General features: G+C 33.7%; 5 protein-coding genes and 1 pseudogene across 7 annotated transcripts; 1 reads left to right on the top strand and 5 right to left on the bottom strand.

The window, feature by feature from the left end:
* The first annotated feature begins 29188 nt into the window (after positions 1-29188).
* LOC131614461 (secreted RxLR effector protein 161-like) lies at positions 29189-29668 on the top strand. The gene has a single exon (XM_058886042.1). The coding sequence runs from the start codon at positions 29189-29191 to the stop codon at positions 29666-29668; it is 480 nt and encodes a 159-aa protein (XP_058742025.1).
* Positions 29669-32993: 3325 nt separating this feature from the next.
* Positions 32994-35326, bottom strand: LOC131612156 (F-box protein CPR1-like). The gene is made up of 2 exons (XM_058883968.1): positions 33859-35326; positions 32994-33707 (listed from the first exon to the last, which is right to left on the bottom strand). The coding sequence occupies exon 1, from the start codon at positions 35060-35062 to the stop codon at positions 33953-33955; it is 1110 nt and encodes a 369-aa protein (XP_058739951.1). The 5' UTR covers positions 35063-35326; the 3' UTR covers positions 32994-33707; positions 33859-33952.
* Positions 35327-36081: 755 nt separating this feature from the next.
* On the bottom strand, positions 36082-54507 carry LOC131614462 (uncharacterized; annotated as a pseudogene).
* Positions 54508-55693: 1186 nt separating this feature from the next.
* LOC131612157 (F-box/kelch-repeat protein At3g23880-like) lies at positions 55694-57248 on the bottom strand. Its single transcript, XM_058883969.1, has one exon. It carries the CDS (start codon positions 56981-56983, stop codon positions 55874-55876), a length of 1110 nt encoding a protein of 369 aa, XP_058739952.1. The 5' UTR covers positions 56984-57248; the 3' UTR covers positions 55694-55873.
* Positions 57249-78075: 20827 nt separating this feature from the next.
* Positions 78076-79585, bottom strand: LOC131609669 (F-box/kelch-repeat protein At3g23880-like). Its single transcript, XM_058881445.1, has one exon. It carries the CDS (start codon positions 79360-79362, stop codon positions 78253-78255), a length of 1110 nt encoding a protein of 369 aa, XP_058737428.1. The 5' UTR covers positions 79363-79585; the 3' UTR covers positions 78076-78252.
* An 18663-nt stretch (positions 79586-98248) lies between these two features.
* On the bottom strand, positions 98249-103910 carry LOC131609668 (uncharacterized). Of its 3 annotated transcripts, XM_058881444.1 has the most exons (8): positions 103752-103902; positions 102757-102804; positions 102349-102669; positions 101203-102102; positions 100588-100637; positions 100205-100473; positions 99900-100057; positions 98249-99636 (listed from the first exon to the last, which is right to left on the bottom strand). In XM_058881444.1, exons 3-8 carry the CDS (start codon positions 102535-102537, stop codon positions 98368-98370), a joined length of 2835 nt encoding a protein of 944 aa, XP_058737427.1. In that variant the 5' UTR covers positions 102538-102669; positions 102757-102804; positions 103752-103902; the 3' UTR covers positions 98249-98367. The 3 variants fall into 3 exon arrangements, with proteins under 3 accessions (XP_058737427.1, XP_058737425.1, XP_058737426.1); XM_058881442.1 differs by lacking the exon at positions 102757-102804 and having other exon boundaries at positions 103752-103910; XM_058881443.1 differs by lacking the exon at positions 102757-102804 and having other exon boundaries at positions 103729-103909.
* Positions 103911-106430: the final 2520 nt, after the last annotated feature.

A 106430-nucleotide genomic window follows, 5' to 3' on the forward strand; every position in this document is an offset into this window, starting at 1 on the left:
ATTTAAATTAATTTTTCTATTATAATAAAATATAATAATTAATATTTTGAATTTATTTACCTTCAAGGTTTTATAATAAAATTATTTTCAATTTATCTATTTACAATTTTAATCAAATTCAACCAATTGAATAATTTATTGTTTTTTTATCACAACTTTGATTTTTTGTTTTGTTTTTTTTTTAATAGGCAATATATTGAGAGGGAGTATAATAGATACTCCAACCAAGAACAACACGGAAAACTTCTACTGCTCAAAAAACGGAGCGGTAGAATATTCCAAATATGAAAGTTACAATGGATTACAAGTTTATAAGCGGAACAAAGCCACCTCCAAGAATTAAGGATAATCTCCGACATAAACTCGGTAAAACTAAACACCTCATTCTTGAAAATATCCGCATTACACTTTAGCCAAATACTTTAAGTTGTAGCTAGCCGTTAAAGTATATTTTAATACAATTGGTTTTGGTTTGCATATTAACCCAAAAATTATTTGTTTTTGTTTTCATAGACAATACCAATTGAATAACCCTTCTTAAGCTGGTCAGACAGGGCCACGAAATAGTTATAGTGGATGACTTGTTTGTATTTTATTTGAGTTGTCCTTTATTTTGGGAGCCATTTTCATATATAGCACATACCCTTGATGAAGGAATTTTTAAGACATTTTGAATATTCATGGATGATCGTCAATGCGGATCTTTGTAGATCGTGGGATTTGGGAACACATTGATGTCATGCTTTAATTGCTCATAAAGGTGTATTCGATTGTGATGATTTCCAGCCCCAAGGTCGAAGCGATTTAGTAATTTAAGGTAAGGCGAGATACTCTTGTGTTAAGCCCTATCCGGGGTGATGTTATATCGCTCAATCCCGAGATGTACATAGTCCCCCAAGTGTGATGGGTGATGTACTTAAGGGTGTTGTCCTTATATCGTCCAATCATGAGATGTCATATACGAGATGTACATAGTCTCTCAAGCATGAAACCCAAAGGGGAAACACGCTTAAGGGTGTCTTCTTTATACTTCATAATCCCGAGATGTCATATCTTGGAATCCTGTTGTCAAATGATTCTATGTTATAGACTTTTTGGCTTCCGTGTCTATGGAGTCAAATGTCGCTTCATGATTGCAATTTATGGGAACTAGTGTCATTTTCTAGCATCATAATCTCTAACCTAATAATATGTTCTATGTGTCTTCCCAAGGATACTTTTGATCTACTATCATTTTTGTATTTAAACATATGCCTTTAACATTAAAAAATCCATCTCTATCTCCTTCCAACACCCTTGAATTTTCTTTTTCGAATTTTCTTTTAAATGTTAGAGTATGAAACCTCGCCCACCGCTCCAGCTAACAACTGCATACTCAGGTACGGTGAACATTCTTTCCTTTTTTATTTTGACCATTTACTTTTCCATGGTCTTAATTTGTGCGTGTGACGATAATGGGGCGATAATTACACCTACAAATGCGGCTGAGAGAGATGAATTGTGGAAATAGTATGTAGAAACATCTAAACGTTTCTTTGGTAAGGTAGATTGGGATAGACTTTTAATACTGATTCAATGTCTTCTTCCTCAGGTTTTATAGTGTTTATACTGAAGCTTCCCGCTGGCTTTTTTAGCAATGAATTATTAGGATATGAGTTGGAATGCCTTAACAAATCTTCGATACACAATTTTTGGAAAAGACTTTTATCAAACATTGGTGACGGGAAAATGTTACTATGGATCCTTGTGTCCCAAACAAGAATTTTTGCATGCATCCCTCGCCTGATGCTTCTTTTGAGTATGTGATGCGGTGGAAGAACTGACTATTTAAAAAAATATTGCGGATAGCAAGAGTCGCCACCGACTTTTATTTTATCCAATTGGAAAGGCAAAAAGAATAGGAAAGACCTTTGAAATATTTTGAGTTCGGGGGGTAGGTTATACAAAGGGAAGGTGTAAGCACCCTTTGTATCCATGGTTATCCATGGGCTCTTAATTGCTTAGCTCACTTTGTTTTCAAAATGTTTGAAGTGTAGTGTGTGAATAGTAAAACTTTGTTAAGGACTTTAGCTTGTAAATAAGCGTAGCCTTGTTTTTGAAAGTATTTGAAAATGAGTGGGAAAAAGAGTTTTGAACTTGAAAAGAGTAAGCAATCAGGAGCACCTACCCTAAGTTAGAAAAATTGTTCTTTTAGCTTTTCGGTTTGAAAAGGCTATCCATACCATAAGAGGGTAGGAAGTCCTTTCATTGGATGTAAAGGGTCATCGAGGAAGTATCGTTCGCCATAAAACTGTCCCTACCATATAGAGGGCAGGTAGTCTTTAGGGAAGGATATAATAGTCATTAATCTTTTTTAGGCAGCAGGCGAGGATACCTTAGCAATGGGACAATCATCTTATTTCCGAGGCAACATCGAGGGACAAAAAATATTATGATGATTTCCATGTATTAAGGTAGCACTTGCTTTTGGTATCCTCGGAATCGAGGGACTTGACTATTTTAAAATCGTAATTAAAAGGCAACATGCAATAAGGCAACAAGCAACAAGGCAACAAGAGAGGTTACCCTAAAGGTGTGTGTGTCACAATCAGGTGATTCAATTCAGTTATATTTATCTTATAATTTAGACAAACTAAATTTATTAGTAGGCTTGTCACTCCCTAGATTACTAACAATAGCAGAAAAATAAACAGAAATTAAAAGGTCCTACGCTATTACAATAAACACCTGTGGGCAGAAAAATAAAGGCGGAAAAGAAAGGCAGAAAAATAAAACTAAACTATTACAAAAAAAAAACCTTGCGAGCCTATACACATTTTCTAGAATTTAAAATAAATAGTAAAAGCGAAACTTAAAAATAAATAATTAAAGTTAAAGGCAAAAAATTAAATAAGGGCGGAAATTTAAATAAAGGCAAAAATTAAATAAATAAACAAGCTTTACCCCAAGGCTGGGAATTAGCACAAACATACGACAATCATAAAATATGAGGTGAGAAGAGAATGCGCGTTTGAAGAAATTCAATGTTTAATTGTACCTGTAATAAATCTAATAGCTAAAAAATCTAAGGGTAAAACCTTAGCCTACGGCTAATGGGTAACACCTACCAGTAATTACTAAGCCTAACTGCACCAAAGTAAAATGGCAAGGGAAAATCAATTGACTAAATGAATCTAATTAATTTAAATTGTTTAACCTAAATTTAAATTATTAACTAAAACCTAAACCAAAATTTAAATTATTAAAGAAAACTAAATTTAAATAATGAATAAAAACCTAATTTTTTAGCCTAATTTAAATTAATTATCTAACTAAAAATATTAACCCAAATTAAATTTTATTAAAAAAAACACATTAATCCTAATTAACTAAGTAAAAAAAATTAAACCTAATTATTAACTTAAAGTAAACCTAATCAAAAACTAAGATTAAAATTTTTAGGGTTAATGGTGGTTAATATTAAAACACATAAAATAAACATAAATAAATAAATAAAAAAACCTGGAGGCGCAGGATCTAGTGGGGTTGAATCTTGAAGGTCTATGGTGGTCTTGCGTATTCAGGTGCACTGGATCTAGCTTTGGTGAGATCTTGTGGTTGATGCTCGAAGGTACACCGTAAGGAGGCGTGAGCGAGAGGCATGGGACCTGGAATAGACTTACAACACGCAGAGGGTTAAAATATAAAGCGTGGAGGTAGGGATCGAACCCAGTCCCTCACGCTTACCATCAAAGCATTTTGGCCAATTGTGCTGAACAAGTTATTTGATTAAACTACGCGTGAAATATAATTAATAACAAAACACGTGATTAATTGAGAATTCAATCGTAGTCACAACCTGGGCCCACTCATCACACGCAAGCCAATGGTATTGGGAGAGAGATTATGTGTGTGTTGACTGGCTAATACGCGTGCGCCACGCGTGGTCAAAGAGTCTTGGTCCCAGTCATCATATTCAACCTCCCTCCTTGCGGAATTACCTGCGGAATCTCTTATGCTTTTTCCTGCGGATTTTGCTTCGAGTTCATCCTCTTCAGACCTGCAAATTTGAAACGTTGCAAAAACGTGATCCAAACAACACAAAACGCGCCCAGATCCACTGATTGGGACGTCACGAATTCAATGACGTGCTTATTTTCGCCTAAAACTGTTTGGAGCCATGAGAATGAAACCTTGCCAGCTTAAATCCCTAAGAATGGTGTGTCACGATCCTCGCGTCTAAGCTCTGTTTTAATGGTTCGATCTACTCCTAAATTATGCCATGAACTTATTCATACCATTAGTCCACATTGAAACTTAATAAAACGCAAATTATGAAAAGTGAGAGTTATGTGTGAATATGGTGAATTCTGTATGGACGTTTCAAGGTTCATGGAACCTGTACCTGAATTCAAACTTACTCTATGCCACCCTGGGATGAGAATTGGACAATTGGAACTGGTTGAAAACGATTGTAGGAGAGCTTTCTTTTGTGCCCTAGCTTTTTTGAGTGTTTTTTGCAACTTAAGAAAACCTCTTTTCTTCACATCCTTTTTCGTCCTCCCTCTGGCTGCTATGTTTTAGAATATATATGAGAGTCTATTAGGGTTAAAAAGTTACCAATGAATCAAGTGATTGGTGAGAGAAAAATTGCAAAAGATTTGTTGAAAATTTGCATGAAATCTTGCTATTTTTGTCTCAACTTCTTGTCAATAATATCTCCACGAATTTCCTTTGATTTGCAATGATTTGGAGCCTTAATATTTGATTGGGACATAAGCAAATGCAATCTTTTATATTTTCTTGTTATTTAATTTATTAAATTTGACTTTTAATGAATAAAAATAAAAAATAAATAAAATAAATAAAGGAAAAATGCATGAATGGGTTTAAGAGTCGTGGGCCATGTTAGAAACAAGTTTCAAACATAAAAAGATAGGCCCATTTGGAAGGAATTCCATTTTGCGCAATATTCACTTTATGCACTTTCTCGAAATTGGTCAACTTCCACAAGTAATAACTCTCTCAATTTTCATGGTATGGACATGTTCTAGTACTTTTTGGAAAGCCCAAGATGTCCTCTACAAGCCACTTTGGAACTTTTTTCCATTTGGAGATTTTATCTTGAAGATATGGCTCCTGACAAAAAATAGCTTTTTGCGAACTTCTAGAAGGACCTGTAATGTTTTGACTTATATCTCTTATGTGAAAGCATTTCTTGACCTTGGACCCAACATCAAAGTTGTAGAGAATTGAATTTCCTTGAGAATGAGCTTTGGTTGGGGAAATTATGATGAAGTATGAGAGAGACATGATCAGTCAAAGTTGGGTTGACTTTCTCCTAGAAACCTTAAATTAGCAACTTGGACTTTTGATGATTTCTAAGCCCTCCTTGATGAATCATGATCAACTTTTGATCAAATGATGAATGTGACTTCAAAATGTTGATGTCGACCAAAAATAAGGAGTTTTGATTGTGGTTTGACCATAGTTGACTTTTAGGTCAAACTAGCCGATTGTTGACCATTTGAGCAGTTTTGTGTATCAAAGCTTGAAATATAGTGGGCAAATTTTGGGGTATGACAGAGTACTTTTATTTTTATCTCAAAGTTAACAAAAATGTTGGCATTGGGGTTCCGCTTACTATTTTCCAATTCGAATTAATGAAGGATTTAAATGTCGCCCCTCCCAACTTCACCCTAACAGTTAGGGGTATGCATGTGCTTTTGAGATATTATGCTAGGGTCTCGATATTACGCCTACAATCGGCATATATTTTTCATTTTATGAATCTCAAGGTATATAAAGGGGAACGAGTGTCAATTAACGCCATGCTTGGTCGGACTATCTTCTCGCCCTATACATCCAATTAAAGAGGTTGGAAAGACAATTTTCTTATGGTGAGGGGGTTACTCAATGTCCTGAGGTTATATATGAGGAAGATGGTACATTTTTCTATCGTACTTACAGGAATGGAAATCATTTTCCAATCATGGGGTGTATTCCGAATAAATTAAGCCTCGTAATAAAAGAGGCGATTTAATTCCTAGACACTTCTGTGCCATAAGGGTACCCAATATATTCAAGTATCAAGAAGACTAGGATAAGTTGGTCAAGTTTCTCACTATATTACCCCCCATAACTATATTTATTTTCCTATTTCAAGTGCTTTCTTTTGCTAACCCCTGTTGTTTATGCAGATAAAACGACTCAGCTCACTGTTGTTGAGAAGAAAGCCCTGATGGCTAAGGATAAAGCTCATCATGATTTGAACTGACATGTGCACCACACTAATCTCTCCAGGATGGAAGCATGGGTAGTTCAGTAGAAAAAAGGTGTAGAGAGGAATTTGGTGAATTCCTTCGTTGTTTCTAGCCGATGGATCATAAAGTTCCTAAACTATCTCCCGCGAAGAAAATAAAGAAGGAAGAGGGAGAGAAAATCTCAAGCTCTGTCCCTTCGACTTATATTATCTTGGAAACCGGAGACCCTATAGGAATAAAAGGGCTAATACGGGAGGGAATTCCTCTACAGATGGCAAGGAATTCAATTTTTGGGATAAGGATTTTGATGGTCTAAATCATTTATATGACCATATTCATGCCAATGAGGATGTCCACAAAGTCATGGCTCTTAGTGCTCCCAATCTTCTTCAGCATTTGGGTACTTTCTTGATGATGAGCTACATTATGGGTCGTGCCATATTTGAAGTTGTTGATTCATCCAACCAGCAGGCGAATGAGTTGAGACTCACCTTGAATAGGACCAAAGAGGCTCAAGACACCAATCATACCCATTTGGAATATGCCAACGAAAAAATCTCTAAACTCGAAAAATATGAAGAGTCAATCAAGAATGATGTGAGTTGTTATTGAGCGTAAAGGAGTCTACAGAGAATATATAAAAGGAAAAACTCTCTTAAGCCGAGAAGGAGTCGCAAGAACAAATTAATTGCCTACTAGTTGAGCTTAAAGATGACCGTATGAACGGCTAATTGCCAGGAGATCTGGATTTTGAAAATGCTAAAGCTTAGGTTTTATGCTTGTACCCCAATTTGGACTTGCCCGAGATGGACTTTTCATGGAGGTGGTAGATAGTCGTATGGTCGACAAGATGGATCCTAGATCGCTGAATTAACCTTTGACCTCTGATCTCAAACTATCAAAATAACCTTTGCTTTCTACTGCCAATGGCAATCAGGAAATTGATCCAGTCGTAGTTGAAGGTGTTGGAGGTGAGAAAGTCAGAATTCCAAAACCCACTTCTTGATATTAGGGTCTACTTTTTATTTTTAATCCATTTAGGCCGCCCTATGGAGGACTAGGGTCTAAAAATTTACTAAGACCTTAGAGGGTTCACGTGGCCTCCCCTCGTGGATGACTTAGGTTAAAATATTTATTGAGAGCCCAAAGAGTTCACATGGCCTTCCCATGTGGAGGATTTGGGTTAAAATTTTCATTGAGATGCCAGAGGGTTCACGTGGCTCCTGATTATGGAGGACTTGTGTTAAAAGTTTCATTGAGATGCTCAGAGGGTTCACGCGGCCTCCTGCTTGGAGGACTTGGGTTAAAATTTTCATGGAGAGCCCAGAAGGTCCACGTGGCCTCCCCATGTGGAGCACTTGGGTTAAAATTTCACTAAGAGCTCAGAGGGTTCACGTGGCGCCCCCTGTGGAGGACTTGGGTTAAAAAATTTAGAGAGCCGAGAGAGTTCCCGGAGCCACCCCATTTTGAAGATTTGGGCTAGTATTTTTATAGAGCTACCACCCTTTTGTTGATGTGCTTCTTTGAAATCAATGATCGGAGAAAAATGAAGTGCCTCATGTCATACCCTAATTTTTGACCCCCTGAGATGTCATAATCTTTTAGACTTTTCATCAAAGACAAAAATAGATACTCAGAGCAGTCACTTGTTCATCTGATACCCAGTCTAGGGTTTTGAGCCTCATCAAGGACTAAAATAAGGGATCACATTTGGGAAACCCTAGAAAACTCCAGGGGATCACTCAAAGGCATCAATCATCTTCAAATGGCTCATATAACAATATCCATTGGGCATTACACTCCAAGCCAAGATCCATAGTCATCAATTTCATTTGGTCGACAATTAGGGTTTTTGACCTAATTCACCAAGATAGTTGACTTTTAATCAGGATATGGATCCAAAACTCAAAGCATGACTCAAGAGCTTCTATTCCCTCAATATAATCCATTCTCATTACTCATTTGAAGAGAAGATTTTGATTCATCACAAAAGTCCAAGAATTCACTTCATCTGAGAAAGTCAACTGCACAGGATCACCTTTGACTTTTTGGAAATTTTGGCCAACCATGACTTTTGAAGTTTTAAATCATCAATATATGATATTTGAAGTCATTTGATCAAGGAAAATCAAGAAAATTAATCAAAAATCAAAAGTCAAAAGTTTGACTTTTCATACTTAGAAATTTTTCTAAGTGTTTTCAAGTGATTTTTGCCACACTTTGGAAGGGATGTTCTCAAAATTTCACCTACAAACTGAAAAAAACTCCCAACATGAAAGTTGTAGATTTTGATCCAATAAACAACTTTGACACATATGATGTTTTGGCTAAAAATCAATCATTGAAGAGTTATGGAACTTCAAAGTGGCTGCCTTCACAAAACATGCAAGAAAACCCTAGTTTTCTTCAAACTTTATGGGACTTTTTCACTAATTTCCCTAAAGAATTTGGGCAAAAACTAAACTAATGAATCAAAGTACATATTGAGGGCTTTCCAAATTGTGCTCAATCTCTCCCAAATTCATTTTGAGCTAAGAGATATGATTGACCAAAGTTAGGCACTTGAAGTGAAAATTATAGGTCATGTGCAATTTGAAACTTTGTAATTTTGTGCAAGTAACTTCTCTAAATGATGCTACCCGACCACTAATGCATCTGAAAACATGCCATACATCCAAATTCATCATTGCATAAGGATTAGAGAAGATTCCCAAAAAACAAAGGCATGTGATTATGTAATGATTGCATTTTTGAATTTATGGCAAATGGTGAATCATCAAGGAATCTTGCTCTAAGCCAATTAGAACTCTCCTCTGAATCAGAAATGTTCCCTAAGATCATACAAGATCAATGGTTGGGGAAGATAGCCCGAAAATGCATCATTGCATTTGGGATATTTTCAAATTTTCTTCATGGCTAAGAAACTAAACTCACTTCACTAAGCAAGCTTGCTATGTTCAATTGCTCTGAGCCATTTGTCTATAAATAGAGGGCTCTTTCTCATTCAGAAAACACACCAAAGCAACCATATTCCTTGCTTTCTCTTTCTCTTCTCATGCTTATGGTTTTCCAAAGTTCTTTGGCAAGAAGAATCGTTTTCTTCAAACCAGAGCTTATCTTTGGAAAGTAAGCATTCTAACATCTCAAGGGGGCTCATTTGAGGTGATCCAAGCACCTGGATCACTTTTGTAGGTGGAGGAACACCATTGTTGCTCTCACTTTGGAGCTGTTGCAGTTGGAGGTCCATAGAGCAATTCAGAAGGTTTCCAACAAAGCCAAGCATCCAGACACATTCCTTAGGTCATAGTGAAGCTGTTCAGATGGCTGCAGCTCATCTGTAACTCAAGATTCATCACCCTCCATGTCCACTTGAAGCTCAAATCGAAGGAGGTCCATAGAGCAATTCAGAAGGTTTGAAGTCACAATAAGCATTCAGTTAGCATCACTGAGTTCCAAGGAAGCTTTTGGGATCATTCATACAAGCCCGGGTGCTCTCTATCATCCTCACGACCTCCATTTTCAGAGGTAAGTTTCTCAACTCCATCTCTTTAATTCATGTACTTCTTTGGTTAAAGCTCGATACCATTTCATTCAGCATCATCAGAGGATTAAAAACCCTCTATCATCAGTCATTTATACTTCAGTATGATCATTTAATTTAAATTTCAAATTTTAGGGTTCTTCACGTAATTTAGTTAATTCAGTAGATGTAGTTAATATAAATTCATGTTAGTTACATGTCTGGATTCGTGAGGAAATTTAGAGCAAGATTGATGTTTACATCATGCCATTTAGTTGAGAAACCAGAGAGTTAGAATTTTGAAAATCCTTGAGCTCGAGGAAGAAGACGACCATGGTGGCGCGCGAAATTCAAATCTATATGCTAGGTTTATTTTATTTTGAATGGAATGCGTTTTATAAACGAATTCATCGTTTGCCCTAGTGGCCTCACATGCGCTCTTAGTCTCCTCATGCCTCAAGTCTGGGGTTCGAATCCCCCTCGCCCCAGACTTTTTGTTTCTTTTATTTTTTCAATGATTTACCACTTGTTTGAAAATATAATGATCTGGATGTGTGTCATAAACACCAAGCGCGCGTTGGCCCAGTGGTGTTATTTTGGGTTAGTGACTTGGAGGGCGTGAGTTCAATCCCTCTAGGTGACAAAACCTTATTTTTTAGCACTCTTTTTCATTTAATTTCTTCACAACTTTAAACAATTATTTAACCTATCAAATTAATTCATTTTGATCTCATTTTTTACACACTTGTCATTTAATATATCTATTTTGTGAATAATCAAAAAAATCATAAAAATATTATTTATTTCATATATTTTTATTAGGTTTAAAATAGTATGTTTTAAGTGTTTTCTTAAATACTTTGAAAATATATATCTTCATTTTGTTTTAACCTAATTATTTTGTGAATAATCTTATGATAAAACCCTAATTATTTAGGTCTTAATTAGGTATAAGATTTCATCTTTGCCTTAATTAAGTTGACTTTTGTCAATATTCAAAACAGTTTTCAGTCTCCGATTAAACAAATGATTAAGGTCTTCAAACAACAAAACCTTATATCATTTCAATCTCATTCAACATTGAATCATTTTCAATGGGCCTCTAATAGAGTATAAGTCCGAGCACCTTTTTCTTTTCATAGCTTGTTTTCCAAAAACTGTATTTTCAAAATCTTCTTTCTGTTTTCAAAACATTCTTCTGGTATTTGAAGGGCATTATTCCCGGTGAAACTCTTCAGATACCTATGTGACCTTTGTCCATCTTCACTTCTTCTGTTTTCAAAACCTTTAACTGTTTACAATAAATATTCAACTGTTATCAATAAAACAACAAAAATTGCTGGTAAGGCTTTGTACATACTTCTTCAAAGGCCTCCACTCCATCCAGGTTAGGCTTTACAAGCTTTCAATTTACAGTCTTTATTTAAATTACTGTCAAATATAGAACTGTTTATATATTGTTTAGAACTACGTTTGAGTGTAAACCCTAGGACAGTTAAACTATATATATATTATAGGAATATGGCCTAGGATTGAGAATGTCTTCCCGGTGAAGGCTCTTTCCTAATTAGAGATCTGTAGTTCAAACCCCCAAGATGAATTATTCCAGGTGAAACATCTTGGCAAAACCTTAGAACAAAAAAATAGGACACATCCACCCAAAGAGGAATTATTCCCGGTGAAACCTCTTACCCATTTGCTTAAACCCAAAATAAGTTCAAAACCACATAGCTTTCTCTTGTGCTATAACAAGGACCCTCGATGACCCTCGATTAGCCTCCTCTTGGGCTTTGTACAAGGACCCACATGCTTCTTAAAAGCATTTCCAGCTTCCTCTTGAGCTTGTATACAAGGATCCATCAGGTTTCTTATAAACATAGGAACAGGTCTTTAGTTACCTTTTAGCCTATCCTGGTGAGTTTCCTCCATTCTTTAAACCAGATTTTAAACAAGCTAAGTTTGTCTCAATTTCACATTGAGCACACCTTTTGGAATGAGAGACATGGACAGTCTCTGTCACCCTTATCTTCATCAATATTCCTTAGCAGAGTCTAGGATCCATATTTGCTTATCACCAGCAAGTGTCAGCCTTAATCTTGGGCTTTAAACAAGAAGTCTCCACTAGATATTCTTTCTGCCATTCATTTTAACAAAAATCTCTGGAAAGGGTTAGCCTCCAAATCATTCTTCCATTTTAACAAAAATCCCTGGAAAGGGTTAGCCTCCAAATCATTCTTCCATTTTAACAAAAACCCTGGAACGGGTTAGCCTCCATACATTCTTTCATTTTAACAAAAACCCCTGGAAAGGGTCAGCCTCCAAAATCACTCCTTCAAATCCAAAGATTTATTCCTTTAAGGGATAAATTCCCTAAAAGAGTCAAAACCCCTGGAAAGGGTCAGCCTCCAAAAACATGATAAAAGTTCAGTCTTTTGACAGACTATTTCTCCAGCTGAGTCAAAATCCCTGGAAAAGGGTTAGCTTCCAAAAAACATAAAAATAAATTAGTTTGTTAAAACCTCTAGCAGAATAAAACTCCCCCAGTGAGTCTTTCATTTTTAAGTTAGCCACAACCTTGGGCTTTGTACAAGGCAGATAAACCATATTCCCCTGTGTCAAAGATTCCTAATCTTAAGGATCTTTTCCCCATAGAGTCTTCCACACTCAGTTTCTTTAAAAGTCCGCCACAACCTTGGGCTTTGTACAAGGCAAAAAATAATATTCCCCCCAGCTAGAGTAGCCACAACCTTGGGCTTCATACAAGGCACAAATTAATAACTTCCTCAGTTAAGAGTCAGCCACAACCTTGGGCTTTGTACAAGGCACACAAAATAGAGTCATCCATAGTCTTAAAAAACTCAGTTTCCTCAGCAGTTAGCCACAACCTTGGGCTTTGTACAAGGCACACAAAAAATAGAGTCTCCCTAAATAGAGTCAGCCTCAATTTTGGGATTTGTACAGAACACCAAATAAAATCCATCAAATAAACACTCTCCAACTAGAGTCAGCCTCAATTCTGGGCTTTGTACAGAACACAAAAACTCTTTAGTTTAAATTCTCCCCAGTAGAGTTATCTTTCAATAAGTCAATAAATCAATCAAAAGCCTCAAGCTTGGGCCTCATTCAAGCCAGCTAAAAAATCAAATCTTTCAAACAATAGATAGACATAGCTCATCTTCATAGGTAGATATTTCTCTTATCTCACCACAAACAAACAATCATTTTAAACAATCATCTTTTCAAACAAATCATCATTTCTCCCATTTAGGACACTGAAAGGCATGCTCTGGCAACACACCCAGACTTGTACGACCCTTTCCCTAATTTGGTTGAGAATCTTTCATTTTAGAGGCACGATGGCTGTCATACTTGATCAACCAAGTAGACTCCCCTCTTAATGAAACATCATTTTTTTTAGCTTTTTTGTCACTTTTAAAATGTTTGGGTGGAATAGTAGAAATACCTCTCTGTAAAGATGATTTCATGTCTCTTTATTGTAAACAGAGATTTAATTCAAAGCTTCAACCTTGAGCTTCAAGCAAGGCACCAAAAATCTTTTAATTTCCCTAGTTAGTTCCCCGAACTACATTAAGCTCTGACTTCCACTAGGGATATGTAGGCATGAGGTTCACAAGGAATCTCAGCGAGCTAATAAAATACCAAAAATAGTCAGTTTGTCTGTCTGTCTGTCTTTTTAAATCAATTCAATTCTCTCTCCTAACACAAAGGAGAAACTTTCCCAATCATTAGCAATAAACACAATCACAGTGACACAGAGAAGGTTCCCGTAGAGTACTACGGATATGTAGGGTGCTTAAACTCTTCCCTATGTATAACCGACCCCCCGAACTCCAGAATTTCTAGTCTAGGTGAAATACCCACACTTAGCAAACTCCTAGGGTTTAGTTGAGATCTTTTTTCCCCTTTCCTACTCGTAGGACAATAAGAAAGTTCGTGTGATATCGTAGGAAGAACTGAAACAAAATTCATCCCGCCCCGGGCGCATTCTCCTTCCAAATTTCGCGTGAAGGGTCTAGCGTGCCGTCCTCCCAAGTGAAACGGGGAGGTAAAAAAAACGACACCACACCTTATAAAAAACACATGCCCTTGCAGGGGAAAAGAGTGCTACTTTAGGTCACCATATTATTAAAAGACCATAAATCTTGGTTTTACAACTTATTATGGGAGAACTAAATAAAAACAAACAAGATAAAATTAAAAGAAAATGATCGCCATGATGAAATAATGCCTCAGACTCCTAGCACTGCTAATGGGGGGACTGTTGTTCCGTCCAGATTCTCCAACTTATAGGCTTCATGGAACCGTTTTTGTGAATTATTGAAAGGTCATTCCCAGTTGCGTTGTAACTTACCCAATTTTGAGGGAAGATTGTAGCAATATGTGTGACTCTCTTTGGAAATCCAAGTGAACTTTTTGTTTTGAGCCCTTGATTAGCAATTTGTAACCAAATGCAGATGGAATTCTGTTGAAATGTATGTTACATGTGGTTTTGTTGTAATGAAAATTGGAATAAAAATTTGAATGAAATTTGAATTGTGTTAATGTAGTGAAGTGTAAGTTTGAGATTTGAACTGAAAATGAAATCATGTTTGTTTTGAATTAGAAATGTAAATTGAAATGCATTTTGAAATGTGAATTTGAAGTGAAATTTTAATTTGGAAATGAATTCATGTTGTAATATAGAAAACGTGAATTGTTGTGGTGAAAGTGTGAATATGGTCCAAACACAAATGCTTGGCTCAAATTGCTTGAAAACATGGCTCATATTGCTTGAAATTTGGCTTGAGAATAGAGTTGATCAATGCACTTGAAACATGACTAGAAAAAAAGCTTGAAGTGGCTTAGCAAATATGACTTTGAAACATGGCTTCAAGCTTGAAAATGTTGACATGAGAATTGACTTAAGCTCAAAAATCAAATGTTTTTCTTGATTTAAAACTTACTATTCAACTTAAAAAATGTCTTTAAATTAAATTAAAACAAAAAATAAAATCAAATTGAACATTGAATTTTAAATGAAAAAATGATTAAAAAAAGTTGACCATGGATTCCAAAGTTGACTTTGACCTTTGACCACAAGTTTTGACTTTTGAAATGACCTTGAAAAAATGGAAGGATGCATGATAAATTGACTGGAAAAAATGATGAGGACCAAAAGAAAATGGTTGACTTTTCTTTGACTTTCCAAAAAGAAGAAACCATGCATCAGATGCATATATGAAATGGGCAAAGGGAAAAAATGGGGTATGACAATCGTAAACATAAACTAACAAAGTTGTAAATTGAGGAGAAATATTCTTGAAAACCAATGAGTGATCAACTTGGATTTGAGTATATCCAAAAGAAATAAGAGTGAAAGTAAGCTTGTGATTCGATTGACTTCTTGTGTGCTTTAAACCATGCAAAGATTTATGTAATTTGCACACTTTAGTTGAACCAGTAGAATTAAACAATTAAAAGCCAAGAATTATAGACATATAGACTTCTTCGATTTGGCGTTATATTGTCTAATTGTCTGAGGAATCAACTTTTGGCGGCTGCTAAAGCTATCAAAACTCTCACATTCGTCAATTTGACAATTGGGCTGAAGGTTTCAAAATAATTAACACCCTTCATTTGAATGAATCCTTTAGCAACTAGTAGGACTTTGTATCGTTGAATAGTGCCATCAGCATGATATTTAATCCTATAAACCCATTGACATTTGTACATATTTGGAATGTTTAGGCCGGTCAGGAAAGCCGGCATAAGATGGAGGAAGCGGATTTAGAATAAGACGGATAGGAACTAAGGTGACACTTTAGAACCATCAGGTCGGCAGGACTGCCCTGTTAGTAGGTCGACTCATAGCCTTCCAACTCAGCAGAAACAAGCTTTCTAGCTCGGCAGATATCACTTCAAGTAGGGTCGGAACTATCCACCCTAGTCAGCCGTAACAGCCATCTACACACGAAAGGACTCCGTCGTTACAAGAGTTACAATCTCTTAATTGCTGACGACGGAGGCTACTGTCACTCACTCATTATGGAGGGAATCCGAGTTTTCTCGATTAATGATGGTGATTATTGCTCCAACAGCTATAATTAGGACTCCCAGCCGAGGGATAAGCAAGACACTTCTTATCTTGAGCTTTCATCACTTGCACTGCTCAAATCCCTAAGGCTAACATTTACAAACTCATGTGTGACCTCACCGGAATCTTCTTCTGGGAGGTAATCAAAAATTTTCTGCAGGAATATTTGGCGCCCAGCGTAGGGCCTAGGTAGAACTTTCCCAAGCCGCATACCCTTTCATTTAGTTTTGAACTCAAAATGTCTATACCATCACCCAACAACGAGGATCCTCCACCTGACATGACTCACTTACTGGCTATGGTAGAGGATCTAAGACAGCAGAACAAAACTCTTCAGACAGTGTCTAAAATATGCAAACCCAAACGACACAGGAGGATGAATTTCTAGAGGAACCTCTTAACCTCCAGCCCTTAGCAGAGACTGTTTGGGAAGATATGGTGCCAGAGAACTTCAAACCTCCTCACTTTCCCTCCTTCGATGGCAAAAGCAGTCCCCAGGAGCATATCATCATTGTGATTAATCAGACGGCCATAGTTGGAGATTCAGACTCTCTGAAGTGCAAATTGAGGGTCGGAACCTTCAAAGACATGGCGTTACATTGGTACATGAGCTTACCTAGGGCATTCATCCTAGGGTACTCCGACCTGACCAGAGAGATGGTTCAGCACTTCTCAGCTAGCAAACATAGGAAGGTGTCCACCACCAGTCTCTTCAACTTACGTCAGGGGCCATCTGAGTCCCTTAGGGAGTACATGGCTCGTTTCAATGAGGAAACCATCTATCCCATTCGAATCAAGAAATGTTTGTTGGAGCATTCTAGAACGGTCTCCGGGCCGGTAATTTCAATGAATCCTTAGCACAGAAGCCGACTTCCGACATGGAAGAAGTAATGAACCACGCTGACTGCCATGTCAAGGGAGAGGAGAGCAACATGGAAAAGCATCATCGAGATACCCGAGAAAAACCTCATAACAAGTCGGATAAGAGCACCCTCTAAATGAAACGGTAAAATCTACCGGGAAGTTTGGAAACAATTCAAATATTTCAATTTTTGGAAAAGGCCGAATTTCTATCAGATTGAAAGATGGAACTCTAAACTTTATTGGTGATGATTTATATGCTCCTAGTCTCCATCATAATCTCTTGAGTATGGGACAACTGTCAGAGAAATGTTTCAACATGCAAATTCACAATGGTTTTTGCACGTTGATTAACAGAAATGGAAGATTTATCACAAAGGTAAGAATGACACCGAACCGCCTATTTCCTTTGAAAATTCAACATGAAAATTTCCTTGCTTGACTTCTATTATTCGAAATGATGATTGGCTGTGGCACATGAGATTGGTCACTTTCATTTTTCTGGCTTGAATTACTTGTCAAGAAAATAATATGTTTTTGGATTGCCTGTTGTGAATATTCCAAATGGAGTATATGAGACTTGTCAAATTGGGAAAAAACATAGAGAGCCATTTCCAACTAGAATGTTTTAGCGAGCGAAGAAGCTGCTAGAGATAATTCATTCAGACTTGTGTTCATTGGAAATACCAACACCAGGTTGTTGTAAGTGTAACATCCCGATTTTATTAGTTATTTATTTAATTAGAATTATTTGGTGTTTTGGTATTTATTTGTTTTATTTAATTATTGTTGGGGTGATAATTAATTAATTATGTGCTATTATGTTAATTTATCTATTTGAGGAATCGGTAGAATAATAGTGAATTAGCTAAATGGGCCCAATTAAGTTAGAAAGAATAGATGAGTGGGTTAAGCCCAATATCAATTAGAGTTATTAGAGAGTTTGTGAAGTAATAACCTAATTAGAAGGAAAGAGAGAACGATAGAAAGAGGAGAAAAAAGGCTAAGAGAAGAACAAAGAGGAGAGGATTGTAGATTTCATCAAGAGGGTGGAATGAATCAAGAGGTCAGGTTTAGAATCCAAGTTAATATAGGTTACATGATTGGGTAATATGTTTGTCTGTGTAATCTCTTCATCTTTCAATTTCATGAAATCTATAAATGTAAGGGTTTATGCTACTTTCTATAGATTTGTGAGTTTAAACATGATTTTGATGATGAATGTTCTAGCTTGTATTTATGTTTCTATACATGATTCTATGAGTGGGTCTGATTATATCATATGAATAGAGATTATATGTGGCTTTTTCATGAAACCCTAGCTTATGAATAGAATCCATTAAAATGCATAACTTACATGCCATTGGTGATTATATTGAGTTATATGAGATATATACATGATATAAGAATGAAATTTATGTTTAATTTTGGACTGGAAACAATTTTGGGTTGAAAATTGGGAGAAATGAGTTGTTGTCATCGCAGAGAAAATTCTACAGAAAACGTAGAGGGCACATCGCGCGATGTAGCGCACATAGCGCGCTGATTGGATTTGCGCAGACCTTTTGGCAGAATGTAGCGCACGTCGCGAGCTACGAGGGTAGGTAGCACCGGAAATTCTGACTTAGCACACGTAGCGAGCTTCTGGGCGCGTAGCGAGGCCTGTAGCTTGGAAATGAACATTTTTATTTCTCGCTTTGGCTTTTCTGAAACTGCATGCTATTGATTTATGATTAATTAATATGAGTTTTAATTCATTATTTGGCATGATTATGAGTAGTGTATCGATGAATTTCCAAGAGAATCTTAATTCTTGAATATATGTGTATTATGATGTGAATTTAGGAAGGTTAGCGAAATACATGTTGTGCTATGCTTAAATATGTTTGATTGATTGTGTGTGCTATTGGATGCAATGTTTGAAATTAAAATCATGTTGCGTATGTAATGCAATGTTGTGAGAAGATGTGATTGTGTAGTTTAAGAGATAGAGAGATCGTCTTAAATGCATGAGTCTTGTTTTGTTGGACACGTACACAAGCATGAGTCTATGAAAGTGGCAATGCTGGATAATCTCGCGAAGGTTATTTACTTGTCCCAAATCTAACGTCGAATAGGATTTGAAAGCTTAAATCCGAATGAAGTTTTGAGGTGGTTATCTAGTCTGTAGAGAATGACAATCGGCTTGCCGGAAATGATAACAGAGGGATCCACATGCATACTGCATAGAGTCACACTACAGTCGCTCATGTCGGTGTGAATTGTGTTTCGTGTGATTATGTGGAATGATTTGTGTAGAATAACTAATTGTTGATTGATGTATATATATGGAAATTTGTGAATTGATAATTGTATACTTGATGATATTTCATTATTGGATTACAATTGTTGAGTGGGTAATTGAATATGATTACTTGTATGACAGAATTTGTTTGGTTGATTTTAAACATGTTAACCTTGATATATGGATATTAAAGCATGTTTAAAGAAGAGTGATGAATTGTGAAATGTATGCTTGTTTATGTTTTGCATTTCCCATTATTATGTTTTCTATAATAATTTGAATTCTCACCCTTCTGTTTGAATTTTACCCTTTGTTGGTAACGTGCAGGTTCAGACGAGTAGTAGCTTGTTTGAGGATTAGCCGAAGACTTCCGAGTTTGTTATTTGATTAGGTAGCGAGTCATATGCTCTGATCATGTAACACTTGGGGGGTTTCTTTAGACTTATACTTATATTTGGAGATTGCTATTTTCTATGTTTTGTTTGATATTTTGGATATGTTGTTTAAAGGCTATGTAGCCTAGAGTATGAATTTCAAATAGCATGTTTGGAGATTTTAATTGAACTTGGTAGATGAATATAGTATGGGATATATTCATTGAAACTTTTGATAGCAATCCTATTATTTTCCGCAAGCGTTTATGCATAATGTATAAAAACATGATATATTAAATATGTGTTACAATATGATTAATGCATATTATGAATGTTGTATGTTTGGTTTTGGATTTTCATTGCGGTGGAAATTAACATGTGACGCCCTTTTTCTTTTATGTATAATTACTCTGTGAATGTTATGTTACAATTTAGGGTTAGAAAAGGGGTATTACATTAGTGGTATCAGAGCATGGTCGACTAGTTGGTCAAAGTTGTTAATGTCTTTATTCCTGTTGTATTAGATTTGTGTATCTAACACGATCAATATTGTTTTTTCTGTTTTTGTTGTTTGTTGCATTAGGACGATGGTTGCTGGAAGGAATGATGATGCCATTGCTGATGCATTAAGGATGTTGGCTGGATCTCTTGGTCAGATTCCTCAAGCTAATGATGGAAATCAGAATGGTGATGATGATGATGAGTATCGTGCTTTGGGAAGCTCCAGTGGAACAATCCTCCTATTTTTGAGGGAGAGCATGAACCTGATAAGGCTCAAGCTTGTTTAAAGGCGATTGAGAAGATCTTTCGGGTTATGAATTGCATCGATACTCAGAGAGTGCAGTTTAGTACTCACATGCTTGAAAAGGAAGCTGAGGATTGGTGGGGTAATATTGCTTATAGGTTTGATGAGGAAGGTATTAAGGTTACTTGGGATCTTTTCCGTGATGCATTTTTGGAAAACTAATTTCCGGAAGATTGTCGTGGAAAGAAATAAGTGGAATTTCTTGAGTTGAAGCAAGGGAATGGAACTGTGGTGGAGTATGCTGCAAAATTCCAAGAGTTGATCAACTATTGTTCTCATTACATTACTATGAATGCGGAGAGGTCGAAGTGTTTGAAGTTTGTGAATGGTTTGAGGCATGACATCAAGAAGGTTATTGTTTACAATAGATTACTCGTTTTGCGGAGTTGGTTAACAAGAGTCGATTTATGATGAGGATAGTAGGGAGAGTGCTTCTCAATACAAGGCTTTGAATAAGAAGAAAGGTCAATACTGTGGGAAATCGTATGATGATAAGAAGAAGAAAGCTGGTTTTGGCAAAAAGCCAAGTGGGGGAGAATCTAGTGCTTCGGCTAAGTGTTACAATTGTGGTGTTGAAGGGCATCGTGTTGTTGATTGTTCCAAGGAGAAAGAGACATGTTTCAAGTGTTTCAAGATTGGTCAGAAGGAAAACAAGTGTGGAGTTGGTTCTGGTGTGACTTGTTACAACAGTGGTGAGCAAGGTCCCATTAGTACCAAATGTGATAAGCCGAAGAAAGAGCAAGCGAAGGGAAAAGTGTTTGCATTGTCTGGTGCTGAGGACACTACTGATGACACTCTAATCCAAGGTACGTGCTTTATTAATGGTACACCTTTGATTGTTATTATTGATACTGGTGCAACACATTCTTTCATTTCTTTGGATTGTGCTAAGAGATTGAATTTTGTGTTATATGATATGCGTAAAAGTATGGTTATTGATACACCTGCTATGGGTTCTGTTTCTACTTCTTTTGTGTATTTGAATTGTCCATTGAGTATCTTTGGTAGAGACTTCAGAATTGATTTAGTTCCTGGAACTGGTCCTGTTTCGATGGCTCCATATAGGATGTCAGCTTCTGAGTTGAAAGAGTTGAAGAGTCAACTTGGGGATTTTCTTGAGAAGAATTTTATTCATCCAAGTGTGTCACCGTGGGGTGCACCTGTTTTGTTGGTTTAAAAGAAGGAAGGTTTTATGAGGCTTTATGTTGATTATCGATAATTGAACAAGGTGACGATTAAGAACAAGTATCCACTTCCGAGGATTGATGATTTGATGGATCAGTTGGTTGGAGCTTGTGTATTTAGCAAGATTGATTTGAGATCTGGGTATCATCAGATTCGTGTGAAAGCGGAGGATATTCAGAAGACTGCATTTAGAACGAGGTATGGATATTATAAGTATTCGGTGATGTCGTTTGACTAATGCACCTGGTGTATTCATGGAGTATATGAATGAATTTTTCATGATTATCTAGATAAGTTTGTGGTTGTGTTCATCAATGATATTTTGATTTATTCTAATAGTGAAGATGATCATGCTGAGCATTTGAGGATTGTGTTATCAGTGTTGAAAGAGAAGAAGTTGTTTGCTAAGTTTTCTAAGTGTGAGTTTTGGTTGAGTGAAGTGAGTTTTCTTGGTCATGTCATTTTGAGTGGAGGTATTTTTGTGGATCCTTCGAAGACTGAGGCTGTATCTCAATGGGAAGCTCCTAAGTTTGTTTCTAAGATTAGAAGTTTTCTTGGTTTGGCTGGTTATTACAGGAAGTTCATTGAGGGATTTTATAAGCTATCTTTGTCGTTGACGCAGTTGACTAGGAAAGGTCAAGCTTTTATTTGGACTTCACAATGTGAAGCAAATTTTCAAGAGCTTAAGAGAAGGTTGACTACGGCTCCTATTTTGATTTTGTCGGATCCGTTAGAACCGTTTGTTGTGTATTGCGATGCTTCTTTGTTGGGTTTGGGAGGTGCTTTGATGCAAAAAGGGCAAGTGGTAGCTTATGCTTCAAGACAACTTAAAGTTCATGAGAGGAATTATCCGATGCATGATTTAGAGTTGGCCGCCGTTGTGTTTGTTTCGAAAATTTGGAGGCACTATTTATTTGGATCGAGATTCGATGTGTATAATGATCACAAGAGTTTGAAGTATTTGTTTGATCAGAAAGAGTTTAATATAAGGTAAAGAAGATGGTTGGAATTCTTTAAAGATTATGACTTTGGTTTGAACTACCATCCTGGAAAAGCGAATGTTGTAGCCGATGCATTGAGTAGGAAATCATTGCATATGTCAATGTTGATGATTCGGGAATTAGAATTGTTGGAGCAATTTTGAGATATGAGTTTAGTTTGTGAAGCGACGTCTTCATGTGTTAAGCTTGGTATGTTGAAGCTCACGTGTGGCATTCATGATGAGATTAGAGAAGGTCAGAAATCGGATTTAAAATTGGTTGACCTTGTGACATTGATTAATCAAGGTAAAGGTGGTGACTTTCAGATTGATGAGAACGGTGTCATGAGATGTCGTGATCGAGTTTGTATTCTGGATGTTGCGGATTTGAGAAAGAGAATTCTTGAGGAAGGACAAAGAAGTGGTTTGAGTATTCATCCTGGTGCTACTAAAATGTATCAAGATCTGAGGAAATTATTTTGGTGGCAAGGTATAAAGAAAGATATAGCAGAGTTTGTTTATTCATGTTTAACTAGCCAAAAGTTAAAGATTGAAGATCAAAAACTGTTTGGTTTGATGCAACCGTTATCTATTCCCGGGTGGAAGTGGGTGGTATTTCTATGGATTTCGTTTCGGGTTTTCCAAGGGCTTTGAGTAATTGTGAGACGATTTGGGTCATTATGGATAGATTGACGAAGTCTTCTCATTTTATTCCGGCGAGGATGAATTATTCAATGGAAATACTTGCTAAGTTATACATCGAAAGGATTATGTGTTTGCATGGTATTCCGTCGAGTATTGTTTCGGATAGGGATCCAAGGGTTACTTCAAGATTTTGGGAAGGTTTGCAAAGTGCTTTGGGTACGAAGTTGCGTTTGAGTTCGGCGTATCATCCACAAACTGATGGTCAAACGAAGAGGGCTATTCAGTCGCTTGAAGATCTTTTGAGGTCTTGTGTTTTGGAACAAGGCGGAGCTTGGGATAGTTTCTTTCCTTTGATTGAGTTTACGTATAACAACAGTTTTCATTCAAGTATTGGAATGGCACCTTTTGAGGCTCTTTATGGTAGAAGGTGTAAAACTCCTTTGTGTTGGTATGAATCTGGAGAGAGAGTTGTGGTTGGACCCGAGTTATTTCAGGAAACGACGGATAAGATTAAGATGATTCAAGAGAAGATGAAGGCTTCTCAGAGTCGTCAGAAGAGTTATCATGATAAGAGGAGGAAGGCTCTTAAGTTTGAGAAGGATGAACATGCGTTTCTTCGACTTACACCAATAACGGGTGTTGGTAGAGCTTTGAAGTCGCGTAAGTTGACGCCGCGTTTTATTGGTCCTTATCAAATTTCGGAGAAGATATGTGAAGTGGCATATTGGATTGCATTGCCATCGTTGCTTTCTAATCTTCATGATGTGTTCCATGTGTCTCAATTGAGGAGGTACATCGCGGATCCATTGCATGTTGTTCGATTAGATGATGTTAAAGTAAGAGATAATTTGACGGTTGATACATCACCAATGCGAATTGAGGATCGAGAGGTGAAGAAGCTCCGTGGTAAGGAAATTGCTTTGGTGAAAGTGATTTGGGATGGAGTGGCCGATGGAAATATCACTTGGGAACTCGAGGATAAGATGAGGGAATCGTATCCGGAGTTGTTTGTTTGAGGTAATTTTCGAGGCCGAAAGTCTTTTAAGTGGGAGAGAGTTGTAACATCCCAGTTTTATTAATTATTTATTTAATTAGCATTATTTGGTGTTTTGGTAATTATTTGTTTTATTTAATTATTGTAGGGGTGATAATTAATTAATTATGTGCTATCATGTTAATTTACCTATTTGAGGAACTGGTAGAATAATAGTGAATTAGTTAAATGGGCCTAATTAAGTTAGAAAGAATAGATGAGTGGGTTAAGTCCAATATCAAATAGAGTTAGTAGAGAGTTTGTGAAGTAATAACCTAATTAGAAGGAAAGAGAGAAAGATAGAAAGAGGAGAAAATAGTCTAAGAGAAGAACAAAGATGAGAGGATTGTAGATTTCATCAAGAGGGTGGATTGAATCAAGAGGTAAGGGTTAGAATCCAAGTTAATATAGGTTACGTGATAGGGTAATGTGTTTGTTTGTGTAATCTCTTCATCTTTCAATTTCATGAAATCTAGAAATGTTAGGGTTTATGCTACTTTCTATAGATTTGTGAGTTTAAACATGATTTTGATGATGAATGTTCTAGCTTGTTGAATGTTCTAGCGTGTATTTATGTTTTTATACATGATTCTATGAGTGGGTCTGATTATATCATATGAATTGAGATTATATGTGGATTTTTCATGAAACCCTAGTTTATGAATAGAATCCATGAAAATGCATAACTTACATACCATTAGTGATTATATTGAGTTATATGAGATATATACATGATATAAGTATGAAATTCGTGTTTAATTTTGGATTGGAAACAATTTTGGGTTGAAATTGGGAGAAATGAGTTGCTATCATCACAGAGAAAAATCTGCAAAAAACGTAGAGGGCGCATCGCGATGTAGCGCGCATAGCACGCTGATTGGATCTGTGCATACCTTTTGGCAGAACGTAGAGCGCGTCGCAAGCTATGAGGTCGCGTAGCACCGGACATTCTGACTTAGCACGCGTAGCAAGCTTCTGGGCGCGTAGCGAGGCCTGTAACTTGGAAATGAATATTTTTATTTCTTGATTTGGCTTTTCTAAAATTGCATGCTATTTATTTATGATTAATTAATATGAGTTATAATTAATTATTTGGCATTATTATGAGTAATGTATGGATGAATTTCCAAGAGAATCTTAATACTTGAATATATGTGTATTATGATGTGAATTGAGGAAGGTTAGCGAAATACATGTTGTGCTATGCTTAAATACATGTGATTGATTGTGTGTGCTATTGGATGCAATGTTTGAAATTGAAATCATGTTGCGTATGTAGTGCAATGTTGTGAGAAGATGTGATTGTGTAGCTTAAGAGATAGAGAGATCGTCATAAATGCATGAGTCTTTTTTAGTTGCACACGTACACAAGCACGAGTCTTTGAACGTGGCAATGTTGGGTAATCTCGCGAAGTTTATTTACTTGTCCTAAATCTAACGCCGAATGGGATTTGAAAGCTTAACGCCGAATGGAGTTTTGAGGTGATTATCTAGTCTGTAGAGAATGACAATCGGCTTGCCAGAAATGATAACGGAGGGATCCACATGCATACTGCATAGAGTCGAACGTGTCGGTGTGAATTGTGTTTTGTGTGATTATGTGTTATGATTTGTGTAGAATGATTATTTGTTGATTGATGTATATATCTATATATATATATATATATATATATATATATATATATATATATATATATATATATATATGTGTGTGTGTGTGTGTGTGTGTGTGTGTGTGTGTGTGGAAATTTGTGAATTGATAATTGTATACTTGATGATATTTCATTATTGGATTACAATTGTTGAGTGGGTAATTGAATATGATTACCTGTATGATAGAATTTGTTTGGTTGATTCTAAACATGTTAACCTTGATATATGGATATGAAAGCATGTTTAAAGAAGAGTGATAAATTGTGAAATGTATGCTTGTTTATGTTTTGCATTTCCCATTATTATGTTTTCTATAATAATTTGAGTTCTTACCCTTCTGTTTGAATGTTACCCATTGTTGGTAACGTGCAGGTTCAGACGAGTAGTAGCTTGTTCGAGGATTAGCCGAAGAGCTTCCGAGTTTGTTATTTGATTAGGCAGCGAGTCATATGCTCTGATCATGTAACACTTAGGGGGTTTCTTTAGACTTATACTTATATTTGGAGTTTGCTATTTTCTATGTTTTGTTTGATATTTTGGATATGTTGTTTAAAGGCTATGTAGCCTAGAGTATGAATTTCAAATAGCATGTTTGGAGATGTTAATTGAACTTGGTAGATGAATATAGTATGGGATATATTCATTGAAACTTTTGATAGCAATCCTTTTGTTTTCCGCAAGCGTTTATGCATAATGTATGAAAGCATGAGATATTAAATTTGTGTTACAATATGATTAATGCATATTATGAATGTTGTACGTTTGGTTTTGGATTTTCATTGCAGTGGAAATTAACATGTGACGCTCTTTTTCCTTTATGCATGATTACTCTGTGAATGTTATGTTACAATTTGGGATTAGAAAAGGGGTGCTACAGTAAGTACTTTATTACTTTTATTCATGATTTCAGTAGAAAGACTTGGGTGTATTTCTTGAAACAAAAATCAGAAGCTTGTGGTGCCTTTAATACATTCAAGGCATTTGTAAAAAAACAAAATGGTTGTAGAATCAAGGCATTGAGAACAGACAGAGGCCAAGAATACCTCGTTGGTACAAGTTTCTTTGAGTAACATGGAATTGAGCATCAATTAACAACAAGATACATACCTCAACAGAATGGAGTTGCTAAAAGAAAGAATAGAACAATCATGGATATGGTGAGATGCATGTTGAAGGCCAAACAGATGCCTAAGGAATTTTGGGTAGAAGGTATTGCTACTGCCGTTTATATTTTAAACAGATGTCCTACAAAGAGTGTTCAAGAAAAGACTCCGGAAGAAGCTTGGAGTGGAAGAAGACCTTCAATCTGACACCTTAGAGTTTTTGGATGTATTGCATATGCCTATGTACGAGATCAATTGAGAAAGAAGTTAGATGACAAAGGAGAAAGATGTATCTTTGTTGGTTATAGTTCAAACTCAAAGGCCTATAAGCTTTACAATCCAGAGACAAAGAAGGTGATTATTAGTCGAGATGTGACTTTTGATGAAGGAGGAATATGGGATTGGTCCTCAAAGTCACAAAAAGATCTAATAGTGACTCTAAATGATTACGAAGAGGTGAATGTGTCGTACCCCAAAATTTGCCCTCATGTATTTGAAAATGTCATTTTATTTCAATTGAGTGACATAGCATATTTGGTAAGACTGTAAGGGTTGCCCGTATAAGGTCACGGGTTCGAATCTCACTTCTAACATTTGTACTGTGTACAAAAAATACATAAAATATTTTATTTCGTTAGGTTAATTAAATTTCTTTTAATATAAAAAAATATCAAAAAATATTATTATTTAAGTATCTTTTTTTTTAGAATTTAACTATTATTTAGATTTTTTTGGCTAATTTTGATCTATATTTGTTCATATTTCTACCATTCTCTCATATATTATTTTATGCATTATTACTAATACTTTTGTTTGTTAATTACGATGTACCACACTTGAGACTCTGGATATTTACCTACTGCATATCTTTGTCTATTTATCTTCTCGCATATTTTTAAATATTATATATCTGCTAATGGTTTGTAATAGTTTTAATTAGGATTTTAATTTCCGCACCTCTAATTATATAACTGCCTCGAAGCCATGTAATAGCGTAGGAACCTTTACTTTTCCGCAATTTATTTTCAGTAAATATATTAACTGCTAGTAATTAGGATTGTATGGCAAGATAATTAATCAATCGCTAGCTAACTTTAATTCAAGATAATATATCTGAATCTAACACTCATTTTACTATTCACACACTCACCTTTTGGGTTTCCCCTCTTCTGTTGCCTTCGATTATAACGTTCAAGTCCCTCGAGCGTAGGGATGCCTTAGCATATGCTGCCTTCGATTCAAAATCATCATCGTCCCTTCGGCATAAAGATCATAGTCCCTTCGAGTCGCCTACGATAAAATGATTTCGTCCCTCGAGTTTCCTACGATTAATGATGATGGTCCCTTCGGATTACTAAGGTATCCTTACATGTTGCCTTCACATCCAATGCATAGGATTTCCTACCTCTTTATGGTATGGATAGCTCCTATGACTATGCGATGACTCTCGATGTCCCTTTACATCCAATGTATAGGACTACCTGCCCCTTATATGGTATGGATAGTACTATCACTCAAGGAAAGTCTTTAGAATAGGAAAGACGTTACGAACTTTAAGGTAGGTAACTCTTAAGTGCTTGCTCACAACAAATCAAATGCTTTTCACACCCTATTTTTTAACATTGTCTTTTCAGACATTTTCAAAAGTAAACTGTTTTTCTAAACACACGCGACACAAATCAAACATTTCAAACAAACAAAGTGAGCTAAGCAATTAAGAGCCCACGGATAACCATAGATACAAAGGGTGCTTACACCTTCCCTTTGTATAACCTACCCACGAATTCAATCTCTTTCAAAAAAGGTCTTTTCTGTTCTTTTAGCCTTTCCTAAATTGGATAAAATAAAAGTCGGTGGCGACTCTTGCTCACCGCAACATTTGTTTGCGAAATAAAATATAAAGTCGATTCTCCCGCCGTGTTACAGAATGAATATAATTTAACACCTGATGAACCAGAGACATCCAACAGACAACAAATAACACCTGATGAGCCAAAAACATCCAACAGACAACAAAGGCATAGTATATTACCATCTAGACTACAAGATTGTGTTTTGGGTAATGATAATGACCCATCTGATGAGGAGAATATCAACTTTGCTTTATTTGCAGATTGTGAGCCATTTACTTTTGAAGAAGCAGCTGATGATGAAAATTGGAGAAAAGTCATAAATGGAGAAATCAATGGAATAGAGAAGAATAAAACATGGGAGCTGATAGAGTTTCCAGCAGAAAAGAAAGCTATAGAAGTGAATTGGGTGTACAAGATTCAGGGAGGCTATGATTCAACATTTTGAAATGACAGATTTAGGCCTAATGTCCTATTTCCTTGGCATTGAGGTCGTCTAACAAGATGATGGAATTTTCATTTCTCAAAAGAAGTATGCAACTGATATTCTAAAGTTCAAGATGGGACATTCAAAGCCAGTTTACACACCTGTCGAAGAAAAGTTGAAGTTGTCAAGAGAAAATGATGGAAAAAGAGTAGACTTAACTCAATATAAAAGTTTGATCGAAAGCCTGAGATATTTGACTGCGACAAGACCAGATATAGTTTATGGAGTTGGATTGCTCAGCAGATTCATGGAAGAACCATGTGTTAGTCATTGGCAAGGAGCTAAGAAGATTCTTCGTTATATCAAAGGTACACTGACTGGTGGAATTTTTTATGCTAGTAATAATAAAGTGAAACTTGCTGGATACACAGATAGTGATTGGGATGGAGATATAGAAACAAGAAAAAGCACGTCAGGGTACGCATTTCATTTGGGCATAGGTGCAATTTCATGGTCTTCGAAGAAACAACCCGTTGTTGCACTTTCTACTGCTGAAGCTGAATATATTGCAGCAACCAATTGTCCTACTCAAACCGTATGGATGAGACACTGAAGCATAAAACATAAAACCATAGATATTTTACATATATTCGGGGTTTTCTGTCCATGGCAGATGACCTTTTTTTGTAGTGAGAAGAATTTTGGAAGTAATATATCATAAGCAGAATAGTCCTAGAAAGATATATTGCGACAACAAGTCGGCAATTGCACTGAGTAAGAATCCGGTTTTTCATGGATGTTCCAAGCATATTGATATTCGATTTCACAAGATAAGAGAGTTGATAGCAGAGAAAGAAGTGGTGATCGAGTACTGTTCCACTGAAGAATAAATTGCAGACATATTTACGAAACCTCTAAAGATTGAGTTATTTTACAAATTAAAGAAAATATTTGGAACGATACAAGCTTGATTTAAGGGAGGAAATATTGACTAATTAAATCAGTGGAAAAAATTGTAGAGGTTGGTTGGAAAGAGAAACTAAAAGACCTTAGATGGATATTAAGTTTTTTCTTAATCATTAAGTATTATGTAGAAGTATAAGTTGACAAAATTAAAGGGCTAGAAGAATTTAGAAGCTACAAGAAAACTAGTGGAGAACCTATCACCGTCTCAAATTAAATGCTTGCATGTTAAGTATCTTAATCATTAAGTTAGTAATTCAAAGACTATATAAATGCATGTAAGATATGCTTTGTACAATATCAGTTTTCAAAAATAAAAACAAGAGTTGAATATCACTTCCTCTCATTCTCCATATTATTATTAGTGTCTATTATATGTCCCATTAGATAACATTTCCTTCTTTTAATCCAATTAAAATAAATTTTATTACTCTATGATCGAACTTAGTTCTATGAGCATAGATGCATAGCATAGCAACCTAAAGATTTAAGATGAATTAAAACGGGTGGCTCTTTACGAAGAATTTGATAATGTGATTTGTTAGAAAGAACGGGAGTAGGTATTCGGTTTATTAAATGCATGACATGTTGGACAGCAAAATTCCAAAGAGATTTTGGTAGATTTGCTTGAAAGAATAAATCTCTAGCAACATTCAATATATATTGATGCTTTCTTTCGAATGTCCTGTTTTGTTGAGGAGTTTCCGCACAAGTTCTTTGGTGGATAATTCCTTTACTTGAAAGAAAATGATGCATAATCAACTCAATGCCATTGTCACCTCTTAAACATTTTAGCTTAGTGTTAAATTGTGTTTCAATGAAGGAGATGAAGTTTATTAAATGTTTTCTAGTTTCAGCTTTTGATTTCATCAAAATCACTCAAGTGAATCTATTAAAGTCATCGACTAATGTAAGAAAATATTTATGACTTAGAACATGTATATGAGAATACAAACCTCAAATATCAGCATGAAGAATATCAAAAACATTAGAGGTTTAAGTAATGCTTACTAAAATGAGACAACATTCTTTGTTAAGAAAAATGACAAATATCACAAGCAACTTTATCTTTATAAAAGTGAAAAAAGGGAAATTGAAAAGATATACATTGGTGTCTAAGAGAATAAATACGCCCAAATCTCATATGCCATAAGGCAGAATCAGAAACTAACATTGGAATTACAATTTGAAATAGAATGAAAAGGTTTAAAGAAAACCAAATTAGGAACCGGCATGGTTGCTTGCATATCAATTGTGTATAAACCATCAATTAATCTAGTTCTACCAATCACTTTTTTTCTTGGTATTGTCCTGCAAAAATGTACAGGAGTCGGCAGTAAAAATAGTAGAACAATTATTTTCTTTAACTAATTGAGGAATAGATAGGAGATTAGTATGAAAGTTTGTAACAAATAGAACGTCAGTAAGCTACATATCAAGAGAAAAATAGACAGTTCCAATTAAATTGGAAGTGGCAATAGTATTGTTTTGTAAGTGAATTATTATAGGTTTGATAGGATGGCTATCAATAAGTAAAGAAATATTGTTGGTGATGTGATATGTGGCTCTTGTATCGATAATCCAGGAGAGAGAGTTCTTACCAAAATCAATATTGGTGTTGGTGTTTAGGACAAGTGAATAATTAGAGTTGGAATTGAGTTGAATGAAAGTTATATTGGCAGAGTGCGTTTTAGATGAAGATTGTTGCATTGATCTTTTGTGAAGGAAAAACCATTATTGGATTTCTCAAAGGTAGAATAGGATTGAGCTGGTTCTGCATTGTTAACAGCTGAAACCAAATTTTGAGAACTATTTGAGTGTCCTCCATGGTTGGTTCTAGCATGTCTTCATTGTATGATTGGTTTTGTTACAATAAATGCAAAGCAGATTCTGATATGAGCCTCGACCTCCACCATTAAACCTTCCACAACCACGACGATGATAACCTCCTCGGCCTTGGGAAGAAGCAGCGTTGACAGAAGTTTTAACTTAGATTTTGATTCACAATCGGTTTCAGCAATAACAGAAATATGAAATTGATGTTCTTGTTGTGTGAATAGCACAAAAGCTTTGGCAACAGAGGGAAAAGGATCCATTAACATAATTTGAGATCGAACATGAGAATACTCATCATTTACCCCTTTCAGAAACCTAATGGTATAATCCTGATCTCTAAATATTTTTAAAGATTGATCTGCTCCACAAGAACATTGAATTGCACATTTACATGTTGGTAATTGACGAAAATTCTCTAACTCATCCCATAGCGATTTCAATTCAGTGTAATAACGAGAGACATCAAGAGTTCCCAGAGACATTCTACAAATAGATTCATGTATAATAGCAATTCTAAACATATCACCTTGATCAAATCGAGCGTGCAAATCTTGCCAAACATCATAGGCTTTGTCGTAGATAACAATTGATTTGCAAAGATTCTTTGAAACTGAACGCTGAATCCATGCAAGAACAAGACTGTCACACTGATTACATTGATTGAAGAGAGCATCATATTTCGATGGAATTGTAATTGTTTCATCAACAAAAACGATTTTGTTCTTCGACATTAAAGCAACGCATCGATTTTATCCAAGATTGAAAGTTAGGGGTTCCTTGTATAGGAGGTGAAACAAGATCGATCGATGGATTTTCACTAGGATGGAGAAAGAAAGGATTGGATACGTTCGTTGCAAAATTAGCATATGAATCAAAGCTCGGATTCGTCATTTTTTGATGAAAATTAAAGGGAAAAAACTATTGAATCAAAGATGAAATAGAAATGACTCGAAACAATGCATCAAGAAAGGATGATCATAAAGAAAAATTACGGATCCAGAGCTCAATGATTGAACACTGATACCATCCAAGAAAAGAGATAAAGAAGAAGCAATTTTCATAATTATTCAATCAAATTGAAGTGATAGTGTAGGCTACACACATTATAAAAAGTGATCAAACTAATAATATTATTAGCACAAAATCACACGTTTAAAAATTGGTAATCAACATTCATAATATTTTCTACAGCTCACTACATTTTTTGAATTAGGATTATTCTAAAAGAAAAATATATTCTTCAAATCTCCATGCTGGCACTGCTGTCGTTAGTCTCTTCGCTATCAATAACAAACACTGTCATTTTGTTTTCTAGCATCAATAATTTTTCCCTCTGAAATCATATTTGAATTCAAAATTCCAATTGAGTAACTTTTTTTTTAATATATGTGGTATCCAACCATTCAGATCGACTAATCCACATAGAGGGCCCTTGAGGGTTTGGAGTTTCTTTTTGGTTCCGGGCACCATCGAACTCGAGACCCCAAGGGGAGCAAACCCTTGGGACCCGAGCTCCCTTCCAGTTGAATAACTTGATTTTCAGCCCCAGAAGCAGTCAATCATTTGAGCATTCAACTAATGAAATATTTCATGAGTCCACAGTGCAAACCTTTTCACTATCTCATAATGGAGTCATCATGCTTCTAAAACAATATATTATTGCTATAGAAACTTTGTTTATAAAAAAGGTCAATATGATCTTATTTGTTTATTCATAGTTTCATACATAAACTAATTACAAATATAGTGTAGACTAAACTAAACATCATATGCATTAACATGGCATGTAGTTCGCATAACTAGTGTCCATTGACGAGTGATTTTTCCAGCTAAAGGAAAGACGTGATATCATCCTACAATGCAATAAGTTCTGCGTCAATATGTCAAGCTCACAAAAAAACAGTAAAATAATGGAAGGAAACAAATTGCTAATGTAGTAATGTTTACATAAAGAAAACATATAAAATACTGCAAAAGAGAAAACATTATCATCCTTCATGATACCTGGAATTCAGAGTGCAAGATAAATATAAAGAAAAGCATAAATGCTAACATTTCCCAATCAGGTTCTTCTTGTTTGTTATCACTACTCATATTCTTAAGCCTCCTCAGCGCCACAAGGGAGTGATAGCAGAGAGTCTGTATACACAACCATTTGGGATCTTATGAATCTCTCTGTGTCGATTCCCTTACCACAGGAGTGATGCTCTAGCAGCTGTCCTTTGTCATTAAACTTCATCAATCTACCTCTACCGTCTGTTCCAATCATATCACCAGATTTTGTAATGAACCTTATGGACAAAGAATGGAGCATAACAGGATCGACAGAAAATTCAAGAATCTTAGTCCAAGATGAATGCACAGCATAATTTTGCATCACATATATCCTAACCGTACGCTTCTCCACAATCGATGCACAGATGAGCCCACCAAGTACTGACAAACCGTATATGTCAGGACCATCGTCATTTGTAGCACCATCATCATATGGCAGAGCTATCTCTGACATTTTCCTTTCCTTAATATCAAAGGCAATAATAACCTCTCTTATCTCAAAATTAAAAACCACCCAATGAATAGCATCATTCAAGAACAACCCAACATCGTCATATGTGGTCGTAATAAGATAAGTAAAATGAGAATCAACCTCAATCTGTTTCCACTTATTAGCTCTCAATGAGAAAATCTCCAAGTTAGTATAAGGAGCAGCTTTGCAAGACAGCAAAACTATCAAATAATCATCAGTTGAATGATCATAAGCAAAACCGTATAGATGATTGTAAAGACGGAGTTTGGAGGCCGGTATTTTTTTGTGGACACCAGTGGATGGATTCCATAGATAAAAGTCTGAGTAAGTGCGCAAAAATATAAAGCCTCTACAGGAACCTCTAATTTCAGTTCCAGGACAAATACCCGGAGGCCGAAAATGATGGGTTAGTGGAGCATATGATGAATCATCGGTAAGCGATGCATCAAAATCAACAATTAGGGCTTTAGGATCATTGGGAGAATATGTTTTTAAAAAGACAAGGCCATGTGTTGTGGGTGAGGCAGCAAGTTGAAAATGTGAAGTTGCAAATTTGGGATCGGAAATAAGAGAGAGCCATGACTTACAGACGCATTTACATTGTAATAGAGTCTTCACCGGCAACCTCAGCAGGATTTCAATTATGAGTTCCTGGGGCAGACCATCGCTCTTCTTCGCCATTTGTTGTTGCCGAACAGAGTGGTTAAAATTTTCTAAAGCTCGAATCAGATTCGGCGGATTTTGTTTGCTTGGATGGGTGTTCAACTTCCTACTGGGTTCAAAGTTTTGAATTCTCTGAAAGTTTTCGACTCCTTGTTGGCTGGAAAGATTAAGAAAAAGCTAAGGAGCAATTTTCTGGTAACATGAAATTATTTTCATAGGTGCTTCTTTAGATATTTCCTTGGGGATTTGGATTAATTTTTTTAGTGGGATTGGTTGGGTTTATGTAATAACTGTAGTTATGAGGTTAGGTGGAAAGATTGGAATTTGGAAGGTTATGCTATTGATTGTCTGTTCGACTTAAAAGGACCCACTAAATTTGGTGGTATAAAAGGGAGCACTAAATATAATATATTTCTTCACACATTTCAAATATTTAAGCGGCTGTATTATACTTTTCAAATATCCTTACCATTTATCTAAAACACTAAGGCTCTGTTTGGTAAAACTAGTTGATAGCTGATAGCTGGTAGCTGATAGCTGGTAGCTGATAGCTTTTAGCTGGTAGCTGGTAGCTGATAGCTGGTAGCTGATAGTTGATAAGATAATGTGAGTGTTTGGTAAATTAGCTGTTTCATTAGCTGATAGATACAAAATGACATTAATGACATTTTAATTAATGAGGGTAATAATATATTTTAGTTAAAATAATAAGGATATTAATGGAAGAAAAACTCACAAGCTAAAAGCTACAAGCTCAAAAGCTACTTCAAATAGCTTTTGAAAAAAAAGCTAAAAGCTAGTAAAAAAGCTACAAGCTAAAAGCTAAAATAGAGTTACCAAACAGAGCTTTTTTATTAATACGAGCTGAAAAGCTAAAAGCTAAAAGCTAAAAGCTCTTTTTTATGTCTTACCAAACAGACTCTAAAATGGGTCTTATTAACCTTACAATATACTCCATGTCACTTTATTTGATTAAAAGAGAAAAAAACTTTCAAAACATACCAAAGCAACGTAGTTTTTTTTTGACAAGAAAGAAACTATATCATTTCATTAATAATAATATTCTGGATACATGTTGGAATATCAGTAAAATTGTGAAAACTAGCTAGGGATGGAGCCACCCGTGCAAGAGCATGAGCAACCTCATTGGCTTGTCTTCTAACGAACTTAACATGAGAGTTCCTTAAAGAGAGAGTAATTAACCTTCTACAATCATTGACGATAGCTCCGAAGTCCGAGTCGTTTGGCTTCACAGAAATCACACTATCGACAACTTGCTTTGCATCTAATTCAAAATCCATATTATCAAAGCCCAGATTAATAACCCACTTTATAGCTGACAACAGGCCTATGGCTTCTCCTATAGCCACTTCAGTACATGGGGAGAACCATTCTGTTCGAGCTGCAATAAACTGGCCAACATCGTTTCTAATACAAATACCAATGCCTACCTTATTCTGGGAGAAGGATGCATCAATATTACACTTGAGACGACCAGCATAAGGTTTGCACCACCTAGTAACAATTGATCGAGAATTGTTAATCTCACTGATTTGGCGATGTTGTTGAGCATTTTTCCATCCCACCAAAAGTTGAGTCGCTCGTTGACATATTACCTCTGTCGGTTCCTCCACGGAATTCCAAATATGATTATTTCTCCCTTTCCAAATGCTCCAGAGAATGATGGAAAACAGAGATAGATGGTCATGATTTGAAACCTGCAAAAAGGAAAAAATAACAGAAGCGAACGTCCCTCCATTGCTGATACATTGTTGCAACATAGGCCATAACCCCACTTTTGTCCAACACTCGACACTTTTGGGACACTGGAGGAATAGATGGTAGGAGTTTTCCTCATTATTACTACAACCAACACAAGTGGCAGGGCAAGAGATTCCTTTATCCAAAAGTCTCCGTCTAGTAAACACGCAATCTCGACATAGCCGCCACAAGAAATTCTTCACTCTCGGGGGAGTTTTAATCTTCCATAACAGATTCCAATTTTCATTAATTCTAAGATGAGAAGTATCAATAGCTTCATTGATGCAATAACGATAAGCACTACGAACTGAGAATTTTCCATCTTTTTCACACCTCCAAATCAATTTGTCATCACGGACCGAGAGAAAGAGCGGTGTGTTTTGCACCTTTTGCGCAATCTCTTCACCTGCTAAAGACAAAATCAATTCACGATTCCATTGTTTACCATTTGGCATCATAAAATCTGATACTTTGAGATTACTCACGAGCAAGTTATGTGGCCACGGATTTTCTATAGAAGTACCATCATAAATCCAGTTTTGATTCCATACCGAAATATTTTCTCCGGATCCTATACTCCATTTGAGACCTCCCTTCATCACAAATTTGGAGCTCCAAATACTCCGCCATACATAACTGGGATTATGACCAATATTAGAGTTCAGGTAATCAGAATTAGGAAAATATCTGGCTTTGTAAAGACGAGAGACAATAGTATCAGGATTAGCCATAATTCTCCATGCTTGCTTGCTTAGCATCACATAATTGAAAGCACTGCAATTCTTAAATCCCATACCCCCAACATCTTTCGGCATGGATAAGCGATCTCACGATAACCAGTGAATGCCTCTAGCTCTATCTCTTTTATTGCCCCACCAAAAAGAATTCATCATCTTTTCAATCTCATCTATCAAAGTAGAAGGGAGAAGAAAAAGACTCATCATATAAGTCGGAATAGACTGTAGCACCGATTTAATCATGGTTTCCCTCCCTGCTTGAGATAAGCTTCTACTACTCTAGGAATTAATTTTCTTCCAGATTCTATCTTTAATAAATTTGAAGGTTGCTCTTCTACTTCTACCAATCATAGAGGGGACACCAAGGTACTTACCAGTGCCCAGCACTTGTTGAACTCCTAGAGAGGTGGCCAACAAATTCCTAGTATCTGAGTCAACATTCCTACTGCAATAGAACTCCGATTTCTGAAAATTGAAAGCTTGACCAGAAGCATCCTCATACGTAGTAAGAATATCCTTCATAATGTTAGTTTCTTCATTAGTAGCTCTGAAGAAGAGAAAGCAGTCATCGGCGAACAGAAGGTGAGATATAATAGGAGCATTCCTACAGATTTTAATACCATGGATATCACCTCTATTTTCGGCTTTTCTGATGAGAGCCGAGAGGCCTTCTGCACAAAGAATAAATAAATACGGGGAGAGAGGGTCCCCCTGCCTGCCTCAGCCCACGGCCGGGAGTAATCGGACCAACCGTATTACCATTAACTATCACAGAATACTCGACAGTTTCAACACAAAGCATAATCCACTTGATCCATTTCTGACAAAATCCCATAGTGATAAGAATATCCTTCAAATACTCCCAATCAATCCTGTCATAAGCTTTACTGATATCAAGCTTAAGCGCTATCTCGCCAACTTTGCCTCTGGTTTTAGTTTTCATATGATGAACCACTTCAATAGCAGCCATAGCATTATCTAATATAGATCTTCCAGGAACAAAAGCTGACTGATTATCAGAGACACACTTCCCTAATACTTTCTTGAGTTTGTTTGCAAGGACCTTCACTATCACTTTGTAAAGGACGTTGCAGAGAGCAATCGGTCGCCAGTCCTTCATCGAGGTTTGGTTTTCGCCTTTAGGAATGAGAGTAATATTAGTTTTATTAAGACTTTCTGGAAAAGTACCGGTTTCAAGCCAATCACAACCTGCGTTGAAGATATCCGTACCACATGTATCCCAGAATTGATGATAAAAGCCCGAATTATAACCGTCAGGTCCTGGACTTTTATCCGCTTGCATGGAGAAAATAGCATCTTTGAATTCTTCAATAGTGAACATCTCAGTCAACAACTCGTTATCATTATCAGTAATAGAACTATCAATAGCTTGTAGAACCCGATCTCGAGAGCTAGGCTTCTCTTGGAAGAGATCAACAAAATAGTCATGAGCCACTTGACACAATCCCGAAGTGGAATTAGTAACGTCTCCATTTTCCTTTGTTAGAGATTTAATCGTATTAGCTTTCTTCCGAACAGTAGCAGTGATGTGGAAAAAGCGGGTATTCAAATCACCGTCCTTGTACCAATGAGCTTTAGCTCTCTGCTTCCAGAACAAATCATCTTTCACAAGTAACGAATTCAAGCGATTCCTAAGGGCTGCAAAATAATTGAATTCTCTGTTACAAGTATTATGCCTGGCAGCATCCAATTTTTTACAAGTGTTATCAATATCCTTGCGAATTTTACACCAATTATGTCGGCTTCACTTTAACATTTCTTCTCCACACACATTCTGTTTCATAATAATGTCTTCATGATCACAAGTGAGCCATTGCTCACATACAAACTCTTTGAATCCCGGTTCTGTGAGCCACAAATTTTCGAATCTAAACCCTTTGCGCACAACATGCTGAACCGAGAGAGAGTCACACCTAAGGAGGAGCGGATAATGGTCGGAAGAAGCTGCTGCCAAAGCGACGTAGTTGAAAAAGGCAACTGTGGTATATTAAAACTAGTGCCAATACATTTAAATAATAATTTTTCTGACAAGTATGACTTTACAAATATAAGACACCACCGATATTGGTGTTACGAGTCAGATTGGGATAGTTCTTTTTAATTTTTTCTGTTGCTAATCCATATTTTAAAAAAGAGCAAATGTGTTAAGTATCATCCTATTAGATTACATGTTATTTTTTTTCTTTTTCTATTAAAGGAAAGGTATTCATAATTAATAATATTATTTAATTAATAATTTTTATAAAAGATTATCATCAAAATGTTTACTATAATTGAATGGCCATTGAAAATAATCTGTTACGTCTAACAACAATTTTTTTCCAAAAGGCATTGGAAAATATCAAAAAGTCCAATTTATAATTTTCAATGTATATTGGATTGAAAAATCACATGGAAGGTCGGAGGTTTTATGAGTGAGAAGTTGTCTCTCTCCTGAATTTTTTATATGAACTCCTGAATTTTTTATATGAACTCCTTCATCTTCACTCCACCATTATTCCTTCACTACCCTAACAATCCTGTCTGCCACTTTAAAAAATATTTTTGTTCATTAGTTTCGTTTCTGTTAATTTCATCTCATATTTGTTTCATTTTTGTTTTTTTTTTTTTTGCAGTTGTATTTGGCTGAGAGATGAAACGGCGCCGGTGACGATTTCAAACTCTTTTCTAAGTCATTTTGTGTCTCTATTTTCTTCTACTTTCTGATCTATCTTTGTCTCTTTGCTTTTGATTTTTGTTGTATTATAATTATTGATGAGTTGTTGGTATATGAATGATGTTGTTAGTATAGTTGATGGTGAAGAGTTGTTATTGTAATTGATGATGTTAGTTGGTTAGGATGAAGTTATTGTTATTATCATGTTAAAGTGATTATTTGAATTTGTCTATGGTTGGTTTGTGGTTGATTAGTGAATATTAATCTGAAAAAAGAGACATAGAAAAGGAGAATATTTTTATTTAAAATGTTTATAATTTTTAGTTGTTGGAATTTAATTTATTTACAATAAATCTCTTTTGTATATTATATTAAATGCCAATAAAAATATTGGAATTCATTTAAGATTTTATACAAATTTATTATAAAAGTTTTATTATCATGATAATATTTATAGAGAAATGGAATTAAATATTTTATAAATGAGTTATCATTCAGGCCTAATATCAATTATTGCTCAATTGTATCATGATGCATTGAAAATGGTATCCATTATTACTCCATTAGATAATTATAATAATACTATTGGAAGCGGATAAGGAAAATAAATCATACATATATACGTGAAGTAATTACTGATTTTCTTTTTTTTTTGCAAGATATAAAATATTTATATATTTTACAATGATAATAACTATATGGTAATATTACAGGTTCCTAATTTTTTAATCATACTCATATACATTTATATCATTGACCTATTTTTTTTTTTTGTTTTTATAAATTATATAGGATTTATTTTATTATTAGAAATTAATATGAAAGACTATATATCAATATGATAATCTACACTACATTTTTTTATATCTAAATGTAAAAAAAATTAAAATAAATTATTTAATATTTACGATATATTTTATTTTAATTTTAGACATATGAAAATCAAATAAAATAGAGTATATTTTTAAAATTGTGTTGTTTTACTATAAAATAAATATATTATTTGTAAAAAACTAAAAAGTGCAAATAAATTTAAGTTCAAATTAATATTTTATATTGTATTTTAATATGAAGAAGAAAAAAACTATACCATTAATTTTATAAATTGTGAAATTAAATTTGAAGATGACAATATCATTTTGTTTGTTTTTTATATTTTATTTTTTTCAAAAAATGTAACACACAATCTCTCTTCATTCCAATATATATATATATATATATATATATATATATATATATATATATATATATATATATATATATATATATATATATATATATATATATATATATATATATATATATATATATATATATATATATATATATATATATATATATATATATATATATATATATAGAAACACACAATTAATGTAATAATACTAATAATCCTATATAACTAGTACCTAGACCCGTGCGAGGCAAGTGTTAAATATTTTTAAAAACACTTATAATTTAGAAATTTTACTTATAGTTTAGAAATATATTGATATAAATAATTTTGATATAAGTAGCATTTGTAATTTAAAATATAAGTTAATTATTTTGATTTTTTATAATATTATTTAACTGTTTAAAATAAATTTAGATAAAAATAATAAATACAAAAATACCATTTATTTATAACATCAAATTAATAATTAAAGTAGGAAATAAGTATAAATGTGAAATTAAAATAGAAAAAACACAAATTTTATGAATGGTAGGAGATAATTAAATTTAATTATAAAGCTATATAAATCAGAGAGTTGGGGAGACAAAAATTTTAATTCATCTTTTAAACTCCTATCTTATATTGTTGAAGTTCTTCAACAATTTTTTAACCAAAAAAAAGTAATTAATATTTAAATATTTAAAAATGAAAATACTTCTCTTAACCCATGCTCTTCTACAACTCAAGTTATTCAATATTAATTTCTGATGCTTTAATGCATACACCTAAAAAAATATAATTAAGAATTAGAAAACAAAAAAAATTAGAAAAAAAAAATATAGCCAAAAGTTTTAAAAAAAATATTAAAGATATAAAGAAAAAGAAAAACTATAAGTTTAAAGAGGAAGATGATTCAAACATACCATTAAATCTTAATTTGTGATTATTCAAAATATTCACCTATGGAAGAAAATATAACTAAAATGCTATAGTAATTCAAAAGTCCTTAAACATATGATCTCTAATATATGTTCAATTTAAGTAAATATTTTATCGGTCCATCAGAAAAATAGGTTCGGTCCATCGGGCATATGCCTATAATTTTTAAATTTTTCTATATTGTAAATTTTTGGATTCTATTGATATTATATGATTTTATCATCTAATAGAAAATAAATTTAAACATCGTTAAGTTTTATAAGGAATCTCTGACAAATCTTGGACAAATAACAATTGTTGAAAAACTTAAAAGAAAGAGTTTTTGAAAAATGGAATGTGATAAGTAAATTGCAAAAAATATCATATGAATATAAATTATCATATAAATATAAAATTCATATATTATGAATTTATATATGCAAAAATATAGGATGAATTTGTTCATCTTTCTTATAAATATTTAATACATAATAAAATTAAATTAAATAAAAATGATGACAAATTTGAGTTTTTCATAAGAAAATTGAGTTTTTCATAAGAAAATTGTGTTTTTCATACATCATTATTGTCTCATGTTTTTTTATTGAAACACATATTATATCAATTTTTAGTATAAATGTTATCATTTTATCACTAAATATTTAGTAAATTTTTATGATTGTGTTTATTTTGCAAAAAAATGTATGCATTTATTTTGTAATGGTTGTGTTTTAGAATATACATCTAACCTATTAATTATTAATTATTAGAGAATTTATTTACCCACCTCTTCGGAAATGCATTTCCGAAGTTTTTTTTTTTTTTAAAATTTTCCTAGACTTCGGAAATGCATCTCCGAAAACACCAAATGGGGGTGTTTTCGGAGATGCACTTCCGAAAACACCTTTTTTCAGATTTTAGTGTAATTCGGAAGTGCATTTCCGAATTATGCAGAAGTCTATTTTTTTATGTTTTTTCTAATAGTCCCGTACGAAAGATATACAAAACGTATAATATATACAAAACGGAAAAGGCTGAACAAAACAAACGACATATCAACGTAAAATACTAATATAATAAATAAAATTCAAATAATATATACAGACCGAGTCATAGTGTGCGAAATATATAATACGAATACAAAAAAAATAAACCCGGACCCCTATTGGGTATGCCTAACCCTCTCTCCCTGGGACCTTCTCTGTCGCCGCACGGCCCGCATCAGTGACGATCCTCTCCATCACGGCGACTGCCTCTGGACCGCCTTGATCAACGATACCTCGATCCAACGTGTCCCGCCCAAGCATCTCTATCCGCAGGCAGATCGGCAGGAGATCAATGGCGTGGTCATCCTCGGCTTGCTGGTTCTCCAGGATCTCCTCGTGTGACATGCCCCTCCACACTGTGCTAGTCCTGGGTGACCCAAAAGCGACGATACTCCTCCATGACCACATGACGCTCCCAATCCTCAAATATGTCAGTGAGCTGCACTCGGGTCACTGTGTCGGGAGCAGCCTCAAAAGGTGACCTGGGTATCATCTGCACAGATCCAAACTGCCGCATGCACCGCTCAGGGAGATACCGCCCCATGGTGTTGGTCCCGCATGCCAACGAGCCAGAATATAACGATATGCTGTCAAAGGGGACAACATGAGTGTAGTCGGAATGGCCTCCAACTGACGTTATCGTGCATTGTGCGGTCGAGGTACCCACGGTATGGTCCCACTACATTGTTCCCCCTCTGGAGAACGTATCTGGCGGCCCTGGGCATGGCGTCCTCGTAAGCGAAATCAACGCGGAAGCCGTGGATGCAGTTTTCTGTAACTTCCATGGCAGACCCCTGCTCCCCGTGTGGAGGGTCAACATCCGGTACCTCCTCCGCCTCGTGGTATGTCACTTGTAACATCCTATTTTTATTAGATTTTATTTAATGATGATTATTTGATATTTGATAATTGTTTGTGTGTTTATTTAATTATTGTTTGGGTAATAATTATTTGATTGTGTGGTAATATATTACTTAGCTAATTAATAAATGGTAGAATGTTATTAGAATTAGCTATTGGGCTTAATGGGAATTAGAAATAAGAATAGTGGATGGGTTAAGCCCAATGAGATAATGAGAGTTAGAATAGAATTTTATGAGTTAACCTAAATTAGATAGAAAGATAGAAAGAAGAGTAGAGAGAAGAAAATGGGCATAGAGAAGAGAAGGGGATTATAGATTTCTTGAAGTTAGAAGGAGAAATTCAAGAGGTAAGGGTTTGAATCCAAGTTCTTATAGACTATATGATTGGGTAATGTGTCTTGTTGTGATTATCTCTTCATCTTTGCAATTTCATGAACACATAGAAAAGTTAGGGTTTATGCTATTTTCTATGGATTTACATGATTAAATATGATTTTGATGATATATGTTGTTCAAAAATGATGAATACTGGTTGTATTTGATGTTTATTGATGTATGGATTGTGTTTGGGTTAATGGGTGTTGTATGAGGGGAGTGGGGAAGAAAAATGGTGATTTTCTGAGTTTTACGCAGCATAGGTCGACCTACACAGAGGTATGAGTCGACCTGAGCATCTTAAAACAGCAGAAAATCCATTTTCCTTCAGCATGCGTCGACCTATAGGTTCTGTGAGTCGACCTATAGCATCCTTGTGTCGACACATGAGTCGGCGAGCGCATACCCGAGAGAGATGGAAAACAGCAATGTGTCGACCTATGCTTTCTTTGCGTCGACCTGCAGATTCTATTTTTTTGGCAGATTTTTGTAAAGGCCATAACTTTTGATCCGTAACTCCGTTTTATGCGCCGTTCGAAGCGTTAGAAAGCTAATGAGATTTTCTACATGATAGAGTAGGTTTGATTGGAATTTGTTTAATTTAATTATGATGTTAATTGAAAATAACATGTAATTATATATGTATGTTATGGATGAATCTTGTATGATCAATGTTCATGGATGCCTTATGAGATGTTAATACCATGAATTATGTGATTGATTGCTAAATGTTAATTGATGTGTGATATTGGATTGAATTTCATGTTGTGTAATGTTGTGCAAAGTTGTAAAGATATGATTGTGTAGTTTAAGAGATAGAGAGATCGTCTTAAATGCATGAGTCTTGTTTTGTTGCACACGTACACAAGCATGAGTCTTTGAAAGTGGCAATGTGGGGTAATCTCGCGAAGGTTATTTACTTGTCCCAAACCTAACGAGTATGGGGTTTGAAAGCTTAACGAGTATGGGGCTTTGAGGTGGTTATCTAGTCTAGAGAGAATGACAATCGGCATGACCGGAAACGATAACGGAGGGATCCACATGCATATCGCATAGAGTCACACTTGAGTCGCACGTGTCGGTGTGAAATGTTGTTATGTGTGATTATGTGGTATGAATGTGTGGATGTGAATTTGATTGATAGGCATATATGTGGAATGATGAATCATTTTATATGAATTAGAGAACGAGATGAGAACGAGATATATGTGATTGATACATATTTGATGTGAAATGTGGAATATATGTATATGTATGAGTGATATATGTGTATATATGTAAATCGTTAATATATGAGGTTGTGAATTTGATTGCGATGCTTGATGGTATGGAACATGTTAACTTTATATCGGAGATAAATATATGTTTTGTGAAGAGTGATGAATTCTTGAAATGTATGCTTAATTATGTTGCATTTCCCATTATTATGTTTTCTATAAGAAGTTGAATTCTCACCCTTCTGTTTGAATGTTATCCTTCGTTGATAACGTGCAGGTTCCGACGAGTAGTAGCTTGTCCGAGGATTTAGCCGAGGAGCTTCTGAGTTTGTTATTGGATTAGGTAGCGAGTCATATGCTCTGATCATGTAACACTTGGGGGGATTTTATTTAGACTTATGCTTATGTTTGGATATTGCTATTCCCTATGTTTTGTTGGATATTCGAATGTATTTGTTTGAGATCTCAGATATGTTGTTTAAGGCTATGTGGCCAAGATTGTGGATTTAAATGTTAATTCGAATTTGGTAGATGAATATAGTATGGGATATATTCATTGAAATTTTAATAGCAATTCAATTGTTTTCCACAAGCGTTTATGCATAATGTATGAAAGCATGAGATATACATTTGTGTTACAAATATGATCTTTGCGTATTAAGAGTGTTGGATGTTTTGTTTTTGGTTTTCGTTGTGATGAAAATAACATGTGGCTCCCTTTTTCCTTATGCATGATTACTCTGTGTGATTGAATGATATATTTGGGATAAGAAAAGGGGTGTTACATCACTGCCTCCTCCTCCTCCTCTCGTACCTGCTGGCGGGAAGAAGATACCCGAGCCAGACGACTCCTAGATCCAGATGCAGAAGTACCCTCGTCCATCTGCACGGGAACTCGCACACGTCCCTGTCCCTGCCCTCGTCCCCGCGTCGATGCCAACTGCGCCGCCCGCTCGCATCTAGCCGACGCATTCTGGGTCTCTCTACCCTGTCTGATGTGTGCTGGGTTGCTTGTCATGTTCTTGAAAACAATTGAAATCAATAAGAATGCGATACAATAGAAAAAACAAAAAAAATCAATTCTGGACCACTTCAGAAGTTCATTTCCGAAACTGGGATGGAGGTGTTTTCGGAAATGAACTTCCGAAACTCCCCTGCGAAGCAGTTTTCTGCAACTTCCATGGCAGACCCCAAAATCCAACTTCAAAACTAATTTTAATCAATCTAAACAACCTAAATAGCAGTATCAACCTACCCTAATATAATTTTCGCAAGTTCTAAACACCCTAATAGAGATATGAATAATGGATCTAAAAATTGAAAAAAATGATAAACTTACCACTAATAGAGATTGAGATGATTTAGGTTGAGAGTGGGTCGCCTTTGGCAATCTCTGACTAGTTCACACACTTGCTTTTGCAGAAATTTTGAAGAGAGGAAGTTTGAAGTAGATTTAGGGTAAAATGAATGGAGTAGGGGGGCTGTTTTGCTTACTCTGCAAAACGCGTAGTATTTCCGAAATGCATTTTCGAAATTCTGTTTTCGGAAATACATTTCCGAAATAAGACAAATTTTGAAGAAAAAAAATGCGCTTTCGCAGATGCATCTCCGAAAACACCATTTTCTTGCATTTCGAAAATGCATTTCCGAAACAGGGGATATTTTGGTAAATTCACCAGAGGTGACCAAAAAAGTAGGGAGGTGGGTAAAGAAATTTCCTATTATTATTACATATAAGTAAATAAATATGACTATTTTATATTTTAAAAATTAAATGAAATCCAATTAATAAAGGTATATTATTTATGAAATGACAATTAAAAATAATTTACTAAATATTTATTGATACTGGAAAATAGTTTTAAATAATTGTGAAACTATCTATCTATATTTTTAAAATAATTTTATAATTTGGGAGAATCCAATTAATTATTAGTTGTCAACGTAAATAATAAGATCAAATTTTTAATAACTTTTCATAATAATAATAATAATAATCAAACAACAATAGAAATGAGATTGCATAAAAAAATTATAATACACAACAACAAAATTCATAGCCTGTAGAATGATATTGAGTCTACACTTTAAATTGTAAATTAAATTATTTATCAAAACATGACCATACCAAAAGAGATAAAATTAGGGTTTTCTGATTGATAAGAAAAAAAAAACACAAACCCTTTAAGTTATAATCATCATTTTTAATGATTAATTTTTAATTTATTATAAAATGGTTTTTTAATTCTAAATTATAAAATCAAAATTGCATTTTTTAAGATCAAAAGTTATTTCAATTTATTACAAATCTAAAATTATCTAAAATTATAGAAAAATAAAATACATTAGTACGTTCATTATAATTAATTAAATTTGAAGATTAAAAAAGAAACTCGAAAAGATAGAAAATTGATTAAGGAAAATCCAGGTATAATTTCCAAATATTATTAATTCAATAAAATTGATTCATTTAATAATAATTGATTCATTTAATGATAATTGATAATTTTAATTGATTTAATATTTTATAGATTTAATGGCATGATTAATTTTAATGATCAAATTTTTAATAAATTTTAAAAATTAGCCAAAAAAATGTTAAATTAGAATGCGACATGAGGATAAGTTAGGATGAAGTGTTTAAATAGACTGAGAGAGAATTTTGAACATTAAAAATATACCATGTCAAACCATGTTCCAATGTCAAGAATTAAAAATTTAATTATTGGCACGCAAAGATTTAAAAAATTAAATTAATTCAAATTAGTATAATTAAATAAGATAAATGCGATAAATGATATATATGGATATAAATAATAGTCAGGTTAATGTAACTTGTTATAGCTTGTTATAGCTTGATCATAAAGCTTTCTTTTTTTTCAATTTTCAAGGGTAAAATAAATGCTATTAATCAATAAATTTATAATTATTATTAAGGAATAAATCTATAAGAATCTCATAATTATGTAGAAGAAAAAACAGATGTAGAAGAAAAAAAAGGAGAAATTCAGTTGAGGCATTTTCTCGAACACATTGCAAGCGGAGTCAAAATTATGTTTTTTCGAAAAGGATTCAACAACAATAATAACAACTAAAATCAGTAGTACAAGAAGTAATAAAAATATAATAATCAAGAAACCACAATTTAGTCTTACTCTTTTTTTACTTCCACTATTTTTCGTTAATTTTTATATAATTGTGACCGGAAATCCCAAACCGCAATGCTGAAACCAAAAGCCTGCTCGAAATCTGACTAAATTTATACAACAACATGAACCACAAACAACTATATATGTCAATGAGCAAGAACAACAAAGTCATTAAATCAACTTTATCATAAATTTTACACTACTTTTACCCATTCAAATTATGTCCCAAATGAAAGTTGTGACGATTAACATCAGGAAGATTGAAAGAAAAAACCTAAAGTCGTAAACTTATTCAAATCCAAATCTGAAATCTCAAACCATAAAAAGTTTGCATAAGAAAATCAAAAGATAAAGAAAACATCAAATCTGACAACCGGAGAAGATGAACTATTCAAAAAATTATGATATGAATGTGTAAAACTCATCTTTGATACAAACTATGAACCTGAATGATTACTAAATGGGAAAAATACAATAACCTCCCCTGAACTCTAGCAAAATGTAACTAACATCCCCTCTATTTTTCACATGACACAAACCACCCTTGCAGTTAACCTAATGTTAAGTGCCGTCAAATATAAAATAAAATAAAACACGCTCTTATTTTCTCTGTCTCTTCTCCTTCTAAATTCTAGGTCTCTTTAATTTTTCCTCCAAGAAATATTAATTTTTCAGTCACTTTTTCTCACCATGGAAGCATCATCTAACAACACCACCTAAAGTATTGGGTATTTTTCTTCATCAATATCGTTCTCATTGCTTTCATTCTCAACAACACATTCTTTGTCACTTTCGTTCTCGCCACGTTTTCGTCTACACTATATTTGCTGCTTTCGTTTTCTCAACGCTTTCGACAAGCCGTCTTTGTTGCTTTCATTCTCTCCACGCTCTCGGTTATTGTCGTAACAATTATAAAAAATTATAACTGCAATTTTGACCAAATTTAGTTTGTGGTTATAGATATATATGGTAGCAAGTCTATTGAAATTTATAATTATGCTTGTTGCTGTAGATGTTGCTTTTGTTTTTTTATAATTCATGTGTGGAATGGGGTCTGGTACTAAATTTCCATAACAATAATGCATATAACTTAAATAATAATGCTTATGCTGCAAAACTAATGTTGCTGCATATAATTTTGTTGTTGTTTCAACATCCATTGAAAAATAATAGTTGTTGCATCGAAAAACCATTGCTAATGCTGCATATAATTTGGGTAACAATGTTTTGTCTGCAAAATTAATGTTGTTTCAACATCCATCAAAAAACAATAGTTTTTAATTTTAAAAAATAATTAATAATATATTTAACAGACTAATTAGCGGTGTTAAATTGATCAGGGAGGTTTTTGTTTATTTTAAAAGACTTCAGGGGAGGTTAGTGTATAATGTCAAATTAGATGGGGTGTCTGTGTCATTTAAAGAGACTTAAGGGGATGTTAGTGTATTTTCCCCTTACTAAATCGGTGACACAAACCACAAACTTGTTTTTCCAGAATACGTGAAGAACGGAAGAGGAAAAGTTGGATGAAGGTTTCCCCTTGATGGAAATCTAAAAATATGGAATAGGAAGGAAGGAGCATATCGTAAATTTTGAAAAATAATTGAATAAAAAAGAAAGAGTGGTAGATGCAGTGGATTCATAATGGTATTATTGTCATGTTTTATAGATTAGTGGAAGGAGTGTAGAGGAATTGAAAGGTTGTGGTTGTTTCAGAACAAAATTCCAAATTGGTAGGGTTTAGTGATAACTATTTTCAAGACAAGGTCATAAAAACACAATGTGTAATTGGTTTTTCCAATATGTGGTAAAGTGGAAAGAAATAAATAGTATGCAATAAAATATGATTTCATGAGTCCCATAACAAACAAATTTTATACATTTATATTTATTTCATTTTAAAAAAAAATATTATCATTAAAACTTTCCTCTCATAATTAAATAAGATCTTAATTAAAAATTGAAGTCATGTAGCTCTTTTTTCTTTTTTATATATTTAACTTTTTTTGTTTATTTGGTTTTATTTTAATTTGATTTTTATTTAGTTGTGTATATTCATTAATTAAATAACAATCAGTCAAAATATTTCTATTTTACCCTGGACGGTTCTTTGTTTTTTTTTTTTGCTTAAATTTGTTTTTCATTATTTTCAGATTATTTTTTGTTTCTATTAAATAGAATTTTAAATAAAATTAGTTAAAAGAATTTTAAAAAACATTTGAAGGAATGGGCACTCCTTCCCCTTTTTTTAGGATAATTTTTATTTTATTTAATTGTTATGCATTTAACTTACTTTTGTTAATAGATTTTAATTATTAATTAATAAATAAACCATAATAGCTTTGGATTTGGTCTTTTGCTTTTATTTTAAAATAAAATAATAATTAAAATTTTTTAAAATTACATGAGATTTTATTCCAGTTATAGCAATCAAATATTATAAGAGAATACAATACTTAATTTAAAACGTGTAAATTATGTCTTACTAATTTATTATCGTCTTTTTATGTTTCAAAACTTGAATTTCTGTTTAAATATAATACATTAATATTTATAATATAATATAATTATTATTATGATTTTCTATATATTTGTTTACTATAAATTTTATATTAGTTCAAAAAATTTGTAATAAATAATAAATTTAAATTATAAGTGTTTTTTAAATATTTTGTTTACTACTAGTTGTATTTTAATTCATCTAATTATTTTATAAACTACTATTATTAAAAGTATTCTAATAAATAAAATTTTATTTTATTATTAAAGTCAAATCAACTAATTATTTCTTCAAAATTTTAAATTTTATTTTATTATGAAAATCAAATCAACTAATTTTTTCTTTAAAGTGTATAAATTTTATTTTTTTGAGAAAAAAATGAATTTATTTATTCCAAAACAGTGTAAATACAAAGTCGATCCCTAGGATCCAGGCTATCAAATCGACTAAGGTCAAGGCCCAGCAAAAAGCCTACAAACCAGCTCTAATTTTGATAGTATCTATGATGTCCTTGTTGCATATTCTATCAGCATCTCCCTCTTGGAATATAATTCCATTCCTTTGCTGCCATATACTATAAACACTTTCAGTTACTGCAATTTTCAACAGACGAGATCGGTTGCTTCTGCTTTGAATTTGGGTACAGATCTAATGTAGCTCAGCTTGCCATTCCACTAGATCATGAATAATCTTCATTCAAGCTAAAACTTGCAGCCACACAGTTCTGGTTTTTGTACACTGAAAAAACAAATGATTACAGTTTTCACTAAGGCCACAATACACACACTTACCATCCGTGACTATGCCAATTTTATTAAGCCTCACCTTAGTTGGTAGTCGAAATGTATAAAGTTTTAAAAAGTAATAGTATTTATGAAAGATATGTTAGGATTTGAAAATTTACATATCCTTTGTAAATGTAAATTAATTAACTAAACCCTGTCCAGAACAATAACACTCAAGGTACTAACATCACAAGCCGCATCATATAAGAATGAAAAAGCACCCTGTTCTTCAACCTCCACAGCTAAAATTCTTGACTTCAACAAATCAGCTTGCCCACCGTAACCTCAGCCACAACAAAACATTCAAAAGCCAACAATACAGCACCAAACCATCTCACATGTTGCACAAAACTAACCTGAACCGGAATTGATATCCTAATAAAACACACCAAATCACAAGCCACTCTTTCACTACCAATCAACCCTGGAACTTGATGAAAATACATTGAAATAAAATTGTGCAAAACAGAATGAATTTTCAACTAGCTAAAAAATTTCTGTCGCAATTCTGATTTCAGTGAACACTCAAAGAAAATATGGTGCAGAGTCTCTTCATTATCACATTCGAATAGACACTCATATTGAGAAGCCACCATGACACACTACATCAAAACAGATTATAACCTTTCCATTATGTGACTTGTTCGTTGTTGCAGCAGGTGATTCAAACTACATAATTATCGACAGAAATTACATTTGAACCACATTCAACTAATGACATATTTCACGAGTCCACATGCTTTTAAAACAAAATATTGATATAGATTCTTGGTATATTATGCTCTCTCCTTCATTTTCAATTTATTAATGAAAGTGTATTAAATATGCATGTCAATTTTTCCTCCTCAATCTGTATATACTTAACATACTGTAACTTTCATATTTTGTTTCCCCTCAATAAAACATTAATTATAGAAATTGATTTACAAAAACAAATTAGGGACCGACATGATTGCTTGCATATCAATTGTGTATAAACCATCAATTAATCTAGTTCTACCGATCACCTTTTTTCTTGGTATTGTCCTGCAAAAATGTACAGGAGTCAGGCAGTAAAAATAGTAGAACAATTATTTTCTTTAACTAATTGAGGAATAGATAGGAGATTAGTATGAAAGTTTGTAATAGAACGTTAGTAAGCTGCAGATCAAGAGAAAAATAGACAGTTCCAATTAAATTGGAAGTGGCAATAGTATTGTTTTGTAAGTGAATTACTATAGGTTTGATAGGATGGCTATCAGTAAGTAAAGAAATGTTGTTGGTGATGTGATATGTGGCTCCTGTATCGATAATCCAGGAGAGAGAGTTCTTACCAAAATCAATATTGGTGTTGGTGTTTAGGACAAGTGAATAATTAGAGTTGGAATTGAGTTGAATGAAAGTTATATCGGCAGAGTGCGTTTTAGATGAAGATTGTTGCATTGATCTTTTGTGAAGGAAAAACCATTATTGGATTTCTCAAAGGTAGAATAGGATTGAGCTGGTTCTGCATTGTTAACAGCTGAAACCAAATTTTGAGAACTATTTGAGTGTCCTCCATGGTTGGTTCTAGCATGTCTTCACTGTATGATTGGTTTTGTTACAATAAATGCAAAGCAGATTCTGATATGAGCCTCGACCTCCACCATTAAACCTTCCACAACCACGACGATGATAACCTCCTCGGCCTTGGGAAGAAGCAGCGTTGACAGAAGTTTTAACTTAGATTTTGATTCACAATCGGTTTCAGCAATAACAGAAATATAAAATTGATGTTCTTGTTGTGTGACTAGCGCAAAAGCTTTGGCAACAGAGGGAAAATGATCCATTAACATAATTTGAGATCGAACATGAGAATACTCATCATTTACCCCTTTCAGAAACCTAATGGTATAATCCTGATCTCTAAATATTTTTAAAGATTGATCTGCTCCACAAGAACATTGAATTGCACATTTACATGTTGGTAATTGACGAAAATTCTCTAACTCATCCCATAGCGATTTCAATTCAGTGTAATAACGAGAGACATCAAGAGTTCCCAGAGACATTCTACAAATAGATTCATGTATAATAGCAATTCTAAACATATCACCTTGATCAAATCGAGCGTGCAAATCTTGCCAAACATCATAGGCTTTGTCGTAGATAACAATTGATTTGCAAAGATTCTTTGAAACAGAACGCTGAATCCATGCAAGAACAAGACTGTCACACTGATTACATTGATTGAAGAGAGCATCAGATTTCGATGGAATTGTAATTGTTTCATCAACAAAAACGATTTTGTTCTTCGACATTAAAGCAACGCATCGATTTTATCCAAGATTGAAAGTTAGGGGTTCCTTGTATAGGAGGTGAAACAAGATCGATCGATGGATTTTCACTAGGATGGAGAAAGAAAGGATTGGATACGTTCGTTGCAAAATTAGCATATGATTCAAAGCTCGGATTCGTCATTTTTTGATGAAAATTAAAGGGAAAAAACTATTGAATCAAAGATGAAATAGAAATGACTCGAAACAATGCATCAAGAAAGGATGATCATAAAGAAAAATTACGGATCCAGAGCTCAATGATTGAACACTGATACCATCCAAGAAAAGAGATAAAGAAGAAGCAATTTTCATAATTATTCAATCAAATTGAAGTGATAGTGTAGGCTACACACATTATAAAAAGTGATCAAACTAATAATATTATTAGCACAAAATCACACGTTTAAAAATTGGTAATCAACATTCATAATATTTTCTACAGCTCACTACATTTTTTGAATTAGGATTATTCTAAAAGAAAAATATATTCTTCAAATCTCCATGCTGGCACTGCTGTCGTTAGTCTCTTCGCTATCAATAACAAACACTGTCATTTTGTTTTCTAGCATCAATAATTTTTCCCTCTGAAATCATATTTGAATTCAAAATTCCAGTTGAGTAACTTTTTTTTTAATATATGTGGTATCCAACCATTCAGATCGACTAATCCACATAGAGGGCACTTGAGGGTTTGGAGTTTCTTTTTGGTTCCGGGCACCATCGAACTCGAGACCCCAAGGGGAGCAAACCCTTGGGACCCGAGCTCCCTTCCAGTTGAGTAACTTGATTTTCAGCCCCAGAAGCAGTCAATCATTTGAGCATTCAACTAATGAAATATTTCATGAGTCCACAGTGCAAACCTTTTCACTATCTCATAATGGAGTCATCATGCTTCTAAAACAATATATTATTGCTATAGAAACTTTGTTTATAAAAAAGGTCAATATGATCTTATTTGTTTATTCATAGTTTCATACATAAACTAATTACAAATATAGTGTAGACTAAACTAAACATCATATGCATTAACATGGCATGTAGTTGGCATAACTAGTGTCCATTGTCGAGTGATTTTTCCAGCTAAAGGAAAGACGTGATATCATCCTACAATGCAATAAGTTCTGCGTCAATATGTCAAGCTCACAAAAAAACAGTAAAATAATGGAAGGAAACAAATTGCTAATGTAGTAATGTTTACATAAAGAAAACATATAAAATACTGCAAAAGAGAAAACATTATCATCCTTCATGATACCTAGAGTTCAGAGTGCAAGATAAATATAAAGAAAAGCATAAATGCTAACATTTCCCAATCAGTTCTTCTTATTTGTTATCACTACTCATATTCTTAAGCCTCCTCAGCGCCACAAGGGAGTGAAAGCAGAGAGTCTGTATACACAACCATTTGGGATCTTATGAATCTCTCTGTGTCGATTCCCTTACCACAGGAGTGATGCTCTAGCAGCTGTCCTTTGTCATTAAACTTCATCAATCTACCTCTACCGTCTGTTCCAATCATATCACCAGATTTTGTAATGAACCTTATGGACAAAGAATGGAGCATAACAGGATCGACAGAAAATTCAAGAATCTTAGTCCAAGATGAATGCACAGCATAATTTTGCATCACATATATCTTAACCGTACGCTTCCCCACAATCGATGCACAGATGAGCCCACCAAGTACTGACAAACCGTAGTTGTCAGGACCATCATCATTTGAAGCACCATCATCATATGGCAGAGCTATCTCTGACATTTTCCTTTCCTTAATATCAAAGGCAATAATAACCTCTCTTATCTCAAAATTAAAAACCACCCAATGAATAGCATCATTCAAGAACAACCCAACATCGTCATATGTGGTCGTAATAAGATAAGTAAAATGAGAATCAACCTCAATCTGTTTCCACTTATTAGCTCTCAATGAGAAAATCTCCAAGTTAGTATAAGGAGCAGCTTTACAAGACAGCAAAACTATCAAGTAATCATCAGTTGAATGATCGTAAACAAAACCGTATAGATGATTGTAAAGACGGAGTTTGGAGGCCGGTATTTTTTTGTGGACACCAGTGGATGGATTCCATAGATAAAAGTCTGAGTAAGTGTGCAAAAATATAAAGCCTCTACAGGAACCTCTAATTTCAGTTCCAGGACAAATACGAGGAGGCCGAAAATGATGGGTTAGTGGAGCGTATGATGAATCATCGGTAAGCGATGCATCAAAATCAACAATTAGGGCTTTAGGATCATTGGGAGAATATGTTTTTAAAAAGACAAGGCCATGTGTTGTGGGTGAGGCAGCAAGTTGAAAATGTGAAGTTGCAAATTTGGGATCGGAAATAAGAGAGAGCCATGACTTACAGACGCATTTGCATCGTAATAGAGTCTTCACCGGCAACCTCAGCAGGATTTCAATTATGAGTTCCAGGGGCAGACCATCGCTCTTCTTCGCCATTTGTTGTTTTCGAACAGTGTGGTTAAAATTTTCTAATGCTCGAATCAGATTTGGCGCATTTTGTTTGTTTGGATGGGTGTTCAGCTTCCTACTGTGTTCAAAGTTTTGGATTCTCTGGAAGTTTTCGATTCCTTGTTGGCTTTTTTTAGTGGAATTGGTTGGGTTTATGTAATAATTGTAGTTATGAGGTTAGGTGGAAAGATTGGAATTTGGAAGGTTTATCCTGTTGATTGTCAGTTACGACTTACGAGTCAGATTGGGAAGCAAATTTCTCAAGTATCAGCATATTAGACTACATGTTTTTTTTTGTTTTTTCTATTAAAGGAAAAATATTCATAATTAACAATATTATTTAATTATTTAATTAATATTAATTATTATAAAAGATTATCATCAAAATGTTTACTACTATAAGTGAATGGGCATTGAAAATAATGAGTAATTGTTACGTGTAACAACAATTTTTTCCAAAACAGTATTGGAAAATATCTTTTACAATTTACAATTTTCAATAAAATTTGAATTATAATTCTTTTCAATATTGAAAAATAGATTGGAGGTTTAATGAGTGAGAAGTTGTCTCTCTCTTTATATCAACTCTTTCATCTTCACTCCACCACTATTCCTTCACTACCCTAACAATCTTGTCTGCCACATTTTTTTCTCTACAATATTAATAAAAAAATCAAATGGAATCCCAAGCCTCGACCATGGTTGTTAATCTTTAAAATTCTTTTGTGACGGTTTCAGACTCTTCTCTAAGTTATTTTGTGCTTCTATTTTCTTCTACTTTCTGATCTATCTTTGTCTCTTTGCTTTTGATTTTTGTTGTATTATAATTATTGATGAGTTGTTGGTATATGAATGATGTTGTTAGTATATTTTAGAAATATATTGATATAAATAATTTTGATATAAGTTGCATTTGTAATTTAAAATATAAGTTAATTATTTTGATTTTTTATAATAGTATTTAACTGTTCAAAATAAATTTAGATAAAAATAATAAATAGAAAATATCATTTATTTATAACATCACATTAATAATTAAAGTAGAAAATAAGTATAAATGTGAAATTAAAATAGAAAAATTACAAATTTTATAAATGGTAGAAGATAAATAAATTTAATTATAAAGCTATATAAATCAGAGAGTTGAGGAGACAAATATTTCAATTCATCTTTTAAACTCCTATCTTATATTGTTCAAGTTCTTCAACAATTTTTTAACCAAAAAAAAAAAGTAATTAATATTTAAGTATTTAAAAATGAAAATACTTCTCTTAACTCATCCTCTTCTACAACTCAAGTTGTTCAATATTAATGTCTCATGCTTTAAAGTATACACCTAAAAAAATATAATTAAGAATTAGAAAACAACAAAATTAAAAACACAAACAAATATAGCCAAAAATTTAAAAAAAAAAATATTAAAGATATAAAGAAAAAGAAAAACTATAAGTTTAAAGAGGAAGATGATTCTAACATACCATTAAATCTTAATTTGTGATGATTCAAAATATGCACCTATCTATGGAAGAAAATATAACTAAAATGCTATAGTAATTCAGAAGTCATTAAACATATGATCTCTAATATTTCTTCAATTTAAGTAAATATTTTATCGGCCCATCAGAAAAATAGGTTCGGCCCATCGAGCATGCCTATAATTTTTAAATCTTTCTATATTGTAAATTTTTGGATTCTATTGATATTATATGATTTTATCATCTAATAGAAAATAAATTTAAACACGAGTTTTTGAAAAATGGAATGTGATAAGTAAATTGCAAAAAATATCATATGAATATAAATTATCATATGAATATAGAATTCATATGAATATAAAATTCATATATTATGTATTTATATATGAAAAAATATAGGATGAATTTATTTACCTTTATTATAAATATTTAATACATAATAAAATTAAATAAATAAAAATAATGACAAATTTGAGTTTTTCATAAGAAAAATGTGTTTTTCATACATCATAATTGTCTCATGTTTTTTTATTGTCTCATGTTTTTTTATTGAAACAAATATTATATCAATTTTTAGTATAATTGTTATTGAAGGATAGAAAAACACTTAGAAAGGGGAGGTTGAATAAGTGTGTGACTTTAAAAACTCTTAACATAAAAACAATTAACACAATTATTTTTATCCTGGTTCGTTGTTAACGAAACTACTCCCGTCCACCCCCTTAGAGTGATTTACCTCAACTGAGGATTTAATCCACTAATCAATCTTGATTACAATGGTTTTCCACTTAGATACCCTCTAAGTCTTCTAGAGTATACTGATTACAACTTGATCACTCTAGGAATACACCACTTAGAACCTTCTAAGTCTTCTAGAGTCTACTGATCTCACTGATCACTCTAGGAACCTTTTACAATCAATGTAAAATAAATGTTTACAAGAGTATTGAAATGCTTCTAAGAAAGCTATAATCACAACTGTGATATTTCTCTTAAGTTCTAAGCTTAACACTCACTAAATATTACAATTGTTGTGAGGTTGAAGATGGAGTTCGTGAGTATTGAATTCAGCAGCGTTTCAGTATTTTTGCAAGAGTTGTTGTTTATGCTTCTGATCAGAACTTCATATTTATAGGCGTTTGAGAAGATGACCGTTGGGAGCATTTAATGCATTGCGTGTATAGTACAGCTCTGCATTTAATGTTTCACACTTTTGTCAACTACCTCAAGTCATGCTTTTGCTGCTTTTACTGACTTTGACTTGTGTAGCTTCTAACGTTCCTTTTGTCAGTCAGAGTAGTCTGTCATCTTGTACTTGCTTCTGATCTCAGATTTGTGAATACAACGTTTGAATAATCAGAGTCATTCAGCTTGGTGCAGAGCATCTTCTTGTCATCATACCTTGAAGTGCTTGAGCGTGATACCATAAGAACTTCAGTGCTTCTGCTTCTGATCTCATGTTCTTCTGATGCTTCATAGACCATGTTCTTATTTTGCTTGACCATCTTCTGATGTCTTGCGAGAGCATGTTCTGATGTTGCAATCTTGAACCTTCTAAGTCAGTGCTTCTGAGTGCTGAATTGTGCATACTCTTTATATATTTCCTGAAATGGAAAATGTAAAGGATTAGAGTACCACATTCTCTTATACAAAATTCATATACATTGTTATCATCAAAACAAGAATATTAATCAGAACAATTCTTCTTCTAACAATCTCCCCCTTTTTGATGATGACAAAAACATATATAATTGATATGAATTTGCAATCAGAATATCAGATGACAAAAGACAATTACACAGATATAGCATAAGCATATAATCAGAGTGTGTGAATATGTCTCCCCCTGAGATTAACAATCTCCCCCTGAAATAAATACTAGAAGAATTTTATAAATAAAAGACTTCCCTGAGTATTTTCCATTTCGGTAGAGACGTTCACTTTGCCTAGAACTTCAGAACATTCAGAGCTTCTGCTTCTTGCTTCCGTAGGACAACTTCAGAGCTTTGAATTTCTTCTTGAATCATAGCATGCTTGATTGTATCAGAACATTCTTGAATGTATCAGAGCATCATCAGAGCATCTTTACATCCTGAAATGTTTCAGATCATACTAGACGAAAATAATTAGAGCATGAATGAATCAGAACATTCTTTTAAGAAAGAACATGTATCAAAGCAAATGAGAGAGGAAAAATGTATCAGGGCATATTCTTCAAAGAAAATATCAGAAAATTCTTCTTGATTCTGATCTTGAAGCTTCACAACACTAAGCTTGCTTCAATTTTTCCAAGACATGCTTCTTTATAGAATTGCTTTTCCCCATGTATTTGCTTCTCATGTTGAGCTTTTTCAGAATGTCTTCAATCCTGCAAAAAATCTCAAAGACATAGAACTTGCAAATAATGTTAGGAATGTTGAGACTTAATCCCAGCAACTGATATAATAAACCAAATCAATTATCATGTTTCTCCCCCTTTTTGTCATAACATCAAAAAGCATCAAAAGATTCAGATGATAAAAGACACATAAAGTGAAGAAGATAATATTTCATTGATTAACAAAATATATCAAAAGTACAAGAGGGATAGAAGCAGATGCACGTAACAGATGCAAGAAACAAGAAAACATCTAAGACTAAGACACACTACGACTAGCCTAGCTTAGAAGCTATCTTGGCCAGAAGGTTTTGAATCTCAACAGTGCTTGTTGTCTGCGTCTTCATAAAAGATATGAACTCATTGTGAGTATCCTCATGCTTGTCCAGACGAGAAGCAAGATCAGCTTGATTTTGTTGAAGAGCCTTCATGGTGTTCATCAAAACAGAAGGTCCAGCAGAAGAAGCATCAAAGCTATTGTGCATAAGAGGATTCTTAACAGTAGCATCGACCATGAGAACATCTACTTGATTTTCTTTAAGAGGAGATTGCATAGCAGGATGATTCTCAGCGTCTTGAGTTTCAGCACCTTGATTCCCAGCATCAGCTTCTGATTCAGAAGCATCTTCAGCAAACACAGGAGAAGGGATTTCAGCTTCTGAATTCTCTAAAGCCAGAAGAATTTCAGCCAGATTCTGAGGAGGTGTAGGAGCAGCAGGTTCTAATGGGTATTCAACTTCTGGATATACCATATTTGGTGCTTTCTTAAAGGGATTCTCCCTTAGCCAGTTGAATATGAACTTAAAGTCTCCAGTCAGAACATGATAGTGAGCCTTCCACACAACCATAGCAAGTGGATGTACTTCCTCAAGCTCATCAGAAAATTCCTTCTCTTCAAGAGATTTCCAGCTTCTGATGGGGAAGACATAGCTATCTGCAAAGTCCCTCAAGAAACCAAAAGGACCAGGAGCTTCAGCTTCACAAGCTTTCTGAAGCTTCAGAAAGTCAGAATGTATCTCCCTTCTGAAAGCTCTCCAATGACTCCTGGTAGCAACATAATACGTCCTGGCATTATGTGCAACCTTCAGGGCTTCTAGTCATGTTTGTACCTTCCTTGCTTCTTCTTTATTTTCCTCTTCATCCTTCTTCTGTTCTCCTTCAACAGCCTTCTTTTCTTCTTTCTTTTTCTTCTTCTTCTTATCTTTCTTCTTTTTCTTCTTCTCCACATCCTTCTCATCTTTCTTCTCATCGTCCTTCTTGTCATTCTTTTTTCTCTTCTTCTTTTCAGCGTCCTTCTCTTCATTTTTCTTATCATCCTCTTTCTCAGTCTTCTTCTGCTTCTTCTTTTTGACAACATCTTCTTTTTCTTTATTCTCCTTTTCAACTACAACTTCTTTATTTACAGCAGCAATTATTTCTTCTTCAGCAACTTTCTCTTCATTTCTCTTCTCCTCACTGATAGAAGGAAGGTCAAACTTTCTCTTTGTTCTTCTTTCTTTATTGGAGACAACTTTTGGACAAACTTCTTCTATACCATCCTTGGTAGTCGGAAGCTTCTGCTTGCAGACTCCAAGAGGAGCATCAACAGAACCATCTTGTTTGAGAAGATTAAGGTAACGAACCTTAATATCTGGTTTTTCATTTAGAAAGAACATCTTAAACTCAGAAAGAATTGGACCTCTTCTGTTTCTAACTCCTGGAATAGCCTGAGGAGCATTTCCAATAGCTTGAATTAGACCCATTTTCATCAAAGTAGTAGCATTCAAGGTACTCCCAATGATTGTGTAAGGATCCTTGATAACTCCAGCAGTTTCCAGTTCTTCAACCATCTTGGTTTGAACCAGAAGATTGGTAATAATTCTCCCAAAAGGAATAACATTTCCTTTCTTCTTTGTTCTGCTCTCATCCCTAGAGTCCTTTAGAGCATTCCACAAGTGATTGAAAATTATGTAAGGAACATCAACCTTCTTCTGAGTACCAATACAATACATGATGTATTGTTGGTCTTTGTTGATGAAGTTGGGTGAACTGGTTGATTTTCTGTGATAGAAACAACCTAGAAGAATCTTGGTCCATACTTTGTATATGTCCTTCAGATCCTTGACATCTTTAGTTTTCTTCACATTTGTCTAGAGTTCAGCATAGACAGCTTTCCAATTTGTTCTACGAGTTGCTTCAAATTCACCTTCAGCTTTCATCAAATCAAACAACGTTCTCAATGTGTCTTCATTGATGGGAAAGAATCTTCCATGAACAAACGAAACTATGGCTTTAGGAATAACAAAAGCATGAACCCATAACTCCTTCACCAAGTCTGGGTAAACTGGTCCACAGAACTCAAGAAACAGAGACGACCATCCTTGAAACATCATGTTATCTTTGATATGAACATTATGTTCTTCTAGATTTTCAACGTCCACCATCAATTCACAAATAACTTCTAATTGATCCCTAGGAATCGAGCAAGTGATCTTAGGAATGAGTTGGTGTTCTTGTTCTTGTTGTGGTTGTTGTTGTTAAGATGAAGAACCAACGTTTTGAGATGAAGAAGCAGCCATTGACACTTTACTGAGATTGTTGGTTTTCTTTTTAGGGTAAGAGAAAAGGGCAAATAGATTTCAGAAATGCATACACAAGGAGAGAATGAATGCGTGAAAAGAGAGAATGATATGTGAGGGCGGTTTAAATAGACACGGATTTGAAAACTAAATGCAATTAAATTTTGAGAATGAATAATTACAAAATGCAGAAAATCAAATGCATTTAATGTTGAGTGACGTTAGGGTAAAACGTGATATTTGAAATGATTTGCACAATTACCTAGGGCGGCGTCTCATCAACTGCACGCATGCTTGTCCAATTAGAGTGAACACGTGTTCATCTTTTGGAATACCTGGTGACAGCTGTTTTGCTTTAAAAGAGATTCTGAATCAACTTAGACATATGAAACATTAGCAATAACAGAATCAGAATATCTAACTGATCAACGTCAGAACTTCTTATAAGAAAGTAAAACTGATCATTTCAAATCTAATCCATATATCAGAACTTCTCATCCTTTCATTCTGGGCATAAATCCATAATGATATTCTTCAGAATGAACTTAAACCTATCTTCAGCAAGGGGTTTTGTAAAGATATCAGCCCATTGATGGTCTGTATCAACGAAGTTTAAAGAAAGAACACCCTTCTGAACATAGTCCCTAATGAAATGATGTTTAATCTCAATATGTTTAGCTTTGGAATGTAAGATTGGATTCTTAGATAAACAGATAGTAGAAGTATTTTCACAGAAGATAGGAATGTTACTCTCATATATTTGATAATCTTCTAGCTGACTCTTCATCCAGAGCATCTGTGTACTACATCCAGCAGCAACAACATATTCTGCTTCTGTTGTAAAGAGGGCAATTGTAGCTTGCTTCTTGCTGTACCAGGAGATCAGGTGACTTCCAAGAAATTGACAACTTCCAGAAGTACTTTTCCTTTCAACTCTATCTCCAGCGTAATCAGCATCACAAAATCCTACTAAGTTGTATTCTTCAGATCTTCTATAGACTAAACCAACATTAGTAGTACCTTTCAGATACCTCCGAATTCTCTTAACAGCTGTTAAGTGAGATTCTCTAGGATCTGATTGGAATCTTGCACACAGACAAACACTGAATAAAATATCAGGTCTAGAAGCAGTAAGATATAGAAGAGATCCAATCATACATCTGTAGAGCTTCTGATCTACCTTCTTACTTACCTCATCCTTACCTAGAACACACGTTGGATGCATAGGAGTTTTTGCTTCTTTGCTTTCTGAAAGATTAAAATTCTTCAGAAGTTCTTTCACATACTTGGTCTGATGAACATAAGTTCCTTCAGAAGTTCGATTGATCTGGATCCCAAGGAAATACTTGAGTTATCCCATCATGCTCATTTCAAACTCAGCCTACATAGACTTAGCAAACTCCTTTCCAAGTGTAGCATTAGAGGTTCCAAAGATAATATCATCAACATAAATTTGGCAAATTAAAATATCCTTTTTAAAGGTTTTACAAAAGATAGTAGTATCCACTTTTCCTCTAGTGAAACCATTATCCAGAAGGAAAGAACTTAATCTTTCATACCAAGCTCTACGAGCTTGCTTCAGGCCATATAATGATTTCTTTAATTTGAAAACATGTTCTGGAGACTTAGAGTCTTCAAAACCAGGAGGTTGGTGGACATAGACTTCCTCATCTATATAACCATTTAAGAAGGCACTCTTAACATCCATCTGATACAGAGTGATGTTATGTTGAGTGGCAAAAGAAATTAATAAGCGAATAGATTCTAACCTGGCCACTGGTGCAAAGGTTTCTGTATAGTCAATACCTTCTTGCTGACTATAGCCTTGAGCAACCAGTCTGGCTTTGTTTCTTACAACTTCTCCTTTTTCGCTTAGCTTGTTTCTGAAGACCCACTTAGTTCCAATGATGTTAAATCCTTTTGGTCTTGGAACAAGATCCCAGACATCATTCCTTGTAAACTGATTTAATTCTTCTTACATGGCAATTATCCAGTCAGCATCCTCTAGAGCATGATCAACAGAAGTTGGCTTAATAAGAGATACTAGACCAAATTGACATTCTGCATTGTTCTTAAGGAATGCTCTTGTTCTGATAGGATCTTCTTTCTTCCCAATAATAACATCTTCTGAGTGAGCAGAGTTGAGTCTAGAAGATCTTCTGATAGTTGGCTCTTCAGAAATTCTGAGATTCTCTAATGAAGCAGCAACTTGATCTTCTGATACTTTGCTTCTGGGTTCTTCAGCGTCTGAATTAGAGATTTCTATATCTGCAAAATTCTCAAACTGCTTTGGCTTTTCAAGACCAAGCTTATCATCAAATATGATATTGATTGATTCTTCAACAACCAATATTTCAGTATTGTATACTCTGTAGCCTTTTGAGCGTTCAGAATATCCAAGAAGGAAACACTTCTGTGCCTTAGAATCAAACTTATGCAGATGAACTTTAGTGTTCAGAATATAACATACACATCCAAATGGATGGAAATAAGAAATGTTGGGCTTTCTGTTCTTCCACAATTCATAAGGAGTTTTATTAAGAATAGGTCTTATGGAGATTCTATTTTGAATATAACATGCAGTGTTAATTGCTTCTGCCCATAAATGCTTATCCATATTGGTTTCATTGATCATGGTTCTGGACATTTCTTGTAGAGTCCTATTCTTTCGCTCTACAACTCCATTTTTCTGTGGAGTTCTAGGACAAGAGAAATCATGGGCAATACCATTTTCTTTGAAATAAATCTCAAAGAATATGTTCTCAAATTCGCCACCATGATCACTTTTGACCTTTATGATTTTACACTCTTTCTCAGATTGAATCTGAGTGCAGAAGTCAAAGAACACTGTATGAGACTCATCCTTGTGTTTCAAGAACTTTACCCATGTCCATCTGCTATAATCATCTACGATGACTAATCCATACTTCTTCCCTCTGACAGATGTTGTTTTGACTGGGCCAAACAGATCAATGTGCAGAAGTTTTAGCGGCCTAGAGGAAGAGACAACATTCTTAGACTTGAATGCAGGTTTGGAAAACTTCCCTTTCTGACATGCTTCGCAAAGAGCATCTGATTTATATTTCAGATTAGGGAGTCCTCTGACCAAATTAAGTTTTTTAATCTGAGAAATCTTTCTCAAACTAGCATGGCCTAATCTTCTGTGCCAGACCCATTGCTCTTCACTAACAGACATAAGACAAGTTACCTTCTGATTCTTAAGATCTTGAAGATCAATCTTGTAAATGTTATTCTTTCTCTTGCCTGTAAATAGGATTGAGCCATCCTTCTGACTAACAGCTTTACAAGACTTTTGATTAAAGATTATGTCATAACCATTGTCACTTAATTGACTTATGGACAATAAGTTATAAGCTAATCCATCTACTAGCAAAACATTAGTTATGGAAGGAGAGTTACCAATACTTATGGTTCTTGAGCCAATGATTTTGCCCTTCTGGTTCCCTCCAAACTTAACTTCTCCAGCAGATTTAAGCACCAGGTCTTGGAACATAGACCTTTTTCCCGTCATGTGCCACGAGCACCCAGAGTCCAGGTACCATGACATGTTTTCCTTTGTCTTCTTTGCAGCCAAGGATATCTCTTCAGAATCTGAGTCTGATGTAGATTCTGATTCATCATCAACAGTGGCCATGAGCGCAATGTTTTCCTGCTCATCTTCAGAGTCTGATTCTGATGAATCTGAATCGTCCCAAGTAGCCATAAGACCTTTCTTATTTTGATTCTTGGGCTTCTCCCTCTGAAGCTTTGGACACTCACTTTTGTAATGACCTGGCTCCTTGCATTCAAAGCACGTGACCTTCTTTTTGTCAGATCTTTTGAGACCAGAAGATTCTCCTTTTTCAGGCTTTTTGGAACTTCTGAAGTTCTTGAACTTCCTTTGTTTGCTCTTCTAGAGTTGGTTTACCCTTCTGGAGATCATGGACAGTTCATCTTCTTCTTCTTCTGATTCTGACTCTTCAAAATCTTCTTCTTCAGCCTGAAAAGCGTTAGTGTATTTTTTATTATTTGATTTTAATGTAATAGACTTACCTTTCTTCTGAGGTTCATTAGCATCCAGCTCTATTTCATGACTTCTTAGGGCGTTGATCAGTTCTTCAAGAGAGACTTTATTCAGATTCTTAGCAATCTTGAATGCAGTCACCATTGGGCCCCATCTTCTAGGCAAGCTTCTGATGATCTTCTTGACATGATCAGCCTTTGTATATCCCTTGTCAAGCATTCTTAATCCAGCAGTTAGAGTTTGAAATCTTGAGAACATTGCTTCAATGTTTTCATCATCCTCCATCTTGAAGGCTTCATACTTCTGGATTAAAGAAAGAGCTTTAGTCTCCTTGACTTGGGCATTCCCTTCATGAGTCATCTTCAAGGATTCAAAGATGTCATGGGCAGTTTCTCTGTTTGATATCTTCTCATATTCAGCATGAGAAATAGCATTCAGCAGAATAGTCCTTGACTTGTGATGATTTTTGAATAGTTTCTTTTGATCATCACTCATTTCTTGTCTTGACATCTTTAATCCACTAGCATTTACAGGATGTCTGTAACCATCCACAAGTAGATCCCATAAGTCACCATCTAGACTGAGAAAGTAACTTTCTAATCTGTCTTTCCAGTATTCAAAGTTTTCACCATCAAATACTGGTGGTCTAGAATATCCATTTCCATTGTTGTTTTGATCATTAGAAATAGGTGTAGCAGTTGATGCAGCACTTGGTGGATCAACCATATTGACTTAGTTTTTTTCTCTTCCTGAATCTTTTTCTAACACGGTTAAGTGCTTGCACCTAGAACCGGCGCTCTGATGCCAATTGAAGGATAGAAAAACACTTAGAAATGGGGGGTTTGAATAAGTTTGTGACTTTAAAAACTCTTAAGATAAAAACAATTAACACAATTATTTTTATCCTGGTTCGTTGTTAACGAAACTACTCCAGTCCACCCCCTTAGAGTGATTTACCTCAACTGAGGATTTAATCCACTAATCAATCTTGATTATAATGGTTTTCCACTTAGATACCCTCTAAGTCTTCTAGAGTATACTGATCACAACTTGATCACTCTAGGAATACACCACTTAGAACCTTCTAAGTCTTCTAGAGTCTACTGATTTCACTGATCACTCTAGGAACCTTTTACAATCAATGTAAAATAAATGTTTACAAGAGTATTGAAATGCTTCTAAGAAAGCTATAATCACAACTGTGATATTTCTCTTAAGTTTTAAGCTTAACACTCACTAAATATTACAATTGTTGTGAGGTTGAAGATGGAGTTCGTGAGTATTGAATTCAGCAGTGTTTCAGTATTTTTGCAAGAGTTGTTGTTTATGCTTCTGATCAGAACTTCATATTTATAGGTGTTTGAGAAGATGACCGTTGGGAGAATTTAATGCGTTGCGTGTATAGTACAGCTCTGCATTTAATGTTTCACACTTTTGTCAACTACCTTGAGCCATGCTTTTGCTGCTTTTACTGACTTTGCCTTTTGTAACTTCTAACGTTCCTTTTGTCAGTCAGAGTAGCCTGTCATCTTGTACTTGCTTCTGATCTCAGATTTGTGAATACAACGTTTGAATAATCAGAGTCATTCAGCTTGGTGCAGAGCATCTTCTTGTCATCAGACCTTGAAGTGCTTGAGCGTAATACCATAAGAACTTCAGTGCTTCTGCTTCTGATCTCATGTTCTTCTGATGCTTCATAGACCATGTTCTGATTCTGCTTGACCATCTTCTGATGTCTTGTGAGAGCATGTTCTGATGTTGCAATCTTGAACCTTCTGAGTCAGTGCTTCTGAGCGCTGAATTGTGCATACTCTTTATATATTTCCAGAAATGGAAAATGTAAAGGAGTAGAGTACCACATTGTCTTATACAAAATTCATATACATTGTTATCATCAAAACAAGAATATTGATCAGAACAAAGCTTGTTCTAACAGTTATCATTTTATCACTAAATATTTAGTGAATTCTTACGATTGTGTTTATTTTGCAAAAAAATTTATGTATTTATTTTGTAACGGTTGTGTTTTGGTATATACATCTAACCTATTAATTAGTAATTATTATTACATATTAGTAAATAAATGTGACTATTTTATATTTTAAAAATTAAATAAAATCCAATTAATAAAGGTATATTATTTATGAAATGACAATTAAAAATAGTTTACTAAATATTTATTGATACTGGAAAATAGTTTTAAATAATTGTTAAACTATCTATCTATATTTTTAAAATAATTTTATAATTTGGGAGAATCCAATTAATTATTAGTTGTCAACGTAAATAAATAATAAGATCAAATTTTTAATAACTTTCCATAATAATAATAATAATAATCATACAACAATAGAAAATGAGATTGCATAAAAAAAATTATAATACACAACAACAAAATTCATAGCCTATAGAATGATATTGAGTCTACAATTTAAATTGTAAATTAAATTATTTATCAAAACATGGCCATACCATACAAAAAAGATAAAATTAGGGTTTTCTGAATGATAAGAAAAAAAACACAAACCCTTTAAGTTATAATCATCAAAATTGATTTCAAAGTAAAAAAGAAAAAAACTACTCAATACTTGTTCTAAGCTTGAAAATCTATTTTTTATTATATTATAATGATATAATAAAATTTTATTTTTCATTAAAATAAAGTCATGCCATTTTATAAATTATTCATTTTTTTTTATTTTTACCTTAGCATGTTTTTTTTTACAATATAGTATTTGAATTTTTCAATGATTTATTTTTAATTTATTATAAAATGGTTTTTTAATTCTAAATTATAAAATCAAAATTGCATTCTTTAATATCAAAAGCCTGGTCGAGATCTGACCAAATCTATACAACAACATGAACCACAAACAACTATATATGTCAATGAGCAAGAACAACAAAGTCATTAAATCAACTTTATCATAAATTTTACACTACTTTTACCCATTCAAATTATGTCCCAAATGAAAGTTGTGACGATTAACATAAGAAAGATTGAAAGAAAAAACCTAAAGTCGTTAACTGATTCCAATCCAAATCTGAAATCTCAAACCATAAAAAGTTTGCATAAGAAAATAAAAAGATGAAGAAACATCAAATCTGACAACCGGAGAAGATGAACTATTCAAAAAATTATGATATGAATGTGTAAAACTCATCTTTGATGCAAACTATGAACCTGAATGATTACTAAATCGGTGACACAAACCACAAACTTGTTTTTTCAGAAGACGTGAAGAACGGAAGAGGAAAAGTTGGATGAAGGTTTCCCCTTGATGGAACTCGAAAAATATGGAATAGGAAGGAGCATATAGTAAATTTTTAAAATTAATTGAAAAAAAAAACAAGAAAGAGTGGTAGATGCAGTGGATTCAGAATGGCATTACTGTCATGTTTTATAGATTAGTGGAAGGAGTGTAGAGGAATTGAAAGGGTTGTGGTTGTTTCAAAGCAAAATTCCAAATTGGTAGGGTTTAGTGATAACTGTTTTCAAGGCGAGGTCATAAAAGCACAATGTGTAATTGGTTTTTCCAATATGTGATATAGCGGAAAGAAATAAATAGTATGTAATAAAATATGATTTCATGTGTCTCATAACAAACAAATTTTGTATATTTATATTTATTTCATTTTTTAAAAAAATAAAATTATTATAATTAAAACTTTCCTCTTATAGAAACATGTAAATATGATAGAAGGATTGAGAATTTGCCAAGTGTCAAACTTGCCAAAATACTCATCTTGTTTTATTATATTGTATGATACTTATAGAAAAAAATGATTATAATTTAATAAAAACAAGTGTGACTTTTGATTTGATCTATGTTTTAAAAGCTAATTAAATAAGATCTTAATTAAAAATTGAAGTCTCTCTTTTTTCTTTTTTATATATTGATCGCGACTTTACGTGTCTGTTAGTCGGGATAACTGCAAGTGCACAGTCGTGTCGTGTAGTTTTAAAAGATATCGAATCCACAGGGACTATAAATCGACATACCGTTATCTAAAGTTACTATGTAAAGCTAAGGCTAATGATATTTGGGTTTTTTTATAAATGGGGAAACTAAAGTCCTAAATCTAAATAAAATATAATAACAAACGGATGTCAGTATGTATTTCATCTAACTTAGGTGATCCGAAGTTCCATTGGCCAGATTCTAATTAAATCAAAGATCTTTACTAACTATGTTATTTAAAAGTCCTTCTCTCAAACTCTCGCTCTATTGATTCAGACTACGATCCTAACTCTTAATGTACGCTTTCGCCATCCCACCAGATTTAGAAACGCTATTTGAAAACAACATAGTTAATAAAATGTTTGTTTTATGAAGTCGTTATCTAATTAAATCTCCTAATCTCAAACTCTCGCTCTGTTGACTCGGAACATGCTAATATCCCTAACGTACGCTTTCGCCATCCCGCGCGGGTATAAAAACACTTTTTGAAAATAAATAAGTTCTAATTAGTTCTAATACGCTTTCGCCATCCTTAAAACTAATGTCATATGTCTACTATCCAGTTAAAGATCTCAAACTTTCGCTCTATTGATTTTAACCTTTGACCGTCTTAAGACCTCAAACTTTCGCTCTATTGATTTTAAGACTTACTAATTAAATTAGACATACAAACCAAAAACAAGTGATATTTAATAAAACATAATTAAGCCAATTTATTTCGGATCCCTACGGTTAAATTACTCTACATACCGACATCTAAATAAATTAGCCAGACATACTTAAAGAAACAAACATGAAATTATAGTTATTAAACATGGAATTATAATTATTAAACATGAAATTATAATTACTAACCATATTATAATGATAATGATAGAACAATATCATAAGAACATAAAACTAAAATAATTGCAAATAAATAAACCTGGAAGTAAGGCAGACGAAATAAACTTGAATTAAATTGCGAACAAAACAAATCTTGAAACTTGAATGAAGCTTTGAAATAATGTCGGCAAGATTGTGATCCAAGAGTACATAAATTGTAGGCCTAAAACTAATGGTGTGGTAGTTCCTCAATGTGAGAAACTACCACTTATACAAAGTAATAATTTATGCCTAAAACTATGAGCAGCGCTTCCGCGCCTAAAACTTGGATACCTTCAAATGAATGCTCAGCCTCTTTATATAGTGAATGGAAGTGGAAGTTGTCACGTGAGAAGTAGTGGAGATAGTGGGAAGTTGAGAAAATCATGGGGTGAGTGGACTTGAAATTGTCCACGAAATTAATGGAGAAAGTGGCGGGGTCCACGTGCTTTTGGAGACGGGCGTCTCTTAGTGGGCTTGAAGCTTGGGGACGTGGCAGTGGACTGGAGACGGGCGTCTCCACTTTTTGGGGAGAGCCTTTGAACGACTTGAGACGTGCGTCTCAAGTGGAGAAGATCTAGGAGGCAGCTAGAGACGTGCGTCTCCTTTTGGTGAGGTGGCATAGAGACGTTGGAGACGTGCGTCTCCACGTGCTTGAATGACTTGGGCCACGCGCAATTGGCTTCTTCGTGGGTTGGACTTGTAGTTTGCACAATTGGGCCTTCTTTGCACCCCTTTCTTGCCTCAGCACCCCTTTCTTGCTTCAGCACCTCTTTTTCATCTTTTAGGCACAAATAGTAGTGATTTTAGCTCCATTTCCTTCCTTTTCACAAATAGTCTCAATATGAGCATAAAACCTGAAACAATAGAAATACCAGCATAATACCAACATAAAGCAACATAATTAAGATAAAATAGGGAAATAATATATGTAAATCAAGCCAAATATGTGATACATTTTCGTGTTATCATATATTTAATTTTTTTTGTTTATTTGGTTTATTTAAATTTAATTTTTATTTAGTTATGTATATTCATTAATTAAATAATAATCAGTCAAAATAATTCTTTTTTACCTTGGACGGTTCTTTGTTTTTTTTTGGCTTAAATTTGTTTTTCTTTATTTTGAAATAAAATAAAAATTAAATCTTTTTTAGATTATTTTTTGTTTTTATTAAATAGAATTTTAAATAAAATTAGTTAAAAGAATTTTAAAAAACATTTGAAGGAATGGGCACTCCTTCCCCTTTTTTTAGGATAATTTTTATTTTATTTATTTTTTATGCATTAACTTAATTTTGTTAATAGATTTTAATTATTAATTAATAAATAAACCATAATAGCTTTGAATTTGGTCGTCTTCTTTTTTTATAAATAAAATAAAATAAAATAATAATAAAAAAAATTTAAAATTATATGAGATTTTATTCCAGTTATAGCAATCAAATATTATGAGAGAATACAATACTTAATTTAACACGTGTAAATTATGTCTTACTAATGTATTATCGTCTTTTTATGTTTCAAAACTTGAATTTCTGTTTAAAATATAATACATTAATATTTATAATATAATAGAATCATTATTATGATTTTCTATATATTTGTTTACTATAAATTTTATATTAGTTCAATAAATTTATAATAAATAATAAATTTAAATTATAAGTGTTTTTTAAATATTTTGTTTACTTAGAAAATATTTAACTCGTGTCTCGCACGGGTCTAAGTACTAGTTGTATTTTAATTCATCTAATTATTTTATAAACTACTATTATTAAAAGTATTCTAATAAATAAAATTTTATTTTATTATTAAAGTCAAATCAACTAATTATTTCTTTAAAATGTATAAAATTTTAAATTTTATTTTATTATGAAAATCAAATCAACTAATTTTTTCTTTAAACTGTGTAAATTTTTTTTGGAGCAAAGAAATAAATGTATTTATTCCGAAACAGTGTAAATACAAAGTCGATCCCTAGGATCCACGCTATCAAATCGACTAAGGTCAAGGCCCGGCAAAAAGCCTACAAACCATTATTACAATACACATTCAATTTCCTATCATTTTCAGATCTAATTTTGATAGTATCTATGATGTCCTTGCTGCATATTCTATCAGCATCTCCCTCTTGGAATATAATTCTATTCCTTTGCTGCCATATACTATAAACACTTTCAGTTACTGCAATTTTCAACAGACGAGACGAGATCGGTTGCTTCTGCCTTGAATTTGGATACAGATCCAGGTAGCTCAGCTTGCCATTCCACCAGATCATGAACAATCTTCATCCAAGCTAAAACTTGCAGCCACACAGTTCTGGTTTTTGTACACTGAAAAAACAAATGATTATAGTTTTCACTGAGGCCACAATACACAGTCTTACCATCCGTGACTATGCCAATTTTACTAAGTCTCTACTTAGTTGGTTCGAAATGTATAAAATTTTAAAAAGTAATAGTATTTATGAAAGAGATGTTAGGATTTGAAAATTTACATATCCTTTGTAAATGCAAATTAATTAACTAAACCCTGTCCAGAACAATAACACTCAAGGTACTAACATCACAAGCCGCATCATATAAGAATGAAAAAGCACCCTGTTCTTCAACCTCCACAACTAAAATTCTTGACTTCAACAAATCAGCTTGCCCACCGTAACCTCAGCCACAACAAACCATTCAAAAGCCAACAATACAGCACCAAACCATCTCACATGTTGCACAAAACTAACCTGAACCGGAATTGATATCCTAATAAAACACGTATGCACCAAATCACAAGCCACTCTTCCACTACCAATCAACCCTGGAACTTGATGAAAATACATTGAAATAAAATTGTGCAAAACAGAATGAATTTTCAACTAGCTAAAAAATTTCTGTCACAATTCTGATTTCAGTGAACACTCAAAGAAAATATGGTGCAGAGTCTCTTCATTATCACATTCGAATATACACTCAGATTGAGAAGCCACCATGACACACTACATCAAAACAGATTATAACCTTTCCATTATGTGACTTGTTCGTTGTTGCAGCAGGTGATTCAAACTACATAATTATCGACAGAAATTACATTTGAACCACATTCAACTAATGACATATTTCACGAGTCCACATGCTTTTAAAATAAAATATTGATATAGATTCTTGGTATATTATGCTCTCTCATTCATTTTCAATTTATTGATGAAAGTGTATTCAATATGCATGTCAATTTTCCTCCTCAATCTGTATATACTTAACATACTGTAATTTTCATATTTTGTTTCCCCTCAATAAAACATTAATTATAGAAATTGATTTACAAAAACAAATTAGGGACCGACATGATTGCTTGCATATCAATTGTGTATAAACCATCAATTAATCTAGTTCTACCGATCACCTTTTTTCTTGGTATTGTCCTGCAAAAATGTACAGGAGTCAGGCAGTAAAAATAGTAGAACAATTATTTTCTTTAACTAATTGAGGAATAGATAGGAGATTAGTATGAAAGTTTGTAATAGAACGTTAGTAAGCTGCAGATCAAGAGAAAAATAGACAGTTCCAATTAAATTGGAAGTGGCAATTGTATTGTTTTGTAAGTGAATTACTATAGGTTTGAGAGGATGGCTATCAGTAAGTAAAGAAATGTTGTTGGTGATGTGATATGTGGCTCCTGTATCGATAATCCAGGAGAGAGATTTCTTACCAAAATCAATATTGGAGTTGGTGTTTAGGACAAGTGAATGGTTAGAGTTGGAATTGAGTTGAATGAAAGTTGTATTGGCAGCGTGCATTTTAGATGAAGATTGTTGCATTGATCTTTTGTGAAGGAAAAACCAGTATTGGATTTCTCAAAGGTAGAATAGGATTGAGCTGGTACTGCATTGTTAACAGCTGAAACCAAATTTGCAGAGCTATTTGAGTGTCCTCCATGGTTGGTTATAGTTTGATAACTTGGAGGAAAACCGTGCGAGAGGTAGCATGTCTTCACTATATGATTGGTTTTGTTACAATAAATGCAGAGCAGATTATGATATGAGCTTCGACCTCCACCATTAAACCTTCCACGACCACGACGATGATAACCTCCTCGGCCTTGGGAAGAAGCAGCGTCGACAAAAGCATTAACTTTCAAATTCTCAGTGTTAGATTTTGATTCACAATCAGTTTCAGCAATAACAAAAATATGAAATTGATGTTCTTGTTGAGTGACTAGCGCAAAAGCTTTGGCAACAGAGGGAAAAGGATCCTAATAGTATAATTTGAGATCGAACATGAGAATATTCATCATTTACCGCTTTCAGAAACCTAATGGTATAATCCTGATCTCTAAATATTTTTAAGGATTGAACTGCTCCACTAGAACATTGAATTGCACATTTACATGTTGGTAATTGACGAAAAAAATTCTAACTCATCCCATAGCAATTTCAATTCAGTGTAATAACGAGAGACATCAAGAGTTCCCTGAGACATTCTACAAATATATTCATATATATAAGCAATTCTAAACATATCACCTTGATCAAATCGAGCGTGCAAATCTTGCCAAACATCATAGGTTTTGTCGTAGATAGCAATTGATTTGCAAATATTCTCTGAAACTGAACGCTGATGAATTCATGCAAGAACAAGATTGTCGCACTGATTCCATTGATTGAAGAGAGCATTAGATTTCGATAATTGCAATTGTTTCATCAACAAAAACGATTTTGTTCTTCGACATTAAAGCAACACATCGATTTTTTCCAAGATTGAAAGTTAGGGGTTCCTTATATAGGAGGTGAAACAAGATCGATCGATGGATTTTCACTAGGATGGAGAAAGAAAGGATTGGATTCATTGCAAAATTAGCATATGAATAAAAGCTCGGATTCGTCGTTTTTTGATGAAAATTAAAGGGAAAAAACTAATGAATCAAAGATGTAATAGAAAGGACTCGAAACAATGCATCAAGAAAGGATGGTCATAAAGAAAAATGACAGATCCAGAGCTCAATGATTGAACAGTGATACCATCCAAGAAAAGAGATAAAGAAGAAGCAATTTTCATAATTATTCATTCAAATTGAAGTGATACTGTAGGCTACACACATTATAAAACGTGATAAAACTTATCACACGTTTAAAAATTGGTAATCAACATTCAGAATATTTTCTACAGCTCACTACATTTTTTGAATTAGGATTATTCTAAAAGAAAAATATATTCTTAGGATTATTCTAAAAGAAATATATATTCTTCAAATCTCCATGCTGGCACTGCGGTTGTTAGTCTCTTCGCTATCAATAACAATCATTGTCATCTTGTTTTCTGGCATCAATAATTTTTCCCTTTGAAATCATATTTGAATTCAAAATTCCAGTTGAGTAACTTTTTTCTCTCGAGACCCTAAGGGGAGCAGACCCTTGAGACCCAAGTTCTCTTTCAGTTGAGTAACTTGATTTTCAACACCAGAAGCCGTCAATCATTTGAGCATTCAACTAATGAAATATTTCATGAGTCCACAGTGCAAACCTTTTCACTATCTCATAATGGAGTCATCATGCTTCTAAAACAATATATTATTGCTATAGAAACTTTGTTTATAAAAAAGGTCAATATGATCTTATTTGTTTATTCATAGTTCATACGTAAACTAATTACAAGTATAGTGTAGTCTAAACTAAACATCAGATGCATTAACATGGCATGTAGTTCGCATAACTAGTGTCCATTGACGAGTGATTTTTCCAGCTAAAGGAAAGACGTGATATCATCCTACAATGCAATAAGTTCTGCGTCAAGATGTCAAGCTCACAAAAAAACAGCAAAATAATGGAAGGAAACAAATTGCTAATGTAGTAATGTTCACATAAAGAAAACATATAAAATACTGCAAAAGAGAAAACATTATCATCCTTCATGATACGTGGAATTCAGAGTACAAGATAAATATAAAGAAAAGCATAAATGCCAACATTTCCCAATCAGGTTCTTCTTGTTTGTTATCACTATCATATTCTTAAGCCTCCTCAGCGCCACAAGGGAGTGATAGCAGAGAGTCTGTATACACAACCATTTGGGATCTTATGAATCTTTCTGTGTCGATTCCCTTACCACAGGAGTGATGCTCTAGCAGCTGTCCTTTGTCATTAAACTTCATCAATCTACCTCTACCGTCTGTTCCAATCATATCACCAGATTTTGTAATGAACTTTATGGACAAAGAATGGAGCATAACAGGATCGACAGAAAATTCAAGAATCTTAGTCCAAGATGAATGCACAGCATAATTTTGCATCACATATATCTTAACTGTACGCTTCTCCACAATCGATGCACAGATGAGCCCACCAAGTACTGACAAACCGTAGTTGTCAGGACCATCATCATTTGAAGCACCATCATCATATGGCAGAGCTATCTCTGACATTTTCCTTTCCTTAATATCAAAGGCAATAATAACCTCTCTTATCTCAAAATTAAAAACCACCCAATGAATAGCATCATTCAAGAACAACCCAACATCGTCATATGTGGTCGTACTAAGATAAGTAAAATGAGAATCAACCTCAATCTGTTTCCACTTATTAGCTCTCAATGAGAAAATCTCCAAGTTAGTATAAGGAGCAGCTTTGCAAGACAGCAAAACTATCAAATAATCATCAGTTGAATGATCATAAGCAAAACCGTATAGATGATTGTAAAGACGGAGTTTGGAGGCCGGTATTTTTTTGTGGACACCAGTGGATGGATTCCATAGGTAAAAGTCTGAGTAAGTGTGCAAAAATATAAAGCCTCTACAGGAACCTCTAATTTCAGTTCCAGGACAAATACGGGGAGGCCGAAAATGATGGGTTAGTGGAGCATATGATGAATCATCGGTAAGCGATGCATCAAAATCAACAATTAGGGCTTTAGGATCATTGGGAGAATATGTTTTTAAAAAGACAAGGCCATGTGTTGTGGGTGAGGCAGCAAGTTGAAAATGTGAAGTTGCAAATTTGGGATCAGAAATAAGAGAGAGCCATGACTTACAGACGCATTTGCATCGTAATAGAGTCTTCACCGGCAACCTCAGCAGGATTTCAATTATGAGTTCCAGGGGCAGACCATCGCTCTTCTTCGCCATTTGTTGTTTTCGAACAGTGTGGTTAAAATTTTCTAATGCTCGAATCAGATTTGGCGCATTTTGTTTGTTTGGATGGGTGTTCAGCTTCCTACTGTGTTCAAAGTTTTGGATTCTCTGGAAGTTTTCGATTCCTTGTTGGCTTTTTTAGTGGAATTGGTTGGGTTTATGTAATAATTGTAGTTATGAGGTTAGGTGGAAAGATTGGAATTTGGAAGGTTTATCCTGTTGATTGTCAGTTACGACTTACGAGTCAGATTGGGATACTTCTTTTTATTAGGTAGCAAATTTCTGCATGTTATTTTTTGTTTTTTCTATTAAAGGAAAAATATTCATAATTAATATTATTATTTAATTATTTAATTAATATTAATTATTATAAAAGATTATCATCAAAATGTTTACTATCAGTGAATGGGCATTGAAAATAATGAGTAATTGTTACGTGTAACAACAATTTTTTCCAAAACAGTATTGGAAAATATCTTTTACAATTTACAATTTTCAATAAAATTTGAATTATAATTCTTTTCAATATTGGAAAATAGATTGGAGGTTTAATGAGTGAGAAGTTGTCTCTCTCTTGAACTCTTTATATCAACTCTTTCATCTTCACTCCACCACTATTCCTTCACTACCCTAACAATCTTGTCTGCCACATTTTTTTCTCTACACTATTAATAAAAAATCAAAAACCTCGACCATGGTTGTTAATCTTTAAAATTCTTTTGTGACGGTTTCAGACTCTTCTCTAAGTCATTTTGTGCTTTTATTTTCTTCTACTTCTTTATCTATCTTTGTCTCTTTGCTTTTGATTTTTGTTGTATTATAATTATTGATGAGTTGTTGGTATATGAATGATGTTGTTAGTATATTTTAGAAATATATTGATATAAATAATTTTGATATAAGTTGCATTTGTAATTTAAAATATAAGTTAATTATTTTGATTTTTTATAATATTATTTAACTGTTTAAAATAAATTTAGATAAAAATAATAAATAAAAAATATCATTTATTTATAACATCACATTAATAATTAAAGTAGAAAATAAGTATAAATGTGAAATTAAAATAAAAAAATTACAAATTTTATAAATGGTAGAAGATAAATAAATTTAATTATAAAGCTATATAAATCAGAGAGCTGAGGAGACAAATATTTCAATTCATCTTTTAAACTCCTATCTTCTATTGTTCAAGTTCTTCAACAATTTTTTAAACCAAAAAAAAAGTAATTAATATTTAAGTATTTAAAAATGAAAATACTTCTCTTAACTCATCCTCTTCTATGTTCAATATTAATTTCTCATGCTTTAAAGTATACACCTAAAAAAATATAATTAAGAATTAGAAAACAACAAAATTAAAAACACAAACAAATATAGCCAAAAATTTTATAAAAAAAAAATATTAAAGATATAAAGAAAAAGAAAAACTATAAGTTTAAAAAGGAAGATGATTCTAACATACCATTAAATCTTAATTTGTGATGATTCAAAATATGCATCTATGGAAGAAAATTTAACTAAAATGCTATAGTAATTCAGAAGTCATTAAACATATGATCTCTAATATTTCTTCAATTTAAGTAAATATTTTGTCGGCCCGTCAGAAAAATAGGTTCGGCCCATCAAGCATGCCTATAATTTTTAAATCTTTCTATATTGTAAATTTTTGGATTCTATTGATAGTATATGATTTTAAAATAAATTTAAACACGAGTTTTTGAAAAATGGAATGTGATAAGTAAATTGCAAAAAATATCATATGAATATAAATTATAATATGAATATAGAATTCATATGAATATAAAATTCATATATTATGTATTTATATATGCAAAAATATAGGATGAATTTATTTACCTTTATTATAAATATTTAATACATAATAAAATTAAAAAAATAAAAATAATGACAAATTTGAGTTTTTCATAAGAAAAATATGTTTTTCATACATCATAATTGTCTCATGTTTTTTTATTGAAACAAATATTATATCAATTTTTATTATAATTGTTATTGAAGGATAGAAAAACACTTAGAAATGGGGGGTTTGAATAAGTGTGTGACTTAAAAAACTCTTAAGATAAAAACAATTAACACAATTATTTTTATCCTGGTTCGTTGTTAACGAAACTACTCCAGTCCACCCCCTTAGAGTGATTTACCTCAACTGAGGATTTAATCCACTAATCAATCTTGATTACAATGGTTTTCCACTTAGATACCCTCTAAGTCTTCTAGAGTATACTGATCACAACTTGATCACTCTAGGAATACACCACTTAGAACCTTCTAAGTCTTCTAGAGTCTACTGATCTCACTGATCACTCTAGGAACCTTTTACAATCAATGTAAAATAAATGTTTACAAGAGTATTGAAATGCTTCTAAGAAAGCTATAATCACAACTGTGATATTTCTCTTAAGTTCTAAGCTTAACACTCATTAAATATTACAATTGTTGTGAGGTTGAAGATGGAGTTCGTGAGTATTGAATTCAGCAGCGTTTCAGTATTTTTGCAAGAGTTGTTGTTTATGCTTCTGATCAAAACTTCATATTTATAGGCGTTTAAGAAGATGACCATTGGGAGCATTTAATGCGTTGCGTGTATAGTACAGCTCTGCATTTAATGTTTCACACTTTTGTCAACTACCTCGAGCCATGCTTTTGCTGCTTTTACTGACTTTGCCTTTTGTAGCTTCTAACGTTCCTTTTTTTAGTCAGAGTAGCCTGTCATCTTGTACTTGCTTCTGATCTCAGATTTGTGAATACAACGTTTGAATAATCAGAGTCATTCAGCTTGGTGCAGAGCATCTTCTTGTCATCAGACCTTGAAGTGCTTGAGCGTGATACCATAAGAACTTCAGTGCTTCTGCTTCTGATCTCATGTTCTTCTGATGCTTCATAGACCATGTTCTGATTCTGCTTGACCATCTTCTGATGTCTTGCGAGAGCATGTTCTGATGTTACAATCTTGAACCTTCTGAGTCAGTGCTTCTGAGCGTTGAATTGTGCATACTCTTTATATATTTCCTGAAATGGAAAATGTAAAGGATTAGAGTACCACATTGTCTTATACAAAATTCATATACATTGTTATCATCAAAACAAGAATATTAATCAGAACAATTCTTCTTCTAACAATCTCCCCCTTTTTGATGATGACAAAAACATATATAACTGATATGAATTTGCAATCAGAATATCAGATGACAAAAGACAATTACACAAATATAGCATAAGCATATAATCAGAGTGTGTGAATATGTCTCCCTCTGAGATTAACAATCTCCCCCTGAAATAAATACTAGAAGAATTTTATAAATAAAAGACTTCCCTGAGTATTTTCCATTTCGGTAGAGACGTTCACTTTGCCTAGAACTTCAGAACATTCAGAGCTTCTGCTTCTTGCTTCCATAGGACAGCTTCAGAGCTTTGAATTTCTTCTTGAATCATAGCATGCTTGATTGTATCAGAACATTCTTGAATGTATCAGAGCATCATCAGAGCATCTTTACATCCTGAAATGTTTCAGATCATACTAGACGAAAATAATTAGAGCATGAATGGATCAGAACATTCTTTTAAGAAAGAACATGTATCAGAGCAAATGAGAGAGGAAAAATGTATCAGGGCATATTCTTCGAAGAAAATATCAGAACATTCTTCTTGCTTCTGATCTTGAAGCTTCACAGCACTAAGCTTGCTTCAATTTTTCCAAGACATGCTTCTTTATAGAATTGTTTTTCCCCATGTATTTGCTTCTCATGTTGAGCTTTTTCAGAATGTCTTCAATCCTGCAAAAAATCTCAAAGACATAGAACTTGCAAATAATGTTAGGAATGTCGAGACTTAATCCCAGCAACTGATATAATAAACCAAATCAATTATCATGTTTCTCCCCCTTTTTGTCATAACATCAAAAAGCATTAAAAGATTCAGATGATAAAAGACACATAAAGTGAAGAAGATAATATTTCATTGATTAACAAAATATATCAGAATTACAAGAGGAATAGAAGCAGATGCACGAAACAGATGCAAGAAATAAGAAAACATCTAAGACCAAGACACACTACGACTAGCCTAGCTTAGAAGCTATCTTGGCCAAAAGGTTTTGAATCTCAACAGTGCTTGCTGTCTGCATCTTCATAAAAGATTTGAACTCATTGTGAGTATCCTCATGCTTGTCCAGATAAGAAGCAAGATCAACTTGATTCTGTTAAAGAGCCTTCATGGTGTTCATCAGAACAGAAGGTCCAGCAGAAGAAGCATCAAAGCTATTGTGCATAAGAGGATTCTCAACAGCAGCATCGACCATGAGAACATTAGCTTGATTTTCTTTAAGAGGAGATTGCATAGAAGGATGATTCTCAGCGTCTTGAGTTTCAGCACCTTGATTCCCAACATCAGCTTCTGATTCAGAAGCATCTTCAGCAAACACAGGAGAAGGGATTTCAGCTTATGAATTCTCTAAAGCCAGAAGAATTTCAGCCAGATTCTGAGGAGGTGTAGGAGCAGCAGGTTCTGATGGGTATTCAACTTCTGGATATACCATATTTGGTGCTTTCTCAGAGGGATTCTCCCTTATCCAGTTGAATATGAACTGAAAGTCTCCAGTCAGAACATGATAGTGAGGCTTCCACACAACCATAGCAAGTGGATGTACTTCCTCAAGCTCATCAGAAAATTCCTTCTCTTCAAGAGATTTCCAGCTTCTGATGGGGAAGACATAGCTATCTGCAAAGTCCCTCAAGAAACCAAAAGGACCAGGAGCTTCAGCTTCACAAGCTTTCTGAAGCTTCAGAAAGTCAGAATGTATCTCCCTTCTGAAAGCTCTCCAAAGACTCCTGGTAGCAACATAATACGTCCTGGCATTATGTGCAACCTTCAGGGCTTCTAGTCATGTTTGTACCTTCCTTGCTTCTTCTTTATTTTCCTCTTCATCCTTCTTCTGTTCTCCTTCAACAGCCTTCTTTTCTTCTTTCTTTTTCTTCTTCTTCTTATCTTTCTTCTTTTTCTTCTTCTCCACATCCTTCTCATCTTTCTTCTCGCCGTCCTTCTTGTCATTCTTTTTCCTCTTCTTCTTTTCAGCGTCCTTCTCTTCATTTTTCTTATCATCCTCTTTCTCAGTCTTCTTCTGCTTCTTCTTTTTGACAACATCTTCTTTTTCTTTATTCTCCTTTTCAACTACAACTTCTTTGTTTACAGCAGCAATTATTTCTTCTTCGGCAACTTTCTCTTCATTTCTCTTCTCCTCACTGATAGAAGGAAGGTCAAACTTTCTCTTTGTTCTTCTTTCTTTATTGGAGACAACTTCTGGACAAACTTCTTCTATACCATCCTTGGTAGTCGGAAGCTTTTGCTTGCAGACTCCAAGAGGAGCATCAACAGAACCATCTTGTTTGAGAAGATTAAGGTAACGAACCTTAATATCTGGTTTTTCATTTAGAAAGGACATCTTAAACTCAGAAAGAATTGGACCTCTTCTGTTTCTAACTCCTGGAATAGCCTGAGGAGCATTTCCAATAGCTTGAATTAGACCAATTTTCATCAAAGTAGTAGCATTCAAGGTAATCCCAATGATTGTGTAAGGATCCTTGATAACTCCAGCAGTTTCCAGTTCTTCAACCATCTTGGTTTGAACCAGAAGATTGGTAATAATTCTCCCAAAAGGACTAACATTTCCTTTCTTCTTTGTTCTGCTCTCATCCCTAGAGTCCTTTAGTGCATTCCACAAGTGATTGAAAATTATGTAAGGAACATCAACCTTCTTCGGAGTACCAATACAATACATGATGTATTGTTGGTCTTTGTTGATGAAGTTGGGTGAACTGGTTGATTTTCTGTGATAGAAAAAACCTAGAAGAAACTTGGTCCATACTTTGTATATGTCCTTCAGATCCTTGACATCTTTAGTTTTCTTCACATTTGTCTAGAGTTCAGCATAGACAGCTTCCTACTTTGTTCTACGAGTTGCTTCAAATTCACCTTCAGCTTTCATCAAATCAAACAACGTTCTCAATGTGTCTTCATTGATGGGAAAGAATCTTCCATGAACAAACAAAACTATGGCTTTAGGAATAACAAAAGCATGAACCCATAACTCCTTCACCAAGTCTGGGTAAACTGGTCCACAGAACTCAAGAAACAGAGACGACCATCCTTGAAACATCATGTTATCTTTGATATGAACATTATGTTCTTCTAGATTTTCAACGTCCACCATCAATTCACAAATAACTTCTAATTGATCCCTAGGAATCGAGCAAGTGATCTTAGGAATGAGTTGTTGTTCTTGTTCTTGTTGTGGTTGTTGTTGTTAAGATGAAGAACCAACGTTTTGAGATGAAGAAGCAGCCATTGACACTTTACTGAGATTGTTGGTTTTCTTTTTAGGGTAAGAGAAAAGGGCAAATAGATTTCAGAAATGCATACACAAGGAGAGAATGAATGTGTGAAAAGAGAGAATGATATGTGAGGGCGGTTTAAATAGACACGGATTTGAAAACTAAATGCAATTAAATTCTGAGAATGAATAATTACAAAATGCAGAAAATCAAATGCATTTAATGTTGAGTGACGTTAGGGTAAAACGTGATATTTGAAATGATTTGCAAAGTTACCTAGGGAGGCGTCTCATCAACTGCACGCATGCTTGTCCAATTCGAGTGAACACGTGTTCATCTTTTGGAATACCTGGTGACAGCTGTTTTGCTTTAAAAGAGATTCTGAATCAACTTAGACATATGAAACATTAGCAATAACAGAATCAGAATATCTAACTGATCAACGTCAGAACTTCTTATAAGAAAGTAAAACTGATCATTTCAAATCTAATCCATATATCAGAACTTCTCATCCTTTCATTCTGGGCATAAATCCATAATGATATTCTTCAGAATGAACTTAAACCTATCTTCAGCAAGGGGTTTTGTAAAGATATCAGCCCATTGATGGTCTGTATCAACGAAGTTTAAAGAAAGAACACCCTTCTGAACATAGTCCCTAATGAAATGATGTTTAATCTCAATATGTTTAGCTTTGGAATGTAAGACTGGATTCTTAGATAAACAGATAGTAGAAGTATTTTCACAGAAGATAGGAATGTTACTCTCATATATCTGATAATCTTCTAGCTGACTCTTCATCTTGAGCATCTGTGTACTACATCCAGCGGCAACAACATATTCTGCTTTTGTTGTAAAGAGGGCAATTGTAGCTTGCTTCTTGCTGTACCAGGAGATCAGGTGACTTCCAAGAAATTGACAACTTCCAGAAGTACTTTTCCTTTCAACTCTATCTCCAGCGTAATCAGCATCACAAAATCCTACTAAGTTGTATTCTTCAGATCTTCTATAGACTAAACCAACATTAGTAGTACCTTTCAGATACCTCCGAATTCTCTTAACAGCTGTTAAGTGAGATTCTCTAGGATCTGATTGGAATCTTGCACACAGACAAACACTGAATAAAATATCAGGTCTAGAAGCAGTAAGATATAGAAGAGATCCAATCATACCTCTGTAGAGGTTCTGATCTACCTTCTTACTTACCTTATCCTTACCTAGAACACACGTTGGATGCATAGGAGTTTTTGCTTCTTTGCTTTCTGAAAGATTAAAATTCTTCAGAAGTTCTTTCACATACTTGGTCTGATGAACATAAGTTCCTTCAGAAGTTCGATTGATCTGGATCCCAAGGAAATACTTGAGTTCTCCCATCATGCTCATTTCAAACTCAGCCTGCATAGACTTAGCAAACTCCTTTCCAAGTGTAGCATTAGAGGTTCCAAAGATAATATCATCAACATAAATTTGGAAAATTAAAATATCCTTTTTAAAGGTTTTACAAAAGATAGTAGTATCCACTTTTCCTCTAGTGAAACCATTATCCAGAAGGAAAGAACTTAATCTTTCATACCAAGCTCTACGAGCTTGCTTCAGGCCATATAATGATTTCTTTAATTTGAAAACATGTTTTGGAGACTTAGAGTCTTCAAAACCAGGAGGTTGGTGGACATAGACTTCCTCATCTATATAACCATTTAAGAAGGCACTCTTAACATCCATCTGATACAGAGTGATGTTATGTTGAGTGGCAAAAGAAATTAATAAGCGAATAGATTCTAACCTGGCCACTGGTGCAAAGGTTTCTGTATAGTCAATACCTTCTTGCTGACTATAGCCCTGAGCAACCAGTCTGGCTTTGTTTCTTACAACTTCTCCTTTTTCGCTTAGCTTGTTTCTGAAGACCCACTTAGTTCCAATGATGTTAAATCCTTTTGGTCTTGGAACAAGATCCCAGACATCATTCCTTGTAAACTGATTTAGTTCTTCTTACATGGCAATTATCCAGTCAGCATCCTCTAGAGCTTGATCAACAGAAGTTGGCTTAATAAGAGATACTAGACCAAATTGACATTCTGCATTGTTCTTAAGGAATGCTCTTGTTCTGATAGGATCTTCTTTCTTCCCAATAATAACATCTTCTGAGTGAGCAGAGTTGAGTCTAGAAGATCTTCTGATAGTTGGCTCTTCAGAAATTCTGAGATTCTCTAATGAAGCAGCAACTTGATCTTCTGATACTTTGCTTCTGGGTTCTTCAGCGTCTGAATTAGAGATTTCTATATCTGCAAAATTCTCAAACTGCTTTGGCTTTTCAAGACCAAGCTTATCATCAAATATGATATTGATTGATTCTTCAACAACCAATATTTCAGTATTGTATACTCTGTAGCCTTTTGAGCGTTCAGAATATCCAAGAAGGAAACACTTCTGTGCCTTAGAATCAAACTTATGCAAATGAACTTTAGTGTTCAGAATATAACATACACATCCAAATGGATGGAAATAAGAAATGTTGGGCTTTCTGTTCTTCCACAATTCATAAGGAGTTTTATTAAGAATAGGTCTTATGGAGATTCTATTTTGAATATAACATGCAGTGTTAATTGCTTCTGCCCATAAATGCTTATCCATATTGGTTTCATTGATCATGGTTCTGGCCATTTCTTGTAGAGTCCTATTCTTTCGCTCTACAACTCCATTTTTCTGTGGAGTTCTAGGACAAGAGAAATCATGGGCAATACCATTTTCTTTGAAATAAATCTCAAAGAATATGTTCTCAAATTCGCCACCATGATCACTTTTGACCTTTATGATTTTACACTCTTTCTCAGATTGAATCTGAGTGCAGAAGTCAAAGAACACTGTTTGAGACTCATCCTTGTGTTTCAAGAACTTTACCCATGTCCATCTGCTATAATCATCTACGATGACTAATCCATACTTCTTCCCTCTGACAGATGTTGTTTTGACTGGGCCAAACAGATCAATGTGTAGAAGTTTTAGCGGCCTAGAGGAAGAGACAACATTCTTAGACTTGAATGCAAGTTTGGAAAACTTCCCTTTCTGACATGCTTCGCAAAGAGCATCTGATTTATATTTCAGATTAGGGAGTCCTCTGACCAGATTAAGTTTGTTAATCTGAGAAATCTTTCTCAAACTAGCATGGCCTAATCTTCTGTGCCAGACCCATTGCTCTTCACTAACAGACATAAGACAAGTTACCTTCTGATTCTTAAGATCTTGAAGATCAATCTTGTAAATGTTATTCTTTCTCTTGCCTGTAAATAGGATTGAGCCATCCTTCTGACTAACAGCTTTACAAGACTTTTGATTAAAGATTATGTCATAACCATTGTCACTTAATTGACTTATGGACAATAAGTTATGAGCTAATCCATCTACTAGCAAAACATTAGTTATGGAAGGAGAGTTACCAATACTTATGGTTCTTGAGCCAATGATTTTGCCCTTCTGGTTCCCTCCAAACTTAACTTCTCCAGCAGATTTAAGCACCAGGTCTTGGAACATAGACCTTTTTCCCGTCATGTGCCACGAGCACCCAGAGTCCAGGTACCATGACATGTTTTCCTTTGTCTTCTTTGCAGCCAAGGATATCTCTTCAGAATCTGATTCTGATGTAGATTCTGATTCATCATCAACAGTGGCCATGAGCGCAATGTTTTCCTGCTCATCTTCAGAGTCTGATTCTGATGAATCTGAATCGTCCCAAGTAGCCATAAGACCTTTCTTCTTTTGAAACTTCTTCTTGGGCTTCTCCCTCTGAAGCTTTGGACACTCACTTTTGTAATGACCTGGCTCCTTGCATTCAAAGCACGTGACCTTCTTTTTGTCAGATCTTTTGAGACCAGAAGATTCTCCTTTTTCAGGCTTTTTGGAACTTCTGAAGTTCTTGAACTTCCTTTGTTTGCTCTTCCAGAGTTGGTTTACCCTTCTGGAGATCATGGATAGTTCATCTTCTTCTTCTTCTGATTCTGACTCTTCAGAATCTTCTTCTTCAGTCTGAAAAGCGTTAGTGTATTTTTTATTATTTGATTTTAATGTAATAGACTTACCTTTCTTCTGAGGTTCATTAGCATCCAGCTCTATTTCATGACTTCTTAGGGCGTTGATCAGTTCTTCAAGAGAGACTTTATTCAGATTCTTAGCAATCTTGAATGCAGTCACCATTGGGCCCCATCTTTTGGGCAAGCTTCTGATGATCTTCTTGACATGATCTGCCTTTGTATATCCCTTGTCAAGCATTCTTAATCCAGCAGTTAGAGTTTGAAATCTTGAGAACATTGCTTCAATGTTTTCATCATCCTCCATCTTGAAGGCTTCATACTTCTGGATTAAAGAAAGAGCTTTAGTCTCCTTGACTTGGGCATTCCCTTCATGAGTCATCTTCAAGGATTCAAAGATGTCATGGGCAGTTTCTCTGTTTGATATCTTCTCATATTCAGCATGAGAAATAGCATTCAGCAGAATAGTCCTTGACTTGTGATGATTTTTGAATAGTTTCTTTTGATCATCACTCATTTCTTGTCTTGACATCTTTAATCCACTAGCATTTACAGGATGTCTGTAACCATCCACAAGTAGATCCCATAAGTCACCATCTAGACTGAGAAAGTAACTTTCTAATCTGTCTTTCCAATATTCAAAGTTTTCACCATCAAATACTGGTGGTCTAGAATATCCATTTCCATTGTTGTTTTGATCATTATAAATAGGTGTAGCAGTTGATGCAGCACTTGGTGGATCAACCATATTGACTTAGTGTTTTTCTCTTCCTGAATCTTTTTCTAACACGGTTAAGTGCTTGCACCTAGAACCGGCGCTCTGATGCCAATTGAAGGATAGAAAAACACTTAGAAAGGGGGGGTTTGAATAAGTTTGTGACTTTAAAAACTCTTAAGATAAAAACAATTAACACAATTATTTTTATCCTGGTTCGTTATTAACGAAACTACTCCAGTCCACCCCCTTAGAGTGATTTACCTCAACTGAGGATTTAATCCACTAATCAATCTTGATTATAATGGTTTTCCACTTAGATACCCTCTAAGTCTTCTAGAGTATACTGATCGCAACTTGATCACTCTAGGAATACACCACTTAGAACCTTCTAAGTCTTCTAGAGTCTACTGATTTCACTGATCACTCTAGGAACCTTTTACAATCAATGTAAAATAAATGTTTACAAGAGTATTGAAATGCTTCTAAGAAAGCTATAATCACAACTGTGATATTTCTCTTAAGTTCTAAGCTTAACACTCACTAAATATTACAATTGTTGTGAGGTTGAAGATGGAGTTCGTGAGTATTGAATTCAGCAGTGTTTCAGTATTTTTGCAAGAGTTGTTGTTTATGCTTCTGATCAGAACTTCATATTTATAGGTGTTTGAGAAGATGACCGTTGGGAGAATTTAATGCGTTGCGTGTATAGTACAGCTCTGCATTTAATGTTTCACACTTTTGTCAACTACCTCGAGCCATGCTTTTGCTGCTTTTACTGACTTTGCCTTTTGTAACTTCTAACGTTCCTTTTGTCAGTCAGAGTAGCCTGTCATCTTGTACTTGCTTCTGATCTCAGATTTGTGAATACAACGTTTGAATAATCAGAGTCATTCAGCTTGGTGCAGAGCATCTTCTTGTCATCAGACCTTGAAGTGCTTGAGCGTAATACCATAAGAACTTCAGTGCTTCTGCTTCTGATCTCATGTTCTTCTGATGCTTCATAGACCATGTTCTGATTCTGCTTGACCATCTTCTGATGTCTTGTGAGAGCATGTTCTGATGTTGCAATCTTGAACCTTCTGAGTCAGTGCTTCTGAGCGCTGAATTGTGCATACTCTTTATATATTTCCTGAAATGGAAAATGTAAAGGAGTAGAGTACCACATTGTCTTATACAAAATTCATATACCTTGTTATCATCAAAACAAGAATATTGATCAGAACAAATCTTGTTCTAACAGTTATCATTTTATCACTAAATATTTAGTGAATTCTTACGATTGTGTTTATTTTGCAAAAAAATTTATGCATTTATTTTGTAACGGTTGTGTTTTGGTATATACATCTAACCTATTAATTAGTAATTATTATTACATATTAGTAAATAAATGTGACTATTTTATATTTTAAAAATTAAATAAAATCCAATTAATAAAGGTATATTATTTATGAAATGACAATTAAAAATAGTTTACTAAATATTTATTGATACTGGAAAATAGTTTTAAATAATTGTTAAACTATCTATCTATATTTTTAAAATAATTTTATAATTTGGGAGAATCCAATTAATTATTAGTTGTCAACGTAAATAAATAATAAGATCAAATTTTTAATAACTTTCCATAATAATAATAATAATCAAACAACAATAGAAAATGAGATTGCATAAAAAAAATTATAATACACAACAACAAAATTCATAGCCTATAGAATGATATTGAGTCTACACTTTAAATTGTAAATTAAATTATTTATCAAAACATGGCCATACCATACAAAAAAGATAAAATTAGGGTTTTCTGAATGATAAGAAAAAAAACACAAACCCTTTAAGTTATAATCATCAAAATTGATTTCAAAGTAAAAAAGAAAAAAACTACTCAATACTTGTTCTAAGCTTGAAAATCTATTTTTTATTATATTATAATCATAGAATAAAATTTTATTTTTCATTAAAATAAAGTCATGCCATTTTATAAATTATTCATTTTTTTTTATTTTTACCTTAGCATGTTTTTTTTTTACAATATAGTATTTGAATTTTTCAATGATTTATTTTTAATTTATTATAAAATGGTTTTTTAATTCTAAATTATAAAATCAAAATTGCATTCTTTAATATCAAAAGCCTGGTCGAGATCTGACCAAATCTATACAACAACATGAACCACAAACAACTATATATGTCAATGAGCAAGAACAACAAAGTCATTAAATCAACTTTATCATAAATTTTACACTACTTTTACCCATTCAAATTATGTCCCAAATGAAAGTTGTGACGATTAACATAAGAAAGATTGAAAGAAAAAACCTAAAGTCGTTAACTGATTCCAATCCAAATCTGAAATCTCAAACCATAAAAAGTTTGCATAAGAAAATAAAAAGATGAAGAAACATCAAATCTGACAACCGGAGAAGATGAACTATTCAAAAAATTATGATATGAATGTGTAAAACTTATCTTTGATACAAACTATGAACCTGAATGATTACTAAATCGGTGACACAAACCACAAACTTGTTTTTTCAGAAGACGTGAAGAACGGAAGAGGAAAAGTTGGATGAAGGTTTCCCCTTGATGGAACTCGAAAAATATGGAATAGGAAGGAGCATATAGTAAATTTTGAAAATTAATTGAAAAAAAAAAAAGAAAGAGTGGTAGATGCAGTGGATTCAGAATGGTATTACTGTCATGTTTTATAGATTAGTGGAAGGAGTGTAGAGGAATTGAAAGGGTTGTGGTTGTTTCAAAGCAAAATTCCAAATTGGTAGGATTTAGTGATAACTGTTTTCAAGGCGAGGTCATAAAAGCACAATGTGTAATTGGTTTTTCCAATATGTGATATAGCGGAAAGAAATAAATAGTATGTAATAAAATATGATTTCATGTGTCCCATAACAAACAAATTTTGTATATTTATATTTATTTCATTTTTTAAAAAAATAAAATTATTATAATTAAAACTTTCCTCTTATAGAAACATGTAAATATGATAGAAGGATTGAGAATTTGCCAAGTGTCAAACTTGCCAAAATACTCATCTTGTTTTATTATATTGTATGATACTTATAGAAAAAAAATGATTATAATTTAATAAAAACAAATGTGACTTTTGATTTGATCTATGTTTTAAAAGCTAATTAAATAAGATCTTAATTAAAAATTGAAGTCTCTCTTTTTTCTTTTTTATATATTTAATTTTTTTTGTTTATTTGGTTTATTTAAATTTAATTTTTATTTAGTTATGTATATTCATTAATTAAATAATAATCAGTCAAAATAATTCTTTTTTACCTTGGACGGTTCTTTGTTTTTTTTTTGGCTTAAATTTGTTTTTCATTATTTTGAAATAAAATAAAAATTAAATCTTTTTTAGATTATTTTTTGTTTTTATTAAATAGAATTTTAAATAAAATTAGTTAAAAGAATTTTAAAAAACATTTGAAGGAATGGGCACTCCTTCCCCTTTTTTTAGGATAATTTTTATTTTATTTATTTTTTATGCATTAACTTAATTTTGTTAATAGATTTTAATTATTAATTAATAAATAAACCATAATAGCTTTGAATTTGGTCGTCTTCTTTTTTTATAAATAAAATAAAATAAAATAATAATCAAAAAATTTTAAAATTATATGAGATTTTATTCCAGTTATAGCAATCAAATATTATGAGAGAATACAATACTTAATTTAACACGTGTAAATTATGTCTTACTAATGTATTATCGTCTTTTTATGTTTCAAAACTTGAATTTCTGTTTAAAATATAATACATTAATATTTATAATATAATATAATCATTATTATGATTTTCTATATATTTGTTTACTATAAATTTTATATTAGTTCAATAAATTTATAATAAATAATAAATTTAAATTTTAAGTGTTTTTTAAATATTTTATTTACTTAGAAAATATTTAACACGTGTCTCGCACGGGTCTAAGTACTAGTTGTATTTTAATTCATCTAATTATTTTATAAACTACTATTATTAAAAGTATTCTAATAAATAAAATTTTATTTTACTATTAAAGTCAAATCAACTAATTATTTCTTTAAAATGTATAAAATTTTAAATTTTATTTTATTATGAAAATCTAATCAACTAATTTTTTCTTTAAAGTGTGTAAATTTTTTTTGGAGCAAAGAAATAAATTTATTTATTCCAAAACAGTGTAAAATACAAAGTCGATCCCTAGGATCCACGCTATCAAATCGACTAAGGTCAAGGCCCGGCAAAAAGCTTACAAACCATTACAATACACATTCAATTTCCTATCCTCTAATTTTGATAGTATCTATGACTATGATGTCCTTGCTGCATATTCTATCAGCATCTCCCTCTTGGAATATAATTCTATTCCTTTGCTGCCATATACTATAAACACTTTCAGTTACTGTAATTTTCAACAGACGAGACGAGATCGGTTGCTTCTGCCTTGAATTTGGGTACAGATCCAAGGTAGCTCAGCTTGCCATTCCACCGGATCATGAACAATCTTCATCCAAGCAAAAACTTGCAGCCACACAGTTCTGGTTTTTGTACACTGAAAAAACAAATGATTACAGTTTTCACTAAGGCCACAATACACACACTTACCATCCTTGACTATGCCAATTTTACTAAGTCTCTCCTTAATTGGGAGTCGAAATGTATAAAATTTTAAAAAGTAATAGTATTTATGAAAGAGATGTTAGGATTTGAAAATTTACATATCCTTTGTAAATGCAAATTAATTAACTAAACCCTGTCCAGAACAATAACACTCAAGGTACTAACATCACAAGCCGCATCATATAAGAATGAAAAAGCACCCTGTTCTTCAACCTCCACAACTAAAATTCTTGACTTCAACAAATCAGCTTGCCCACCGTAACCTCAGCCACCTCAGCCACAACAAAACATTCAAAAGCCAACAATACAACACCAAACCATCTCACATGTTGCACAAAACTAACCTGAACCGGAATTGATATCCTAATAAAACACATATTTACCAAATCACAAGCCACTCTTCCACTACCAATCAACCCTGCAAATTGATGAAAATGCATTGAAATAGAATTGAGCAAAACAGAATGAATTTTCAACTAGTTATAAAATTTCTGTCACAATTCTGATTTCGGTGAACACTCAATAAAAATATGGTGCAGAGTCTCTTCATTACTACATCAAAAAACACTTTTCACATCAGCTGGATGACCGAGGAAGAAACTGTTACTATCAACAGATTATAACCTTTCCATTATGTGATGTGTTCATTGTTGCAGCAGGTGATCCAAACTACATAATTATCGACAGAAATTACATTTCAACCACATTCAACTAATGACATATTTCATGAGCCCACATGCTTTTAAAACAATATATTGATATAGATTCTTGGTATATTATGCTCTCTCCTTCATTTTCAGTTTACTGATGAAAGTGTATTCCAATATGCATATCAATTTTTCCTCCTCAATCTGTATATACTTAACATACTGTAATTTTCATATTTTGTTTCCCCTCAATAAAACATCAAGTATAGAAACTTGATTTACAAAAACAAAATCAATATAATATTATTTGTTTATTTATGAATAAACTAATTACAAGTATAGCATAGATTAAACAAAATATCAGATGCATTAACCAGGCGTCATTGTTTAATATTTAACTATGTATAATACTTAACAAGCCTAAATGAAAATGATGTGATAGTAACTAAACAGATCAGGAAATCATCCATGTTTGCTTCATGTTTACCTGTACCATATGTTACCAAGAGTTTTTGTACCAACTCTCCTCTTAATTCTATCTTCCAGTTTCACTTTTCTACCTATCATTTTTCATGTTTGATGATACCAAGAGCTTATAATGCAAAATCTGTTTGCTCAGTGCCATTAGGGAGTGAAAGCAGAGACTCTGAATAGACAACCATTTGGGATCTTCTGAAGTAACAATCAAACATTGAATAAAACATAATACAAATAAATATTTTATTTACACAAATTTGAAGGCTTCATTTTGGAAGCAATATAATTTAGCATGTAGTGGTGGTGAATTATAGGCCATATAATAATAGAAGTAATGTAAATGTTTGGTAAGCTGATGCTTTGCATTGATAGATCTGTTTTTGCATACTTTGCATTGTTACTATTGTTATATGTTTCTTTACCATTGAATTGAAGTGTTAAATTAAACCATCACACCTATTGGTTATGCTCCTATTTTATTCTCCTAACTGAGCTTGTTTTTAAGGCACTGGTGGCATAACTGCACTGATTGTGCTCTCATTTTATGGTTATGTACATTTCCACTAAAAATAAGTAACCACTTTTAAACTTGTTTTTACATGGAAATGGAACAAAACAATTGTAATCCTTGCAACACCAAAATTAAAAAACCAGTAACCATAGCAGCAACACCAAAGTAATTATATAGAGAGTAATCTTCTATACTAAAAGAGAGCAGTGCAATTATGCACCAACAAAGTATATTACTGTGTAAGAGTTTCAATTTACATATACAACTTGAATTTGAGCAGTTTATTATACAAAAAGATAAACAATGTCAAGTTATTAACATCTTCATATACACATACAAAAAAAAAATTGAATCAAACAACTTAAAAAAGTATAATTATTTAGGAAAAAAGGAGAGAACGAGAGAAAACCTAGTAACAAGGAACATAAAAATATAAGTGAAATCCAAGCAAATATACGTTTATCTATTAAGAGTGTAACATAATCAAAAGAAAAAGAGAGAAAAAACATAGTAACAATAACAAGAAACATACATATATTAAAGGAAAAAAACTTAACATTGATGGTGACAAACAACTATGAAGCGCAACAACACCGATTATGGAACTGAACTGTCAGGAAGACAATCGGAGAGGATGAAGCTCAACGGTGTCGATGATAGAAAGCGTGGAGATGACTAAACTCGAAGATGGTGGCCCATAAAGAAGACTTTGGTGATGGATTGTGAGGAAGACAATCGGGAAAGCTGATGCTCAACTCGAAGGCGGTGGCCTATAAAGAAGACTTTGGTGATGGATTGTGAGGAAGACAGTCAGGGAAGCTGAAGCTCAACTGTGATTGTGAAGGCGACGGTAACGATGATGAAGGTGGTAGATTGTGAAGAGGATGGTGATTGATTGTGAGAGGTGATTAATTGTGAGAGAGACGCTCAGAGAAGGAAGCTCAACAATGCCGGTCATGGTGGTGATTAACGAAGGTCATATGAAATTGAAAACACTACAAAGAAACTAAAAGAACATTAGAACATGTTTTTAATTACATATTCATGCAGTTTTGTGTGTTTTTAACAACAACAAAATATTAAATACGTGGCAAGAAATAAGTGTTTAGAGATATTGATACTTGAAAGGCAGCCTGCAGTTGCCGCCATAAGGTTAGAGAATCCGTTCCCCATTTTCTTAATCAAATGAGTACTAAACATTTAAGATCCCTATTGATTCAGTTATATGTAAAATCAAGGGTTAATAGTCATTTGTCCCCCTGCAATAGTAGTGATATTCGGTTTACCCCCTTTTAAAAAAAAATTTGTTTTACCCCCTATAATATTAAAATTGTAAGTCTTTTGCCCCCTAAGAGGGAAAATTACCCCCTGTAAAATATATTTTTTTGATTTTACTCCCTGGTTTTTACAGGTTTAGGGGTACCCAAATATTACAGGGGTAAAACAAAATTTTTTTTTAAAAGGGGATAAACCGAATATCGCTACTATTGCAGGGGGCAAATGACTATTAACCCTAAAATCAACATTCATTAGCATAAAATCACAACAAGTCATTCGTTTAAAAATTGGTAATCTAGAAAACCATGGAATATTTTCTACAGCTCACTACATGTTTTGAACAAGGATTATCTAACAGAAAATACATTATTCAAATCTTCATGTTGGCACGGTGATCGTCAGATACAGTCTCTTCGGAAGATGAGTCACTATCAATAACAATCAAGTCATCTTGTTTTCTGGCATGATGTTCAAGAGACTTGTTCATTTTCAGCATCCCATATTTTCTTCTTGAATAGGTTGAAGAGTGAGAAGCATTTGATATGTGTACATCATTTGTCTTCAAAGCACTCGACTGACTTTGAGGCAGAAAGCATGCCTTACTACCACCAGCATCAAAGCAATGATCTGCAGACGGATTTTGCTCTCTGGACCTTGGAGGAGTATTGATAGCTTCTCTAAGCCAGAGTGGCAAATTATTCTTTGCATTTGAACAATTAAATGGGTAATCATCCGAATAAGAATTATCCTTGGAAATACTCAAGCTTCCGGGAGAATTGAAAAATCCCAATTCATACTTATCCATGTTGCTGTTGTAAGAAGTTCTTCTGGAGTGAATCATTGGCGCAGGACCGCGTGCAGCGGGGTTACTTAGAAGAAATGGCATGGCAAGAGATCTCTTCAAGTGGCTGCTTTCCTTATGAGAAAATACATCTTCAGGAGATAGATTAGTATCCTCTATTGGATTTTGTCCCCAAGGACCTGATTTGTGATCTACGAAGTAATAGTTTCCTTGCATGGCTGCTTCTGCCGCCGCCCTCTCTGCATTTGGATGCATGAAGTGTGGAACACTAATATCTTTCAGAAGTTTTGATTGTTCCTCCTCCCACCTCTCAGCGAGGTCCCATGGTTTCCTTAATGGTGAAAACCGCAATCTTGGATCCCTAAGCATAGCATCCCAATTTCCCCTACCATGCCTCCTCACACCAATCCAGAGAAAATCTAATTCCTCTTCAGACCACATTATAGGGTGTGGCTTGAGATTTTCTTGAAAGTTGCCTCTTACATTTAAAGCTCTTGTTTTGCTTACGATGTTGTCAAGCAATGCCTTGTGCCTGAGAAGCAATGGCTTCCGGTTGGTTGAAGACTGACATAATCCATCATGGACAATATCTCTAGTTCCGGCGGTTAAATTAAAAAGAGGCAATGTAGGCAAACAGTTAGAGGAATCACAACCCCCAGTTTCAAGCTCCGTGGGTAGAGACAAACCCAAAGAAAGAGAAACGTTCGGCATGTGTTTTAGTTGATCAGTTTTAGTTTGTTTAACATTCGTTCTTTCATCCAACATCATGCAACCACCTGATTGAGATTGAGTAATACTTGAACAGACGTCCTCAATAGTCTTTCCTTCTGAAATCAGCTGGTTAATAAAGAGAGACAGAACATATCAATAATCGGAAACAAATCCAATTTAGAAAGTCTTGGTAAACATATTTTCAACTAGGAAGAAAAATGTATTGTACAGTTGGTCTTGGGTTAACCATTAACCGTTGTTTTCAACTTGTGCTGATTCCCCCTAATATGGAAATGTTTAATAGGATCTCCCTAAATTGTAATTTGATCTTTCTAAAATTTGGAAACTACCATCATTCAAGTCAAAGATGTAAAAGCATCATTTTGTACCTTTGTATTGCTAGAGCTTAAAAAGTCCAGCTGAGTTACTTGATTTTCGACAATGGCAGATCTACTGCTTGTAGAGTCAGATTTGGCTACAAGAGTTTTCATCCCCAAGTGAAGCGAATGCTTGTCAGCAACAAGGTTCAAATCAATAGCGTGCTCTTCTGTAACATATGAAAATACTATAAAAACTCTAAAGAAATGCAAAAGCGAGTGTAAATTTTAAGAAATATATTTATCATCAATCACAACTTCATAATAAAGCATCGGATTTATAATTTGCACGTCAAAGGTTAAATGACCAATAATACCTGCAGAGTTAGGGGGCAGGTCACTACTCTGAGGTTGGTGCCCTTTCACAGAGGGTTGGAACTCCTCTAGTTCTTGGTCAGCAGTTGTGGAACCAGGACAGAGATCTCTAGAATCATCAATGATAGAGACTCCTTGGCAATCCTTATCAAGATGTTGGACTTCCTTGTGCACCTGAGAACTCTGGCTTGGAACTTCTGTTCCAGCCATGTGAGAGTCAGTTTTCACCATGTCTTCTCCATGACGCAGTTGCTCTCCCAAGTGTGCCATACTGTTAGAACGAATACATTCAGATACAACTATTTTCGCTTACCAACTACTTTGATTTTTCATTAGATTTATAATATGTACAAAACATAATATATTGAGTTTGATGAAAATATACCAGGTTTCAGAAACAACTCCACTAGTACATGGAGTGTCAGCATTTCTCACCTGTCATAAAACAAAAAACTTATGTGTTTCACATGAGGTCTGGGATCAATTAATTGATAATGGACAAGTAAATTAGAACTTTGTACACAAGAATGTATAACTCTTATGTCCTTTTTAAACCTATCTATTTGGTTTCAGCATCACTACATTTATTCAGGATTTAAAAACAAACAACCATACATAAATAAACAAATTCATAGATAATGTTACAAAAGAAGTCAATTTTTTTTTACACGAGGTTCTCTACACGCCCAAACTCCGTGTTCCAAAATTTACACTTGATCGAGCATTGGTAAATAAAGGAGCTGAAACCCTATTTCAGAGTGGAGAATATATTTTGCAAATTTAAATCCAACATAAGATGAAAGAAATCAAATCATGTCTTGACGCATTTCTTACCAGCCGGCACATCTCTAAACCAGCAATGAGGAAAAAGATAAATGTTTTCGAGATATAAAAAAACAAAACTTATCATAGAATCCATCTTAAACATCATAATATATGGATCAATGAGAATTTTGAGTAACAAACCATATGGTTTAAAAAAATTACCAGGAAGCCATACCTTTTCTCGAGTCCAATGAAGCTCCCCTCTTTTAGAAAGCTCTGTCGATAGATTAAGGTCTGTGGGAAAAATCCTAGAACAGCTTCTAGAAGATGTATCATCTTGCGTCTGAGTTTGATTAAGGTCAGGTACATTGTTTAAAGGACATTCGTCACAAGATGATCCATCGCTAGAAGAAAGATTAGCATTTGCAAGCATGCTCCACTTGGCTAGAACTGGAATGTTTTCCTTCTCAAGCAATGAATTGCTTTTCTTATCAGTCCCATTCGTACACTTTTTTCTTTTGTAACATTGATAGGTTTTTAATGGTCTGGTCAAGTTGGTCTTTGTTACCTTACAATCAGATAGGTTCCCAGAATTATCTTTGGAGGGTGACTCAGTAAATCTATCTGTAGACTTTTTCAAAACAAGAGATTCATCGGCACATGCAGCACTGATTTCTCTTGTAATTGATGCTTCTGAGTTGATTACATTGATAACATTCCTAGCATCCAACTCAACTGAGGGTGGAATATTGTTTTTATTAGAACCATCGTCACATTCAATGTAAGAGTTTTCATCTCCAGAAGAATTTTTCTGCGTGTCGCAATCATTTTGTGAAGGCTTCACTATTGGGGGTAATTCATCAACATCCTTCTTTGAGCTATCCTCACATGGATGTTTCGTTAAAGATGATTCCTTCGTAGTAATTACCCTCTCTGTTTCATCATGATTTCCAAGCCGCCCTGCACATGGATGTTTCGTTAAAGATGATTCCTTCGTAGTAATTACCCTCTCTGTTTCATCATGATTTCCAAGCTGCCCTGCTTCCAGTCCACCTGACTTTTGAACTGGAATTGATGATGACTCATCCGGCTGTTTGATGCTTCCAAAGCACGGGTTTTTTCCATCACTAGTATCCTATTAAATACACGAACAGACATATGAGTAAGCGCTTCATCATATTATATTCACAAGAGATTTATATATAACAAGCAATTATTCCAATCTAGAAAATAGAAAAAAAAAACTGTCATTATAATAGTCGGAGCTTCGAAAGTCAATGGAGTAATATCCTTGTCACTTATAATGAAGATCAATGAACCTACATACAGTATTTTGTAAAAAAAAATTATGTGGTCCACATAAGTCGCATTAGAATCTCACCATTGCCTTTTCTTCATGTTTTTCGGATATCTTCTCATCAGTTAGCTTGTTGTGTTTAACTCGTTTAGTTAAAGAACAATCAAGGGAATCTTCACAAACTGAATTTTGGCAACGATTTCCATGGACGAAACTGCCACTTTGAGATTTCCGTTTTCTTTTGTAGGTTAGAAGTACCTTGTTGCCAAACATTTATACTTATCTAGAAAAAAAACTCCTTCACTATTTGACGCAACACTTCAAATAATATTGAAAGATTAAAAGGGGAATGCTGAGCCAAACATAAAGAAGTCACAAAGTGCATCAGCGTCAATTACCCTGGGCCTGTGAATGTAAAAACAACAGAAAAGTAGACATTAAGAGTGATAGAAGAAAAATGGTTCATAAGATTTAAGAATTCTGATAACATACATATTTAGTCTAAAAATCCAAGTTGAAGTCTTTTCTTGTATTGTTTTCCTGATTAACTTGTAAGTTAGCTCAAAAGTTCATGAAGATTGTAATTGGCATCATCAAAGAACACGTGTAAGAAGAGTAAACAAATTTCACAACACGCATTCGAAATATTGATATCTAAATCTCCACTTGAACTTTACATGATGGTATTGAAATCTTAAAACAGTTTCAGTAACAGCAGATTTTCTCTCCAACATATACATATGCAAAAACAGAATGACTAGCTAGGCATTCAATCGAACATCATTGCTACCAAAACTAAAAGTTACATTCAAGAAACTAAAATACATGTCAATCTAGTAATCTCCAATTCCAAAGTCTCTGAATAAGGTACAACATCTACAAACTCTATAAATCACTGATTTTCTCAGATCTTTTTCCCTTTGCTATCACAATCGAAGCATTACGGAACACATTAGATTCTTTAACATACAATTCCTTATAGAGGCCGCAATTCCTAACCGAATAAACTTCTAAGTTGCAATTTCATGACCATATTAACCCTAAATCCTACGCAATACGAACTATACTAACCTAACCAGCACCAAGTCAGCTCGAACCACAAGTAAAAAAATGCTCCATTTGAAACAGAAAAACAAGCATAAAACACAAAAAGAAACAAACTTTACTCATAAATTGAAGCAAGAAACATCTCAGACACAAACCCCAAAATTTATTTTTACTTTAAACAAAAGAATAAAAAAAGTATCTTCCTTGCAGTTGCAGATAAACCTAACAAAACAATGGGTCCATTTCAACAAAAGAATCATCAGTTTCCATTCACAGTTCAAGCATTCTCTACATCACCTAACAAACTCACAAACTTCAAACTCATGCAGTTAACAAAACAAAAACAAAAACAGTGAAAACCAAAAATAAAAAATAAAAACGAAATTAAAAGAGTGATAAAAAAAATAAAATAATTACAGAAAATGAAAGAAGAAACACACCAAAGCTGAAAGTTCTACTGAAGTGCAAGAAACCTTCTTGTGCAGTGTATTTAGCTGTTGTTTTCTACTTTTGTTCTTTGCAAATTGCACTGAATAGGAATAAGAACAAGGCAAGAAGAACAGGTGCTACACTCATTGACAGAAACGTTTCTTTTTGGTTGCGTTTTCACTCTGATAATAATGTACACGTCACTACCTCAGATGTTGTACTGTAGGCCCATTAAGGCTTAAGGCCCATTTCAACAACCACATAGGCCCACTTGACCTTATCTTTGAGGTTCTATGGGTCATGTCTTGAAACCCACATTTAATTCACTTCTATATGTTAAATTTGTCTTGTTCTTTTAAAATATTTATAAATGCTCACATGTTTTTTTGGGTTAAATAAATAGTTCTCATAAATCTCAAATTTGGATATAGAATCCTCTCTATTTTCTTTCTCTATTTCCTCTCTCCATTATTATTGTTTTCAAATATTTAAAGTGCATAATAAATCATTAAATCTAATTAATGTCACACATTGTATTTATGTTTCACAAACTATGGTAATGGTAAAAATGGAGATGATGAGAATTGGAGAGGAGCTTGACTCCTTAAATTTTATCTCTACTTTCTTAAATTTTCCAACTCCCCTAAAGATTTTCTACTTAAATTTGGGTCTTTAATGTCAAATAGAGATAACATGCATCAATGTCATGTGTGTAAATTTAATGACACGACGAATGATGTAAGATATAGAAAACACGTGTTGAAGAATTAATTGAATTTTGAAATACAAAATTTTAAATTTAAACTATTTAAATAGAAGAAAAATTGATAAACTAAAAAATAGAATATAGGAAACCCTAAAAATATTGGATTCATTCCTCTACAAACCATTTTGTGTCTTATGTATTTATAGATTGTGTATAATATTTGTATTTTCTTTGTATTTTTAGGTATCATATTGTATTAAATATGTGTATTTATATTATTATTGTATTGAATGTGTATTTTATTGAATAGAAGTGTTTACATTGTTGCTATACAATTTTACAAAATATCTGTTATTTATTATGGTGTTTAGAACCAAGGATACCTTTGTCAAAGAGCCTAAGTTAAGGTATGAAATGGGTGATATTTTTGTTTATAAAGGACTTGACACTAATATGTGGTCTTATTTAGCGGCAAGAGACATTGTGAAGGAAAATCACCCTAATTTTGATCTTGATTTTGCTAATCTATGGTGGATGCGTATTGATGGAAATATATAAAAGGATATCAAGCCATTTAAGGATGACAAAGATGTTACAATAATGTCCTACAAGAGTGGAATTCATAATTGAAGTGGATCATTGAAAGGACAAGGGGAAAAGCAATAGGGAAAAATTGTTGAAGATTTGTGTAGCAGAAACAGTTATGACATGATACGTGGGCGCGTGTAAAATGATAGAAAATTATGGGCTTACTATAATGAACTATAACTTTACTTAGTTTAGTAGTCTTCTTGTCACTTTGAGGCTTGGATCCTAGGATCAACTTGTATTCAACTGTTTTTTGGGATATATATTCATTATTTGCTCAAAAAAAAGATGCTACAATAATATCTATGTTTACTTAAGATAACAAGTGTAGAAATTGAGCTATATGTGAAACTAAAAGCAAGTAAACTAGACCTAAATCATTTGTAGAGGAAGGGTGAGAGTTTATTTCTCTCCATGGTGTTCAGGTGTATGTGATAACCTGAATAAGTTGTAGAAGACGTGTTTTAAGAGCTTCTTGAATGACTTCTCTGCATAATGAGTTCTTTGGATGATGAATCAAGAACCAAATGATTAAGTTCAGTGATAAGAAGTTGATGTCCTAAATGATGTTGGAACATCATTTGTGTTGATTGTCTTGGAAAGATACTTGGGGATGGAGCCTGGATGTATTGTCAAAAGAGGTATTTTCTGACCATATGGATTAGAATTTGGAGATTTTGATCTTGTTTATAATAGTGTGCTTGGAAAATGCATAACTACTGTGTTGAAGACTTCACTAGCATCAGCAATTTCTAGTGAATGTAAGGGCAGAGGAATATTGTCAGATAGTGTGATCTGATATATTTTTCAAAGTGTTTCCTTCTGCGGCAAGTAACCTTAGGAGTTACTGGGTTAGTTTGGATTTCAGCAAAGATTTTAAGCAAACTGGAATTTGTGGATAATGGCTTCTTGTGAAGCAAGGAAGCTAATTGTTTTGGGGTTTGTAAGTGAAGTCAATCCAAGAGTGAATGACATCTTAACCATCCAAAGAGTCATGATATCTGGTATCAATAGTTGCTTACCTTTGTCATATTATGGCTAAAAGGGGGAGTAATATGATATGTCTGTGCACTGACCACTAACCACTGACTGCTGCTATTGAGGGGGAGAAGTTTTTATTAAGGGGGGTACCTGCTCTATGTTGATATGGTTTTATTCCTGCTTCTGATATCTCTAATGAAGAGTTTTTTCTACTGTACCTCTGATGTGTGTGTTTGGTTTATTTTCAAACCTTTAATTGTGATGGTTTAGTGGCAAAAATGATTTAGTTTGTTTTAGCAAAATCTGCCAAAGGGGAAGATTGTTATTTCTATGAAATTATGATTGGCATGAATTTTGGTAAAACTAGTTTAGAAGCAACATGTTGAAAAAGATGTTATCAATTTGTAGACTCAAC

This window comes from Vicia villosa, linkage group LG6, assembly GCF_029867415.1.
Source record: "Vicia villosa cultivar HV-30 ecotype Madison, WI linkage group LG6, Vvil1.0, whole genome shotgun sequence".
In the NCBI taxonomy this organism is placed as follows: Eukaryota; Viridiplantae; Streptophyta; class Magnoliopsida; order Fabales; family Fabaceae; genus Vicia; species Vicia villosa.

Coding starts and splice junctions, on each gene's coding strand:
- LOC131609669 (XM_058881445.1), bottom strand. CDS start 79,362: ATGGCGAAGAAGAGCGATGGTCTGCCCCTGGAACTCATAATTGAAATC.
- LOC131612156 (XM_058883968.1), bottom strand. CDS start 35,062: ATGGCGAAGAAGAGCGATGGTCTGCCCCAGGAACTCATAATTGAAATC.
- LOC131614461 (XM_058886042.1), top strand. CDS start 29,189: ATGGGACATTCAAAGCCAGTTTACACACCTGTCGAAGAAAAGTTGAAG.
- LOC131609668 (XM_058881442.1), bottom strand. CDS start 102,537: ATGTTTGGCAACAAGGTACTTCTAACCTACAAAAGAAAACGGAAATCT. Junction 102,103..102,348: donor AACATGAAGAAAAGGCAATG/GTGAGATTCTAA, acceptor TGTATTTAATAG/GATACTAGTGATGGAAAAAA. Junction 100,638..101,202: donor TTCATTGGACTCGAGAAAAG/GTATGGCTTCCT, acceptor GTTTTATGACAG/GTGAGAAATGCTGACACTCC.
- LOC131612157 (XM_058883969.1), bottom strand. CDS start 56,983: ATGGCGAAGAAGAGCGATGGTCTGCCCCTGGAACTCATAATTGAAATC.